General features: G+C 35.4%; 1 protein-coding gene across 1 annotated transcript; it reads right to left on the bottom strand.

Moving 5' to 3' along the window:
• Positions 1–2,337: 2,337 nt before the first annotated feature.
• Positions 2,338–103,374, bottom strand: DPY19L2 (dpy-19 like 2). Its single transcript, XM_046020089.1, has 22 exons — positions 102,999–103,374; positions 98,068–98,092; positions 96,587–96,674; positions 88,976–89,113; positions 81,958–82,078; positions 78,864–78,957; positions 73,340–73,397; positions 70,747–70,838; positions 69,216–69,315; positions 57,492–57,569; positions 56,609–56,695; positions 51,517–51,576; positions 44,205–44,285; positions 36,143–36,244; positions 34,437–34,508; positions 31,975–32,021; positions 22,008–22,032; positions 16,108–16,227; positions 14,792–14,966; positions 12,678–12,777; positions 11,202–11,327; positions 2,338–3,793 (listed from the first exon to the last, which is right to left on the bottom strand). Exons 1-22 carry the CDS (start codon positions 103,372–103,374, stop codon positions 3,643–3,645), a joined length of 2,316 nt encoding a protein of 771 aa, XP_045876045.1. The 3' UTR covers positions 2,338–3,642.
• Positions 103,375–106,642: the final 3,268 nt, after the last annotated feature.

Genomic DNA, 106,642 nt, shown 5'->3' with positions numbered 1-106,642 from the left:
AGTGGAAGCTCAATGAAATCTACAGTCTGACAATGCTTGGCTAGCTAGACCTCAGTCATCAGAACAACTCCTGATGCTTGTTTAAGCACACGAGGGCTACTGAAAGAGAATCTGATGTTTAAGACCAATTGATGTGATACCAGAGCCCTACTTTGAACGGTGTAAAATATATCAAACATTATAAAGCATATGTAGTTCTTAAAGAACTATAAAATGAACACTTACCTACTTAACACCCAAACACCCAGTCAAGAACTTGAACAGGATGGTTGAAGCAGCCGAGGTCCCTCCTGGATTGCGTTGTCTGCTTAAAGTGATCACTAGCCTATGCTCTGCATTAATGGTGCCTGTGTTTTTACTGTTTTGCCATACATTGATCTTTGCTTTTAGGCTATATATAAGTGGCGTACATATTTACACACATGTCCCATGCCTGATAACTTAGTTTTTTATTCTTAACACTGTATTTGAGATTCAGTCTTCCTGATACACGAATAGATCATTTTCACTCCTGTATGATATTCCATTTTATTGGTCTATTGGTGGCCCTTTAGGCTGCTTTCAGCTTCTGTCCTCCCAAGATAAAAATAGTGCTTCTATAAATATTCTTTTTTAAGGATTTAAAAAGTTTATTTGTTTGTGAGGGGGGAGAAGGAGAGAAGGAGCATAAACAGTGGGGAGGAGCAGAAGGAGAGGGACAAGCAGATTTGTGCTGAACGTGGAGCCCTAGGCAGAGCCTGATCCCATGACCCCAAGATCATAACTTGAGCCAAAATCAAGAGTTTGACACTTAACTGACTGAGCCACCCAGGCACCCAGTTTCCATAACTATTCCTGTAACTGTTTTCCCTTGCATATTTGCACAAGCATTTCTTTAGGGTAAAATTGTTGGTTGCAAGGTCTACATATTTTTAAAATTTATTAGGTAGTAACAAATTATCTTCCAAGAGAGCTATATCAATTTGTCCTCCTACTACAGTTTCATGAGTTCCTGTTGCTCCCTGTTCTCACCAATTACTATCAGACCTGTATATTTTGTCAAGTGGTTTTAAATTGCATTTCCCCATTTACTTCTAAAAGTTAAGTTTTAGAAGTTCTAAGTTCTTGAACCATCTAAATTTTATTTTATGCATTAAGTTATATACTTACCTATTCTTTTCAAATTTTCCTTTTGCTTCTCATGGTTAAAAAAGAATTTTCAAAAAGAGATTTTTCTTCCCCTTATCTCTAACCTTCCCTCTTTCGAGGAGACTCAATGGATTTATCAAAGAATATGAACAGAGCTACAGAGAATATACTTTCTAAAGATTAAGAATATAGGGAGTTTTTATTGGACATCAAACTCCACTAGTTCACATGAGGCCAAACTGTTAGAAATTTACTAATACTGCTTTCTATGTGCTATAAAAAGCAACCCGTTTAGAGCAATAATGGTTTCAGAAATTTCATACATAACTTAAAAAGTTGACAGTATCCGGCCGTGAATTATGATCACTGAATCTATTTAAACGGGTGAGGTGGGGTGCCTCACAAAAGGAAATGCAGCCATTTAACGGAGTGAATAGGTACCCAACCTCAGAAGCCATGGAACAAATGTAAATTAAAGTAATAATGAATAACTCTGAGTGTCACAAATTAGCAAGAAATAATTTTAATAAGCCTGACCAATGTTAATGAGGGTGTTGTGAAATGAGCATTGTCATACCTGGACTTCAGGTGGTGTGTATAATCCTTTTGCAAAGGTAATTTGAGGTAAACTGCATCAGAATTATTTCAGTGTCAAAATGCATGCTTGGTAAAGGATGAGAAAAGATAGAAAACACACAGAGGATCTTCAAGTGCTTTTTTAATTTTCAAATATACATAGTACAGGAAAGTAACACAATCCATAGTAGTACATTTTATCTGTATGGAGCATTTAACTAGTTAATACTATTCTTCCCTTTCTGTTGTTGAATTCTACCAACTTTTTCAAAAAATAGTTTTTATGACAACACCATCAAAAATGTGTTAATTTTATGAATATTAGGTTTTATATTTTTTCCTTTGTTGCCCCACACACCAAAACAAATTATTTGAAAATGCTAAAATAAGTAAAATGTGGCATGCCTTCTTAGCTTGCTTTGCATCCTGTATTTAAAATATTTTACAACTATAAAAGTTGAAAAAAATTTTATTGATTTTCCTATGTCAATCCACATAAGTATACTTTTATGTTTTATTAGCTAATACAGCTCTTCTTTTAAAAAATTCTACCAACTTCTTTAAAATATTTCCTATGAAAATATCATCCAAAATGTATTTTATTTTTATGAATATTAGATCTTAAGTCTCCTTTCCTTCTTTGCCCCATATTTAGGCCCAAATAAGTTATTTGAAAATACTGATAAAATGAGGCATGCTTTCTTAGATGTTTTGTATCCTGTATTAAAATATTTTACAATTACAAAAGTTGAAAAATAATTTTATCGGTTTTCTTAAATATAATCTCCTACCTCCCATACATGAATTAACCTATAGAACTAAGTAATTTTGTTAGTCCAAATGCAGAGGGCCAAGTACAAAAACTCCGAGATGACTAATCTAAAGCAGATATTAAAGTACTACAGATATGGCATATTTACTGTCTCTCAAGCAGAGAACGAGTATTTATCTTTGCATTCGGCAATATCATCAAGATAATTATTCCCCACTTTCAAAGCATTACTGTTGCACAGGTTTCATATTGGAGGAGGAGATATATAAAACATCAATTTCCTTATCCAAAACCAAAAATAAATGAGGATTTAGAAATATGTTATTACGAAGATGGTGATCAGAAAGACTATGTCCAATGAATTACAGGGCTGTGGAGATGAAAAATGCCTTTGCTTCATTCAGGATCTAGGACCTTAAAAATGATAAATTTAGCTGGATTTTCTTTTCTGCTTATGTTTTAACCCCCAAATTTGGTCTTGTACCATAGCAATTTTTATTTTACTTGAATGTTAAAAGAAAATTCACTGGACTATAAAGACAGATTAATAACCTGTTGAACCTCAGCTGGGAACTAATCAATAGAAAATACTAATTTGGTTGGGTAAATACATTTCAAGACATTTAAAATATTACTAAATAAGTTGTTTTTAAAAATATTTAACTTGAAATAATAAAAAACTATTAAAAGCTAGTAAAGATCTTTCCCGAGGGCTAATAAAAGCAAAAACAACCTTAATAGACACATGGTTACACACGAATTTCCTCACAGAGGTAAAGAAGTTGTAATTGGTATCAAGAGTCTGAGCTGCTGCATGCTGATACTGGAGAAAATCTGAAGCATCTAGTTGGGTACAAAAGGACTGACATTTACCTTTAAATTATTAAATGTCATTGTTCTTTTTATCTTTACAACTTCTAGGATGGACATTTGTTTATGCAGTATGAAATGATTTAATTATTTAAATAACAAGCTTAATAAGGCTGACATTCAATGGAAACCAATGAAATAATTTACCTTTTGGTAATCAAAGTAACTTGAGATCATTTTTAATATCTTCTTTTTAAGGACCCCTTATTAAAGCTTGTGATTTTTATTAATGCAAATAAGGCAAAGTCATTGTTTTCTACATACTTGTTTTCACCACAGTGTGGTGGGTTTTGTTCTCAGTTAACCTTTAATACTCTGTACATACTATTCTGAAATACTGTGGTGAAGTAAGGCCTCCCATCCTTGAGCAAGACACTACATAAGGGAGGATTAGCTGTATTGGAAGGGTCTTCCACATCCCAAATTTCCAGCATACTGCAACCAGGCCTAAAAAAAAAAAAAAGAAAGAAAGAAAGAAAAAAAGGCACATATATATGCATATTAAAAATGTAGTCATATGCAAGGAAAATATATAAATTATAAAGTTCCTCTAAGATTTTTGGAGACCCTTTTTTAAAAGATTTTATTTGAGAGAGAGACAGAGATGTGGAAAGAGAGCATGAGTGAGGAAGAGAGGGAGAAGGTCAGCAGGGAGCTTGACACAGGGCTCCATCCCAGGACACAGGGATCATGAACTGAGCCGAAGGCAGATGCTTAACTGCCTGGGCCACCCAGGCGCCCCGAGACTAATTTATTTAATAAAGATTTTAAAGCATCATTTCAAAAAATGTAAGTTCAACATTTAAGGATAAAAATAAAATTAAGTATGTTGCATTTTCATGTTCCGCTTAACCAAATAACAAATATATTATTAAACTTAACAGTAAAGGTCCAATATACATTCAGAAATACTTATTTAAAAATATATTCTCAAAATGAAATATAAATAAATATATTTTCTAGGTCGTATCACCATCCAAACATAAGGCTCATGAGTAGTAGGAGACAGATTAAAGGAAAGCTAATCTAATTCCTGATGAATTTCCCAGTTTTGAGTTTCATCAGACTTAGATCAGCATGAAAACATATAGTCCAAGGTAATGAAGGAAAGCTCTTGTTGGTCAGATTTGTTCTCCTCTACCCTTTCCTATTTTGGGTGGCTTTATAATTGGACTGACTGGGGTACTAGTTCTCACTAGGGAATAACCCTGCATGAGAGGGAGGCAGTAAAGGGAAGAAGTCAGGCCAAACTGGCTATTAATTTTTAACAGCTATATTGAGGAAATATTTATGTACAATAAAATGCACCCATTTATGAGTAAAGTTTGATAAATATGGACAACTGTGTATAGGTGTGTGAGCCCTTCCATAATCGTAATATAGAAAATTCCCAGCACTGAAACAATTTCCCTTGAACTCTTCTGCAGTGGGTCCCCTAGCTCCAGCTTAACCCAGGCAAACACTGATCTCCTTTCTGCAATATAGTTTTGCCTTCTCTAGAATATTCCAGATATTTATATTCACTGCAGCTTTCATACGTTATTCACAAAACAATTCCATCCCTTTTCCTTCAATCGATACATGTATCTGTTTTTTAAATGCATGTCTTTGAGGGAACACATAGTTGGGTTTTGCTTTTGTATTCAGTCTACTAAACTTAGTCTTTTGATTGGAGTGTTTTGTCCCCATTCATATTTGTGATTACTGATATTGTTTGATTTAGGCTTTTTTCCCTTGTTTTCTATTTGTTTCACCTTTTTTTTTTTAGTGTCTGTTTCTCTTTCTTTTATGTCAAGCAAAAAGTTTTATTATATCATCCATTTCATTCATTGGCTTATGCATTTTTTTTTGCGTGTGTGTGTGTGTGTGTGTGTGTGTGTGTGTGTGTGTGGTTGCTCCAAATATTGAAACAGGCATCTTCAACGTATCACAGTTATTTAACATTAAACTTGGATTATTTCCAGAAAATCATACATTTTATTTTTGTTTACTCCCCTTGCTTGTGCTATTGCTATCATATATATATGACTTACATTATAAACTCAAAAATATAATAGTATTATCTTTGCTTTAACTAGTCATAGGGTTTTAAAAGATTTTCAAAGAATAAAATATATATACATATAGTGATTAATATTTATCCACATTTTTAACATTTCCAGCACATTTTAGTGTATCCTGTATTTCTGAATTTTGAATTATCATTTCAATGTCAGTTGACTTCTATTTATGAAAAGAAACCAGATGTTTATCATATCATTCTTCTCTTGCTTCTTTCAAGATTTTCTCTTTTCTCCTTGTTTTTCACCAGTTTGACTATGATATACCATGATGTAGATTTCCTTGGGTTTATCCTAGCTGCATTTGTTAACCTTAATTGGATCTTTAAGTTAATGGCTTTCAACAAACAAGAAATTTTTGGCCAAGATTTCTTCAAGTATTTTTTTTCCTCCCATTTTTCTTTTCTTTCATTCTTTCTGATATTACATTACCCATGTGTTGAACTACTTAATAACACACAGGTCTCTGTGGCTTTTGCTATTCTTCTTCAATCTTTTTGATCTCTGTTCTTTGGATTGTACTTTTTATTTATTTACCTTCAAGTCATTGATCTTTTTTTTGTTGTTACATCAAATTTCTTGAGAACTTTTAAAGAATTTTCATTCATTTATTATAATTTTCAATTCTAGAGTTTCCATTTTTCTGGGGAGGGTGTTCACTGTTGAGAATCATATCTTGTCGCTGATATCATGTCTTCAATTCTTTGAACATACTTTCCTTAATTCCTTGAATATAATCATAACAGCAGCTTTGCAGTCTTTCCCTGCTCAGTACAACATCTCAACTATTTGAATCAGTTTCTACTAACTTTTTCCCAGAGTATTGGAAAATCTTTAAAAATAAAATGGATTTCCAAATATTTAAAAAGAATTTTTTCACAGGTCTGGTAATTTTGGGTTGGAAACTGAACACTAGAGAAAATATCTGGCAGTGAGTCTGAAATCTGTTTTGTTCTTCTGATGACTGTTACTTTCTTGTTTCTGTTCTGGTAGACAATTAACTTGTCTGGATCTCCTATCTTGCACAGCAGCTATCTCCGCTCAGATTTTTTAGGTTCCAGCTACTTCTTTCTTTTAGCCCTGGGGTTTTCCTTGTGTTTTTATCAGCCAAGGATTTGGGCAGAGTTATATTTGGAAACCTATCTTCCCCATATTCCCCTTGCTTTGGGGGGTTCTCCCAGAATGTGTAGTTATTTTGTTATCCTTTATTTCTGCCCTTCTTTTTTTTTAAAAAAAAAAAAGATTTTTATTTATGTATTTGAGAGAGAATGAGAAAGAGCATGAGATGGGGGCGGGTCAGAAGGAGAAGCAGACTCCCCAGTGAGCATGGAGCCAGATGCAGAAATCGATCCCAGGACCCCAGGATCATGGCCTGAGCCAAAGGCTATTGCTTGACCAACTGAGCCACCCAGCCACCCCTACCCTGACACCTTAAACAAGTAATGACTCTGCTTTCTGCTTCCTAGGGTGTGTGAAATTTGGGAAATGTACATGGTCAAAAGCAACAGGGAATTTACAAATCTCACCAGGAGTTCTCTTACAAGGACAGACATCTTGGGGTACTTGGGTGGCTCAGTTGGTTAAGTCCCCAACTCTTGGTTTCTGCTTAGCTCATGATCTCTGGGTTGTGAGATCAAACCCCATGTCGGGCTCTGTGCTCAGTGCAGAGTCTGCTTGAGATTCTCTCCCTCTCCTTCCCCTTCTACCCTTATCCCTACTCATATTCTCTCTAAAACATATAAATAAAATATTTTTTAAAATAAAAATAAATGAAATAAATAAAGAGGATAGACATCTTGCTCTAGTTTCCACCTGCCCTTTTCCCAAGTTCCCAGGAGATTCCCACAAGCATGTGTAGAATAAGTTTAAGGCAGAATTTATAATTCGGATTTTAGGTTTTGGTCTTTCTGTACTGCTCTTGCTTCTAAAATGTCCCCTTCAAATATCCAGCTGCTTTGGTACTCACAGCTCATCTGTCACCATCTGTCCCCTCAAGCCAGTAGGCTGTGATTTTCTGCTACACTAGAAGCAGGGACGGGACGGTTTATGAAGTATTCACAGGCAAGAAGGTCCCAAATACAGAGAAGTCCTTCAAGAGCAAATGTTTCTCAAGTTGCTCCCTGCTTTTGTGTCACTTCCCAGAGACTTCAAGTAGTTGTTTTTAATACCATTAAACCTAATTTTGGATGCATCCTATTAATTGAACTATATGCATACTGGAACTATGTCTTTGCTTTAAGTTGTGCCATAGTAAGTCTTTTCTTTTTTAAAAGATTTTATTTATTTATTTGACAGAGAGAGAGAGAGAGATCACAAGCAGGCAGAGAGGCAGGCAGGGGGGCGGGGAAGCAGGCTCCGTGCTGAGAACAGAGCCTGATGCGGGGCTCCATCCCAGGACCCTAAGACCGTGACCTGAGCCAGAGGCAGAGGCTTACCCCACTGAGCCACCCAGGCACCCCATGCCATAGTAACTCTTTTAAGACATGGTTCCAATTCACATGAGTCTCAAGATGACACTGAGCTCCATGAAACCATGCAAAGCAAAACGTAATTTTGACATGCTCAAGTTTCAGCTAATATAGTACCAGACAAAGTGAAGAGTACCTGTGTTTTCACCCAGTTCTAATAACTATAATCTCTGGGAACAATAGGCCAACCTCTTCTTGCCAATATTAACTGAATTCCCTCAAAAACTCATTTCTTATGGGTCCTATGTTCAATTCCTTTAGGACTTGACAGGCCAATAACTTCTAAATTCGGTTTGTCCATACTATAAAATCAAATCAGCACTGTTCATTATTTTCTTTAAATGTCACATAGCATTAGGCTTTTAGGTAAAGGATATGTAATACTTAATAGAACAGAGTTGTAAAGAAAAGCAGAACAAGTCAATTTTGTAAAAAGAACTGCCTTGAGAGAAAATTTGCTATTCCTTCTTTAGAACTTATTCCTGGTGTCTCATAACGCTACTAGTGATAGCTGTAGAATGTCTTTCTACATCCCAGAATTTTAGAAGACTTCTTTGCATAAATATTTACTTGTATATTTAGAGTAACTTTTTATTAGGATATAATTACAGGAGGAAAAATGCACAGATCTTAGTGTACAATTCCATGAGTTCTGATAAGTGTGTACACTCATAAAATAATAGGCCAATCAAGATAATGAACACGGTCATTATTCTACGAAAAAGAAAATAGTTCTTGACTCCCTTTCTAGAGGATCTTTCCTCCATCACCACAGCCAAACGCTATTCTGATTTCTGTTCCCATTAGCTTTGCATATTTTGAACTTCAAAGAATGGAATCACATAGTATGTCCTCTTCTGTGTTTGGTTTCTTTCATTCAGCATGTTTTTGTGGTTCATCCTTTTTTCACACATCAGTATTTTGTTCCTTTTTATTGCTAAGTAACATTCCATTGTATGAATATACTATATATAATTTATTCATTTTTTTCTTGATCTTTGGGTTGTTTCCGCTTTGAGATATTATGAATAAAGATGTTATAACATCTTGTTTAAATTCCACAAGGAGTAGAACTCCTGAGTAATAAGGCAAATATATGCTTAAATTTTTATTAGAAGCCTCCAAATACTTCTCCAAAGTGGTTTTATCCTTTTGACTCCCACTAGCAATTTAAGAGATTTCTAGTTAATCTACATCCTTGCCAGTATCTAGTATTTTAATTTTTAAGATTTTATCTGTTCTAGAGTATATGTAATAGTATCTCTTTGTGGTTTTAATTTGCATATCACTGAACACTGACAATATTGAGCATTTTTTGATGTATTTACTAGTCATCACATTTTCTTTCATGAAACATGTCTGTCCAAGTTTTTGTCTGTTTTCAATTGTATTGTCAATTTATTAATTTGTAAAATCTCATGCAATATATATATATATATATCTTTTATCAGATACCTTCTTAACAAATATTTGCTTCCAATCTGTGGATTCCCTTTTCATTTTCTTAACATCTTTTGAGGAAAAGATTTCAATTTTGATGTGTACGATTTGATTTTTTTTAATGGTTAGTGTTCTGCGTTCCAAGAAATCCTTTAATTTTAGCTTTTACATTTAGTGCTATAATCCATGTCAAGTTAATTTTTTGCTTGTGTTGTAATATGGGTCATGGCTCACTTTTTCTTCTATACAGATATCCAGTTAGATCAGCAACATTGTTGAAAACATGTCTTTTTGCATTCAAGTAACAAAAACATTATTTTTTAATTTCCTTTGTAGTTTTTTCTTTGACCCATAAGTTATCCATAAATTTACTGCCTAATTTCCAAACATGTATGGGTTTACCAGATATCTATATTTAGTAGATTTCTAATTATTAATTTTTAATTTAATTCTCTATGATTTCAAATCTTTTAAACATACTGAAGCCATTTTTATGGCCCAGCTTATGTTTTCCCTTAGTGAAAACTCCATGTGCCCTTTAAAAGAATGTGTATTCTGCAGAATGTATTTTCCTGTACTGTTCTATAAAAGTAATTAGGTCAGATTATTTGATACTGTTTGATGTTTCTATCTTTTAATCCTTACACTTTTTATCTAATTATCTCAGTAATGAAAGGAAAATTAACATTTCTATCATTGAAAATTTGCTTATTTTTATTTATATTCTATAAATTTTATTCTATACATTTTTAATTTAATTTTAATTTAAACAGAGCTCTGAAGTTCTGTTTAGATATACACATTTTAGAACTGTTATATATTTTTGATGAATTAATCCTTTTGTCATTATAAAATGTCCATCTTTTTGTGGTAATATGTCTTGTTTTGAAGTCTACTTTGTCTTATTAAATTTTAAATTAATGTGATGTGCACATGTGTCAACATTATGATGTTCCACCTTCTTCTTTTACAAGATGTCATTTCTTCCTAGATATATTAGGTATTAAAATTAGTCACTAAACCTTATGAACTTCACTTTTCCAAAATGTTTTATGGTCTAATGCCTAATTACTCATATGAGAAATGAAAATTCTTAATGTTAGACTTAATACAACTAAGGACCTCTTAAGTCAAGGAATCTAAAAGAAAGGCCTCAAGATATCCGTTAACCATTTTAGAATTTTGTGATTTTTAGAAATTGAAAATTCAGAAGTTAAAAATTATACTTAGGAATGTTTTACTTACTCTATCTTCTTGAGTTATCAAAAACTTTTCTTGTAGGTCTTATAAATTCAATGTTATCCAGTTGTAGTAAAAGAAAGCTAATGTCTCAAATATGTATTTGATAAATAAATACTCAAATATGTATTTCATACATCTAATAAAAACTATCATAGAAATTTAAAAAACTATGAAGGAAAGCAACACTTAAGATGTTAAAATAAAAAAACTCTGGAAGCTAAAATACACTATAGTTTCTTGAAATTAGATTCTACTGAAATGATATTTATTTTCCTACATGAAACAATTTTAAATAAAATACCAGGATAGTACTTTAATAGAATTAACTTAGAATAAAAATTCTTTTTCTCAGTATTTTAAAAATTAACATATAATGTATTATTTGTTTCAGGGGTACAGGTGTCTGTCTGTGAATCATCAGTCTTACACAATTCACAGCACTCACCATAGCACATAACATCCCCATTGTTCATCACTCAGCCACCCCTCCAGCAACCCTCAGTTTGTTTCCTGAGATTAAGAGTCTCTTACCTAAGTTTGTCTCCCTCCCCAATCCCATCTTAAAGAATCACAACTACTGTAATAAGGTAAAACAGTTGTTGCTTAAAGATATTCCATACCATACAGCATAGGGCTCATACTCACTTAGTTCTCACAACACACCATGCTTCTTCTAAAATGTAATAATTCACATGTAACTCCAACAATTTATCTCTCACTTCTTTTGCAGATTTTCGACTATATGTGGAATAAACTATTTTTGTCCGAGCCCTTTACATTCAAAACACAATTAAATATTTTTTAATAAGTTAGAATAGAATGGACTGAAACAATTCTGCTAGTAAATGAAAATCTCAACACTCACTGGGTGGAACACTCATATATATGACCTCAAGCAGCATGAACTGTTTTGGGGAACAGCACAGACTATTTTTGGATAGCAGTTTCCACTTTCCTGCTTTTATTTTGCATATGCTAAAACTTACAGTGGTTTGATTTTGTAGGTACTGCTTGTTAGTTTTTGTTTGTTTGTTTGTTTTCCTCTGCATACTCACATCTTTTATTTATTTATTTTTTGAATCTTCACTTTAATTTATTTATGCTTGTTAGTTTTTACCAGAACAAACATCAAGTGGCTTAGAGACTACAGAGTTCAGGATATAAATTTGCTTTGCATATTTTGCATATGCATAAAGTAATTAATCTGCTCACGGAACACATTCGGATAGAGGTGAACAGAGTGAAAACAGATTTTGGTAGATAATTTCACCTACTGAAATTATCTGAAAAGCGTATGAATTGAAGTTGAAATGTAGCAAATCATACATTCAGACAGAGGGCATCTAGTGTTAGCAGTCAGGAAGCTTGACAAACAGGATCAGTCACCAAAATATGGTACAACAGATAATTTGGCCCCCAAATAGGAGTTTTTATGAAATCCTGAATAATTACCATTTATGCATTGGATATTTCTTTTTTTAACTTACTGAAGTTCAATGAGTTACCATAGAGTGTATCATCAGTTTCAGATGTAGCTTTCAGTTATTCATCTGTTGCACCAGTGCTCAGTACATCACGTGCCTTCCTTAATGTCCATCACCCAGTTACTGATCTGCCCACCCAGTATTGGACATTTTTCAAAATTTCAAGCATATAGGATGTACAATGTCCAAAACCAGATATCAAACTTCAAATGATTTAAAATTTTAACTCTAAAAATAGGCCAAAGATGCATTAACAGGAAAAGATTACCTTGACAATGACTAAAATGATTAAAATAATTCAGAGTTTTGTAACTAGCTAACCAAAAACACCCTAAATTTTCATAAAAGCATGTAATATAGCAAATTTCATGTATTTTTCTATTAGAAAAGGTTAGTTGTAGGCCATTGGTAAAATAGAGAATGGTTTCTTAAATCAGGCAGAGGGGCTTGTGGGGTTCAGAGCAGGGGCTAGCAAACTATGGCCATCCCCTGGGTTAGAACCATCCCATCTCCTAGTACTAGTACTTAGCAGTTCTACTGGAACAAACAGACACATACAGGTTAGTCGTAAGTACATGATATTTTCATTTTGAGAAAAATTAGCATGTCTGGTTAAAACATTCAATCAGTTACCAACCTCAAGTCTGCATCCTCGTAATGTGGGTGATTCACAATGGGGTGCAGGGTAGACAGCTTGACACTGGCCATCGTAGGCATGGCACCTGCAAAAACAGCATCTGAAAAACAAGGACATTTTCCCTAATGACATATTTTAAAGAACACCAAAGATCAGTACTTTCTATAATATTTGAACTCAAATTAAGAAAGATGAAATACATTTAGATAATAACTATTGGCATTATTCTTTTTCTTTGCTCAATATTGTCTGCTATAATAATAGCCAGCTTTGTTATCTCTGTGCCTGCAACTGTGTTAAATAAGTTCACTAGGATTAAACAACTTAATTTGCACAACTTTATGAAGTGGGTTCTATGTTATTCTTATTTTGTAAATTAGAAAACTGAGAACCAACAAGATAATTGATTTGTCAAGTCTATACACCTAGGTGGAACCAGAGCCCACACTCAGGCACTTTACTACAACTTCCTGCCATGTTCAAGCTCAATGTAAAAGACAATGCTACAAAAACACATAGGACCAGAAAGAACTACAAAACTTTATACTTGTTCCGATAATTTAAAATGCCAAGAACTGAGAGACTGTTACAAAAGGCAAGTCTCGTGCTATGTGTTTTAAGGTGAAACTGTGAACTCTAGTTTCTTGGAAGACAAAAATGTTTACTTACCTCCTGACAATTCTATATAATAAATTATTAAATAATTTTAAAGGTTCTCATTTTTTTTTAAGATTTTATTTATACATCTGACAGACAGAGATCACAAGTAGGCAGAGAGGCAGGCAGAGAGAGAGAGAGAGAGGAGGAAGCAGGCTCCCTGCCAAGCAGAGAGTCCGATGCGGGGCTCAATTCCAGGACCCTGGGATCATGACCTGAGCGAAAGGCAGAGGCTTTAACCCACTGAGCCACCCAGGCGCCCCTAAAGGTTATCATTTTTAATCAATATAATAAAATCACTAACAAGGCATGTTATTCAGATCTACTGTAAATAGCTGAATGTTTACTTGCAAATCTAACTAAATATTCTAAATGTAACTTCAAGAGAGTATCTTTACATATGACTTAAATTTGAAGATATATGTCAATCAATGTAGAAATCTGTATTTATTATCACAAGATTTAATAATTAATGATGGAAAGTTCTTAGGCTAGAGCAGTGGTTCTCAACCAGATGTGATTTTATTTTCTAGGGATATATATTTCTGGAGACATTTTTGATTGGCACACTGTGGGGAGAGAGGTATTGTGGGCAACTTGTGGGTTGAGGAAAGGTATGCTGCAAAATATTCTTCCATGCACAGGCCAGTCCCTGATGTCAATAGTGCCAAGGCTGAGAAAATGTGAGTTAGAGGAACCCAAAGCCCAGGGACACAGTTATCAGACAAAAAGTAGGTGAGTCTGTCCAGCAACAGCTGAAATCACTGGAGAGAAACAATCTATGGCAGAGAGAGGGGCAGAAATACTCTGCAAAGTCTTAATTCTTGTTGGTGAGATAAATATGAAATAGTCTTGGATAAGATTATGGATTACTTGTAGAAAATACTATAGAATACACTTACTCTCTGGAAAGGTTTTTTAAAAAATGAAATATGTCTGCTTGAAGTGATTTTGGATAAAGATAGGGAAAAAAGGAAGCTAAAAATATTTTGGAGTCTCTTTGAAATTATTTAGTGAAGAAAATAGAATATATGAGATTTTAACTCTTCTGTGTGCAAATGGTTTTACAGAGTTGGATGAGAGAGTCAGCACTGACTGAAGTGATAGAAAGGGCACTGCTGACCACCTCATGGTCAAAAGTATCTTCTCCAATGTCTGTTCACAAGGTGTGAAATTTTGTTATTGAAGATTTACTTGTCATTGTTAGGGTTAAAATATGATAATGATCTAAGCATTATAGTACATATCTATGAACAATCATTAATTCCTCATGTTAATTAAAATTCTTGGCAGTTATCTAGGAGGCATCTAAAGAGGGCACAAAATTGTTTTTCGAAAAGGTTTGACTGGTGGACACTACAATTAGCATGCTTAAAATCTGTGAGTGAATTAATGACTCTGTGTGTCTGTTTCTACATGTCTGTATACTAGCTTTATAGAACTAAAGAGCTACATACCTGGTCTGGTATTATATTTGATCCATTGTATTAGTTCCTCCTGAGGCAAATTATTAAATTCTCCTATTATGCTCCATTGATTATGGAGGTTTGCACAACCTTGTATTGACATCACTGTTAGAATGCCAAAGATAACATTCTCAAAACGAACTCTGCAAAAAAGCCAGCCAAAGAGCTGAAATGAAAGAAACCATTTATTTTTAATTCTTTTTTTTTTTCCATTTTATTTATTTTTTCAGCGTAACAGTATTCATTCTTTTTGCACAACACCCAGTGCTCCATGCAAAACGTGCCCTCCCCATTACCCACCACCTGTTCCCCCAACCTCCCACCCCTGACCCTTCAAAACCCTCAGGTTGTTTTTCAGAGTCCATAGTCTCTTATGGTTCGCCTCCCCTCCCCAATGTCCATAGCCCGCTCCCCCTCTCCCAATCCCACCTCCCCCCAGCAACCCCCAGTTTGTTTTGTGAGATTAAGAGTCATTTATGGTTTGTCTCCCTCCCAATCCCATCTTGTTTCATTTATTCTTCTCCTATCCCCCTACCCCCCCATGTTGCTTCTCCATGTCCTCATATCAGGGAGATCATATGATAGTTGTCTTTCTCCGATTGACTTATTTCACTAAGCCAAAGTTGGTGGCATCACAATTCCGGACTTCAAGCTCTATTACAAAGCTGTCATCATCAAGACAGCATGGTACTGGCACAAAGACAGACACATAGATCAGTGGAACAGAATAGAGAGCCCAGAAATCGACCCTCAACTCTATGGTCAACTAATCTTCGACAAAGCAGGAAAGAATGTCCAATGGAAAAAAGACAGCCTCTTCAATAAATGGTGCTGGGAAAATTGGACAGCCACATGCAGAAAAATGAAATTGGACCACTTCCTTACACCACACACGAAAATAGACTTATTTTTAATTCTTATATGAAGTGTGCTATAGGGCCAATAATAAACTCTCACCTTGCTACTAAACCAAGGTGGGTTGTCATTTGAGATTATCAATGCACTAATAATATACAGAATGATGGTCATCTATTGTTTAAAAATAGTACGAATTTTGGAATTATAGGGCCTAATAAAAATGGAACTTTCTTTATCCTCAAAGGAATAAAGAAAGAAACACACCTCATCCTTCTAGTACTGATTTATTACCAAGCATTAAGATGAGCAAATCACGACAATGTGAAACATCCTGGAACTAAATCCTGTAATACCTGGCTCTAGCGGACATCTAAAATAACTATGGAAACCCCACCAGCAGTAACACATACAGTTACTATAGTGTAGTGGCACCAAAATGAGTACCTTACCCGTCGAGAACATATCAAGGAAGCCATAACACACATGTGAGGTGTTAAAAACAACTTCAGCCTCATGATTAAAATGGCAAGGACAGTGAATGCTAACAGTTGCAATGTGTGAAAAATCAGCTGTAAAAACAAAACGAAATGGTATTTCATTTTATGTATTTTTAAATTAATACATATAATAGATATTAAAACTATTATCATTCAGTAGGACAAGGATCTTTTAATTTAACAGTAAGTCTGGTAATATTTATTCATTCATTCAACAAAGATTTAGCAAATGTGTACTAAATGCCATGTACTGTTCTGGAGGCTATGGATACAACCGTGAACCAAATATCAGTGAGCAATGTCTGCCCTTGTGAGACTTACATTTTAGAACATTCACTAAGTAGAGACAGAAATAGTCATGGCAAGTAAATGAATCCATTATTGTCTCTTAGAAAGTGAAAAAGTGGAACAGGGGAAGGAGGCTGGGAGTATACTGTGTGTGGTGTGAGGCCACGAGCTGGAGCAGTTATAATTCCAAGGAGGACAATCAGGGAGGGCCTCACTAAAGAGGTGGCATTTGAACAGGACACGCGCAAGGTGAGGAAGTGAGCCACAGAGACATACAAATATTGAATACTTCACAAATTTGCATGTCACTCAGCCAGCAACAAAAATCAGAACAAAACAAGCTAGATTATGTTTAAAGTAATGAAATCATATATATAAATATTTGTAGTGATCAGTAGGACACCCACTTTATTAAGATGGGGTTCCACTGAACAAAGACTTCAGACAAAATTTTTCTAACAGACATACTCATAAAATATCAGCCAGTTCTTCACTAGAAAAATAGACTATGCAACCCAAAGTCAAGCGTCAATAAATATTTATGTTCAAAATTGCTAATATTCAACAAATTAAACATTGAAAATAATAAGGTATTTTCACCTATAAAATGGACAACTATTAAATACTGAGTGTTAGAGAAGAGTCCTTGAAACATACACTGATGTAATTTGTACATTTCTGTAATTTAGCATTATTTATCAAGATGTTACAAAAGAGCCAACCCCTTTCACTTAAATTTCCATTCTAATTTAAGGGAATAATCAAGACCAAAAAATACTGTACAAAGAGGATCACTTAAGTGAATTTTTAGTGGCAAAAACAGAAACAACCTATGTGACCATTAAGTAAATTACCACATTTCCCACATGTCTATAGCAATTAAAAGATTACATGTTAGCAGATTATCTAATGGCATGGAAAGTTTTCAATGTGTTTAATTATGTACACAAAATATTAATTTTGTGAAAATCATCTATCTGTATATATACATGCATGGCTGGGGTGGGAGGGATGGAGATGGCTACAAAAATATGTACCTAAAAATAGAGGTTACTTCTGAATGGTGATTTTTCTGAATTTTACTTTTCAAATGTGTTATTTTGGAATTAGAAATATATAACTTATGTTTAAAACAAAATGCAAAGCTGAGTTTTTCCTTTTTAAGGAAAGATGTTTAAAAATGGAATTTGTTAATTTTTTCATTATTCTTGAATCCAAAGTCGGAACGTGGAAGATTTATTTCAAAGTCAATCCTTCATTTTTCTTCAAACTCCTCTTTGGACACAGTTGGGGCCATGTGATGGAAGGAACAAAAGACATTAGCACACTTCACACCCAAATAGGTCTTTTTGTTTAGGACAGTTGGTAGATTAAATCACAGATTGGTAGATTAAATGGGTCAACTTCTTTAACCCTGTATCCGAAACAGAGATCTCTGCTGTCAATCTATGAACTGGCTCTTCACTAATTCCTGAAAAGGAATATGCATAGGAGTGCCTATTATAATTATGGTTGGCTGTAAATGTTAGAAAATCTTTTCTGAAACTGAACCAATGTCTCCCTATAATTTCCACACCTCTGCAAGTGCACAAAATTAGTCTAACCTATTTGCACATAGCAGTTCTCTATTATTCAAATACTGTACTCATGACTTTGCACTAATCCCACCTTTACCCTTAGAAAGGTTTCTATTTTTAGGTTAAATATTCAGAAACTTGGAATCATTAGCTCTATGGTGTCATAATTCTGGTTGCCTTGCTCTGAACATGGTACAGATTGCCCATGTTCTGTTAAAATGTTAGACTACAATAGGTGTGGTCTAATTTATGCAAGTGTACATCTGACTTCTCCTAATATGCCTTCCTTTGGTTATTCTGAGTAACAGGATGAGACTGTCATTGTCTCTTCGAAATCCCATCACTTGTACTCTATTTTTTTTCCCATCACTTCTACCTTAGCACCAACTTCTCATATGATCAGAATTAAATCTAAAATAGTAACTCTTCTTCACTTTCCTTTATCACCTAAAAGCTGAAAGGACTCTGTTTGCATATGGAGACCTGAAAGATCTTCACCATTTCCTTATATTCCCTGCACATTTTTTGTGGGGGAATGACATGGAACAAGCACTCTAAATAGCACCACTTATATTTGTCTACTGTTATCCACATGCTCTAACCTTTCTTCCACTCACAGGCTACTACTGACTTTCTATGGGGCTTTCTTGCCATAGTTAATTTATCTCCTATTCTATCACACAGTTTTCTTTTTACCTACCAAGTAGAAGACAGAAGGCTACAGTTAAATAGCACAGTCCAAAATTCTGTACTGTATATAACCTACTGTCAATTTGTTAGTACCTCTCTCCACATAAAAATTACTAGGAAAATCCTCAAACATCTTTTAGAGGCTGCAAGCAAGGAAAGAAGAGCAGCTCAGGAAACTGTTCACTCCCCATCCCTGGAATAAGGGAGTGTGACTGGGTAGAGTGTGAGGTGGCAGCTCCCAAGCATAAAGAAAACAAAGTGTAGAAAGTCAGTCCAAATGGCAGACTGACCCTGTCAAAACTACCTCCCACAACAGCTGTGAAGATGCCTTGAGAACATGGTAGAAATACCCTTCACTGGCACAGTTAACAGAGGGCAGAGTATTAGTTGGAGCCCCTGAGGTCTCGGTCCAGAAAGCACACAAATTTAAAAGTGGGCCTTTACACAGGGCTTAACACTCCAGGCATCATTTTAAGTATTTTACATACAACTCATTTAATCCTATAGCCACCATGTGGGATAAGTATTGTTGTTACTGTTGTTCTGGTTGTTCCCAAAAAGATGTAGCTTGGCTATGAACACACAGCCAGTAAATGGAAGAAGAGCTATCTGGGGCCAGCCAACTCTCGAGTCTGTGTGTTTAACCACTACACTATGCTTCCTTTCCAGACAATAAATTTTCAACCACATAGTTCTCTTAATCTGAGAACATGGGAGGATACAGACCCCCAACATATATCACTCAATCTATTTTTCAAAAGAAGTAATTCTTCCCCCAAATTCTGATTACCTTTTAAAAAGCCATCCTTTTGACTGACAAGCTGAACAAAAATATCGACAGTCAGATCTGATTATACCATTTCTTGTTTAACAACAAAGTCCAGGACAGAGTCTACCTTCTTTGCATATGAAGTCACCATAGTCTGAACACGTGTCACTTCTTTTCTATGCATCAGCAATCCTGATTTGCCTGTAGTGCTGAACATACCATATTACCTTATGCCTCTTTTGTACACATACATTGCTCGGACCTTGGTAAACTCCTCTAACATCATTAAAAAAAAATCTGTCCCTAACTACCCCATCTCCTTCACACAGATGTAATCACTTTTTCTGCACTATTTTTCTCGCTATTTCCTTTATCAAGGCACATATCATTATCTGTTCACATTGCCTGTCTTCCTCCACTACACGTTAAATTCTACAAAAGCAGGGACCTGGTGCATAACAGACACATAAAAAAGATTAAACTGTTTAGAACACAGAAGAAAAATTAAAATGGGCAAAATAAGGATAAATGGAGAAATAAGAGAGTAAGAAAATAAAATTAATGTGAGAAAAGAGTGCAGAAAATTAAGGAACACTGTGTTTTTAAAAAGCAGTGGGTTTAAAAAATAAATAAAAAGCAGTAGGTTTTAAATTCCATATGATAAAATATAAAGTATGAATGTGCCCTGCTAAGTAAAACTGGGCAATGTGACACGACTGATTTGCATAAACACAGTTCACGTTAGGCCGTAACATGTGCTGAATGATTAACAGCACGGACTCTGCTGCTACATGCCCTAGCTTCAAAGGCCTTGGTTCCACAGAGCTAAGGTCCCTAGGTCCCTTCAGCTTTGCGACCCTAAGTTACTCAACTTCTCCATGCCATAGTTTTCTTTCACCTGTACAACACACAAAACAACTGAACTTACCTGAATGGGTTGTTGTGTGAATGAAATTATAACTATATGTAAATGCCTTCCACAAAAGCCCTGCCTATAGGAAGCAGTACATATTGACTACTACTTTGAAGGCATTGGAAGTGGACTGCCAGTGTTCAAATGCAAGCTTTACTATGAATTAGAGGCAGACCTGAGGAAAACTATTTAATTTCTGTAGGTCTCTATTCTGTGGCCAAGAATGCTTTTCTTTTCTTTTCTTTTTTTAAAGATTTTATTTATTCGACAGAGAGAGATCACAAGTAGGCAGAGGCGGGCAGAGAGAGAGGAGGAAGCAGGCTCCCCGCCGCACAGAAAGCCCGATGCAGGGCTCGATCCCAGGACCCTGAGATCATGACCCGAGCCGAAGGCAGAGGCTTTAACCCACTGAGCCACCCAGGCGCCCCTGCTTTTCTTCTTAGACATGTAGCTAGACTCCATTTCCCAGCTCCCTGCCGACAGGTGTGGCCATGTGCCTGAGGTCCAGCTGAGGGCAGGAAGTCCCCATTTCCATTTCCAGGTCTAGGCCTCACAAAATCTCCAATGTGGGTTCTTTCTTTCTCCTTTGCTGCCTTCATGTAGACAAGCACATCAGGCCTTCAGGGCAGTCTTCCCTGTTCTTTCTCCTTTGCTGACGTGATGCAAAGCATCACGTGCTTGATGACAAGCACACTCCAGATGGCCAAGCTATAAATGGAAGGCATCTGGGTTCCTCAATCACTGCTTGCTGGCAGTGTGGGGGGGTGGGTGGGGGGTGTCATCTACTAACCAGTAACTCCTAGTTTCAACTTTATGTGAACAAAGAATCAATCAAACTTCACTGAGTTAAGTCATTGAAATATTAGTGTTTGTCTCTGTTAACAGCTATTTTCGTCTAATTAACAGAATGGGAATAATATATGAGAATTAAAACAGCACAGTACATGGCACATAGTAACTATTAAAAAATTTGTTATCGTTATAGGCTGTTTTAATTAAGTCCAAATTCAGTTGTCCTGTCTGGTATATTTGGCCTTTAAGTCTCAAAGTGCTATTACTTAGGAAATCGTATTTCTACCCCTGCTGAGCTTTGTCTTCAAATGCCACAAAACAATTTGGCATCATATAATATGTTGTCTTATTTGTTTCATGTCTCTGTGGAAAAATTATGCATATCTGAGGGCAGCAACACTGCTATACCATCTTCTGTATCCTATAACACTCCAAGATTGTAACTGACTGCACAACAAGTCTGGGTGTGGCCAAAGGCCACCAGTCACAGGTCCATGGATGTCTGCCCTGATGGGTTGAAGCTGACTAGCTCAGTGGGTTAGGAATTAATGCTTTTATTGTTGAATGAATAAAAGAGTGAATAAAAAAATAAAAGCAATTTAATTATGTTCCAGTGTCATAAATAAGCCTTCCATTTTTCAGAAATCCTTACTACTATTCAAAAAAGCAAAAGAACACACAGGAAGGATCAGCATTTATTACCAACGCTGAACCACTGAACCACTGCTGACGGTGCATTGGCAGCAAGGCGAAACCTTTGTGAATTATCCTTGAACTAGAATTTAATACACAAATATAGCAAAGATTAAAATGAAAGCTTTACCTCACCATGTTCAAGGAGCTGTTTTCTGGAATAAAAAACATTCTCTATTTACTGAACGTCCATTATGATTACAGAAATACAAACTTAATTTATTTGTTCTTAGGTTTAAGAAATTTGATTCTCTCTACTCAGTAAATAAAAATTAGACAATATCACTAAAAATTATAAAAATTTGAAAGGCATGATTTATAGTCATCCTATGTAAGGTATATAAAAAAAGTCATACTTCGGTTAAGATAAAATAGATTTTACTGATTGCTGGAGACTATGCCTCTAGAAAGATTTAAAGAAAAATAATTTCTGTTAAATATTCAACCATGTACATAAAACTCTGAGCATCCTTGAGTGTTTCTTCAGAATAAACTTCCAGACGAAAACTTACTGGGTAAAGCATATAAATATTTTTAGTTCTACAAAAATTTGTCTGAAGAACCTATTGAGCTCTGGGCACTGTGAAGTGAACACAGCCTGAATGGTGTCGATGTTATTGTTCTCCTCTTAGCTTGTGTGTTACACTTGTACCAGGGGTATGGACTGCCTGTTTAGTTGCTCCATTAAGAAAGTGGAAGACTCTGGTTTTACAGTTCAAGTAAGACACTAAGAGGTAAGGAAGTTCAAGGGCACACACAGATCCAGAGGGTTTTTGTTTGTTTGTTTTTAAAGGCTGGTCAGGGGGTGGCCTGTCAGGAGAGCTGTGCCATCACCAAATCACTCTGCCTCTGTTGCAGCTTGGCCCTGACTTGCCCAGTAGAGGGGGTGGGTAGGGGGCTTCCCACCTGTCCTGAAATCTACTGGTCACAACAGGATCCTGCGGTGAGCTGCTGTGTGCAAGGGAGGACAGGCCCTGACAATAATTGCTGATGCAAATAAATCTAGTGGCTAATCTAAAATATGAACCTGCAACCAAATCTGCAAACATACAAATGATATAAATTGATAAAGAACAATAACAGATGTTCAAAAAAGAGAGGCTAAAGCAAAAGATTAAGAGAGCCAACAATTCTCTGAGGTAAAGAACGTTGTGAATGTTCAGATTAAAATGTTCCATGAACTAATAAACATGTAAAATACACACACTCATGTATACATATGTACATTCATATCTCAAACTCCATAAATTTCCAGAGAGCAAAACTTTATATAAAATTTCTCATCAGTAATGCTCAATGCTAGAAAATAATTGTCTATAGAATTTTTAAACATTTTATTCATTTATTAGATAGAGAGATTGAGAGAATGAGTGGGAGGAGGAGCAGAGGGAGAAACAGACTCCCTGCAGAGAAGGGAGCCAGACATGGGACTCAATCCCAGGACCCTGGGATCATGACCTGAGCTGAAGTCAGATGCTTAACTAACTGAAGCACCCTGGCACCCAATAATTATCTACAAAATGCTTTAAATAAAAAAACAAAACCAGAAATACCTATTCACCAAACCATCAACTTAATGTGAGGGCAAAGTAAAGGTGTTTTTCAAATAAAAATGCACCCACCAACCCTTGGGTTGAGGACCCATGCAATCCTCACTGATGCTAAACTCAGTTGCAGAGACACTACACTGCTGAGCCTTCCCCAGGAATGGAAACAGCACACCTTACCCAGCTGGCTCCTTACACCCACCTGCAAGTGAATGTCTTTCCTCTCCAAAACCAGTCCTTAAAGTCTGAAAGAGGTGATTCCTCCATCAAATGTGAAGACATTAATGAAAGGCTATAAGAAACATGAAAAATCAAGGAAGCCTGACACAACCAAAGGAACACAATCATTTTCCAGTAACTGACCCCACAGAAGTAGAGATCTGTGAATTGCCAAAGAATTTAAAATAATTGTTTTAAGAAAGATGAGTGAACTACAGAGAATGTAGACAACACAATAAAATCAGGAAAGCAACCCATGAACAAAACAAGTTTAACTGCGAACTAGAAGTTATAAAAAAAGAACTAAAAAAATTCTACAAGTAAAGAATGCAATGAATGAAAATAAAAAATGCAATTCACAGCATCAATAGGAGACCTGATCAAGCAGAAGAAAGAATCTGGGAACTTGAAGACTGATAATTTGAAATTATCCAGTAAGAAGAGAAAAGGAAAAAAGAATGAAAAAGAGTGAAGAAAGCTTATGTGAATTATGAAATGCCATCAGAAGAAACAATATTTACATTATGGCAGCCTAAGAGAGAAGAGAGGGAAAAAGGGCAGAAATCTTATTTAAAGATCAGCTGAAATTTTGCCAAATCTGGAGACAGATATGTATATCCAAGTACATGAGAGGCTCACAGTCACCAATACAAATTTAATCTCCCAAATTCACTAGATACATTATAATGAAACTATTAAAACCAAAGATGATGAACTGTCAAAGCAGCAAATTATCTCATATAAGGGAACTCCCATTAGGCTATTGGTGGATTTCTCAGCAGAATCCTTGCAGGTCAAGAGAGGATGGGATGATATATTCAAAATGCTCAAATTAAAAGATCTGCCAATTAAGAATACTTCAACCAGCAAAGCTGCCCTTCAAATGAAGTGAAAGAATAACTTTCTCAGACAAACAACAGCTGAGGGACTTCATTACCACTAGACCTGCCTTACAAGAAATGCTAAAGGGAGTTATTCATGCTGAAATGAAAGAATGTTAAGAGTAACCTGAACACCTATGAAAGTATAAAGTTAATTATACAATCAAATTATACAACCATAATTTGTTAATTAATACAATCAAGTTAATTATACAATCATAAAGTTAATTATACAATCAAATTAGAAACATTGTACTGCTGTAATAGTGCTACGTAAATCACTGATATCTAGTATAAAAGTAAAAAAAAGAAAAGTATCTAAAAATAAATATAGCACAATTGTTAATGTATATACCAATATAAACAGATATAAACTGTAACAGAAAAAGGAAAAGTAAAAAGGCAGAATTTTTATGTGACTGAAGTTAAGTTTTTGTCAGCATTAAATAGACTATTATAACTATAAGATGTATTATGTAAGCCTCATGATAACCACAAAGAAAAAAACTACAGTAGATTCACAGAAAATTAAGAGAAAGGAAACAAAGCATATTACTACAGAAAAAGAATACAGCATGAGAGGAAGAAGGGAACTATTAAACGGAAAACAACCAGATGGTAAAACAAGTCCTTATCTATCAATAACAATCTTAAATATAAATGGATTTAGGGGTACATGGGTGGCTCAGTGGGTTAAAGCCTCTGCCTCTGGCTCAGGTCAAAATCCCAGGGTCCTGGGATTGAGCACTGTGTCAGGCTCTCCACTCAGCAGGGAGCCTTCTTCCCCATCTCTCTTTCTCTGCCTACCTCTCCGTCTACTTGTGATCTCTCTGTTGAATAAATAAATAAAATCTTTAAAATATATATATATATATATAAATGGATTTAATTCTCCAACCAAAAGACAGAGAGTGGCTAAACGAATTAAAAAAAAAAAACAAAAACAAAAAACAAAAAAACAAGGGGTGCCTGCGTGGCTCAGTGGGTTAAGCCTCTGCCTTAAGCTCGGGTCATGGTCTCAGGGTCCTGGGATCGAGCACTGCATTGGGCTCTCTGCTCAGCAGGAAGCCTGCTTCCCTTCCTCTCTCTCTCTGCCTGCCTCTCTACCTACTTGTGCTCTCTCTCTCTTTAATAAAAAAAAAATAATAATAAAGAACAAGACGATTATATGCTGCCTACAAGAAACTCATTTTAGCTTTAAGGACACATTAAGATGAAAGGGAAGGGATGAAAAAAGATACTCATTCAAATGGAAACAAAAAGAAAGCAAGGGTAACTCTACATATCATACACATACACACACCCCTATAGATGACACATATCTAAACCTAGATCTCAATACATATTCCAGGTGAAATAGACTAAATTGAAACTGTAACAAGAGACAAACAAAGTCACTGTATGATGATAAAGGTGTCAGTTCATCAAGAGGATGTACAGTTGTAAATCTGTATGTAACCCAACCTTGGAACACCTAAATAAATTAAGCAAATATTAATAGATCAGAAAGGAGAAATAGAAAACAATGTAAAATAGAAGGGGACTTCAATACCCAATTCCAACAATGGGTGGATCATCCAAACAGAAAATCAATAAGAAAATATTGGACTTGAACTACACTTTAGACCAAATGGACCTAACAAATATACACAGAACATTCCATCCAACAGCTGGAGAATACATATTCTCCTCAAATGCACACAGAACATTCTATGGATAGATCCTGTTAGGTACAAAACAATCATTAACAAAATTTAAGACTGAAATCATATCAAGTATCTTTTCTGACCACGATAGTATGACATTAGAAATCAATAAAATAGGAAAGATAGAAAATTCACAAATACATGGAAATTGAACAATCTAATCCTGAACAATTGATGGGTCAAAGAAAAAATCAAAAGGAAATAAAAAATATCTTGAAACAAATGAAAATAACACAACATACCAAAACTTACAGGATGCAGCAAAAGTTCTAAGAGAGGATTTTATGTGATAAGTGCTTACATTAAGATAAAAAGATTTCAAATAAACAACTATATACTTCAAGGAACTGGAAAAAGAACAAACTAAGCCCAAAGTTAGTAAAAGGAAAGGAGAAACAAAGAAACAAAGATCGTAAGAGAAATAAATGAAACAGAGACAAGAAACAATAGAAAACAACAAAAATTAAAAGCTGGTCTTTCGAAAAGATAAAATTTATAAGCCTTTAGTTAGACTAAGAAAAAAAGATTTAAATAAATAAAATAAAAAAATGAAAGAGGGAACATTAAAACTGATACTACAAAAACATAAAGGGTCGTAAGAGACTATTATGAACAATTATACACCAACAATTGGATACCCTTAAGAAAGAACATATTCCTAGAAATAAACTACCAGGACTGAATCATGAAGAAAAAGAAAATCTGAATAAACTTAAAACTAATAAGGAGGGGCAGCAATGTGACTCAGTGGGTTAAGCGTCTGACTCTTGATGTCAACTCTGGTCATGATCTCAGGTCCCAGAATTGAGCTCTACATCAGGTTCTGCACCCAGAGTGAAGTCTGCTTGTCCCTCTCCCTCTGCTCCTCTCCCCACACCTCCACTCTCTGTCTCTCAAAAATAAATACATAAAATCTTTTAAAAAAAAATGCAAACAAACAAAAAACAACTAGTAAGGAGAGTGAATCAGTAATCAAAAAAACCTCTCTAAAAAAAAAAAAAAAAAAAAAGTGGAGGACCAGATGGCTTCACTAGAGAATTCTACCAAACATTTAAACAAGAATTAATGCAAATCTTTCTCGAATTTTTCCAACAGACTTAAGATGAAGGGACATGCTTAATCTCATTTTACAAGGTTAACATTACTCTCATACTGAAGCAAAATGAGGATAATAAAAGAATTTTGTAGGCCAATATCCCTGATGAACATAGATGCAAAAAGCCTCAACAAATACTAGAAACCAAATTCAATATCATATTAAAAGGATCATGCAACATGAGCAGGTGGGATTTTATCTTTGCAATACAAGGATAGTTCAATATACACAAATCAATAAGTGTGATATGCCACATTAAAAGAATGAAGGATAAAAACCATATGATTATCTCATTAGACACAGAAAAAAGCATTTGACAAAATTCAAAACCCCTCCATGATAAGAAGTCTTAACAAATTAGGTACAAAATGAATGTACCTCAACAGAATAATGGCATATAATATATGACAAGCCCAAAGTTAACCTCATCCTCAATGTTGTAAAATTTCAAAGCTGTTCTTCTAAGATCAAGAAAAAGGCAAGGATGCCCACTCTAACTATTTCTCTCCAGCATTGTACTAAAAGTCTAATCAATGCATTAGGCAAGAAAAAGAAATTTAAAAAAATAATAAAGGTAGAAGTAAAACTATCTATGTTTGCAGATGACATGATTTTATATGCATAACACCCTAAAGACTCCACCAAAAAACTGTTAATAAATAAAACTAATAAATAAATAAAATTGTGGAACACAAAATCAAAACACAGAAATCAGCTGCATTTCTACACAATCACAATGAATCATCTAAACAGATAATTTAGAAAGCAATCTCATTTATAATAGCATCAAAAACAATAAAGCACTTAGGAATACATTTCACAAAGGAGAAGCTAGACCTCTATACTGAAAACTATGAGATACTGATAAAAGAAACTGAAGACAACACAAATAAATAGATATTCTATGCTTTTGGTTTGGAAGACATATGTTAAAATATCCATACTACCCAAAGCAATCTACAGATTTAATGCAATCCCTATCAAAATTCCAATGACATTTTTCACAGATATAAAAAGAACAATTCTAAAATTTATATGGAACCAAAAAAGACCTTAAATTTCCAAGATAAACTTGGGAAAGCAGAACAAAGCTACAGGTATTACACTTCCTGATTTCAAACCATACTACAAAGTTATAGTAATCAAAACAGTATGGTACAGGAATAGAAAGATATATAGATCAATGGAACAGAATAGAGAGCCCAACAATAAACCCATGCATATACGGTCAATTTATCTTTGATAAGGGCACAAACACACAATGGGGAAAGGATAGTGTTTTCAATAAATGATGGTTGGAAAACGATATTCACATGCAAAACCATGTAATTAAACTCCTATCTTACACCAGTCACAAAGATTAAGTTGACAGGAGTCTTAGCAATGAATTTTTGAATCTGGCAACCAAAATCACCAGCAACTAAAGGAAAAATAAACAAGTGCGACGACATCACCTAAAAAGTTTCTGCACAGCAAAGAAAAAATCAACAAAATGAAAAGGTAACTTATGGAATGGGAGAAAATATTTGCAAACTGGGTATCTGATACAGGGTGAATATCTGGAGTACATAAGGAACTCATACAACTCAATGGCAAAAAATATATAATAATAATCTGATTTTAAAATGGGCAAATGGGCTGGTCCGAAGGTAGTGAGTTATCTCAATTGATTGTTCACAGTCAGTTAAAATGGGCAAATGACTTGAAAAGACATTTTGGAAAACAGTATGGAGGTTCCTCAAAAAATTAAAAATAGAACTGCCATATGATCCAGCCATCATACTCTTGGGAATATATCCAAAATAATCAAAATCCATATTTTGAAGTGATATCAGCGCTTCCAGGTTCATTGAAGCATTATTCACGATAGCCAAGATATAGAAATAATGCAAAGTGATGGACAAGTAGATAAAGAATATGTGGTGTGCAAACAAACTGAGGGTTGCTGGGGAGAGGGGGGGTTGGGAGAGGGGGAGTGGGGTTATGGACATTGGGAGGGTATGTGCTATGGTGAGTGCTGTGAAGTGTGTAAACCTGGCGATTCACAGACCTGTACCCCTGGGGATAAAAATACATTATATGTTTATAAAAAAAATTAAAAATAAATAATTTTTAAAAATTCCAAAAAAAAAGAATATGTCGTGTGTGTGTGTGTATACATATATATATACATATATATGTATACACACACACACACACACACACACATACATGCAATGGAGTATTATTCAGTCATAAAAAAGAAGGAAATCCTGCCAATTGTGATAACATGGATGAATCTGAAGGGCATTATGCTATGTGAAATAGGCCAAAGGAAAAAAAATACTTTATGGTATCGCGTACATGTGGAATCTAAAAAGGAGAAAAAAGTCAAACTCAGAAACAGAATGGTGGTTTCTGGGGCTGTGTAATGGGGGCTAACAGGGATGATGTTCATCAAAGGGTACAAACTTTTAGTTATAAGATGAAGTTCTGAGAAGCTGATGTGCAGCATAGTGACTGCAGTTAATAATACCATATTATATAAAGTTTGCTAAGAGTGTGGATCTTAAGCGTTCTCACACACAGAAAGGTAACTGTGAGGTGATGGATATGTTATTAATTTAATTGTGGTAATCATTTCATAATGCACATATAATCATTGTGTTGTATGCTTTAAATATATACATATGTATTTGGCAAAAATGAAAATTATGAAAGAAAATATTTGGAAATAATTTAATGATTTTGATGTGGGTGTTTCTAAGCAATAAATTAACCCAGAAAATGTATAGAAGTGACTGTAAAGAAATTTTAAACTTCTATAAAGCAAAAACCATTAATAAATTATAAACTAATATCCTAGAAGAAATGTTATATACATGTAACAGGCAAAAGGTTACTGTCTATAATATAAAATATCCTATACATCAATTTTCAAGTGGTCGAGAAACATAAATATGCCACACACATTTGAAAGATGTGAAACTTTACTAGGGAAGACTGGTAAAATAAATTCCTTTTTTTTTTAATCTGTCAGAAAGAAAAAGTTAAATGTCATGGAGATACAAGGAAATGGACATTTTCAGCATAAGTTTTCAGTATTTATCAAATTATAAATATTCATACATTATGATCTAGCAGTCTTATTTCAATATCCTAAATACTAAAATAAGTATGCAAAGAATACATACAGATATGTTCTTACTCTTAGCACTGGTTGTTATGACAAAAAGATAAATAGAATCTTAATGCCCACTGATGTGGGAGTGGTTAAGTACTTGGTAATCATTCATGATGATGAACAATAAAATGTGGAGATCACGAAAAAGTATGAAGAAGATATAGGCAGACACCCAAGATACACAAGTAAAAATAAAAAGTTACATAATAATACTGATTCTATTTTTTTATGAAAACACTGATTTTGGGAATGTTTTCTAGAATGATACATACAAAACCATTTACAATCAGCACCAGTGAGGAGTAGATCCAAGGGAGAGAAACACTCCCTCTTTTCTTGAAATATTTCATCTGTATGTCTCACTATATGCATGTATTATTTTGTAATTAAAAAAACTCCTCTACATCCCTCCCCCACCACACACACAAGCCTGTCACTTCCAGGAATGTAATCACCTCCTTATTTTGAGCTAGATACCTTTTCCCATTGGTCCCCTTGAGTCTGTCCTCTTCTACATTGCACCCTCTCAAATATTTGAAGACAGCTGTCATGTAACTTTCAATCTTCTATTACTCAATTAAATATCAGATGCCATCATGCATTCCTTATGTGAATAGTTCTCAGAGCTCTAAAAACACTCTTTATACAATGTTAAGGCATATTGCTCTGAGGTTCCTCTGACCAGAGCAAAGTAGAGTAGGTTTATTAAGCCCTTTGATTTGGATTTTGACAAATAAGATTAAACTATTTCAACCATAAAGTTCTATTAAGCCCTTCTGATAACCATACGAAACTGTTTACTGAAAATATAAGCATGGGGTACAGGACTGATGGAATCTCTCTGTACTATCTTCGCAACTATTCCATAAATCTGAAACTGTCCTAAAAAATAAATTTCATTAATACATCAAATTTAATCATATATCTGCAAGTATAAAATGTAATTTAAGATTTTCCTCATAAGGAGGTTTTCTTCACAATCTCACATGTCCTACAGAAATGTGTAATTTGAGTTATATTTTTCTTACATATATTTATGTCAGTGAAGTTAGTGACTTCACTTAAACCACCAAAAAAAAATGTGATACAGCAAATGGTTTTAACAATAAAATCAGAAAAACTACTTCATGAATATGCAGAGAAACAAATAATTATGTTTTCTCTGAAAGTTAAAAAAACAAGAATTGCTAAAACAAAACTTTAGCTTACTTCTGTTTATGGACTTTAAATTCTAGTCATATATTAAAATTAAACTAAATTGATTAAAACTTTGAGTTAATTAAAATAGAAATATCTCCAAAACAAGTCCAAACACATAAAAGAGATGTCTAAAAATAACATATATTTTTAAAAGAGAACATCTAAGATTGGTTCATGTCTCCTTTCTTAATCAAACTGCTGGTTTAATATACATTCATTTGATATTACAGTAGTTATTTAATAACTGAATACAGTATGATTTAAAAACAATTATGATATAATTACCTTAGATAAGTATTTGCAGATAAGACACATAAAACATCACGATAAACCTGTGAATAGAATAAATTAAGCTTTTCTAAGGAATTATGTGACATTTAAAATGCTCTGCTTTATAAACATAAACACCCTCACTAGAAAGAAGTGTTTTTATCCTTAAAGTGAGTCCTCGGGAGCACTTTAATCCCACCTCTGCCTCAGGCAAGTATTTTCGTGAAGTTCTAAATTCTTTTATTAAAAAAAGAAAAGAAAAGAAAAGGGCATTGGGGTAAATCTTTAAGGTCATTTCAACTCTACAATTCTAAGCTCTTACATGTGGACAGCTCCTTATTAGAGTTTATATCTTACTGGGAGGGAAGTGGGCTGCAAGTGGGGAATTGGTTTCCACCAAGGAGGCAGAGACTATTTTATCTTAACCTTCCAAGCAAAGCAGGACTCTCTCTCTCCTTCCCCCAACCCTCCCTTGCCCCACCCGCCCACCTCCTCCCACGCATGCAGTTTATATTCCTGCTTCAGTAAACTTCTGATTCTTATAAAATTAGCTGTGGCAAATCTTCTTCCCTGATCTAGCTCCGTGGGAAATAACCACAACAGAAGGCCAAAGTACGCTTACCACAATGTACCACTTGATGGTGAGGGAGGAAGGGAGGAGTGGAGGTGAATGTGGGGGCTTAACTGGGCCATAGAGTTTTTAGCTGCATCCTAGGCAACTTAAAGATATAGTAAAAAATTTATGGGGAACTTCAAGTTTTACACTGTGATGTGGTTTATAACTTAGAGATAAACAATGAAAAAATACATAGTGAAATTTGAATCCTAAAATGAAATCTAAGCTTAGAATTTTTAACTTCTCTCATTCATTCAAGAATATTTTTTGTGGATGAATATTTCAAGTGTCACAAGTGAGATTCTGGTAACTTAGGCAAGCAAAAAGCCTATTTAGGGGTTTAGTTAATAGAACATATGCACTCATAGGAGTTTAAAATTCAGTAGTTTCACAGAAAAATCACACGATATTAGCTTTCCTTCTTTCTTCCCAGAAGTGATTTCATACAACTGAAAAAGTAAATGAACATCAGTTCTTGAGGGAAAAAAAAACAAGCCACAATGGGACAAATAAAAAGGAAGGGTTTATATGGAGAAAGAAAGGTGTTACACTTTAATGGGTACAGGGACGGGGACATGTCTGTGTGCACATGTGTGTGTGCACATGCAACAAATGCACAAAAATACCTTTTAATGCATATGAATGGTTTGAGCTGTGGTGTGTTTGGGAGCTAGTACTATGTTTATGAGTCGTGGATCTTAATTTTATAAAGATAGTAATAGTAGATCTCACTTTCATCTTCTCCCATGTTAGCTATATCCCCACTGAGTAGTTAATTCCTGCATTAGCTCCTCTAAGTGGAGCCTTCAAACAACAGCACCATTTGTCATGACGGAACAGAAACAGGCTAGTGGAGAGTTAGGTGGAACCAAAGGGACATGGTGTGTAGTTTACCCATTTCTTCTTACTACCCCTATCCTCTTTCCAAGTGGTCTCTAGGGAATGGGTCAAGGGCACAACCACAGAGATGTAGAGGCAGATGCCTTTCTCACTCAAATTGTTCACATTTTATGTGAAAACACAGGAATGAGAAATGTGGGAGCTAGAACTATACAGAGAGGAAAAGCAATTTGACTTTAAATAAAGAAAACCAGTTTTAACAGGACACATCTGGTAAAGTAGTAGAGAAATGTTATTGCTATCTACTTGAAGGTATAAAATAAATACATAACTGACTTAAGACAACCTCTAAACAATATAAAGATGGTTCAAAAATGCTAAAAACTAAGACCCAGTGTCTTTAGCTAGAATTTTAGATACACCACTCCCGGACCAAGAAAATCTGCCAGAGGTATTTTAGAACATTATTTCTTTTATCATAGTATATTTCTTTTGTTGGGAAAATACATAGAATACACAGACAATGTTTTAAAGAATTTCTATACAAAATTCTCCTGTGTGTGTCTTAAAATGGATCAAGACTTCCTTGAATGTGCTTTATATTTAGAAGATACTGAACTGTTGTTTTCCTTTCACAGCTCCTTTGACAATTTTAATTCTTCAAACTGTGTGATTATTTGCTTGATGCCCACCAAGACTGTAAGTTCCAAGACAGGAGAAGACCTGTTTTATTTGTCTCAGTGGACTAACACTGTGAATGTAGTTCATGGTACATAGTGGGTAACTGATTTCTTTTGAAAGAATAAGAATATCCTTTCTGATGAGGCTTTCTAAAAAACCCAAATAATAATTTTTTAAAAACCATATAATACTAAATAAAGAGAGAGCTGAATAAGAAATTTTTTAAAGGGGGGTATGGATTCCTCCTAATAAAGTGGAATTCCCAGTTATTAGCATTAATTAATACACTATAGTCCTTATCTTGAACCCAAAATCAAATGAAAAAAATTTTTAAAAATACCTTTTTGAAGATAAAATAAGTAATCGTCATAACAACTGGAAGCAATAATGTCTTTGTATATCTCAATGGAGTCTGGAATAAAGCAAATTATTCAAAATAGTCATTTATTAAATTTTATAGAAAATGAGTAAAAATCTGTCAAATTGAGTATCACAATGAAATTTTTTTTCTTTTTTTTAATATTTATTCATTTGACAGAGAGAGACACAGCATGAGGGGGAACACAAGAAGGGGGAGTGAGAGAGGGAGAAGCAGGCTTCCCACTGAGCAGGGAGCCCGATGTGATGGGGGGCTTGATCCCAGGACCCTGGGATCATGACCTGAGCCAAAGGCAGCTGCTTAACCACTGAGCCACCCAGGTGCCCCTCACAGTGAAATTCCTTAAAGGTAAAAATGTTTCTGTCATTAACATTATATATATTTATCAACCTTCATCTTCTACTACAAGAATGAAAATTATAAAAAATTATACAAATGTACCAAAGATTTTAACAGTAAAAAAACATTAAACCAAAAATAAGCTATGTCTATTATTTTTCCTTTCTTTTGGTTTTATTTTTCTTTTATTTACATAATATTAATCTTAAATTTTATGTTTACTGATCCCCAGACCCTACATTATCATTTCCTGAGCTGCAAAGTTCCATTATTTTCACTGGTGAAACTATAACAAACAAGGAAGAAAGCCAGTCTATGTAATAACTATAAATATGAGTAAGCAATAAAATAACATCAGCAGCTAAATAATTCTCATGACCCATTATTGTGGTCAGAGTGATTTACCATGTCACTGAATTAAGTACTTCTTGAAGGCAGGAACCAAGACATTTTCCTCCTTGTTGTCAGTCCTACAGCAAACTGCCTCACAGATAAATAAATAGTACTCATAATAGTTTTTGAGTGAATGTATGACTGGTTGGATAGAAAAGAGAATAATGTATGATTAGTAGTATACCTTTCATGGCAGCATCTTGTTAAAATTTTTTTAATAATATTTGGAGTGTTAAGTGAAATAAAACTAAAGTTTCTGAAAATCAAAAGAGAATTTGGATTTGAGCAGGTGACCTAGATTATTAAAAGTAATTGAACTGTATGGGGCACCTGGGTAGTTCAGTTAGATCCCAGGGTCCTGGGATCAAGCCCAGCATGGGCTCTGTGCTCTGGAAGTCTGGTTCTTCCTCTACCTCTGACCTGGCCCCTGCTCAAGCTCTGGCTCTCTCTCTTCTCTCAAATGAATAAATTAAAAACAATCTTTTAAAAAAATGTATGAAAAATATATTTATTTTAAATATATTTAAATATATTTATATTAAAGTATTCAAATATATTTAACATAAATATATTAAATAATATAAATATGTTTTATATATTATAGAATATTATGTATATAATATAGAATATAATGTATAGAATAGAATATATAGTATAAATATAAATTATTTATATTAAAAATGTATTAAAAAATGAAAGCAATTGAACTGTGGATCAGATAGTATGTTCAGCACTCTTCCTGGATTATCTCATTTAATCATCATTAACTCTTTAAGATAGAAGTCACTGTATGACTAATAAAAGTTACAGTAAAATAAATGATAAAAGTTGGATGCCTCTGGACAAAAATTGTGAGTTTCAGACTAAAAGGAAAATTCAGGAGCAAAAAACTATCATACCTGTAGAAAAGGGAAAAAATCAAAAAATATTCATACCGCTTTTTCCATGAAGTCAAATTCAGGAGCACAGGTATAAATTAAGGTATCAAAATCTGTATACCTTAGGATTCTGGCTGCTATAAGGTCACTCAAGCGAATCTGAGAAGAAAATAAAGTAAAATAAATTAAAATTACCCTAAGAAATATGGTCAATAATAATTGATTTGTTTTATTAGTAAAGTCTACAAAGGAGATAATTCAAGGTCCACAGATGTCCCTCAAAGAAAATTTTTTAAAAAATCAGTAAACTATTGCTATGTACTGAATTATGAAGAAAACTGAAAACAAAGAGAAATATCAAGAAATGAAAAGAAGAATAGAGGTCAGAAAAAATTAAACAGAGATGATAATATAAAGAATGAGCTAAGACCAATACTCACTGGGCAGAAACCACCATGCAGTTAATCATGAGATTTTATAATCAGCATTTATTAAGAAGGAAACTATCTCACATTAACCCTTTCACTACATATCACAAATCAAGATTAAATTTTTTATGTGTTGTTATTTCCTCAAAGCCTCAAACACTGGTTACAATTTTTGGTGCTTGTTGAATTTTTCAGACATACATTCAAGCCATTAAACATAAGAGCTATTCATCATAAGAACTGCAACTACACACACTACTTTGATTTAGTTAGTTAATCTCCAAGGCCTTTGAAATAAACATCTCCAACCAAACTCAATGTAGAACTCCTACTTTCTACTGATTATTTATTACCCACTGTCAATGAGACAAATATTTTTCTACTGCATTCTCAGAAGGCCAAAAAAAAAAAAAAGAAAGAAAGAAAATATCTGGAATGTAAACCTTAATTCAAATTATTCTGCAGGAACAAAAATTATTTTATATCAAATGTAACAATTGTCTGGGTTTTCATTTTTTTATGCTTTCCTTAACTACCAGTAGCAAAGATAATTCAGACTTTTCTAATTTGAACTAGGCCTGATGACTGATAATAATTTAACTAAACCACATTCATTTCAAGTCTCACAACTGTCACATACAGGAATTCACTTAAGAGTACCAAGAGTGTGGGTCAAGCGGAGAGGAGTCAAGATGGCGGAGGAATAGCAGACTGAGATGACATCAGTTTGCAGGAGTTCAGCTAGATAGTTATCAAACCATTTCAAACACCTAGAGATCGAAGAGAAGAAGAGCAGCAATTCTAGAAACAAAAAATTGACCACTTTCGGAAAGATAAAATGACAAGGTGGAAAAACTCACCACAAAAAAAAGAACAAGAGGCAGTACCAAAGGCTAGGGACCTAATCAATATGGACATTGGTAATACATCAGATCTAGAGTTCAGAATGACGATTCTCAAGGTGCTAGCTGGGCTCAAAAAAGGCATGGAAGATATTAGAGAAATCCTGTCTGAAGAAATAAAAGCCCTTTTTGGAGAAATAAAAGAACTAAAATCTAACCAAGCTGAAATTAAAAAAGCTATCAGTGAGGTGCAATAAAAAATGGAGGCTCTTACTGCCAGGATAAATGAGGCAGAGGAGAGAATTAGTGATACAGAAGACCAAATGACGGACAATAAAGAAGCTCAGCAGAAGAGAAACAAACAACTACTAGGCCACAAGGGCAGAATTCGAGAGATAAGTGATGCCATAAGATGAAATAATATTAGAATAATTGGGATTCCAGAAGAAGAATAAAGAGAGAGGGGGGCAGAAGGTACATTGGAGGAAATTATTGTAGAGCATTTCCCTAATATGGCAAAGGGAACAAGCATCAAAATCCAGGACACACAGAGAACTCTCCTCAAAATCAATAAAAATAGGTCCACACCCCGTCATCTAATAGTAAAACTTATAAGTCTTAGCGACAAAGAGAAAATCCTGAAAGCAGTTCGGGACAAGAAGTCTGTAACATATAAGGTTAAAAATATTAGACTGGCAGCAGACTTATCCACAGAGACCTGGCAGGACAGAAAGAACTGGCATGATATATTCAAAGCACTAAATGAGAAAAACATACAGCCGAGAATACTATATCCAGCTAGGTTATCATCGAAAATCAGAGGAGAGATAAAAAGCTTCCAGGACAAACAAAAACTAAAAGAGTTTGTAAACCCCAAACCAGATCTACAGGAAATATTGAAAGGGGTCCTCTAAGCAAAGAGAGAGCCTGAAAGTAGGAGACCAGAAAGGAACAGAGACAATATACAGTTACAGTCACCTTAGGGACAATACAATGGCACTAACTTCATATCTTTCAATAGTTGCCCTGAATGTAAATAGGCTAACTGCCCCAATCAAAAGACACAGAGTATCAGAATGGATAAAAAAACAAAACCCATAAATATCCGGTCTATAAGAAACTCATTGTAGACCCAAACACACCTCCAGATTTAAAGTGAGGTTGTGGAAAACAATTTACCATGCTAATGGACATCAAAAGAAAGTTGGGGTGTCAATCCTTTTATCAGATAAATTAGATTTGAAGCCGAAGACTATGATAAGAGATGAGGAAGGACACTATATCATACTCAAAAGGTCTGTCCAACAAGAAGATATAACAATTTTAAGTATCTATGCCCCTAACATGGGAGCAACCAACTATATAAACCAATTAATAACAAAATCAAAGAACACATTGACAATAATACAATAATAGTAGGGGACTTTAACACCCCCCTCAATGAAATGGACAGATCATCCAAGCAAAAGATCAACAAGGAAATAAAGATCTTAAATGACACACTGGACCAGATGGACATCAAAGATATATTCAGAACATTCCATCCCAAAGCAACAGAATACACATTCTTCTCTAGTGCACATGGAACATTCTCCAGAACAGATCACATCCTGGGTCACAAATCAGGTCTCAACCAGTACCAAAAGACTGGTATTATTCCCTGCATATTGTCAGACCACAATGCTCTGAAGCTAGAACTCAATAACAAGAGGAAAGTTGGAAAGAACCCAAATACATAGAGGCTAAAGAGCATCCTACTAAAGAATGAATGGGTCAATCATGAAATTAAAGAAGAACTGAAAAAATTCATGGAAATAAATGATAATGAAAATGTAACAGTTCAAAATCTGTGGGACACAGCAAAGACAGTCCTGAGAGCAAAATATATAGTGATACAAGCCTTTCTCAAGAAACAAGAAATGTCTCAAACACACAATCTAACTCTACACCTAAAAGACCTGGAGAAAGAACAGTAAAGAAAGACTAAACCCAGCAGGAGAAGAGAAATAATAAAAATCAGAGCAGAGGGGCGCCTGGGTGGCTCATTGGGTTAAGCCGCTGCCTTCGGCTCAGGTCATGATCCCAGGGTCCTGGGATCGAGCCCCGCATCGGGGTCTCTGCTCCGCAGGGAGCCTGCTTCCTCCTCTCTCTCTGCCTGCCTCTCTGCCTAGTTGTGATTTCTCTCTGTCATATAAATAAAATATAAAAAAAAATTAAAAAAAAATCAGAGCAGAAATCAATGAAATGGAAACCAAAAAACAAACAAACAACAACAACAAAACCAATGGAACAAATCAACGAAACTCGGAGCTGGTTCTTTGAAAGAATTAATAAGATTGATAAGACCCTGGCCAGAGTTATCAAAAAGAAAAGAGAAAGGACCCAAATAGGTAAAATCATGAATGAATGAGGAGAGATCACAACCAACACCAACGAAATACAAACAATTATAAGAACATACTATGAGCTACGATACGCCGGCAAATTTGACAATCTGGAAGAAATGGATACATTCCTAGAGACGTATAAACTACCAAAACTGAACCAGGAAGAAATAGAAAACCTGAACAGACCCATAATCAGTAAGGAGATTGAAATGGTCATCAAAAATCTCCCAACAAAAAAGAGCCCAGGGACAGATGGCTTCCCAGGGGAATTCTACCAAACATTTAAAGAAGAATTAATACCTATTCTCTTGAAACTGTTCCAAAAAATAGAAATGAAAGGAAAAGTTCCAAACTCATTTTATGAGGCCAGCATTATCTTGATCTCAAAACCAAAGACTCCATCAAAAAAGAGAATTATAGACCAATATCTTTGATGAACTAAGATGTGAAAATTCTCACCAAAATACTAGCTAATAGGATCCAACACTACATTAAAAGGATTATCCACCATGACAAAGTGGGATTTATTCCTGGACTGCAAGGTTGGTTCAACATCCACAAGTCAATCGATGTGATACAATACATTAATAAAAGAAAGGACAAGAGGGGTGTCTGGGTGGCTCAGTGGGTTAAAGCCTCTGCGTTCGGCTCGGGTCATGATCCCAGGGTCCTGGGATCGAGCCCCACATCGGGCTCTCTGCTCGGCAGGGAGCCTGCTTCCCTTCCTCTCTCTCTGCCTGCCTCTCTGCCTGCTTGTGATCTCTCTCTCTGCCAAATAAATAAATAAAATCTTTAAAAAAAAAAAAAAAGGACGAGAACTAATATGATACTCTCAATAGAATCTGAAAAAGCATTTGACAAAGCACAACATCCTTTCTTGATCAAAACTCTTCAAAGGGTAGGGATAAAGGGTATATTTCTCAATATCATCAAAGCCATCTATGAAAAACCCACAGCGAAATTCATTCTCAATGGAGAAAAACTGAGAGCTTTTCCACTAAGGTCAGGAACACGGCAGGGATGTCCATTATCACCACTGCCACTCAACACAGTACTAGAAGTCCTAGCCTCTGCAGTCAGACAAAAAGAAATTAAAGGCATCCAAATCGACAAAGAAGTCAAACTATCACTCTTCGGAGATGATATGATACTATATGTGGAAAACCCAAAAGACTTCACTCCAAATCTGCTAGAACTCATACAGGAATTCAGTAAAGTGTCAGGATATAAAAATCAATGCGCAGAAATCAGTTGCATTTCTATACACCAACAACAAGACAGAATGAAGAGAAATTAAGGAGTCGATTCCATTTACAACTGTACCCAAAACCATAAGATACCTAGGAATAAACCTAACCAAAGAGGCAAAGAATCTGTATGCAGAAAACTATAGAGTACTCATGGAAGAAGTTGAGAAAGACACAAAGAAATGGAAAAATGTTCCATGCTCATGGATTGGAAGAACAAATATTGTGAAAATGTCTATGCTACCTAAAGCAATCTCACTTTTAATGCAATCCCTATCAAAATTCCATCCACTTTTTTCAGAAATGGAACAAATAATCCTAAAATTTATATGGAACCAGAAAAGACCTCGAATAGCCAGAGAAATGTTGAAAAAGAAAGCCAAAGTTGGTGGCATCACAATTCCAGACTTCAAGTTCTATTACAAAGGTGTCATCATCAAGCCAGTATTGGACTGGCACAAAAAACAGACACATAAAACAATGGAACAGAATAGAGAACCCAGAAATAGACCTTCAACTCTATGGTTAACTAATCTTTGACAAAGCAGGAAAGAATGTCCAATGGAAAAAAGACAGCCTCTTCAACAAATGGTGTTGGGAAAATTGGACAGCCAACATGCAGAAAAATGAAACTGGATCATTTCCTTACACCACACACAAAAATAGACTCAAAATGGATGAAGGACCTCAATGTGAGAAAGGAATCCATCAAAATCCTTGAGGAGAACACAGGCAGCAACCTCTTTGACCTCAGCTGCAGCAACTTCTTCCTAGAAACATAGCCAAAGGCAAAGGAAGCAAGGGCAAAAATGAACTATTGGGACTTCATCAAGATCAAAAGCTTTTGCACCGCAAAGGAGACAGTCAACAATACCAAAAGATAACTGACAGAATGGGAGAAGATATTTGCAAATGACATATCAGATAAAGGGCTAGTGTCCAAAATCTATAAAGAGCTTTTCAAACTCAACACCCAAAGAACAAATAATCCAATCAGAAATGAGCAGAGAACATGAAGAGACATCTCTGCAAAGAAGACATCCAGATGGCCAACAGACACATGAAAAATGCTCCACATCACTTGGCATCAGGGAAATACAAATCAAAACCACAATGAGATACCAGGTCACACCAGTCAGAATGGCTAAAATTAATAAGTCAGGCATTGACAGGTGCTGGAGAGAATGCGGAGAAAGGGGAACCCTCCCACACTGTTGGTGGGAATGCAAGCTGGTACAGCCACTGTGGAAAACAGCATGGCGGCTCCTCAAAAAGTTGAAAATAGAGCTACCCTATGACTCAGCAATTGTAATACTGGGTATTTACCCTAAAGGTACAAATATAGTGATCCAAAGGGGCACGTGCACCCAAATGCTTATAGCAGCAATGTCCACAATAGCCAAACTATGGAAAGAACTTAGATGTCCATCAATAGGTGAATGGATAAAGAAGAAGTGATATATATATATATATATATATATATATATATATATATATATATATATAAAATGGAATACTATGCAGCCATCAAAAGAAATGAAATCTTGCCATTTGCAATGACGTGGATGGACCTAGAAAGTATTATTCTGAGCAAAATAAGTCAATCAGAGAAAGACAATTATCAGCTGATCTCCCTGATATGAGGAATTTGAGAGGCAAAGTGGGGGGGGGTTGGCGGATAGGGAGGGAAAAAATGAGACAAGATGGGATTGGGAGGGAGACAAACCATAAGAGACTCTTAATCTCACAAAACAAGCTGAGGGTTGCTGGTGAGGAGGGGAGTATGGATACAGTGGTTGGGTTATGGACACTGGGAGGGTATGTGCTATGGTGAGTGCTCTGAAGTGTATAAGCATGATGATTCATAGACCTGTACCCCTAGGGCTAATAATACATTATACATTATATGTTAATTTAAAAAGACTATAGAAAAAAAAATAGAGAGTACCAAGAACGTGTGTGTATTTGTGTGGGGGTGTGAGTGTGTGTGTAAGATTTGTAATCAGTTGGGTGACAATGTGGAGCAAGGCACAAAAGAAAACCATAGACCAAATCAACATAAATAAATATTTAGGCAACTTCAGTAAAGTTTACCATAAAATGTACAGCCCCTACAGAATGAAAAGTTAGGAACAGAAAGGGAAGGAAAAAAAGAAAATGTGTCAGACATACCAGAGAACAGCAGCAACAAAAATAATCCTAATGACTCATCATGCAGAAATAGCAATAAATGATGAATAAATCCTTACATTTTGAAATTTTATTTAACCTCATCATGCATGTAAACTCAGTTCTCTTGGAGAGTGATAGCACTTTACCATTCAGTGAGTAGGTAACATAATCTCTGGTTAAAGGTGAAGAAACTTCAGCATTACACAGGTTCCTAACTGGATAGTACTGCATGAAGTGCATTCGAGAGTAGGTTACTGTATGATACACTCATGTACACTCATATCCAAACAGTAAGTGTCAAGAATCAAAAGTAAATTCCTGCACTGTTTTCTGTTCACCTGAACTGATTAGCTAAGTAGGGGCTTTGGTTTGACAAAGGCTATTCTGTAAGACATTGGCTTTAAAACACACACCACACATGAGGGATAAGTCCATATATTTTTCAGAAGCTGAAAAGATAAAGAACTTTTAACATTTCCCATTTTCCTTTTATATTACAAGAAAACTTTAAAAATATCAAGTCACATCTTAATTTTAGTCTGTAATTATACATATATAAAACGTCATTGAGATTGTGAGTTTTATATTTCAAAGCGGAGTACAGACTTCTCATATGTTAACATTTCCAATAAGTGTACAACTTATTATTTTAAACAAATGATTTTTTAAAAGATTTTAAAGTAATTTACACACCCAACATGGGCCTTGAACCCACCTTCCCAACAAGAGTTGCACACACTAATGAGTGAGCCAGCCAGATGCACCTATTTGTATTTTAACTGAAATACAAACACATAACTACTTAAGATATTATTAATATTTTTCCTGGATAGCTAAGTCAGCATTTATTGATAGTTTTTTCTTAGTGGGTTGAAAAGATCATTGAACTGCATGGTTTTATTACTGACTCAGCCAATAAATACCCCTAGGTCTTTGAGGAAGGCACTTAATCTCTATAAAATAGGTAAAAATAAATGGTTTCAAAGTTTTCATCTATCTACATATTTGCAGGAATTTTTATGCTTTAACTAGAAAGTACTTACATGATCTGAAACACCTAAGATTTTAGATGTCAGAAATTTCAAAATAATTGTTCCACAGAACCAAGCACAACCTTGAATCAGCTAGAAAATAAAATTATAATACAAAAATTAAAAATGACCCAGTTAAAATATTTAATTATATCAACAAATGTTACAGTAAAATTTTAATCATGTAAAGAATATTAATGATGAGGTCTTAAAAAAGATAGAAAATTCTGTTTATAAAGGCAAAGAACTAGAAGAGATGACACTGTTATAAAATACGTAACAACCCTAGAGTTCTACAAATTCTAAAGGAATATTTTTAAAGTTGTTTCTTTTCAATTTCTGTGAAAAAAGGAGCTATATGCATGTTTCCAAATATTATTTCCTAGCTGAAAGTTCTTTTTTCAAAAAATAGGATTAAATTATAAAAAATTCTTCTATCAGTCTTTTGGAAATATATTCCCTCTTCAATAAAAGAAATTTTGAAAACAAGCTTTTATTTTAAAGAGAGAAATAGAAACTAAAACTTACATGGGGTTCTGTTTATTTTTTATTTGTTTTTTGGTTAACCTTGATTAGAAAGAGCACAAGTATGGACTCCTAGATAAGCTGAGGAAAATTATAGTGGCCTAAATCCTAATATTTCCATACTTATCCAACAAGTAGAATAATGCAACCACAAATATTAAAAACAGGTAACAGTACAACTTCAAATTACCTGTAAATAGAAACACCATATATAGCAAAGTTGAAACTCAAGTCCCGATCTAAGCCTTTGTAGAGAATGAGGGCTCTCAAAACCATATGGAAGAGGAAAGAGGGAAATGAGGGGTCCCAAACTGAGCTGAAATAACTTTAGAAAAAGAAAGTCCACCTTATGTGTGAGAAGACTGGAGAATGGGCTATATAGCAGGGATTTCAAGTGTTCAGTATAAAAATACTGATCCCAGAAAGGCATTACTTCTGCAAAGAGAGGAAGGGGAAAAAGAGAGAAACCCTCTAGGATAATGTGTGGAAAAGGAAATAAGCAAGAAGGGAGAATTAAGTATCCAGAAAAATAAATGGGGATCAAACAAAAGACAATCACTACTGTCACTAAAAGATGAACGAAGGAAGTTATTGTTAATTGATAAAACCACATTTTGTTACATTAACAAAAAAGGCTGCCCCTAGATTAGAAAACATCTGCTCCAACCACAAAATAATAAGGTGAAAGAGGTCTATAATAGCTATAATATAGCTTCTATAAGAAGTTAAAAAAAATGAGTCAAGCATATCAGCTTATGATCTTTGCTCCAATAAATTTAAATCTCACAAAGCAGAAAAAATCTACAATACAATGCAGAATTAAATGTTGAATTACATAAGCTCAAATAAGCATTCAGAGAGGTAAAAAAAAAAAAAGAACAAAAAATTTGAAAACTAAGGACAGAAATGGACAACCCCCCCCAAATTGAGAATACTTAACTAAATATAGAAAATAAATGGAAGAAGAGGAGAAAACCATTGAAAAATGAAGACAATCTCAAGGTAATAAAGGAGAAGAGATTCAAATAAAAATTCAAAAAGAGCACTAAGGACAGAAACCCCAGGGGAATAAAAATGAGATTAAAGAAGGTAGTAAAAGAATCAAGAAAGTGGCAGAAACAGAGGACAGGCAATGTATTTACAATTAGAGTACCTGAAAAAGAAAAACTACAATCCAAGAAAACTTCTTAGACATAAGAGACCTGAATTTACATTTGGAAAGGACCCACCATGTACTGAGGATATTGATCAGTACGGTAAACTACCTCAAGATATTGCCTAGTAAAACTTAAAAATGAATAAAAATTCCTTAACACTTCTAGTCACAAAGTCCACACAACTTAGAAGGGCAAGAGAATTTGGTTTGCATCATATATGTTAAAAGAAACATAAAATCATATCAACGGTGTAGAAGCATTTTCAAGACACTCAAGAAAGTGGAAACCAGGAACTTTATATATAACACAACTATCATTCAGGTATAAGGATTATAGAAAACTAGTTTCAAGCATGCAATAATTGAGGAAATAATATTCCTGAATATAGAAAGTTACCATGTAATGAAATATGGAAAGAAATAGTAAATACAATAAAAATATATATATATAACATTTATGACATTAATAAAAATCTTTAAATTCTCACAAAGAAAGACCCTTCCTGTGCTGTACAAAGAGGTACAAAAACAGATTAAAAGAGGTGACAAAGACAAGAATGACCAAAGCAAATAAGGAATCATAGTTCATAATCCTGTCATCACTAAAGTTCACACCAACAAGCATTAGATATAAAACATATTTTGACATTAAAAGACACTTCATGAAGAAAATGTGTATGAACATTTATCCACTGCAAAACAGTCTTTATAAAGCAGAAGTTACTAGACATACAAGGAGAAATAGAAACACACTAATACCTAAAGATTTAAATATACTTTTTTAACATAAGATAGGTCATGGGCAAATAATACATAAAGTTGTAACAGAACAAATTCTCTTAGTTTTCTTTCATCTGAGAATGTCTTTTATTGCCCCTACACTCCTAAAAGACACTTTCACTGGATGTGTAATTTGGGGATGACAATCCTTTCAGCATTTGACAAACATTATGCCATCTCCTTCTGGCTCCATAGTTTCAGATGAGAAGGTTACCGTAATCCAATCTGTTTTGCCTGATAGGTAACACATTGTTTCTCTCCGCCTAATTTTAAGATTTGTCTTTAATTTTCAGAAATTTAATTATGATGGGCCTTTGCATGGATTTTGTTGGGTTTATCCTACTTGTGATTCACTGAGTTTCTTTGACTCTGTAGATTTATGTCTTTTACCAAATTTGGAAAGTCTTCAGCCTTTACTTATTCAAAATTTACTTATTCAAAATAAAAGAGAGCCCCACTCTCTTTTACCTCTTCTTGTGGAATTTCAATGATATGAATATTTAGATGTATGTGTGTATATGCATCTATCTGTCTATCTGTCTATGAGCAAGGACAGAGCGGTAGCAATGAGGATACTCAGTACTCAGATCTTTGGTTTCTAAATACCATACAGAGTAAGATATGAAATATAATTTTTATTCCACAGGCATGAAAGAATTACTTATGGCTAAAAGAGATTTGAGGAGGATGTTGCAAAAAAAAGTTCACAAAACTTCTCTGCTTTTCTGTCTTTTATGAAAAAAAAGGCATAAAAAGCCACAATATCCTTTGTACTATCTAGGTGACTAACATGATTTGTTTCTTTTTTTAAAAAAAAAAATTATTAAAATTATTTATTTGACAAAGAGAGGGATCACAAGTAGACACAGAGGCAGAAGGAAAACTTCCAGACTCTTTTTATGAAGCCAGCATTACCCTGATCCCCAAACCAGGCAAAGACCCTACCAAAAAGGAGAATTTCAGACCAATATCACTGATGAATATGGATGCTAAAATTCTCAACAAGATCCTAGCAAACAGGATCCAGCAGCACATTAAAAAGATTATCCACCATGACCAGGTGGAATTCATCCCTGGGTTTGCAAGGACGGTTCAACATTTGCAAATCAATCAATGTGATAGAACAAATCAATAATAGAAGAGAGAAGAACCACATGGTCCTCTCAATTGATGCAGAAAAAGCATTTGACAAAATCCAGCTTCCATTCCTGATTAAAACGCTTCAAAGTATAGGGATAGAGGGAACATTCTTGAACTTCATAAAATCTATCTATGAAAGACCCACAGCAAATATCATCCTCAATGGGAAATAGCTTGCAGCCTTCCCGTTGAGATCAGGAACACAACAAGAATGCCCACTTTCACCACTCTTGGTCAACATAGTATTAGAAGTTCTAGCAACGGCTATCAGACAACAAAGAGAAATAAAATATATCCAAATTGGCAATGAAGAAGTCAAACTCTCTCTTCGCAGATGACATGATTCTTTATATGGAAAACCCAAAAGACTCCACCCCCAAACTACTAGAACTCATACAGCAATTCAGTAACGTGGCAGGATACAAAGTCAATGTACAGAAATCAGTGGCTTTCTTATACACTAACAATGAAAATACAGAAAGGCAAATTAGAGAATCGATTCCATTTACTATAGCACCAAGAACCATAAGATACCTGAGAATAAACCTAACCAAAGAAGTAAAGGATCTGTACTCGAGGAACTACAGATCACTCATGAAAGAAATTGAAGAAGACACAAAAAGATGGAAGACAGTTCCATGCTCTTGGATCAGAAGAATAAACATTGTTAAAATGTCTATACTGCCTAGAGCAATCTATACTTTTAATGTCATTCCGATCAAAATTCCACCGGTATTTATTTTTTTTTCCACTGGTATTTTTCAAAGAGCTGGAGCAAATAACCCTAAAATTTGTATGGAATCAGAAGAGACCCCGAATGGCTAAGGAAATGTTGAAAAACAGAACCAAAACTGGCGGCATCACATTACCTGATTTCAAGCTTTACTACAAAGCTGTGATCACCAAGACAGCGTGGTATTGGCATAAAAACAGACACATAGACCAGTGGAACAGAGTGGAGAGCCCAGATATGGACTCTCAACTCTACGGTCAAATAATCTTTGACAAAACAGGAAAAAATATACAATGGAAAAAGGACAGTCTCTTCAATAAATGGTGCTGGGAAAACGGGACAGCTATATGTAGAAGAATGAAACTCGACCATTCTCTTACACCGTACACAAAGATAAACTCGAAATGGATAAAAGACCTCAACATGAGACAGGAATCCATCAGAATCCTAGAGGAGAACATAGGCAGTAACCTCTTCGATATCAGCCACAGCAACTTCTTTCAAGATACGTCTCCAAAGGCCAAGGAAACAAAAGCGAAAATGAACTTTTGGGACTTCATCAAGATCAAAAGCTTCTGCACAGCAAAGGAAACAGTCAACAAAACAAAAAGGCAACCCACGGAATGGGAGAAGATTTGCAAATGACAGTACAGACAAAAGGTTGATATCCAGGATCTATAAAGAACTCCTCAAACTCAACACACACAAAACATAATCAGATCAAAAAATGGGCAGAAGATATGAACAGACACTTCTCCAATGAGGACATACAAATGGCTATCAGACACATGAAAAAATGTTCATCATCACTAACCATCAGGGAGATTCAAATTAAAACCTCATTGAGATATAACCTTACACCAGTTAGAATGGCCAAAATTAGCAAGACAGGAAACAACGTGTGTTGGAGAAGTTGTGGAGAAAAGGGGAACCCTCTTACACTGTTGGTGGGAATGCAAGTTGGTGCAGCCACTCTGGAGAACAGTGTGGAGATTCCTCAAGAAATTAAAAATAGAGCTTCCCTATGACCCTGCAATTGCACTGCTGGGTATTTACCCCAAAGATACAGATGTAGTGAAAAGAAGAGCCATCTGTACCCCAATGTTTATAGCAACAATGGCCACGGTCGCCAAACTGTGGAAAGAACCAAGATGCCCTTCAATGGACGAATGGATAAGGAAGATGTGGTCCATATACACGATGCAGTACTATGCCTCCATCAGAAAGGATGAATACCCAACTTTTGTAGCAACATGGACAGGACTGGAAGAGATTATGCTGAATGAAATAAGTCAAGCAGAGAGAGTCAAGTATCATATGGTTTCACTTATTTGTGGAGCATAACAAAAAACATGGAGGACATGGGGAGATGGAGAGGAGAAGGGAGTTGTGGGAAATTGGAAGGGAAGATGAACCATGAGAGACTATGGACTCTGAAAAACAACCTGAGGGTTTTGAAGGGGTGGGGGGTGGGAGGTGGGGGAACCAGGTGGAGGGTAATAGAGAGGGCACGTATTGCATGGAGCACTGGGTGTGGTGCAAAAACAATGAGTACTGTTACGCTGAAAATAAATAAATTAATTTAAAAAAAGAGTTTATTTATTTATTTGACAGAGAGAGGTATCACAAGTAGACAGAGATGCAGGCAGATAGAGAGAGGGGGAAGAAGGCTCCCTGCTGAGCAGAGAGCCTGATGCGGGGCTCGATCCCAGGACCCTGGGACCATGACCCAAGCCAAAGGTGGAGGCTCAACCCACTGAGCCACTTAGGTGCCCCTTGTTTCTTCCTTTTGCAAAAGACTGACAATATCAATTACGTCAACTTAAAAATATAAAGGTAAGCTGAACATTAATTATATCTCAACTTTTTTCTCCTTAGATTTTTGTTCCTATGAAATTCTTGAGTTGAAAGCATAATTTTTTTACTCTCTCCAGTCTAAACTGTAAATACTTTTAGACAATAAATTTTCTTCTTAGTACAGCTTTGACACAATTCCCTAAATGTCTTTGTACACTCTTCTATTTTTTGTCATTTTTCAATAGTTTGTAATGGAAATTTTTATTTTCTTTTGAGTTCAGTTATTACATGAGATCTTTGAATGTTCCATTGATTTCCTGGTTTAATCTTTTAAAATCATTAATTTTTCTGATGTAAAAAAAAATCTAATAATTTAACCGCACAAATATCCCTACATTTTCCTCATTAGGGATGGGAGAAAGCCTCCAGCAGTAACTGGCAACTGTCCATTTTGTTCTTTTGCATTCTGATTAGGAATCTACCTGATCTTACCATAACTTCTCCAGTTTTACCTTATTAATATATCATATGTAATCACATAAATCTTTAATATAGGTTTTATTTTTTAATAGATATACATCTACATTAAAGACCAAGAGAAAAAAAGGAATGTCATCTGTCCAATATTACAAGAATTAGTAATTGCAATGCCTACCTGATAATATACTTATTTTATTTGGGAACAAGACACACAAATATAGAGGTAACATGGGCTATCCATTTGCATATTTGGGAAGAAGTCAAAGAGATTAGATAATAGCTGAGTTGAAATAAGAAGGGGCTGGGAGACTATAGGGAAAATGGTATAGGGACAAAAATAATAGTCTAAAGTAGGAAACAGAAGAACAGACAGATGACAGATGCAAAGGAAAAAGAAAAGGGAAAGTGGGTTCAGGATTACAGACTGAGTTATTTTGAAGAGAAGGTTAGTAAATCTAAAGAGAGAAACTCAAAATTTAGAAAGCAAGGCAGTAAGGGTATAGCAAGATGAAAAGTAAAGAGAGGTATGAGCATAGTACTGAAATAAATGAACTCATTTCTTGATAATGACTTGTAGATGTTGCTATGAGCTATTTCTCTCCCTATGAGAGTAGGTATTGACCATAAGTCATCTAATTTTTAAGGTATATTGTCTATATTCAGTCTATAGAAATACAGAGTTTGAAGAAATGGTTGCAAGTATTGACTCTTACCCAAAAGTTGAGTTCAGACACTCCCAATCTTTGAATTTTATTTCTCTTTAGAATTATCACCTAAAATGCACATGATATAAAAAACAATTAAATAAAATTGACATTTTATATGAATGATACATTTCAAAAAGAACACAGTGACCCACTTCCATCTTGGCTATCACCACCCATTTTCCTTCTTAATTGTTGATTTTTCAAAATTTGGACCTGGAAAATTTCCTTGTAGTGAGAGCTAAATGCTTTGTGTGACAAAAAGTTGCTTTTAGGGTCAAGTTAATTCCTCACTGAGTTACTTGAGATGTCCTGGGCAAGCCAACCCTCTCAGGGTATAGATGGTACGTGGGAGGTGTGTCCATGCAAGGGTATATGTACATCACCCAGCAAAATTAGTGGTCTAAGTTAACATAAAAACCCTTCATCTCTGAATTCCTAAATAAAATATTTTAAAATGTTTAAAATATGCCCAAGTGAACATGTAAGAAAGAAAATGAAATTTCCAGGTGCCAGAGAAAAGCAGATGACTTTAAAAAACTGAAACAATTAGGAGAGAATATAGGGTAGTCTTAAAGGAGGAGAGCAGAATAAAGTTTTCACTATGGACTTGCACCAAAAGTAAAAAAGGGCTTGGGACTATGGAAGGTAAGAATGTGGACTTGAGATAAGCATAAGCTGGGGGCCTCCAAAACTATACCCTCAGTCCATCTGAGGTGCTATCAACTAAATGTTTATGTTCTATACCAAACATATGTGTTGAAACTCTACTTCTCAATGTGACATATGGGAAGGTGAAACCTTTGGGAGGTAATTAGACCATGGGGGTGGAGCCCTCATGAAGGGGACTAGTGCTATTATAAGAAGAAATATGGGAGAGATGTCTCTCCACTATGTAAGGATATGGTGACAGTATCTGTCTGCAAATCAAGAAAAGGGCCCTCACCAAGAACCAAAATGGACTGACACTCTGATCATGGACTTCCCAGACCCTAGAACTGTGAAAAATAAATTTCTGTGTAAGTTATCCAGTCTATAATATTTTTACTCCTCCTACCATTGCTACAAGGTAAGATAGTAGTTGTTTATTCTCAAGTTTGGGATGAAAAAAAAAAGCTTCCTATAAGAAACTGAAATCTTTGGCCTGTGTATTACATAGATTTTTGAGTGGAATTTTGCATCATCTAGTTAGTTCAAGGTGAGCCAGGATTCCTGAACTTCCAACAACAGGAAAATATAAATGTACCAGATTATACACTGTAACACTGTAAATACAAAATGTAGGCACAACCTAGATGCCCAAACATCGAACAGTAGTTGAATTATCTATGGAACATCCACAGTGCAGTACTATGAAACTATGAAAGGAATGAAGAAGAGCTCTGCAAAATTATATAGAATGATATCCAGGATAGATTGTTACATGATATCTACAACAGACTGATAAACCAAAGTGCAGAATATAGTATGCTACTTTTCATGTAAATAAGAGGAGATATAATTTTAAAAATATGTAATATTTATTAGTGCAAAAAAAGAAAAAAAAACAACTGGGCAAATTAAATGGGCAAACCAGAAAACCAATGAGATATCACAACCAAGGTGAAAAGAAAGGTGGAGAGAACGGGGTAAGAAAAAATGGGAGAGAGCGACATTTTCTGAATATAGCTTTTTGTATATTTCTTATTCTTATAAATGTAATATTTTACCCCCAAAATAAATTACTAAAATCAATCAAGATGGAATTTCTGCTTCTGATCAAGTTGATACAATAAGAATTTACACATACTCTCCCATCTGAAATAACTAAACCCAAACAAAATAGATTATAAAAGACTACTAGATGCTAACAAATTGGATTACAAAGAAGGGATACATTCCTAGAAGTATACAATCTACCAAGACAGAATCATAAAGAAACTCTGAGCACCTATAACTAGTAAGGGGATTGAATAAAAACAAAAACAAAAACAAAAAACTCCCAACAAAGAGAAGACCAGGACCAGATGGCTTTGCTTGTGAACTCCACCAAACATTTAAGGAAAAATTAGTGTCAACCCTTCTTGAACTGTTCCAAAAAACTTAGAAGGAGAGAACATTTCCAAACATGTTTCATGAGGCCAGCATGACCCTGATACCAAAACCAGACAAGGACACTAGAAGAAAATTAACTCTACAGACTAATATCCCTGGTGAATATAAATGCAAAAATTCTTAACAAAATACAAGCAAACCAGATTTAACAGCACACATCTAAAGGATCATACAGCATAATTGAGATTTATCTTGCAAGTAGGATGGTTCAACATATGCAAATCAATTAACCTAACATGCTACAATACCAGAATGAGGGATTAAAATCACAAGATCATCTCAATAGATGCAGGAAAACATTTGATGAAATTCAACATCCTATCACAATAAAAACTCTCAACAAACTAGGAATAGAGGGTAATTACCTTAACATAACAAGAGTCATATTTGAAAATCCCACAGCTAATATCATACTAAATGGTGAAAAACTGTAAGCTTTTACTCTAAGATGAGGAAAAAGGCAAGGATGCCCACTTTAATGATTTCTATTCAATATAGTACCGGAAGCCATAGCTACAGCAATAAAGCAAGAAAAAGATATAAAAGGCATAAAAATTGTAAAGGAAGATGTAAAATTCTCTCTCTCTGCAGATGATGTGATCTTCTATGAAGAAAACACTATCATACACACACAGAATTAATTTTTAAAAAGTAGCAGGATACAAAATCAACATACAAAAATATGTTGCATTTCTACATACTAACAACACTGTGAAAAGGAAATTAAGAAAACATTCCCACTTACAATAGCTTGAAAAAGAATAAAATATTAAGAATAAACTTAGCTAAAGGTGTGAAAGACTTAATACACTGAACTAAAAATATTGCTGAAAGAAACTAAAGATGCAAATGGAAAGACAGTATTTGTCTTTCTCTCTTATTTCATATAGCTTGATGGCACGTTTGTCAAATAAGTTGATTTATCAGTAGTTATTAGTAATAGTACTAAATATACAAATCTTTTGTTTCATGTAGTTTTCTAGATGTGTGCTATATTTCAAAATAAAGTGTTTTCATAAAAAGAGGTAGATGATTCCAAGTTCTCTACTTTGCAAGGATAACAAAGCTTGATAAAATGTTGAAAATGTTTTTGAGGAAAAAGAAAAAGGAGGGATTACTTGGTATGAGGCCAAAAAAAAAAAAAAACAGGCATGGGGAGAAAAATGTTAAAATATAGGGACAATCTCAAGAGTCAGTCAATGCACCATACATGAAAAAGTGCCATATTTTGATATTACTGTGGTTCGTATCATTTCTGATCACTGTGGAAAGAGAATATCTCAGAAACATTCCAGTGGAGGAAAACACTCCATGTTCTGTTTCATGAATATTAGAAGTGTGACTATAAAGCAATGAAACAATTTTACTGAACCACCATTCCAAATACATATTCAAATGAGTGTTATCCCATGGAAGTAAGCCACATGAGTTACTTTATAGAGTATATATAAAATATTGTTAGACTATATATATATTATTCTAATCACATTGCCATTGCTCAAAACAGTTTGAAACTCCTTTTTCCAAACTGCCTTCAGAGATAATTTAGTTATGGTCAAGAAAATCAGTCTAATTACTGTCGCACCATATTCTGACCAAGATCTAGATTACCCAAGATCTAATCGCCTACCTTGTTCACAAGACTTTTGTCATTTCCAAAATTAAATCCACCCTTGAAAGATGAAGATTTGCCGCCAAAGAAGATAATCAAAAGGATGTGCCATAGTCCGTGAAAGCATTTCAGAGGAGTTCCAAAAATGTTTTGGGAAATGGTAAACGTCATTGCAGTAACTATTTAGTGTACTGAAGTGATGTAGAAGGAAATAACTAATTTTTATTATAAATTATGGCATAGTTTTAAAGTAAATCTTTTTACCTTAAGATTTAAAAAAATTTGGATGCCTTTAATTTCTTTTTGTTGTCTGATTGCTGAGGCTAGGACTTCTAGTACTATGTTGAATAGCAGTGGTGATAATGGACATCCCTGCCGTGTTCCTGACCTTAACGGAAAAGCTTTCAGTTTTTCTCCATTGAGAATGATATTTGCGGTAGGTTTTTCATAGATGGCTTTGATAATATTGAGGTATGTGCCCTCTATCCCTACACTTTGAAGAGTTTTGATCAGGAAGGGATGCTGTACTTTGTCAAATGCTTTTTCAGCATCTATGGAGAGTATCATATGGTTCTTGTTCTTTCTTTTATTAATGTGTTCTATCACATTGATTGATTTGTGGATGTTGAACCAACCCTGCAGCCCTGGAATAAATCCCACTTGATCGTGGTGAATAATCCTTTTAATGTACTGTTGAATCCTATTGGCTAGTATTTTGGCGAGAATTTTTGCGTCTGTGTTCATCAAGGATATTGGTCTGTAGTTCTCTTTTTTGGTGGGATCCTTGTCTGGTTTGGGGATCAAGGTGATGCTGGCCTCATAAAATGAGTTTGGAAGTTTTCCTTCCATTTCTATTTTTTGGAACAGTTTCAGGAGAATAGGAATGAGTTCTTCTTTAAATGTTTGGTAGAATTCCCCTGGGAAGCCGTCTGGCCCTGGGCTTTTGTTTGTTTGGAGATTTTTGATGACTGTTTCAATCTCCTTACTGGTTATGGGCCTGTTCAGGTTTTCTATTTCTTCCTGGTTCAGTTGTGGTAGTTTATATGTCTCTAGGAATGCATCCATTTCTTCCAGATTGTCCAATTTGTTGGCGTAAAGTTGCTCATAGTATGTTCTTATAATTGTCTGTATTTCTTTGGTGTTAGTTGTGATCTCTCCTCTTTCATTCATGATTTTATTGATTACCTGGACATTACTTTAAAGAGATAAACTTCATATTGTATGCATTTTTCAAGAATGAAAGATAGAAAAAGCATTATTTGGGAAAAATTTTTCATGTGAGTAAATAATAATCAGGGAAGGGTACTATTTATTCTCCTAAACTTATATTACATGAGTAAACCTTCTATATGACAGTTAAAAAAAAAAATCCTCATGAGCTTAGCAAACACTTACCAATGTCATTAACAAAGATGAAGAATAATAAGAAGATAAATACATTGGATTTCCAAACATCAATACAAAACAAAGGAGAACTGAAACCTGCCAATTGAAGAAAGGAAATGTCTGTTTTATTGTTATTAGATATATAGCATTATGCATATTTTGTCTATAGGCATAGTCATTTCTAATACAAACTTCATATGCATAAACAAGATTAACAAACAGATAGATCCCAGCCAAATTATAATAGAATTCCAATACATGGATAGGTTCTAAGTTTTTCAACACCATAAATTATATACAGATTTAATCTTATTTCTTTGATACTTGATACAAAGAAAACAGAAAAAAAGCATTAGTGCTTCTATTAATTCAATAATGGAATGATATAATAAGAAAGACTTAGTCATAAGTATTAATTTTCTGATATTATTTTTGTTGGGCTACTTGAGGATTTCCATCACTAACAAAGCTTTGTTTTATTTTCTTATCTAAAATATATGTATGTGTTTAGAAACCGAGATTTTAAAAAATGCAAAAACAAAATTTACAGTGTCATATTAATGCAAATTGCCAAAAGTCTCAGGTCTTGGAGAGAAAAAGCAATTTCAAAAGTAGTGAATAAATAAAACATTAACATTTTTAAAAGTTTCACCAGAACATAAAACATCTGAATGTTTTTAAAAATCATATGTTAAAAAATCAGAATGTTATAGATCTGAATATTATAGGTATAGATACATAATAATTTAATCTATCCTTCTGGATAATGTCAATACCATATATATTAATTAAATACTACTTGCAAAGAGGTACCCCATAAAATAGTCAGTAATGTTTTACAAATCCTGAGATCTTATTTTAATATTTGACATTTGAATATTAAAAATGTTACCATGTTCATATAAATGATCTTCTGAAATTTGTTTGGTTCAATGTACCCCACAACATACATGGGAAATAATGAAGCTATCTGAAATAAAAATATTAAAAAAGCAAATATGAAAAAAAGTAAAAAACAAACACTTCACTGTTCATAAGTAAATATAAGAGTTGCATTTATTTCCAATAATGACAGTCAAAATACTCTGAACCAACCTTATCATTAAGAACTAGAAAAGCTAGGGAAAAAATATTTCAAAACCTATATGAAATCCACAGATTACTAACAAAGCAAAAAAAATTAGGAAGTTAAAACCAGAGAAGAGATGAAAATATACAGTGATGAGCATGATTTTTTTTTAAAGATTTTTATTTATTTATTTGACAGACAGAGATCACAAGTAGGCAGAGAGGCAGACAGAGAGAGAGGGGGAAGCAGGCTCCCTGTGGAGCAGAGAGCCCGATGCGGGGCTCAATCCCAGGACCCTGGTATCATGACCTGAGCTGAAGGCAGAGGCTTTAATCCACTGAGCCACTCAGGCACCCCCAGTGATGAGCATGATATTTTAAGTTGCTTTTATCCCAGAAGCATATGCCAATTCCCACAGAAGCAGAGTCTAACAGAGGCAGTTGAGAGATGTGAATGGACTCTACTCAGGACACACCAAGAATGTGATCTCAGCTAAGTACCAAGCTTTGGTTTGGGCTGCTGTATGAGACAGGGAGAACCAGACATTAAGCAGCCCTCAGACAGACTAAAGCCCACCTCTGAATTATCTCATTCTCTCACTGCATGTGGTGATTCAAGATTGCTAGTGCCTTTATTTGCCTACCAGAAGCAACTTTCAATCTTCTCTGGAAGAAGTTAATATCAACATAGTCCCAAATAAACTCTGTGATTGTTCATGTACAATATCCAATACCACATCAAAACTAACCAGATAGAGGAGATAAGACATCATCACTATGACAACAGAAACAGATCCATAAAGAATCTACTTCATGGGTCCGTAGATATTTTATGTAAAAAGTCATACAGTAAATGTGTTATACTCTGTGGGCCACATACAGTCTTTGTTGTATATTCTTCTTCTATTTTTTTAAACAATACTTTAAAATGCAAAAACAGCTCTTTTCTTGAAAACTACTCAGAAACATGTCTGGCATCATCAGACATAGACTATCCCTTTGATATGTGCAAAGAAAAAACAGATAATATTGAAAATTCCAGGAGAATATTGGAAGCCATAATAGAAAGTGAAATGTGTAACTAAATATTCCAATAATCACTATTAAGAAGTCAGAGATGGATTTAAAAACAAATTAAACAGAATAAAACAAAGAACTGATAAATTGGAAGGCAGAAGAAAATATTTAGAAAAAAGTATAAAATGATAGAAATGAAAAATATATGAAATAACATAATAGATACAGAGCATATAGTGTAAAGATCTAATACATTTTACTGTATATCTCAGGAAGGGATGAAGGAATGAAATAAAAGCTGTATTTAAAGAGATTATATCTGAGAAGTTCCCAACATTTGTAGAAGAAATCAAACATTAATTCATAAAATATTACAAATCCTCAACAAGGGATAAATTAAAAAACAAACAAAAACTTGACCACACTTAGGCATATCATGGTAAAAACTGCTCAAAACCAAAGACAAAAAGAAAACTCTAAAAAAGCTGGATACTAGCTGACTTTAAGACTTCCCCAAAACTGCAGTAATCAAGACAACACAGTATTGGAAAAATAATAGACAAATTAAACAATGTGCAAAAACAGAAAGCCCAGAAACAGATCCACACAATTACAAGCAACTAAATTTTTGACAAAGGAGCAAAGGTAATTAAATGGAGAAATGATAGTCTTTCCAAGAAATGGGCTGGAAGACTTGGACATCCAACCACAAAAGATGAACCTAGACCTAGACCTTACACCTTTCCAAAAATAATTAACTCAAAATGGATCTTAGACCTAAATTTTAAACACAAACTATAAAACTTCTAAAAGATAACGTAAGGAGAAAACCTAGATGACCTTATTTGATAATGAGTTTTTAGATATAAAATCAGAAGCATGACCCATAAAAAAATTAGTAAATTGGACATTCTTAAAACTAAAAACTTCAGTTCTGTAAAAGACACTATTAAGAAAATTAAAAGACAAGGAAGAAACTGAGAAAATCTTTGCAAAGCTCATATCTGATAAAGGTCTGGTATGCAAAATATACCAAGAATCCTTAAAACTCAGAAATCAGAAAATAGACCAATTTAAAAATGGGCAAAAGGGGGCGTCCGGGTGGCTCAGTGGGTTGAGGCCTCTGCTTTTGTCTTGGCTCCGGTTGTGGTCCCAGGGTCCTGGGATCAAGCCCCTCATCAGGCTCCCTGCTTGGCGGGGAGTCTGCTTCCCTTCCTCTCTCTCTGCCTGCCTCTCTGCCTACTTGTGGTCTCTGTCTGTCAAATAAATAAATAAATAAAAATCTTTAAAAAATAAAATAAATAAAATTTAAAAATTTAAAAAATGGGCAAAAGATCTGAACAAATACCTTACCCAAAGAATATATACAGATAGCAAATAACCACATGTAAAGCTGGTAAATGTAATATTCCATTAGGCAACTGTAAATTAAAGCAACAAGAACAATCTTCTACATACCTACTACAATGGTTGAAATCCAAAAACCTGATAAAATTGGCAATTTCTTATAAAATTAAACGTAGCCTTACAATACAATCCACCAATCACACTCCTGGGTATTTACCCACTTGAGTTAAAATCTTACATGCATGGCAAAACCTGCAAACAAATGTTTATAGAATCATCGAAGACTAGAAGCAACCATGATGTCCTTTAAGAGGTGAATGGGTAAACAAATTGTGGTATATCCGTACAATGAAATATTATTCAGCAGTATAAAATAATGAGCTATCCAAAGTCGTGAAAAGACATGGGGAAACCTTAAATGCATATTGCTAAATGAAAGAAGCCAGGGTGGAAAGACAATATGCTCTATGATTCCAACTACCCAATATTTTATTTGGGTTATATTTTATTTAATTGAAGGCTGCAGAGATCTACTGCTAATTACAGTATTACTATTTCTTTTATTTTAGAAGACTGAATTCACAGTCATTGTTATGACTGGGCCCAGGAATTCTTTAGTTTGGGCCTTTGGAGAGAAAAGTCCCATGCACTTTAACATTCAGTAGTAATGAAGTTAGGGGTTCACTGTACAGTTTCAAAAAATTTGTAAGTACAAAACAATGAGTAATTTACCCAAGAATCCCAAGGATATGTTTGTTTTAAACAGATGAAGATGTTAATACTTTCAAGTAATAATCAATTTACCTGAATATAGTTTTCCGGGGCTTTGCTTATACCTTAGTTGCTTGGAGTTTAAAATAGTTTTTTTCTTAAGAAACAGTGCTATAAATTCAAATTCCTTCAATGGATACTAATGATACCAATGGTATCTCCACCCTAAAGGAACTGACTTGCTGGTGGTAGGGAAAAATAGTCAAGGACAAACCGCTCGGCAAACCTCTCTTGAACACATTATCAAGTGCCTCATAAAACAAGCTCAGCACAGCAAGAAGCTACCATCAAATCTCAGAGTCAGAGAATGCATAAATTGTTACAAGTTCTATAGATCAGCTACCCAGAATTTGGAAGTTTAGGGCTAAAATCTTACTCTCAAACCCTTTGTCATTTCTTGTTCTCTCAGCCTAAATATCCCACCACCCAAAATAGACAAGGTAGGTTTAAGTGGCTCCAGGTAATATTCCATTACCTGGAATATTCACACCAACAAAAAGGTAATGGAATATTACCGTTTTTATTATTAATTTATTATGAATAAACAATTATTTACTAGAGTCTCTACCAAAGACTCTCCTATTACTTCCCCCCAGATTTATTAAGATATAATTGACTTCTAACAACATATAAGTTGAAGGTGTACACATGTTGATTGGATACACTCATCTATTACAATGTGATTACCACTGCAGTGTTAGCTGAAACCATTATGTCACAAAACTCTCATTTCATTTTAGCAGTAAGAACATTTAAGATCTACTCTTCTACCAACTTTCAAGTACATAAAAAAATATTGTTAACTATAATCACTTCACTGTGCATTAGATCCCTAAAACTCATCTTCTTTTTTTTTCTTTCTTTTTTAAGCTCCACACCCAGCATGGAGCCCAAAGCAGGGCTTGGACTCACAACCCTGAGATCAAGATCTGACCTGAGATCAAGACACTTAACCAAATGAGCTACACAGGGACCCCATTCATCTAATCCTAACAGTGTACTCTTTGGCCAATAGCTCCCTATTTCCCAACCTCCACCCCCACACCCTGGTAACCATCATTCAAGTCTGTTTCTGCTAGTTTGGCTTTTTTAGTTTCCACATATAAGTGATATGATACAGTATTTATCTTTTTCTGCCTGACTTATTTCACTTAGAACAAAGCCCTCAACGTCCATCTATGTTGTCAAACCTGGCATGATTTCCTTCTCTCTTATAGCAGAATATTCCATTGTGTTTATATGTATGTGAGATATATATGTCCCATCTTCTTTATGCATTTATTTGTTGACACTTAATTGTTTCCACACCTTGGCTAGTGTGAGCAATGCTGCAATAAACATGGAAGTTTAAATATTTCTTTGATATTCTGTTCTCATTGCTTTTGGATATATACCTAAAAATAGAATTGCTGGATCATATGATAGTTCTATCTTTAATTTTATAAGGAACTTCCCATAGTCTTTTCCATAGTGGCTGGCCAATTTAAATTCACACCAACAAAGCAGAAGGGTTCACTCCCCTCCTATTACATCCTCTCCAACGCTCATTATCTCTTACCTTCTTAATGATATTAATCCCTTATCAGATACACAGATAAATAAGACTGGATCCAATTTAAAAGCTTCTGGACAGCAAAGGACACAATCAACAGAGTAAAAAAGCAATGTACAGAATGAGAGAAAATATTTGCAGAACATATATCTGATAAGAGCTTAATATCCAAAATATATACAAAGAACTCATAATACTCTGGGGAAAGACAACTTTATTTAAAAATGGGCAAAGGACTTGAACAGGTATTTATCCACCAAAGATATGCAAATAGCTAACAGATATTCTCAATGTCATTAATTATCAATGAAATACAAAAAACCCACAATGATAACAATGTTTATTCTTCCAACCCATGTGCATGGAATATTTTTCCATCTTTTTGTTTCTTCTTCTATTTCTTTCATGAGTGTTCTGTAGTTCCTCGAGTATAGATCCTTTACCTCTTTGGTCAGGTTTATTCCAAGGTATCTTACCATTTTTGGTGCTATAGTAAATAGAATCGATTCTCTAATTTCCCTTTCCATAGTTTCTTTGTTGGTGTATAAGAAAGCAACTGATTTCTATGCACTGATTTTGTATCCTGCCACATTACACAGAATTGCTGTATGAGTTCTAGTAATTTGGGGGTGGAGTCTTTTGGGTTTTCTATATAAAGTATCATGTCATCTGCAAAGAGAGAGAGTTTAACTTCTTCTTTGTCAATCTGAATACCTTTTATTTCTCTTTGTTGTCTGACTGCTGTGCTAGAAGTGCTAGAATTTCTAGTTGAACAACAATGGCAAGAGTGGGCATCCTTGTCGTGTTCCTGATCTCAATGGGAAGACTCTCAGCTTTTCCCCCATTAAGAATGATATTCACTGTGGGTTTTTCACAGATGGATTCTGTGAGGTTGAGGAACATTCCCTCTATCCCTATAATCTGAAGAGTTTTAATCAGGAAAGAATGCTATATTTTGTCAAATACTTTTTCTGAGAGGACCATGTGGTTCTTCTCTCTTCTCTTATTGATTTGTCCTATCACATTGTTAAAATGTCTATACTGCCCAGAGCAATCTATACTCTCAATGCCATCCTGATCCAAATACCACAAGCATTTTTCAAAGAGCTGGAACAAACAATCCTAAAATTTGTATGGAACCAGAAAAGACCCTGAATCACTAAGGAAGTGTTGAAAAAGAAAACAAAGTTGGGGGCATCACGTTGCCTGATTTCAAGCTTTATTACAAAGCTGTAATCACCAAGGAAGCATGGTACTGGCATAAAAACAGATACATAGACCAGTGGAACAGAGTAGAGAACCCAGATATGGACCCTCAAAACTCTATGGTCAAATAATCTTCAACAAAGCAGGAAAAAATACCAGTGGGAAAAAGACTGTCTCTTCAATAAGTGGTGCTGGGAAAATTGGACAACTATGTATAGAAGAATGAAACTCGACCATTCCCTTACACCATACACAAAAGATAAACTCAAAATGGATGAAAGACTTCAACGTGAGACAGGAATTCGTCAAAATCCTAGAGGAGAACATAGGCAGCATCTTCTTCAACATCAGCCACAACAACTTCTTTCAAGACATGTCTCCAAAGGCAAGGGAAACAAATGCGAAATTGAACTTTTCAGACTTCATCAAAGGAACAGTCAACGAAACAAAGAGGCAGCCCACGGAATGGGAGAAGATATTTGCAAATGACGCTACAGACAAAGGGCTGATATCCAAGATCTGTAAAGAATTCCTCAAACTCAACACCCAAAAAACAGACAATCATGTCAAAAAATGGGCAGAAGACATGAACAGACACTTCTCCAATGAAGACACGCAAATGGCTAGCAGACACATGAAAACATGTTCATCATCATTAGCCATCAGGGGAATTCACATCAAAACCACATTAAGATACCACCTTACACCAGTTAGAATGGCCAAAATTAACAAGACAGGAAGCAACAAATTTTGGAGGGGGATGTGGAGAAAGGTGAACCTTCTTACACTGTTGCTGGGAATGCAATTTGGTACAGCCACTTTGGAAAACAGTGTGGAGATTCCTCAAAAAATTAACAGTAGAGCTACCCTATGACCCTGCAAGTGCACTACTGGGTATTTACCCCAAAGATACAGATGTAGTGAAAAGAAGGGCCATATGTACCCCAGTATTCATAGCAGCAATAGCCACAATCGCAACTGCGGAAAAAGCCGAGATGCCCTTCAACAGATGAATGGATAAAGAAGATATGGTCCATATATACAATGAAATATTATGCCTCACCAGAAAGTATGAATACCCAACTTTTATATCAACATGACTGGGACTGGAGTAGATTATGCTGAGTGAAGTAAGTCAAGCAGGAAAAGTCAATTATTATATGGTTTCACTTACTTGTGGAACATAAGGAATAACATGAAGGACATTAGGAGAAGGAATGGAAAAGTGAACTGGGGGAAATCAGAGGGAGAGATGAACCATGAGAGACTGTGGACGTTGAGAAACTGAGGGTTTTAGAGGGGAGGGGTTTGGGGGTACGGGTGAGCCTGGTGGTGGGTATTATGAGGGGCACATATTGCATGGAGCACTGGGTGTGATGCATAAACAATGAATCTTGGAACACTTAAAAAATAAAACTAAAATAAACAACAACATAATGCTGTGTTATCTCATACCCATTAGGATGGCTATTATAAAAAAAAAACAAGCAACAAGTAATAATGAAGATGTAGAAGAAAGGGAATTCTTTCACACAGTTGTTGCATGTGCAAAACTGTGCAGCCACTATGGAAAATAGTATGAAGGTTCCTCAAAAAATTCAAAACAGGGCACCTGGGTGGTTCACTTGGTTAAGCATCTGCTTTGGCTCAGGTCATGATCCCAGGGGCCTGGGATCAAGTCCCATATCAAGCTCCCTGTTCAGTGAGGAGTCTGCTTCTCCCTCTGCCCTTCCTGCCCTGCTCATGATCTCTTTCTTTCTCTCTCACTCAAATAAATAAATAATCTTTAAAAAAATTTTCTGTAAGAAAAATTAAAAACAGAACTATCCTATAATCCAGGAATCACATTCCTAGGTATTTAATTCATTCCTACGTATTTAATTTTAAGAACTGAAAATAGACTCTTAAAGAGATTAGCATTCCTATGTTCACTGTAATACTATTCATGTATCTAAGGTGTGGAAATAACCTAAGTCACACTCAGTGAATAAATGGATTAAAAATGTGTCATACACATACAATGGCCTATCATTAACCTTAAAAAAGAGCTAAATCCTGTAATATGGAACAATATGAATGAGGCATTATGTTAAGTGAAATACGCTAGTTATAGGACAAATACTGCATGATTCCACTTTATGAGGTATCTAGAATAAACAAAATCACAGAAGCACAGAATAGAATAGTGATAGCCAGGGGCTGGGTGGAGAGGAAGAAATGGGAAGTTGCTGCTAATCAATGCATATACAATTTCAGTTATGCAGTATCAGTAAACTCTAGAGGTCAGTTGCGCAACACTGTTCTTGTAGATAATAATACTGTACTCTACCTGCACTGACAAGTCTGTGAGGAGGGAATGTCTCAAGTTAAGTGTTCTTACTACACACACACAGATGCACTTAAAAAACTTTAAGACACATTACATAAAAATAAAAAGAATGTTTAACAATTGTATACATCATAATATTGATCAAAATATTTAAAGTAATAATTTGCAGAACTAAAAGTAGACATCAACAGATCATTGGTGAAGTCGAAAATTTTAAGACAGTTCCTCCTCTAGGGGCGCCTGGGTAGCTCAGGGGGTTAAAGCCTCTGCCTTCGGCTCAGGTCATGATCCCAGGGTCCTGGGATCGAACACTGCATCGGGCTCTCTGCTCAGCAGGGAGCCTGCTTCCTCCTCTCTCTGTCTGCCTGCCTCTCCACCTACTTGTAATTTCTGTCTTTCAAATAAATAAATAAAATCTTAAAAAAAAAAGACATTCCTCCTCTAGTAAGTGAAATAAACAAAAATAGTAGATATATTAAAAATTTAATAGCAAAATTAACATATTTTGCCTAATTAACACATGTAGGACTATATAACTAAAAATACAAAATACTAAATCTTTTAAAATGCAACAAAAATAGAAAATTGAATGGACTCTGTTATCTAATTGCTTTCTATATATGGAAACAAATCTAATGAAACATCTGTAAGATTTCTAAAAATCTATGTAAATTATTGGAGGAAATTAAGCAAGAACTAAATAAATAGATATATATCATTTTAATGGCCAGAAGACACAAAATTTTAAAGATCTAAAAAAAAAACCTCAAAAAGATTTTTTTTTACTGAAACGGTACTTTTCTCCAAAATGAAAAGGAAAAGAATATGTATGGAATCTCCTGAGATTTCATCTAAATTTGGGGGGGGGTAAAACAAGTCTAGAACACAGGTTTTAAGAGGCATCAGAAGAAAAAAATGCAGTTGCTTTCTGCTTGTCTCCTAATGAATCCAGCTCATTTAACAGTTGCAGTTTATTAAAAGGAAGTTCATAAATTCACCTTCAGAAGAAAATTAATCTTGATGCTAATCATGAAAAATGTGTCATATAGGTACTTACATAAGAAAGCAATTAGATAACACAGTGTACTCAGTTAATTATAGTTTCACAAAAGGTACAGAAATGTTCTTCAAATGCATATTTATTTTATTAATGCTGCACGAAAGGTGAAGGCATTTTAGCAAAGAAGGTAATATAGCCAAGTATATAACTTTCAATAGAGAAGAGTTCAAAGGCCTTAGAGCTGCAACAAAAAATAAATTGGAAAGTGCTGGAGCTTTGCAATTAGACAGAACTTGATTTTAATTTAATCTTTGAGTCTTTGTGTCTTTATCTGTAGTATCCATCTGACTGGACTCCTTGGGGATTAAATGAAATAAACTCTAATACCGAAGTATAGCATATGTTAGTTTCCTTTTCTTTCCTCTCATAGACCAATATTGTTAGGATATCTAAGTCTAGACCACTAACCTTAAGTATCACAAATAAGCTCTGGTTAAGAGAAACATTCATGGGTGAAAATTCTGCTCAGATGCTGAAATGTTACTTGTGTTGCTGGTTGAAAAGGGAGCCCTCTCATTTAGATACAAGTAACAGAGTCAATATTCTGCTGTGAAACTGTAGAAAATGGACTTTCCTTCATCCCTCAAGATGCAGGTTTCAACATGCTCTTGCAGATACTAGCCTCAAGGTGGGTAGGTCTGAGGGTGGGTGAATTTTTTTCCCCGGAAAACAGAAAAGAGTTTTAAATCAGTTCAAGTCTTGGGCAAATTTTGTTCCTGAAATCAGAGATGAGTGCATTGTGCATTGAAAACATAAAATTGAAACTGAGCATAAAACTCTTCTGTATGCTAATTTTTGATTCCCTGTTACTTATACATAGAATTTAACAGAGATGGACTGTGAAGGCATTATGCTAAGTGAGGTAAGTCAGACAGAGAAAGACAAATACTATGGTATCACTTACATGTGGAATCTTAAAAAGCCTAACTTGTAGAAACGAAGAGTAGAATTGTGGTTATGAGGGGCTGAGGGGTGGGGGAATACAACAGACATTGGAGAGAGGGTCCAATTTGCAACTAGAAGATGGATAAGTTCTAGATATCTAACACAGAGCACAGTGATTATATTCAATGCTGTATTATACACTTCAAAGTTGCTTAGAGACTAATTTTAAATGATCTCACCACAAAAAAGATATGAGTTATGTGACCTAAGAGATATGTTTAACACTAAGGTGGTAATCATATTGAAATATAATAATGTATCAAATCAACATATTGCATACCTTAAACGTACAAAATGTTGTTTGTCAATTACATCTCAATAATTAAAGAAAAAAAACAAAAAAGAAAACTAAAAGCCTAGCACATCTTTTGAATGGAGAGAAAATCATTAAAGCAATATCAAAATTATCCAAACAGCTACTTAAACAGTCTCATTAGAACCAGTGGATTAATAAATGTGCTTGCAAGGAAGTGACGCACATTACAAATCTATGTTGGCATGAGCAAATAATGGAAACCACAGACTTTCCGTGTGACAACCTGGAAGGGCCAACTATAAGGAAGTAAAGCAGAGAGAATACTTTAAACATGCAGCACCAATTAAGCTGAGTTTATAATTTAATTTTTGTAACTAACCAGCAGCACCAGCCTTCTTGGCACAATTTCTCACTGCCAATAGAGAACATTGTTATTATCAGTGTTGGTTAGGTGGGAAGGAGTTCCAACATAAAATTGGATATCATGAAATTTCATCAAAATTTTACTACTTTCCTAGCTCAGTTTCTTGCCATTAGCTACTTAGTTGTTTTGGGGAAACAGGATATGGCCTCAAATTCACCCAAGTAATGTCATGATTGAAGCTCTGAGAAATGGTGTCCGCAAAGACCCTATTCTTCAGACAAGAGAACCAACAGTTAGCTAGATTAGAAGCAGATACCCCTTACCATGAAGAGTAGGCTTAGCCCTTACCATGTTATGTAACTTGGCATCCAAAATGATTCCTAAGATTCCTAAGATAAAAGGATGATCTACAGGCAAATATATAGAGATCATCTCAAATACAAACAAGAAAAACTATGAATTAAAGTAACAGGAAAAAGTTTTTTGCAGGTTGATCATTAAGATCTGCCTAGATAAACCAATACATTAATAGAATGTAGATTTATATAATTTTTTTTAAAAATCATATATATATGCAAACTTTATAACTATTCCACATTTTGAAAATCTATTAGGGCAGAAACATAATGACATTATAAAACTTCTAAAAAACAACCAAATACACATTTCATTCAACTTAAATTAGTTTAAAATCATCTTACCTGTGTAAAAAGTATAAACTGAGCAAACTGCCAGGGAAGCATAAAAGCAACATTGGAAAAACAGAGTGCAATAAAATTCCTTCTACTATTGTTCGAGGTCCTTAATAGAGAGAATTGATACCGGTAAGTTTTACCATAAAAGTTGTCTATCACTAAACAGAAAAACTTGATGAAATCTAATGACCACTTACCTTTGATGTAAGATAACAAAATACAGTTAAATTTAAAGCCCATTAAAAAGAACTGAATATACCTGGGTTACAAAAAACTTAGCATAAAACAATCTTACTTAGAGCTTTAAATATAGATAAACTAGTTTATCAGTAAATAAGATACTTTAAGCATTAAAGTTTCTTTTCCTTTCACTATACATGATATTAGAAATTTAATACTCCAGCCATGTGGTCAGAAAATAGTGTGAACTGACCCTGCGTATCTCAAAATATGTAGCCTATACAAGCAGCAACAGTTTTACACACCACTGCTTTTAGATTTCAAAAAAATTCTTTAAGTGTTGGTGCCATATTAAGTTAACAGCTATGAGAACCTTTTAAAGAAAAAAATTAAAATAATGACTGAAAAAGAATTCTAGAATGCAGTTACAAACTACTGCATATTGAAGTTTAAACTGTCCAGTCTGGGACACCTGGGTGGCTCAGTGGTTAAAGCCTCTGCCTTCGGCTCAGGTCATGATCCCAGGGTGCTGGGATTGAGCCACACGTCGGACTCTCTGCTCAGCAAGGGAGCCTGCTTCCCTTCCTCTCTCTCTGCCTGCCTCTTTGCCTACTTGTGATCTCTGTCCATCAAATAAACAAACAAAATCTTAAAAAAAAATAAAAAATAAACAAAAATAAACTGTCCAGTCTGCAATGGAAAGATGTATCAATTAACCAACACCTTTTACCTCAGATAGTTTTAGTGTCTTTTAGAATATGAAAAAAGAAATGTAAACATTTTGTGTAAATAATAAAACTGTAGCTCTTCTTTTTTATAAAAGGTGTATTAGATCTTTGATAAATCCTTATACTATGGTATATAAATTTTCAAAGGAAAAAACTTAAATGTTCATATTGTTTAGTGATATTGTCACAAAATAAATTAAGTTCTCACTTATCTTTTATCTACCAAACAAAGTGACTTTGGGCTAATCTACAGAGTACATAGCTTATGTACTCAAGGCTACAATCCTAAATGTTGTAGTTAACACATTTCATTCCATGAAACCCCAGCTGGTCAGACTAAAATCACTTCCTAAAATTAGAAAATAAACCATCTTTCCAGGAATTTAGATCACCTAAAACCTGTAGTCTACTCAGTGGAAAGAAATTTTTTACATAGTAAATTTAGATTATTTTCTCAACTGCATACTCTAATTTAAAGTAATTTTAGATTATTTTCGCAACGGGATACTCTATTTTTAAAGTAACTAAAAGGGAAAACTAAATTTAATAATTATAACTTAATAGGTTGGAGTATATTTTAAGAAACTTAACTTATAATTTATTTAGATTTATCTTATAAATAAAATTACCTGAGAATCAAAGTTAAAATGCACATCTGAAGTACAAGAAATGGATATGAAAAACTTTCCCGGAGAGGTGGTGTCCACATTACACGGGTAGCCTGAAATCAATAAAATACTTACTTCATTTTATGTTCCATTGCAATAAATATTAATCTAAAAGTCATGAGTAGGCTGTTCAAATAATTTTAAAACTAGGCTCATTAATTTCTGAATGCCTGGATAGCTTCTCAGTTTCTGGAGCTCTCTTAATGGGCATATAGGCATTAGGTAGAGAACCATTAACTAGCAAGACCAGAAGCAAGTAAAACACAAGAACGCCAGATGTAAGAAAACCTAAAGGACAAAAAAAGGTGGTAGTTACTGGAGTGGTAAGGATTTTGGAAATGAAAAACCAGATCCACATTTCAGGTCTGCCGTGAGGACTCTGGCATCCCAGGGCTTTGTCATGTATATGCCCAGAAAAAAAAAATCCAACCAGGTATCAATTAGGGCATTCAAAAACACCAAGAGAGTTTATACATAACATGTTTAATGAGTATAGACACACACTACAAGTTATTAAGATTGTCTCTGAGTTTGAGAAATATAACTTTAAAAGAGTTAACAGTAAATTTCTAAAAACACCTGAAAGTATTTTGAAATCACTAATGTGATACATAAATGAAAGTTTTGACACTTTGCATAGACTTTAAAAATAATTATTTCTAAAATGCAAGTGAGAATACTATAAGTTTTATCTCAATAATTCTAAAATTCTAGAAAGAATTAAAACTCTTGTAAACTCTTATTACTCCTCTTCCAAGATACCAAAACTAAATTTTAAAAAGATGAATTATGGTATGTATAAGAAAGTTAATTCATCTGGCATACTCAAAGAAAAGATTTTATCTTTACATGAACATATTGGTAAATGACAATATATTTAAGTTTATATATTTACGTATGTATAATTTTTATGATTCCTTTGCCTAACTGATTTTCTAAAATTCACCAATTATTTACCTTTCCTAGAAGTAATGGATAAAAACTTCAATCCTACGTAACCCATGCCACAACATATTACATATTTTGTTTTCAAAAGCTAGCAGTCATACTCTCTCACTTTTCACTGCCACATCTCATCCCTGAACAGAATCTGGCAAAGGTTACATATTCAGCATATTGCTGAATGAATCTAACATATTCTAGATAAGTTTCTATGAGTTCTTTGCAGGTAAACTATATCCAATTTGACCGAGTTAGTAAATTTCTATTTTGAGTTCATCATGTTGTGTAATTACAATTGAAAAGGCAGCATGACGCTTTGGAGAACAGTGTAGAGATTCCTCAAGAAATTAAAAATAGAGCTTCCCGGGGCGCCTGACTGGCTCAGTGGGTTAAGCCTCTGCCTTCGGCTCAGGTCATGATTCCAGGGTCCTGGAATTGAGCCCCACATCGGGCTCTCTGCTCGGCAGGGAGCCTGCTTCCTCCTGTCTTACTGTCTGCCTCTCTGCCTACTTGTGATCTCTCTGTGTCAAATAAATAAATAAAAATCTTTAAAAAAATAGAGCTTCCCTAGGACCCTGCAATTGCACTACTGGGTATTTACCCCAAAGATACAGATGTAGTGAAAAGAAGGGCCATCTGTACCCCAATGTTTATAGCAGCAATGGCCACAGTCACCAAACAGTGGAAAGAACCAAGATGCCCTTCAATGGACGAATGGATAAGGAAGATGTGGTCCATATACACGATGGAGTATTATGCCTCCATCAGAAAGGATGAATACCCAACTTTTGTACCAGCATGGACAGGACTGGAAGAGATTATGCTGAGTGAAATAAGTCAAGCAGAGAGAGTCAAGTATCATATGGTTTCACTTATTTGTGGAGCATAACAAATGACATGGAGGATATTGGGAGATGGAGAGGAGAAGGAAGTTGAGGGAAATTGGAAGGGGAGGTGAACCATGAGAGTCTATGGACTCTGAAAAAGAACCTGAGGGTTTTGAAGGGGTGGGGGGTGGGAGGTTGGGGAACCAGGTGGTGGGTAATAGGGAGGGCACATATTGCATGGAGCACCGGGTGTTGTGCAAAAACAATAAATACTGTTAACGCTGAAAAAAAAAGAAAGAAAGAAAAGGCAGCATGATGTAATAGAAGGAAGCAAGGTTTTAGAGCCAGACAGATGGAGAACCAAAGCTCAGTTTCACTAGATTTTGAATTTAGAATCTTGTATGAGTAACATAACAACTATAAATTTCAATTTTATATCTTCTACTTGTAAGGATAATAACCACCTTCCATAAAAAGTGTGGTAGGAGTAAATGAGATGTTTATATAAAGTGCCTGAACTCAACAGGTACAGTATTTCCTTTTTCAACAAAATACAGTATTTGGTTTTTCTACAAAATATAGATACACTAAAAATCAGGCAAGATATTTCACATCATAAATTCTAATTATGTAAAAATGTGGAAAAACATGATTAAAATATGACTATTAACATAAAATATTGCAAAGTCCTAAATAATATTCAATTATATACTGTATTGATGAATATATTTCCTTGTTCCTATACAGTCCCTTATATCTTAAAAATTATTTTCTAGAAAACAAACCTCTCCATGGTTGAAAAAGTAGCACAAAACTGTAATTAGACCTCCAAGTTGAGTCCCACTGTTAAAAAAAGAGTATATATTAATAATTAATAAAATACAGTATTTTACAAAATTACCTTAGAATTTAAATTCATATTTAAATGCTATAGTACTATGGGTGTCATATAAAACTGATGATTTTTACTGGACTCTACATCTGAAACTAATAATGCACTATATGTTAATTAGTTAAATTTAAAGAAAGTTATTTTAAAAAATAAAATGTAAATGAACACCCATGGCACTCCTATCACAAATGTGAACAATAGGCGGTTCATCTAAATTTAGAAATAAATTTTGTGGATGAAAAAAAAATAAATGCTATAGTACTAAACCATATAAAATAATGCCAAAATTTCAGAAGTATGCATGTAATGTTTTAATCTTGAATGTACAAGTATACAAAGTATATGTATAAAGTAATCTGAATTTTATAATTTGTTGTATTTAAAAGGGGAACCCTCTTACACTGTTGGTAGGAATGCAAGTTGATACAGCCACTTTGGAAAACAGTGTGGAGATTCCTCAAGAAATTAAAAATAGAGCTACCCTACGACACTCCAACTGCACTACTGGGTATTTACCCCAAAGATACAGATGTAGTGAAAAGAAGGGCCATCTGTACCCCAATGTTCATAGCAGCAATGGCCACAGTCAGCAATCTGTGGAAAGAACCAAGATGCCCTTCCACGGACAAATGGATAAAGAAGATATGGTCCATATATACTATGGAGTATTATGCCTCACCAGAAAGTATGAATACCCAACTTTTGTATCAACATGGATGGGACTGGAGGAGATTATGCTGAGTGAAATAAGTTAATCAGAGAAAGTCAATTATCATATGGTTTCACTTACTTGTGGAGCATAAGGAATAACATGGAGGACATTAGGAGGAGAGGAAAAATGAGTTGGGGGAAATCAGAGGGGGAGATGAACCATGAGAGATTGTAGACTCAGAAACAAACTGAGGGTTTTGGAGGCGAGGGGGGTGGGGAGATGGGTGAGCCTGGTGGTGGGTATTATGGGTGGGTATTATGGGGGTATTATGGTATTATGGGTATTACGTATTGCATGGAGCACTGAATGTGGTGTAGAAACAATGAATCTTGGAACACTGAAAAAAGAAAAGAAAAGAAAATGATTTCTTAAAGTTGCCTTTTCTTCATATCTTGTCATCACTGTATACACAGCTTCACACTTGGAAGACAGTAAATATCCCAGGAATGATGGAAGAACAGAAGGAATGAGCTCAAAACAAGCAAAACTAATGGAAAGTGATTTACCATTAATAGATTTTCACTAAAGGAAATTCAAAGGATGCCTTTGAAAAGGAAGAAATTGCGAGGAGGAAGGTGTTAGAAGCAGAACAACTGCAGTCTATAGAAGGTAGGATCATGTGGATATAAATCTAAGCAAGATTTGACAATATAAACAGCAATAATAGTGCATACTGTGGAAGGGTAATAGAAGCACTAAACTATGATAATAATTTTAAGATGTGAGGGGCTATTTTGAAGCAAATTATCCTAAAATTCTTTGTACTGATCAGAAAATCAATACAAATCAATCAATTATGGATTTGATCAAATCAATCAATTTTGGACTTGATCAATAAAGTCAGATATGCATGTTACCATTTTATCTTTAACCACCAAAAGAATAGAAATGCGAAATTTCTATTCTTCTTTCCAGGTTAGCTCCAACAGGAGAGAGTGGCCAGGGTAAGAAATAAAAATTTACCCCCAATTCCTATTTCTTTAGTTTCTCATATGCCATTACTTCCAATCTCTTCACAGTTTTGGCAACACTTTTATAACCAACATTTGTTATATCTACATATCCTTCTCAAAGACTGGAGCCCAATAATGTATTGGTATTACAGAAATGTGTAGCCAATTTAGAGAAGACATCACATCCTGAGGAGCTCTCACAATGAAAAGTATTAGTTAAAAAAATTAAGTCTTGTGTAACATTTTCATATTTAAAAAAACATAATAACTAATTTCAAAAATAGAACATTTTAAAGCCTGCCAACATAATCTAAAAGTAATCCTTTTCCCTCAAGATGCTGATGAGTTTATATTTTCCTTTAAGGCATACATAAGAAAGTACATAAAATTTTCTAGTTCTTAGAACAATTATGGAGTGAACATACTTATAACTAAAAGCATAACTATCATTGGAATCGAAAATTGATCACACCCTGAGTCCCCATGTGACACCCCTTCAGAGAGCCACTATCCTGATTTTTGTGATTATTAACATAACCACATCTATACATATAGATACTATGATTTAATTATTCTTAAACTTTATACAAATGGAAGATGCATCTTTTAAGTTTGTGCTTACCTTCATCACTCAACACTATATTGTTAAGATTTGTCCATGTTGATGTGTGTAGCTATAGCTCACTCATTCTCAATATTGTATATAGTATTCCACTGTATTAACAAACTGTAATGTGTACGTTTCTCTGTTGTTAGACATTTGAGTTGTTTCCAGTTTGCCGCTGTTACAAACTATGCTGTTATATTCTTGTACATACTTCCTGGTGTATATGTACAAAGTTTCTTAGGCATATGTATACTTATATATCTATATGTATTAGTATAATTGGTACACAATTTCACATTAGTTTCAGGTATGCAACATAACGATTCAACATCTCTATACTTATGCTATGTTCCCAAGTGTAGGTACCACCTGTCACCTCATAATGCTATTAAAATGCTATGGACTATATTCCCTATGCTGTACATTTCCTCCCTTTGACTTATTCATTCTGTAACTGGATACCTGTATCTCTCACTCCCCCTCCCCTATTTTGCTCATCCCCACTCCCTTCCTCAGTGGCAACCACCAAGTTTGTTTCCTTTATTTATAAGTCTATAAACTTTAAATAGGAACTGCAGAGTTAGAAGATACCTACAACTTCAACTCTACTAAATTATGTACAATTTTCCCAAAATAATTGTACTAATTTATATGTCCATCTGCCATGGATAAAAGTTCCTTTTGCCAATCTAGTACATATAAAATAGTATGTCGTGGTTTAAATTTGTATTTTTCTGATAATTAGTGATGGTGCTCAACTTTACAAATGTTTATTGGCAATTTGGACTTCTTCTGGTATATATATCTGATCATGAATATTTTGTGCACTTTTCTATTGGGTTGTCTGTCTTCTTAGTCTATGTTCCATGAGGACAGAGATTGTTTGTATTCCTGGCACCTAGAGTAGTGATTCTGGTCACAGTAAGCATTAAATAAATTAATTAAATCATTGAATTAATGACTGTAATGTCTGGATACCATGTTGGGTATATACTTTGCAATGTTTTCCCAGTCTGTGGCCCATCTTTTCATTGTATAGTATCTTGAGGAACTTAAATGTTTCCTACCAAATTTATGTTTTTTTCTTCATGGCAAAACTTTTCTTAAGTTTTCTTAAGTTCAAAAGAATCTTTTCTTACCTCAAGTTGCTGGTATTCTTCCATATAACATTCTAAGCATTTTATAATTTTGTCTTTTGTATTTTTTAATCTAACTAGAATTTAATTTTCATATAGTTCTAACTTCTCTTTGTTCCTTATGATCTTCCAATTATTCTAGCAGCATTTATTGAGAAGATGGTCTTTACCTACTGATGTGCAATAGCCACTCTATCATACACCAAGTGTTTTTAAATGGGACAAGTGTTTCTGAGATCTGCTTTACTCCACTGATCTACTTGTCTAATCCTGATGCCACAATCACATTGCCTTATTTACCCAGTTTTACAATACAGAAATGATTACTAAAGCTAGTCCTCCTATCTTGCTCAGAATGTCTCCATGATTTTAAGCCCTTTGCATTTCTGAACAATTTTAAAATTGGTATTTACCAAGGCAAACAAAATTGGCAATGTATTGAATCTACAAGTTAATTCAAATAACTCTCAACTTTTAAATATTGTCTCCTAATCCATGATTTATTTATAGTTAGTTATATCTCCATTTATTTAGATCTTCCCAAAAGTCTCTCAATAAAGTTCTACAATTTTCCCAAAGAGGAAAAAGAGGTCATACATATTTCTTGTCAGATATTTATCAAAAACTTCATGCTTTCAATACTTTTCTAAGTGACATCCTTTTAAAATTTCACTTAAAAAACAAAGTAGAGATTTATAATGTCTGCATATTAATTTTTGTATTCAGTAAAATTATAAATGCTTATTATTTTAATACTTTACCCATAGTTTCTTTTGAATTTTCTACATAAAATCATGTGATCTGCTTGTAAGGACAGACACTTGTTTCTTTTTTTCAAGTTTTCCAGTCTTTACACTTACTACTACTTTTTCTTGACTTACTGTGCTGAATAGGATACCTGGTACAATGTTGCAATGTCACAATTTTTTATTGGTACTATGCTAGCATTTTATGCTGAAAACTTCCTAAAACAAGAAGTGTATATATACATTAATCTCTACATAGACATAAACCCTACAAAAACCCAGTATGAAAACTCAATACTTACTGAAAGATTAGATCTAGATTTTTAACTTTAAGTATTATGCAGTTCAAGAATAACATTATAAAGAAAGATGATGATCAATTAGGAATATATTCTGCTGTAAGAAAAAAAAACTAACAAAAGTGGCTTAAATAACGTGGATGTTTATTATATCATTCAACAAGAAAATGAAAGGTAAGTGTCTGTTGGCACTGGTTCAGCAGCACAAGGACATTTGGGAGACTTATGCTATGTTTAGGGCCTTTCCCTCATGGTCACAAGATGACTGCAGCAGCTCCAGGTATAGCACACTTAAGTTTAAAAGCAGGAGACAGAGAAGGGGCAATGGAAATCTATGCTTTTGTGAGACAGACAAATGCTTTCCTAGGTGTGAACAAGACTGATTTCACCATATTTTTCACTGGAAAAACTAGCTCATATGCCTATCTTAAGAAGCAATGGAGAGTGGGAAGCAAAATATATGATTGTCATAATTAACTTCAGCCTATCATCTGAGACTGGACACATTACTACCCCAAACCAAATTGTGGTACTATTAACAACAAAGACAGGCTATCAAACCTAAGTGTCTGCTACAGTGATACATATTTTCCTTTACTGCTTTCTTAATTTCACATGTACAGACATTAAAATTAGAAATAACCTGCCACTAATGCCAACCAAAGATTCCCCTAACATTATAATAATTTTACATATTGTCTAGAAATATTCTCATTAAAAACTTTGTTAAGGAATCTTAATTAGTTTTTTAAAAATCCCCACAAGGGTAAGAGAGAGGCCTTTAAGATATTTTAGTGACAGCTCTAGTTTCTGATTGCATGACATTAGCTAAGTTTCTGAAAAAATAAATTTATAAAATTTCCTATTAATCAATTAATCTCATAATTATCCTCATCATTTAATCAGAAAATGTCAGCCAGTCCTTATAAGCCCACTGAAATATCTCTTAATACAGTAATCTTACCTCAGGTATGCACCATATAAGAAGAACAATCCCATCATTATTCCATTTAAAATAAAAATCACAGCAACATAAAAGCAAGCAGGGTCTCCCAATCCTTTAAAAAGACACAGATTATTCAGTATTTAATGAATAAAAGACTATAAAGCAATCGGGCATAATTATCTCAGTGCTTTGTAATCAAGGGTTCATGAACTTGCTGAAAACATTTGCTGTTCAGAGTGTTGAGCAGTACTCTATTTAAATAGTTACATTAGTACTTTCCCCTTACCTAAGGTATTATTATACTGTAATGATTAGTTGGTGCTTCACTTTGTTTAGGTGATGCTATTGTTCAGTGTCTAGAACTCTCTGTGGAGTCACTGCATGCATTACAGGAGAAAACCCACTGCATCATTTTTATCCTTTGCTAGGTTTTAGGATGAATAAGATATGGCCCCTGAAGTCAAGGAACATGTTTAGTCTACACGAGATGACCTAGTTATCTGATCCATTACTATGTATGGACAAACCTTAATTCTTAATTAAGGCCTTTATATACCATATATATCCTTTATATATTAAATAAGGCCTTATATCCCATGTATAAACCTGTGTGTGTGTGTGTGCGTGTGTGTGTGTGTAAGGTGCTGTCCAATCATCACACCGAATTCTTAGAACAGATCTATGAGATTAGTTAGTAAGAAAATACTCTTATTACTGACTGAGATAACAGAACATAGAAAACTTAAATAGCTTGCCAAAAATTATTCAGGTGTAACTGATGGAGCCAAGATCTGAAGGCTGGCTTTTGTGATTCCTTCTACTTCGCTGACCATTCCTTTCCAGTCTATTGTAATAACTTCATGACACACCACCCCTATTCTGGGCTGGATCACCTTAAGTTCTGTCATAGGCACTCTTCTTTTCTCAGTCTGCATATTCTCCCTAAAAAATTCTTTAAAGGGACGCCTGGGTGGCTCAGTGGGTTAAAGCCTTTGCCTTCAGCTCGAGTCATGATCCCGGGCTGCTGAGATTGAGCCCCACATTGGGCTCTCTGCTTTGCGGGGAGTCTGCTTCCCCTCTCTCTCTGCCTGCCTCTCTGCCTACTTGTGATTTCTGTCAAATAAATAAATAAAATCTTTTTAAAAATCTTTAAAAATATTTTTACTTATTTTATTTAAATTCAATCAGTTAACACACAGTGTATCATTATTTCAGTTGTAGAGTTCAGTAATTTATCAGTTGCATATAACACCCAATGCTTAATACATCATGTGCTCTCATTAATGTCCATTACCCAGGTAACCCATCTCTTCCACCTCCCCTCCAGCAACCCTCAGTTAGTTTCCTATAGTCAAGAGTCTCTTAAGAGGGTTTGTCTCCCTCTCTTATTTTTCTCTCTCTTCCCCTTCTGATACTGTTTTGTTTCTAAAATTCTACAAATGAGTGAAACCATATGATAATAGTCTTTCTCTGATTGACTTATTTTGCTCATCATAATACCCTCCAGTTCAACTCATATTGATGGAAATGGTAAGATGTCATCCTTTTTGATAGCTGAGTAATATTTCATTATATATATATACTATATCTTCTTTATCCATTCATCTGTCAGTGGACATCTGGGGTCTTTCCATAGTTTGGCTATTGTGGACATTACTGTTATAAACATTGGGGTGCAGGTGCCCCTTTGGATCACAACATTTGTGTTTTTTTGGTAAATACCTAGTAGTGCAATTGCTGGGTCATAGGGTAGCTCTATTTTCAACTTCTTGAGGAATACCCATACTGTCTTTCAGAGTGGCTGCACCAGCTTGCATTCTTACTAGCAGCGTAACAAGGTTCCCCTTTCTCCATATCCTTGCCAAAATTTGTTTCCTGACTTGTTAGTTTTAGCCACTCTCCACAAGTAGGGATAGAGGAAACATACCTTAATATCATAAAAGCCATATATGAAATGCTTTCCACAGAGAATATCATTCTCAATGGGGAAAAACTGAGAGCTTTTCCCGAAGGTCAGGAATACGATAGGGATGTCTACTCTCACCACTGCTGTTCAATATAGTACTAGAAGTGCTAGACTCAGCAATCAGACAACAGAAGAAATAAAGGGCATCCAAATTGGCAAAGAAGAAGTAAAACTCTCTCTCTTCACAGATAACATACTTTATGTAGAAAACCCAAAAGACTATGTCCAAAAATTGCCAGGTCTCATATGAGAAACCTTAAGGAAATTCTTATACTTCCAAGGCTCCAATGATCATCTGTACACAGATGACTCCAGGTTTAGAGTCAGACCAGAACTTTCTTCTTTCTCTATGTGTCCAGGCAGGTGTTCTCTTGACATCTCCACTTTGAGGTCTCCCAGGTACTTCAAACTACTGTAGCAATTCAAACCTGTTACTTTTTAAATGTCTTTACTATTTGAAGAAACTCAATTACTTAAGCCAGAAACCAGTGTTACATGACTTCACCCTCCTTCCCCTCTCTCAACAATCAATTACCAAATCTTGTCAATTCTGCTTCTAAAATCTCCCAAATATCTGCATTTCCCAGTTTTTTGTCCTGCATTTAGCTGCTGAGAGCCTAACAGTCTCCCCTCTGTTACCACTGAACCCACTTTTGTCTTTTACTAATATCTTTTCCATATAACTAGCAAAATAATGTTTTTAAAATACTAACTTGTGAAAATTCCTCAATGAATGAGAAAATCCTTAGCCAGCAAGTGGCCTTTGCTTTTCTGACCCTCACTTACATGCCCAGCATCGTTTCACAACATTTTTCCCTCTTTCTCTCTGCACCCAGAAGTCTAGCCTTTTTTCAGTTTTCTCTCATCTTGAGACTTCTGAATATTCTTACTCCTATTCTTTAGACACTTCTCCCTTACTGCTAGCCTTAACAACCTCATTTTCTTACTTGTAATATCCATCACAAATATAACTACCAATCCTCTTCTTATGTGTAAACTCTATGAGGGTGAGGTCCATGTCTACCTGGGTTAACCTGATCCCAACAGCAAATACTAACCTATCACTTTGTAACAACTTAATAAATATCATATATGTACATATATATAATTAATGACAAAAAAGCAACATTTTAGAAAGAAACATGCCTTCACAGCTTTGAACTTCATTTAAAGGTTCTACTCTGGTGACATTCCAGCAGGTCTTAGCTTCTAGCCCAAATAAATTCATTATTCCCACAAATATGCGATACCAGAAGGCTATAATCACCTACAAAGACAAAAACAAAGAGAGAGGATGGAAAAGATCCTATCTTCATAATAATTTTTCCAAAATACTATTTTATAATGGTTTCCTTTGACATTATTTTGACAAGTTTATTTAAATCATTTCACTTGGAAGATCATCATTTAAAAATTATATGTATATATATATATACATATACACACACAACTAAAGTTGTATATTACTAATTAGTGAATTAGTGCACATCTACAAAAATTTGTTATGATCACCATGTCTGCAATATATTCTTGTCCTCAATTCTATAACATAAATAACAGTAGCTATAAAATAGGTAAATAGCATATAATTAAAATATGATGGTGATTAACAGGAAAATACAATGATTTACAGGAATATTTCATAACATTTATTGAATTTATTTGCTTCACAGACTAAAAAATATAAAACCAACTGCATATGGAATAATAGCTCCTGTGCCCATTAAAACTTTGACCAAACAGGTTTAATTAACCAACTCTTCCCATACTGCAAACCACTTTGTGAAGTTTAAAGAAAAGGGAAAAGAACAACCATAGAAAACTACAAACAAAATGCTCATGCCTAGGAGATTTGGGGGAAATTTATAGATTTGGGAAAAATAATGCAAGATCATTGGGAAAAGAATAAAAAATAAAATAAAAATAGAGTTCAAAGTGAAAGTGAAAACCACCCAGCACTAACTATTTTTAATATATTGGTCGTCATCCCTCCATTCTTCCCCATGGTATATAAAAAACACATAGCTAGATCTAGTTTTCAATAATATTATGTAAGATGTTAATGTAATACACAACACCAAACATCATAAACATCTATCCATGAACAAAAAGTATAAATTTATTATTTTATCACTTTTATAAACTTGACCTTATACAAAAAATTATAATATGTATTCTTTTGTATTTATCGTCCATGTATAAAAACTTACCATATTAAATGTATGTTCTAAATTTAGAATTATATTCCTTTCTGGAAGCTAGTGTGATATAATAAGAAAGCACTGCTTTAAAGTCAGAATTGAACTCAAATTCTGATTCTGTTATCCTCTTTGATATCCTCAAGGAAATCCTTCAACCTCTGAACCTTGGCCACCTCATTTCTAAAATGATGTTAACAATAACCATCTTGCAGGAGTGCTGGGGGATTAGAGTTTACATGCCGGCATATAGTTAAGCCTTAAATGCTTTGCCTTTTCCAAATATATTATTCCAAATTTAACTCTTTATCTTTGGGAAAAATGAATCTCCTTATGAACACAAAAAATATGGACATTCATTTCAACACTGAAGTACCATACCAGGTTGCAAGCATAACTAGATCTTGTCCATACTGTATCTATGCAATGTGAAATAAGACTGAATGATTCCTTCTTGCCTCATCCTTTATGATACTATCTATTTATGTTATCATGATTACTTTTCCATAACATCAAGGAGATTGAAAACTGCTAATTATTCAGCATCTTTGAATAAGTAAAAAAAAAAAAAATTAGCTAATATCTTGGAGAATATACTGTTAGAAATTAATGGGACAAGAAACAAGCATTTTACTAGATAAAGTTCTAAAAATAGCCCTAAAACTAGTGTGATAAGCTAAATCCTCATCTTACTTACACAGAATAAGTCAACATTAACTAAAATTGAAGATTCGATAAATCAGTTGTCTTTTAATTTTTGCACTTACACCAGGGTCCTACAGATAGTCATCACAGGAAATAAGAACAGAAGAGTGTCTTTTTTTTTTTTTAAATTTCTTTTCAGTGTAACAGAATTCATTGCTTATGCACCACACCCAGTGCTCCATGCAATACATGCCCTCCATAATACCCACCACCTGGCTCCTCAACCTCCTGCCCCCTGCCCCTGAAAAACCCTCAGATTATTTTTCAGAGTCCATAGTCTCTCATGGTTCAGCTCCCCTTCCAATTTCCCTCAACTCCCTTCTCCTCTCCATCTCCTTATGTCCTCCATGTTATTTGTTATGCTCCACAAATAAGTGAAACCATATGATACTTGACTCTCTCTGCTTGACTTATTTCACTCAGCATAATCTCTTCCAGTCCCGTCCATGTTGCTACAAAAGTTGGGTATTCATCCTTTCTGATGGAGGCACAATACTCCATAGTGTATATGGACCACATCTTCCTTATCCATTCATCCGCTGAAGGGCATGTTGGTTCTTTCCACAGTTTGGCGACTATGGCCATTACTGCTATAAACATTGGGGTACAGATGGCCCTTCTTTTCACTACATCTGTATCTTTGGGGTAAATACCCAGTAGTGCAATTGCAGGGTCATACAAATGGCTATCAGACACATGAAAAAGTGTTCATCATCACTAGCCATCAGGGAGATTCAAATTAAAACCACATTGAGATACCACCTTACACCAGTTAGAATGGTCAAAATTAGCAAGACAGGAAACAACCATGTGCTGGAGAGGATGTGGAGAAAGAGGAACCCTCTTACACTGTTGGTGGGAATGCAAGTTGGTGCATCCACTTTGGAGAACAGTGTGGAGATTCCTTAAGAGTTTCTCTGAAGTGTAAGCTAGAATATAAAGAAAGCTGGTGCACAAAACAGCTTCCTTCATCTTAGATCTTAGGTGTATACCACACAGTTGTTACCACTGAAAATTACCTTGAAAAATACTTACAGAATAAAAAAAGGGGAAGACACCTGAGTGGCTCAGTCCTTTAAGCATCTGACTCTTGATTTCAGCTCAGGTCAGTATCTCAGGGTCATGAGATTGAGTCCCATGTCATGTTCCACACTGGGCATGGAGCCTGCTTAAGATTGTCTCTCTCCCTCTCCCTCTACCCCTCCCCTGTCTTTTTTCCCTTTCTAAAAAACAGAAATAAAAGAAATTTAAATAAAGAAATCTGGGAAACCCCCAACTACTTGCAAATTAAGCAACATAATATCCAATAAATCAAAGAGAAAAATCACATGGGAAATTAGAAAATAACTTCAACAGAACAAAAATGAAAAAAACAATATATTAATAGTTAAATAATATGAATTTCTGCTTTGGGGGAGATGGAGTAGACATACTTTCTGTTGTTTCTCCTGGAAATTATATAAATCAAACATAAGAAGACCCTGAAAGGTAGAGAGAAGGCAAACTACCTAGGGATCTTAGGACCCAAAGAACAACATGGTGATGCATTTTCTGGACTTTATTTTTATTTTCTGAGATTTGGAGTTAAAGAGCCTGACAACCAGAAATACCAAACCAACCAGATACAAAAAAAGACTGACAAAAGCCTGTTCTCTCTAGCTAAAAGACTAGGAAAGTGGCAGTCTGGGAATACCTAAAAATGTTATAAACAATAATCTCTCTCTTCACCCAAATACCACAGAAAACAACAAAAACCTATAAGGTCCCACCCCCACCAAAAAAGGTTAAATTGGGAACCTATATTTCAACCTTCTCTAAGCTTTTAACAAGTCATCTTAACTCACCCACTAAGATGCTGCAACAGAAAGCCAAGTAGGAAGCTCTCTATCCCCAGGGAGTCAGTATAGACTACGTGAGAAGCTTGGACTTCTACCCCAACCAGCAATAAGCCATTCTTGCCCCTTCCCAGTGTGGTAATGTCAGAGGAGGCCTAGTGAGGAGTCAGGGCTTTCATTACCACTCTGGGGTAATCAGGCTATCCACACAGTGGTGTCTGTAGAGATCAGAGTTGGTCAGCAGAGGCTGGGAGAGAAACCTGGATTTTGATAAACATCTGGCAATAACTAGATGGCAGACATCCTCATTTCTTTGCTGGAGTGATGCCAAAGAAAACTAAGTAAAACTAAGGTTTAAATAAAACCAGTTTCATAAAATAATGTTCAAATGTCTATCAGCTGATGGACATTGATGTCCAATATGATGAAACTCACTCATTATATCAAGAACTATAAAGATTTCAAACTGAATGAAAAAAAAAAAAGAGATTCCAACAACGAGATGACAAAAAATTAGAATAATTGCTCCAATTAGACATTATGAATGTGCTGGAAAGAAAAACTCAAAAAATCTCAGGAAATAAATAGAAGATATGAAAGAAACAAATCTTTCAGAACTGAAAAATACAATAACCAAAACTAAAACTCAATGGATAGGCTTAATTGATGAATGAAGAGATAGAGGAAAATAATCCATGAACGCGCAGACAAAGCAATAGAATTTGTCCAATCTGGGAAACAAAGAAAAAACAGATTTGATAAATAAATAAATAAAGTTCCCTAGGAACCTCTGGGACTATAAGAAAAGATCTAACATTTTTTCTCACTAAAGTCTTGGAAAGAGAAAAGAAGAAACCAAAGCTGAGCAAAACAAAAATAGGATTAAAAACAAAGAAATCCACACCAAGACAAATCACATTTTTGAAAACGTTTAAACATCACATTCATGAACACTTGTGAAAACTAAAAAATAAATAAATCAGTAGGTAGATATATAAAATAGCAACAAGGAAGAAAAAAAAATCTTACCTAAAGGAGAAAAACAATTCAACTGACAATAGATTTCACATCAGAAGCTGTGAAAGACCAGAGTGAATTAGCATATTTATCTGATGCTGAAAGAAAAAAACTGTCACCCTAGAATCCTATATTTTGCAAATAAATAAATAACCTTCAAGAATTAAAGGGAGTTTGACAAAAAAGATGAAACAAAACTAGTAAAGTATGTTTCTAGCAGACTTAGCCTAGAAGAATGGCTAAAGAAAATTCTCTAAACAGAAATGAAATTATAAAAGACGGCATCTTAGAATATAAGGAAGAAATTTTAAAAATGGATAAGATAAACTTGAGGTTTTTTTTTTCCCAAAGATTTTATTTATTTATTTGACAGAGAGAGAGATCACAAGTAGACATAGAGGCAGGCAGAAAGAGAGGGGGAAGCAGGCTCTCTATTGAGCAGAGAGCCCAATGTGGGGCTCAGTCCCAGGACTCTGAGACCATGACCTGAGCCGAAGGCCAAGGCTTAACCCACTGAGCCACCAGGCGTCCCGACTTCTTGAGTTTTTTAAAAATAAGTTTGAAGACTAAAAAATATCATAGTACTGTTTGATGTGGTATTAAATGGATGTAGAGAAAATATTTAAGATGATTATATTATAAAAGGAGAAGGGTAAAGAGATGTACACTTGATTTTAGCTAAAAGGCCGAGAAGTGATGAGGGTAAGGAGATTTAAAGACAGGTAAGGTTTCTCTACCTTATTTGAACTAGTAAAATGATAACAGCAGTAGACTGTAGTAGTTATGTAAAGTTATATATAGGTAATATATCTAATACATAGTTACAACAACCACTAAAAATGCTACATAAAGAGATACAATCAAAAAGAACAGATAAATCAAAATAGAATTTAAACATCTTCAAATAACCCACAGGAAGGCAGAGAAAAGAAGAGAAAATGAAAAATGAAAGACAAACAGAAAAAATAAAAGACTGAAACTGAAACAGATTATTATATTATGTGTAAGTCATAAAACATAACAAATAAAAATGTAATATAGACAGATTAAAAAACATGACTCAACTATAAGAAACAGACTTCAAATATAATGATAAAGGCAGGCTGAAAACAGAAGAATGAAAAAAAATATCATGTACATATTAATCAAATGAAAAAAGTTTGTTACTATCAGAAAAAATTAGACTTCAAGGCAAACAAAATTATAAACAAAGGGGGTAGGCTTATTATATATTGATAAAAATCCAACAAGAGGATGTAGCAATACTAAATGCATGTGTACTAAACACACTGTTATAAAATATATGAAGAATAACTGACAGACCTAAAAGGAGAAATAGATGAATCCAGAACTACAGTTGGAGACTTTAGTATCCCTCTCCCAACAATGGATGGATTATCTAGACAGAAAATCAAAAGGACTGAGAAAATACCACCAACCACTATCGTTGCACAGGATGTAGTCAACATTTATAAAATACTTTACCCAATAACAACATAAAATGGAGCTTTTTCAAGTGCTCACAGAATATGTCAAGATGAACCATATTCTGGGCAATAAAACAAACCTCAATAAATTTAAAAGAATCAAAATGATACAAAGTATATTTTCTAAACACAATAAATTTTTTTTAAGGTTTTATTTATTTATTTGCGAGAGAGACAGTGAGAGAGAGCATGAGAAGGGAGAATGTAGAGGGAGAAACAGACTCCTTGCTGAGCAGGGAGCCCAATGAGGGACTCAATCCCAGGACTCCGGGATTATGACCTGAGCCGAAGGCAGTCCCTTAACCAACAGAGCCACCCAGGCACCCTAAACACAATGAATTTAAGCCACAAATTAGTAACACAAAAATAAACAGGAAATCTCCCAATACTTGGAAACTAAAAAAACCCACTTTTAAAAATCCATGAAGCAAGGGGCACCTAGCTGGTTCAGTTGATAGAGCATGGGACTCTTGATCTTGTGGTTGTGAGTTCAAGCCCTGCACTGAGTGTAGAGATTACTTAAAATTAAAAAAAAAAAAAAAATTTTTTTTTTAAATCCATGAATCAAATAGAAAATCTCAAGGGAAATAAAAATATATACTAAATTGATTATTAATGAAATACAAAGTTTTCAAGTCCAGCATCTAAGAAGCTTATTAGTTGCAACTCCATCTTAACAAGTAAAAAACTGAACAAACTGAAAAATGAGCAACTTTTCTTAAATTCCTTCCTTTGACTTTATGTAAGCAGTTTCTGGCATCTTTAAAATTTAAAAGGAATTTTTGACACTCTGCCCAACTATAAGGACACATACAATCAATAAGTCTTAAAAGTTCCCTCCTTTTTATAACGTCACTGTATTTACCATTTTTACGATAAAAAAGGATCATTCTACAAATATTTCTCCCCAAATAGTACTCACCTCTGGATAAAGATGGAAGCGTTTCACTGTATTAATTATAAGGGGATATTCAGTAAGCCTGTCATTCATTATCATCCACAGTCCTTCCAAAAATGAAGGTGCTTCAATAATGGTCTTGAAGTAGGAATAATAAAGTCCCTTAAAAATGCACAAATTGTTGATATAATTAAATATGAAAAATTTTGAACAATTTCTTCTGAATAAAAGGAAAAATCAATAATAAGACTTCCTATTTCTCCTTGCTACTGCATTGTTGGGCTCAAAAAAAGGCATGCCTTTTCAGGTTACCACTGTGCTATTCTTTCATATTTTCTGCATGTTTGAGAAACAGTGGAAGCAGTTACATGTTTTAAGGAGTTTTTCTGACCATGGCTTAAAACATGACTACAATATATTTTTAAATCCAGCACACTGGATTTTACCACATTACGAGATGTCTAGAGGTTGAGATCTGATGAATTCTGGCATAAACGGAGATGCCTTCATGTCCTTGTGCAACTCTGCATATGGATAGTTACTTTTTTCCTACCTCTTAAGAAATAACATGCAATGATCATAAGCAAAAATGAGACAGAACTTAATGTTTGCAACTTACTTACTTCCTAGCTCCATCTAACAGCTCTGCACAAGTCAAATGTTATGTCAAAATAAATGTCAATTGACTACTGTTGTTCAAGAAACAATGCAGTCCTGAGAAAGGGATTAATTTAGTGTTATTATTCCAGCACAGGAAATAATGACTTTATTAGGCCAGCCAAAGCACTGTTCAGTTAAAACTCAGAGATTAACAAAAGCATGTTGTTTCATATTACTTTCTTCATTAATTTCCTGCTTTTCTTCCTAAAATCAAAAAGCAAATAAAGGCCACACTGTTTGTAATACACGCTCCCCAAAACATTAAAATAATCTTTAATTCTACACTCATGCATGCCTATACAACTACTTCGTTATTAACAGATGAAGCAATGCCAGGCTACTAAATTGAAGCTCTGTTTTAGCTGATGTCTGAAGAGCACTCCTCAGATTTTTGATTGGTAAAATATGAGTTCACATAAGGATTGTTCCTTTTGGCTTAGAAGGACAAGACAATACTACAACGAAAGGATATTTAATATGCATAAGCCATTATTTAGAGAAATAAGAAATACACAGATACGTTTTTATTAATAACATCTATTGTTTTTGTGCCAAGTACTGCGTTAATGTCCTTCATTCATTATCTCCTTTCATAGTCAATAAAATCCTGTAAAGCTGGCATTATTTCTAGACAACAGATGAGATTACTGAGGATCAGAGGTTAACTGCCTAGCCATCACAGAAGGAAGAAGAGACCTGCTATCTGAATCCAATTATCTGTCACCAACGCCCAGACTCTGCCACAACTACACAATTTATTTCAGAATATCTTATATCCTCTTTTGGGAAATAATACTACAAAACACTAAAAATCTAAATACCATGCAAATGCTCATGTATTCATTTTTTCAAAGGATTAAGTGGGAGGATATTAGGGTAAGATCTAAAAAGCCATGGTTAAGGTACCTCCATTAGACAAATCTGCAGACACAGAAAGCAGAAAAGAGGCTACAAGGGGCTGGAGAGAGAGTTAGTGTTTAATGGGTATAGTTTCTGTTCGGGGTAATAAAAAAGTTCTGGAGATGAATGGTGGTGAGGACAAGCAATTTCTGATAACATTCGGTATCCCTACATCACTTCTTAAATGTTGTCTTTGCTCTCCTTCTTCCCCAGCTATTCTAATTGATCTTTTTTATATTTAAAAGAGTCTGCATTAAAAAAGTAGGGTAGAGGGAGGAGTCAAGATGGCGGAGAAGTAGCAGCCTGAGACTACATCAGGTAGCAGGAGATCAGCTCGATAGCTTATCTAAACATTGCAAACACCTACAAATCCAACGGGAGAGTGAAGAGAAGAAGAACAGCAACTCTAGAAACAGAAAATCAACCACTTTCTGAAAGAACCGGTTTTTATCCCCTTTCTTCCCCCCACAATTAGGGGTCTCTTCTGATTTGGTTACAGCGCATTTTTCTGGGGTCTTTGCCACCCTTTTAGTAGTTTATTTGCTCCTTCATATCCTCTTATCTGGACAAAATGACAAGGCGGAAAAAATCACCACAAACAAAAGAGCAAGAGACAGTACCGAAGGCTAGGGACCTAATCAACACAGACATTGGTAATATGTCAGATCAAGAGTTCAGAATGACGATTCTGAACATTCTAGCCGGGCTCGAAAAAAGCATGGAAGATATTAGAGAAACCCTCTCTGGAGATATTAAAGCCCTCTCTGGAGAAATTAAAGAACTAAAATCTAACCAAGTTGAAATCAAAAAAGCTATTAATGAGGTGCAATCAAAAATGGAGGCTCTCACTACTAGGATAAATGAGGCAGAAGAAAGAATTAGTGATATAGAAGACCAAATGACAGAGAATAAAGAAGCCAAACAAAAGAGGGACAAACAGCTACTGGACCATGAGGGGAGAATTCGAGAGTTAAGTGACACCATAAGACGAAACAACATTAGAATAATTGGGATTCCAGAAGAAGAAGAAACAGAGAGGGGAGAAGAAGGTCTATTGGAGAGAATCATTGGAGAGAATTTCCCTAATATGGCAAAGGGAACAAGCATCAAAATCCAGGAGATGCAGAGAACCCCCCTCAAAGTCAACAAGAATAGGTCCACACCCCGTCACCTAATAGTAAAATTTACAAGTCTTAGTGACAAAGAGAAAATCCTGAAAGCAGCCCGAGAAAAGAAGTCTGTAACATACAATGGTAAAAATATTAGATTGGCAGCAGACGTATCCACAGAGACCTGGCAGGCCAGGAAGAGCTGGCATGATATATTTAGAGCACTAAACGAGAAAAACATGCAGCCAAGAATACTCTATCCAGCTAGGCTATCATTGAAAATAGAAGGAGAGATCAAAAGCTTCCAGGACAAACAAAAACTGAAAGAATTTGCAAACACCAAACCAGCTCTACAGGAAATATTGAAAGGGGTCCTCTAAGCAAAGAGAGAGCCTAAAAGTAGTAGATCAGAAAGGTACAGAGACAATATACAGTAACAGTCACCTTACAGGCTAATAATGGCACTAAATTCATATCTCTCAATAGTTACCCTGAATGTTAATGGGCTAAATGCCCCAATCAAAAGACACAGGGTATCAGAATGGATAAAAAAACAAAACCCATCAGTATGTTGCCTACAAGAAACTCATTTTAGACGCGAAGACACCTCCAGATTTAAAGTGAGGGGGTGGAAAACAATTTACCATGCTAATGGGCATTAGAAGAAAGCTGGGGTGGCAATCCTTATATCAGATCAATTAGATTTTAAGCCAAAGACTATAATAAGAGATGAGGAAGGACACTATATCCTACTCAAAGGGTCTGTCCAACAAGAAGATCTAACAATTTTAAATATCTATGCCCCTAACGTGGGAGCAGCCAACTATATCAACCAATTAATAAGAAAATCAAAGAAACACATCAATAATAATACAATAATAGTAGGGGACTTGAACACTCCCCTCACTGAAATGGACAGATCATCCAAGCAAAAGATCAACAAGGAAATAAAGGCCTTAAATGACACACTGGACCAGATGGACATCACAGATATATTCAGAACATTTCATCCCAAAGCAACAGAATACACATTCTTCTCTAGTGCACATGGAACCTTCTCCAGAATAGATCACATCCTGGGTCACAAATCAGGCCTCAACCGGTATCAAAAGATTAGGATCATTCCCTGCATATTTTCAGACCACAATGCTCTGAAGCTAGAACTCAATCACAAGAGGAAAGCTGGAAAGAACCCAAATACATGGAGACTAAACAGCATCCTTCTAAAGAATGAATGGGTCAACCAGGAAATTAAAGAAGAATTGAAAAAATTCATGGAAACAAATGATAATGAAAACACAACAGTTCAAAATCTGTGGGACACAGCAAAGGCAGTCCTGAGAGGAAAATATATAGCGGTACAAGCCTTTCTCAAGAAACAAGAAAGGTCTCAAGTACACAACCTAACCCTACACGTAAAGGAGCTGGAGAAAGAACAAGAAAGAAACCCTAAACCCAGCAGGAGAAGAGAAATCATAAAGATCAGAGCAGAAATCAATGAAATAGAAACCAAAAAAACAATAGAAAAAAATCAATGACACTAGGAGCTGGTTCTTTGAAAGAATCAATAAGATTGATAAACCCCTGGCCAGACTCATCAAAAAGAAAGGAGAAAGGACCCAAATAAATAAAATCATGAATGAAAGAGGAGAGATCACAACCAACACCAAAGAAATACAGACAATTATAAGAACATACTATGAGCAACTCTACGCCAACAAATTTGACAATCTGGAAGAAATGGATGCATTCCTAGAGACATATAAACTACCACAACTGAACCAGGAAGAAATAGAAAACCTGAACAGGCCCATAACCAGTAAGGAGATTGAAACAGTCATCCAAAATCTCCAAACAAACAAAAGCCCAGGACCAGACGGCTTCCCAGGGGAATTCTACCAAACATTTAAAGAAGAACTCATTCCTATTCTCCTGAAACTGTTCCAAAAAATAGAAATGGAAGGAAAACTTCCAAACTCATTTTATGAGGCCAGCATCACCTTGATCCCAAAACCAGACAAGGATCCCACCAAAAAAGAGAACTACAGACCAATATCCTTGATGAACACAGACGCAAAAATTCTTGCCAAAATACTAGCCAATAGGATTCAACAGTACATTAAAAGGATTATTCACCACGATCAAGTGGGATTTATTCCAGGGCTGCAGGGTTGGTTCAACATCCACAAATCAATCAATGTGATACAACACATTAATAAAAGAAAGAACAAGAACCATATGATACTCTCAATAGATGCTGAAAAAGCATTTGACAAAGTACAGCATCCCTTCCTGATCAAAACTCTTCAAAGTGTAGGGATAGAGGGCACATACCTCAATATTATCAAAGCCATCTATGAAAACCCACCACAAATATCATTCTCAATGGAGAAAAACTGAAAGCTTTTCCGCTAAGGTCAGGAACACGGCAGGGATGTCCATTATCACCACTGCTATTCAACATAGTATTAGAAGTCCTAGCCTCAGCAATCAGACAACAAAAAGAAATTAAAGGCATCCAAATTGGTAAAGAAGAAGTAAAACTATCACTCTTCGCAGATGATATGATACTATATGTGGAAAACCCAAAAGACTCCACTCCAAAACTGCTAGAACTTGTACAGGAATTCAGTAAAGTGTCAGGATATAAAATCGATGCACAGAAATCAGTTGCATTTCTGTACACCAACAACAAGACAGAAGAAAGAGAAATTAAGGAGTCAATCCCATTTACAATTGTACCCAAAACTATAAGATACCTAGGAATAAACCTAACCAAAGAGACTAAGAATCTATACACAGAAAATTATAAAATACTCATGAAAGAAATTGAGGAAGACACAAAGAAATGGAAAAATGTTCCATGCTCCTGGATTGGAAGAATAAATAATGTGAAAATGTCTATGCTACCTAAAGCAATCTACACATTTAATGCAATCCCTATCAAAATACCATCCATTTTTTTCAAAGAAATGGAACAAATAATCCTAAAATTTATATGGAACCAGAAAAGACCTCGAATAGCCAAAGGAATATTGAAGAACAAAGCCAAAGTTGGTGGCATCACAATTCCGGACGTCAAGCTCTATTACAAAGCTGTCATCATCAAGACAGCATGGTACTGGCACAAGAACAGACACATAGATCAGTGGAACAGAATAGAGAGCCCAGAAATCGACCCTCAACTCTATGGCCAACTCATCTTCGACAAAGCAGGAAAGAATGTCCAATGGAAAAAAGACAGCCTCTTCAATAAATGGTGCTAGGAAAATTGGACAGCCACATGCAGAAAAATGAAATTGGACCACTTCCTTACACCACACACGAAAATAGACTCCAAATGGATGAAGGACCTCAATGTGAGAAAGGAATCCATCAAAATCCTTGAGGAGAATGCAGGCAGCAACCTCTTCGACCTCAGCCATAGCAACATCTTCCTAGGAACAACAGCAAAGGCAAGGGAAGCAAGGGCAAAAATGAACTATTGGGATTTCATCAAGATCAAAAGCTTTTGCACAACAAAGGAAACAGTTAACAAAACCAAAAGACAACTGACAGAATGGGAGAAGATATTTGCAAATGACATATCAGATAAAGGGCTAGTATCCAAAATCTATAAGGAACTTAGCAAACTCAACACCCAAAGAACAAACAATCCAATCAAGAAATGGGCAGAGGACATGAACAGACATTTCTGCAAAGAAGACATCCAGATGGCCAACAGACATATGAAAAAGTGCTCCACGTCACTCGGCATCAGGGAAATACAAATCAAAACCACAATGAGATATCACCTCACACCAGTCAGAATGGCTAAAATTAACAAGTCAGGAAATGAGAGATGCTGGCGAGGATGTGGAGAAAGGGGAACCCTCCTCCACTGTTGGTGGGAATGCAAGCTGGTGCAACCACTCTGGAAAACAGCATGGAGGTTCCTCAAAATGTTGAAAATAGAACTACCCTATGACCCAGCAATTGCACTACTGGGTATTTACCCTAAAGATACAAACATAGTGATCCGAAGGGGCACGTGTACCCGAATGTTTATAGCAGCAATGTCTACAATAGCCAAACTATGGAAAGAACCTAGATGTCCATCAACAGATGAATGGATAAAGAAGATGTGGTATATATACACAACGGAATACTATGCAGCCATCAAAAGAAATGAAATCTTGCCATTTGCGACGACGTGGATGGAACTAGAGCGTATCATGCTTAGTGAAATAAGTCAATCGGAGAAAGACAACTATCATATGATCTCCCTGATATGAGGACATGGAGTAGCAACATGGGGGGTTAGGGGGATAGGAGAAGAATAAATGAAACAAGATGGGATTGGGAGGGAGACAAACCATAAATGACTCTTAATCTCACAAAACAAACTGGGGGTTGCTGGGGGGAGGTGGATTGGGAGAGGGGGAGGGGGCTATGGACATTGGGGAGGGTATGTGCTATCGTGAGTGCTGTGAAGTGTGTAAACCTGGCGATTCACAGACCTGTACCCCTGGGGATAAAAATACATTATATGTTTATTAAAAAAAAAAAAATTTGGAAGGGGAGGCGAACCATAAGAGACTATGGACTCTGAAAAACAACCTGAGGGTTTTGAAGGGTCAGGGGTGGGAGGTTGGGGGAACAGGTGGTGGGTAATGGGGAGGGCACGTTTTGCATGGAGCACTGGGTGTTGTGCAAAAACAATGAATACTGTTACGCTGAAAAAATAAATAAAATGGAAAAAAAAAGTTAAAAATAAATAAATAAAGGGAGAGAGAGTGAGAGAAAAAAAAAAAAGTAGGGTAATGAGGTAAGTAAAAGAATCCCAAAACATTTTCTATTTACATAATAAACCCAGGTTATAGCTTAAGAAACAGTGCAACAAAAATCCATTTCAGTTCCTAATAAATGTCTACCTTATAGTCTTACTATTGTTAAACTACAAATTAATTTATTATAAGAAACTAACCATTTCAGTTCGAAAAGTCATCTCTCGTTCTAAAGATGATAGGTGGGAAAAATGACGATCATTTTCAAAAAGTGTTACTAAATGTATCCTAGAAAAAAAAAGAAGCACCATATTCTAAGAACATTTCAAAACCAGTACTAAAATAGTTAACTAAGTATTAAGGTACAAAACCACAAAAGGAAAAAGAATAAATTTTATAATAAATGAGATAATTTTATAATTTTCTTAGTAATTTGTGTATTTTTAGGCGTTTATAATTTAGTGTAGCACATAGCTGAAATTCCTTAACTTCTTGGTTCTTAATTATAATTGTTTATCTAAACTCCTGTGGTTTCTCTGTCCCCTTCCACTTCATACCTCTAAGTCGGAACAGAGGCAAGTTTTTAAGTTTCACAAGTGATCCTATTTTAACAGGCTTGAGAAATGTCTCTGTCACTGTTGAAAACATTTGGAACATAACTTTAAATAAAATTACTTTAGATTAAAGCAGTTTAAAAATAAAGAGAATACCCTCTCTCTCTGCCTGCCTCTCTGCCTACTTGTGATCTCTATCAAAAAAATAAATAAAATCTTTAAAAAAAAAGAGAGAATACCATATAAGGGATCAACTTGCAAGTGCCAAAGGACATAGAACTATACTTTAAGATATTTGATTAGTCCAACTCAAGAAAAAGCAGTAGGCAGTAAAAATGGGAACATATGCGATAAGTAAAAATAGTCAGCAATTATGCTACCCTAAATTTAAATAGTAGATGTTTCCAAGTAAATAGAAAACAAAATTCCAAATATCAACCCTGTGTTCCACTCACCTTGATTCACATGTGAGATGTATGTCAGGGTACCAACAGCTTTCCCAGTACAGCCTTAGTTTTAAAATCAAAATCTCCCTGCAGACTAAATGGCCAGAACAGCACTGTCCCAAAAGGATATGAACACACACTTCCCAAAAGTAAAAATTCCTGAGCTCAGGTAGAAATGAAAATATGTCAGAAGAAAAATATTATTTTACTTATAATTTTTACAAATAGATGACTTGTGTAAAGTAAGGTACATTATACACACACTGAAAGGCTCATTTAATCTGTATTACTACAGCCCAGTCTTTATTTTCATTTCTACCTGATTTCTAATTGACAAGTGTTACCTCTAAGCTTATGTCACTAAGAACACATAATTACTGTAAAATAAGAGTTTAAGATGAAATAAACATGCAAAGTACACTAGGAAAAGCTAGAGATTAAAGAAATAAAGTAGTGAATTCTTCGGTAACAGAAAAATATTTTAATTCCTAAGTCCTATTCCTCTAATACATCCATTTTGTAAATTTTGCTACACATACTTTTTAAAAAAATTACGTGTAAACTGGTGCACAAACACATTCCACACACATAACAATTGGCTATTGTTTTATTGTATGCAAACAGCAATGTCAATTTTTAATCCAAATGTTTTTATTTATTTAAAACTGAAACAAATCTTACCAGTGCAAAACTCCCACAAAGGCAGCTGGAAAAACGAAAACAAAAAGTCATTAAAAGCTGCTTTATTATAATATACCTTTAAAACAACTATTTCAAATGCATTCCATTATATTTCTGAAGAGCAGACACAGGGAGATGGCTAGCTAATTCTATCTATATAAAATAGGAAAAATTTACAAACTGACATAAAACAAATTATGAGTAGTGCTTTCCCTCTGCGGGGGGAGGAGGAGTTCAAGGAGCAAAGGAAGTTTGGAAGACGATATTGCATTTACATAACTTGCAAAAAAGAGTGGTGAAATCATTAATGATTTTGACCTTTTGGGGGGATTTTCAGTTTCTTTTCTCTTCTCCCTCTTATTCTCTATTTCTTTTTGTAAATTTTTTAAAACAAACACATATATATATACAATGCTCAGCTCAGTCCTTTCAGAAGTGACTCTAGCCTACAGGAGCCACTCTAAACCATCTTCCCCAGGGCTCTTCAGAAATTGTTAAATGCAGGGAATGACATCCTCAGCAGCACGCCTGAAAGTCCCTATTTATGGAGTTTTGATTGCTCCCAGCCTAGTGACCTGGGAGATTCATCTAGAGTTGCCCAGATTGCACCCTACGCATGAGGCTTTAGCAGAGGGTGTGGAGATGGGTCAAACAGGATCACTATTGTGGGTATGGGTTTCTGAGGAGCTCCTAACACTGTCTGTCTCCTTTGCTGGCTGGGATGCTGCTTGTTTTCAAGGATACCATAAAACTGGGAGGGGGCACAGGATAAGGCCAGATTAAAACGCCACAAACCCTGCTGTTCTTATACAATTGCAGTAGTGTTTTTGAATACATGCTCTTTAGAGTAAACCTTTGGTCAACTTATAAAGTTTTGAAAAGTTGATTCTGACAATTTTCCAAATATTTTGGTCACTATCATGGAGGAGTGAATTTACTCAGCTATTCCTAAAGTCCTGCCTCCCCTCCAAGATTTTATAATAGTACTTCTTACGAATGTAAGTCGTAAGATTTACAAGTCATTTGGCAAGTCATTTTAAAAAACCACCAACTTTAGTCTCTTAAAAATTCAAGAAATTATCTTGACTAACAAAATAAATGTGAATCGATAAAGAAATTAATAACAAGCTATAACTTTGAAAAAAAATTCCCAATCATGCTTCTCCAGCTCTTGTTCTCCATATTCCTAACCATCCTGGGCTCATTCCTACCACTCTTCAATACTTCTCAGAAGACCATGATCAGCAAACTACAGCCCATGGTCTGTTTCTGTACTGTCCACAAGCTAAAAATGCTTGTCACAATTTTAAAGGGTTGTACAAAGATGGAAGAAGAAGAAGAAAAAGCAATGGAGACCATATGTGGCCTGTGAAGCCTAAAATATTTACTACCTGGCTCTTTATAGAAAAAATACTCACTACATATGTTAGCTCTTTCTAATATGTAATATACCCTGAATCACTTTGAAATTAGATCATACTTTTTTTTCTATACCTTTTTTTTAAAACTGAAACAGATGCCTTTTTGATAAGGCTTCATTAGCTTTAAGATACATAAACCATCCTATTTCAACCATATTTCTGTTTTCATTCTTACTCTCTAGACAAGCACATATTGGCAAAAACTCTTAAAAATGATGTTAAAGGAAAGGGAAAAGATCAAATATCTTACTAAATCCACCTAGCCTTCCATATATCCTCAAAATACTCTTGTGTCTTTCATTCCCTCCCCGACGCCACATTCCACTCCTGATAAAACGATAAAGTGTAATGATTCCAATATTCTAAAAGCACGAAGTGCTTATCACAGCCTCTTCAAAAGATGTAATAAAAATCATATCTCCTGACACCTGTATCCCGTCAATCTCACCTCTGAAAGGGACCTAGCCTCATAGTTCATTGAAACAGAGATCATTTGATGCAAGTTCTCCCAACTTCTCTTATATCCACTTTTAACATCTCTCTTTATACTAATCCTTGTTTTTCTATTCTCTACCATCTCAACCAAGGAAGTATCTCTTCTCTTTTCCATTAGCTTCTCAAATTTGTGTTTCTAATCCCATCCTTCTCAAATATTCCAAGACTTTGCTCCATCAACTATTTCCTCTCTTGGAACCTAATCTCACCCTCTCCCCAAGATTTCTCTACAGCCTTCAATTCTCCTAAGCCTTAAAACATTTCTATTGATCTAAAAGCCCTTCAAACTATGACATATTCTGCCCCCCCCCCAGTTGCTGATGAGACTCTTAGCCAGCTTCTTTCTTCTAAGTTCCTATAACTTAAAAAAAAAAAATGACCAATGACATTTTAGTTAGCAACATCAATGGCCTCTTTAAAGTCTTATGTCTTTCAAACCTCTCTGTAGGATCTTGGATTTCTTCATCTTTTATTACACCAACTCTTCCAGTTCTTCCACGCTTCTGACCACTCTATTTTTTTTTTTTTTAGGTTTTAAAAATTTTATTTTTTAAAAGTTAACATGTGCATAAAAGGAAATTGAAAAATGCAAGAAGCAAAGACAAAGTCATCCATAATCACAAGCAGTTTATAGTTTGACTTCTAGGTTCCATGTGTGTATCTACAAAAGTAAGCATTTTAATGTAATTAAGATCGTAGTTACACATCATGCTTTTTTACACACCATGAATATTTACCATTTCAAAGTCCCCAAACTATGAGTATTTTGACAACCAACAATACATTCACCAATTCCATCTGAAAGAAAAAAGTGACCACTCTATTTGAAATGCTTTTCTGCCTTTTCCTTTTCCTCTTATCTCTTAAAACTAAGTATAAGGGGTTTTCCCAAATATCTCTGTTTTGCCCACTTTTCTTTCATTGGGAGTATTAATCTTCAAGTTTCAATCCACTTCTACAAGTATAATTCCCAAATCTACAGTCCTCGCTGCTAAACTTTCTCTCTTTCCTTCCACCTCACCCCCTACCCAGTCCTCACAAGATGTTTCCGTTGCCTCTCACCTCTGTCCTCTCTTCTCCATTCCTGTTGTTAACTATCTCGTTAAAACCACTATTGCCTGGGGGCACCTGGCTGGCTCAGTGGGTTAAAGCCTCTGTCTTCCCGCTCAGGCCTTCAGCTCAGGTCATGATCCCAGGGTCCAGGGATCGAGCCCCGCATCGGGCTCTCTGCTTAGCAGGAAGCCTGCTTCCTCCTCTCTCTCTCTCTCTGCCTGCCTCTCTGCCTACTTGTGATCTCTGTCTGTCAAATAAATAAATAAAATCTTTAAAAAAAAAAAACAAACCACTATTGCCTGGATTCCAGTATTCAATTATTTTTTTCTGCTTCTTTTTTCCATCCATCTCCAGTCTATTTTACAAACCACTGTTAGGTTAATGATGTTACTCTATTTAAAAATTATTCAATGTTAACATTGTGAATGTACTAAATGCCACAGAATTATTCAGTTTAAAATGGTTAATTCTATATGATGTGCATTTCATCTTCTTAAACTTTTTTTCTTAAATAATCAATCAGTGCTTTCTACAGAATTAATTTCAAATTCCTTAAATGAAGTTTTGGTTTAGACTTTTCACTGCTGGTCCTCGCCAACCTTGTGAACTGCCTTTCCACTTCCTCCTCCTTTTGTATCTTTCCTTTCCATCTTACTTTACCTTCAGGTTTTCTGACTTCTTTGACTTGAATCATGCCATTCTACTGGCCTCTAATACTTGTTCTCTGCCTCACACATCCAAATGTTAGCCTTAATGTCACAATTCTAATCCCACCTTTTCCTAAAAGTCTTCTCTGGTCTCAATTCCCACCTCCCATCCTAAAGTATTAGTTTGCTCTTCTGAACTCTCTTAGCACTTACTATACTGGGTCATTATTTCACACAGCACTCACTGAGCACTGCCTTCAGTGTGCCAGACATGGGTGCTCAGGGCCTTGTGTTTGGGATGGCAAAACGGCCTGGTATCAAGAGTATTCTGATTCTGGATGTGGGATGTTATCTATTGCCTTAGTTAGACACCTGATAAAATGTGTGAATTCCGATCTATTATTCCTCTGGTACTTATAACATCCCAAATGTGAAGACTCCTTCTTCTTTAACATCAGCAGTCAACTTATGATGAAAAGAAATCACAACAACTTACATTAGTAGACATTTCTCTATTTCCCTATGTCTATCAGTAGCCAGTCTGATCAAGGACTAGGCTCAAACTTGATTCTAATGAAACAGCAACAACATTTAAATTAACTCAAAGCAACAGAAAAGGAAGAATGTAAATGAAGAAAAATCTTTCAAGCGCTTAAACTAGAAGAAAAGTCCCCAAATCTAGGCAGTGAGGTTCCACAGCAAAATGAAAGTAAATGAGTACTGACATGAGACAATATATTGTCTGATTTGACCTTATTTCCACTATTAAAGATTCTCAACTAATTAAGCTTTATTTTTTTAAAAGATTTTATTTATTTATTTGACACAGAGAGAGATCACAAGTAGGCAGAGAAGCAGGCAGAGAGAGAGGAGGAAGCAGACTCCCTGCGGAGCAGAGAACCCGATGCGGGGCTCGATCCCAGGACACTGAGATCATGACCTGAGCCGAAGGCAGCAGCTTAATCCACTGAGCCACCCAGGCGCCCCATTAAGCTTTATTTTTAACGCTTTATTTTGCTTTATTTAAGACACAAACAGAGCATAGGTGCCCACCATTATTAAACCTGCGATAAATGGTTGCCCTGACTAAAATGACATTTTGTTGGTGACAAAGGGGTGATCACTACACCCCAAAACCCTGGAAAATGTTTTAAAACAAGAGCAAAGGGAGCTGGAATTCTTGTCCGAGATTTTCTCGAGCTTGGACATTGTCATTAGGACGGCTAAGCTTGTTTGTTAACTGATCTTTAAGACTCACCCAAACCACCTGACACCCGAGACTCAGAGGGCACCCTCCGACCTTGCCACTGCTCACCTACGCCCAGAGAGGTCCTGCTGTTGACCTGCCGTCTCCGCAACTGCTGCACCTTGTCGCGGAGCTGCTCCAGCAAACAGTTGAGGAACGGGAAGCGGCCGAGGAGGAGGGTCTTTGCGACCACCTCCATTTGCATGCAATTCTGCGCGTTCGGATTTCGGGTCCTCCGCGGCGAGTAGTCCCGGGCGCCCCCCGGCAGGTTCCCCCCGCCTACGGGCAACAGAGGCTGCGGCTTTTCCACCTGCGCCTGCGGCTCCTCCATCTCCGGCTCCCCGGCTCCGGTGGCCCGGCGCCGCCGCCTGGACGGCAGGGCGCGGGAGGAGTGCGCCGGCTCTGAAGCCGCTTCTTTGAGCTTACTCCTCGTCTGCCCGACCATTTTCTCATAGTCCCTGTTCGGATGGAGCTGGGTCTCTCTGGCGCGGGCCCCGCCCGGTCGGGCGAGATCCGTAGGGCCCTAGTTCGGCTCACAGCCTCAACGACTGGTCCCCGCCGCCGTTGCGGGCCGCCCGGTCGTCATGACGACCGGGAAAGCTGAAGGGCGGGGCGTGAGATCCGGGCGGCCCTGCGCTGCTAGTGCGTCCCCCACGCGCCCCGCGCACCGTCTCGGCGCGCAGGCCACGCGCACGGCCTTAGGGCTCTGCGTCACGTGCATCCCCCCAGGCGCACCGTCCGCCGCGCGGGGGCGGCGCACTGGCCCACGCAAATCCCGCGCGCATCCTCGCGCGCCGGAAGCCTTGTGCCCAGCTGGGCTGCGCTGTCCTACCCGCTGCGGGGGAGGTTGGAGGAGCTCTCTCCGATTTCTTTCTTTTTTTCGAGTACAGGCTTAGCCTTGTTATTTTTACCAAAAGGTCATTTCTACCGAAAGTAAAAGTAATTACTTACGTCTGGAAGTAATTAAAAGGTAAGAGATCTTAGTCGAAAGAAAGAACCGTAAAAGAGAGCGAGGGAAGAAAGGAGTCGCCTCCCACTTTGGGAACATCTTTCTCCCAGCCCTGAACACCTAGCATTGGACGTTGAGTGTCTCCTACATAGTGGGATTGGCCCAAGGCAGAACAGACCGAGCCAGGTTAGTCTAACCTCAAGGCTCCGGGTTGGCACAACAGCTGGCTGATACCGCCTTTCCCCTTGGAGGACGGCGTTTGTAAATCCATTCTTGAAGTATGTAGGCCTTGAAACTGAAAGTTATTTTATCAGAAAAAGATGTGTTTATTAAGGAATAGCAGAGAAATGCAATTCAAGATATATGGGCAAAACGATAGGCAAGGACAACAAAGGAGAGGAACTTTCGAGAAGGAGCCAGTTGGGAGGGGTTATTTTGAACAAAAATCCACTGGACAACATTAAGAGTGCACGGTGATGAGGACTTCTCATTGGAGGAGTTGCCAGCTTAGCGAAGTTCTTGTGGGAGATAAAATTTACACCTTTTCCTGTTAGGGCTTTTAACGGATGATTCTTTGTAGTTGATGAGTCTTACGTTCGGGGTCTGTAGTTCACCTCCGCTGGCACAGTGAGGGAGCTCCCCCTTCTGGCCTATAGACTATTTGAAATGAGGTTTCCCTTTATTAATGTTCACAAGTGAAATTGTGTGTCCCACGAATGTTGCCAAAACAGAATTTCTTGAGCATAGAATGAATCGTTGTGCTCAGTGTTCTCACCTTCCTAAACCAGACCCCACCAAGCCCCACAGTCACTACGTAGTCATACATGATGCCATAGCAGCCGACAAAGCTTTATGGATGGGGTTCATTGATCTTTCCCATGTCCTCTGGCACCACTGGAGTCCACCCTGTTTCACTTCCCATTTGTTTTGAACTCCCTAATCCCCACCTCCCCCATCTAATAATCTATGGCTCATTATGGTCAGATTAATTTTCCTGATACAACATCTCTCAGAAATGTTCATGGTTCTCATGGTCCAAAATGAAATGTAAATTCCTTGGCTTGCTCATCAGTGCCTTCGGTTATCTGCCCCAATCTGCCTTTTCAACTTTAATTTTCCACTTCTGTGGACACAGATATTCCATTAATTTTGAGTGAGTTTAGAAGGAGTTTGAGTTACGCTCTCTGGAGATCATGAGACTTTTTAACTATCCCTTTACTCATACCAGAAAACTACCAGATGCATTTCTCCCTGCCCATCTGAATTCTTTCACCTTCCAAGCCCCAGCCTACATTAATTCCCCCTTCTCTAAATGTCTAAAGCAACTATTAACCATAGTATTCATCTTGTTACTTATTTAAACTCAAAAAAGTTCTGTTACAAATTTGTTTTGTAAGCTTTTTTCAGGGAGCATTTCTACATTCCTGGCACTGTGTTTGTTTTTCTTTATTTATTTTTGGGGGGGTGCTTAAAATATTGTCTCATTTAATTCATATAGTAACTTTGTACAAGTTAGAAAACTGAGGATCAGGGCTATAGTAATTTGCCCAAGTTTTAACAGTTAATAAATTGTCCAATAGTGAGTTTAAAATGAAAGGTATTTATAGGGTGGCTGATAAAAACATCATTGAATAAATACGCAAACTCAAAATATCTTATTTTTATGTTTTAACATTTTCGAGAACAGTAAGTGAAATGTTATATTATTTTTATTAGTGTTATATTGGATTCATAAAACGAACTGGGTAGATTTGGACCTTTTTGTATTAGAACATCTGGTTGGGGGCACCTGGATGGCTCAGTGGTTAAAGCCTCTGCCTTCGGCTCAGGTCGTGGTCCCAGGGTGCTGGGATCGAGCCCCACATTGGGCTCTCTGCTCAGCGGGGAGCCTGCTTCCTCCTCTCTCTCTCTGCCTGCCTCTCAGCCTACTTGTGATCTCTGTCAAATTAATTAATTAATTAATTTTTTTAAAAAAAGAACATCTGGTTTGGGAACCTTTCTTTTCCCTTTACTCTTTCAGTTTCCTTCATGGTTATTGGTCTATCTACATTGTCTGCCTCTTCCGGGGACAATTTGAGAAATTTGTATTTTCCCGTAGACATTTCAAGTTGGCTGAATTCTACATCCTACTCTACCTGAGGTTAATATGGTTATGTGTGTTTAAAAAAAAAAAAAAGTGATTGCCCGATGAATCTGTTTATCCTTAAACTCTCTGTGATTTTTTTTTAAAGATTTTATTTATTTATTTGACAGAGAGAGATCACAAGCAGATAGAGAGGCAGGCAGAGAGAGAGAGAGGGGGAAGCAGGCTCCCTGCTGAGCAGAGAGCCCGATGCGGGACTCGATCCCAGGACCCCAAGATCATGACCTGAGCCAAAGGCAGCGGCTTAACCCACTGAGCCACCCAGGCACCCCAAACTCTCTGTGATTTTAATAGATGTGTTTCTTTTAAACTGTATGTTGTGGAATATTTTTAAGATAATCTGAGGGTCCTTGTTTATATAGATTATTCATTTAAGTGATTTTATATACTTTATGTTTTTTTCATGAGGGGTGAGCATTTTTGTGGGAAGGAAGGAGGGGCTGCTACTGGCATGTTGACCAGATGTCATTTTCAGTGCCATTTTCCTGTACAGTTCTGTACTGAACGTTCTGATTTTGGTTTCCCACCCTTCAGTTTATGTTCCCTGTTTCTTACGTTACACTTCTTGGTCAATTTGTTTGCTTCCTGGAATTTCCAGTTGCCTCTTGGATCACTCAGTGT

Source organism: Meles meles, chromosome 10, assembly GCF_922984935.1.
Source record: "Meles meles chromosome 10, mMelMel3.1 paternal haplotype, whole genome shotgun sequence".
Taxonomy (NCBI): Eukaryota; Metazoa; Chordata; class Mammalia; order Carnivora; family Mustelidae; genus Meles; species Meles meles.
Note: the sequence above shows the minus strand (reverse complement) of the source record. Positions and strands in the feature narration are given on the sequence as shown.

What these genes read in the sequence shown, in the direction of transcription:
- DPY19L2 (XM_046020089.1), bottom strand. Translation starts at nt 103,374, where the DNA reads ATGGTCGGGCAGACGAGGAGTAAGCTCAAAGAAGCGGCTTCAGAGCCG. An exon ending in TGACTTTTCGAACTGAAATG is followed by an intron (nt 89,114 to 96,586) that starts GTTAGTTTCTTA and finishes TGCATTTTTAAG; the next exon opens with GGACTTTATTATTCCTACTT. An exon ending in TGAAGTTCAAAGCTGTGAAG is followed by an intron (nt 78,958 to 81,957) that starts GCATGTTTCTTT and finishes GTCTTTTTAAAG; the next exon opens with GATTGGGAGACCCTGCTTGC.